General features: G+C 39.1%; 12 protein-coding genes across 33 annotated transcripts in view; 6 read left to right on the top strand and 6 right to left on the bottom strand.

Moving 5' to 3' along the window:
* Positions 1-494: 494 nt before the first annotated feature.
* On the bottom strand, positions 495-10369 carry LOC112576257. Of its 3 annotated transcripts, none has more exons than XM_025258561.1 (14): positions 10036-10369; positions 9305-9431; positions 8148-8521; positions 7736-7961; positions 7084-7283; positions 6416-6706; positions 5984-6234; positions 5499-5739; positions 4892-5315; positions 4534-4756; positions 4202-4325; positions 3395-3619; positions 2710-2925; positions 495-2360 (listed from the first exon to the last, which is right to left on the bottom strand). In XM_025258561.1, exons 1-14 carry the CDS (start codon positions 10099-10101, stop codon positions 1152-1154), a joined length of 4197 nt encoding a protein of 1398 aa, XP_025114346.1. In that variant the 5' UTR covers positions 10102-10369; the 3' UTR covers positions 495-1151. The 3 variants fall into 3 exon arrangements, with proteins under 3 accessions (XP_025114346.1, XP_025114344.1, XP_025114347.1); XM_025258559.1 differs by having other exon boundaries at positions 9305-9434; XM_025258562.1 differs by lacking the exon at positions 10036-10369 and having other exon boundaries at positions 9305-9935.
* A 128-nt stretch (positions 10370-10497) lies between these two features.
* LOC112576260 (kynurenine--oxoglutarate transaminase 3-like) lies at positions 10498-26420 on the top strand. 12 transcript variants are annotated; one of them, XM_025258568.1, is made up of 15 exons: positions 10498-10633; positions 11568-11668; positions 14598-14784; positions 16788-16849; positions 17259-17310; positions 18822-18920; positions 19205-19354; positions 19780-19866; positions 20294-20416; positions 21089-21209; positions 23187-23353; positions 24315-24501; positions 24912-24985; positions 25349-25435; positions 26183-26420. In XM_025258568.1, the coding sequence occupies exons 3-15, from the start codon at positions 14608-14610 to the stop codon at positions 26249-26251; spliced, it is 1455 nt and encodes a 484-aa protein (XP_025114353.1). In that variant the 5' UTR covers positions 10498-10633; positions 11568-11668; positions 14598-14607; the 3' UTR covers positions 26252-26420. The 12 variants fall into 12 exon arrangements, with proteins under 12 accessions (XP_025114353.1, XP_025114358.1, XP_025114362.1 ...); XM_025258573.1 differs by lacking the exon at positions 14598-14784 and adding an exon at positions 16300-16397; XM_025258570.1 differs by lacking the exon at positions 10498-10633 and adding an exon at positions 10649-11098.
* Positions 26421-27995: 1575 nt separating this feature from the next.
* Positions 27996-42555, bottom strand: LOC112576259 (F-box/LRR-repeat protein 6-like). Of its 3 annotated transcripts, none has more exons than XM_025258564.1 (11): positions 42466-42555; positions 42024-42320; positions 39808-40146; positions 39074-39263; positions 38064-38195; positions 36072-36194; positions 35735-35899; positions 35487-35557; positions 34412-34577; positions 33636-33787; positions 27996-28989 (listed from the first exon to the last, which is right to left on the bottom strand). In XM_025258564.1, exons 2-11 carry the CDS (start codon positions 42194-42196, stop codon positions 28851-28853), a joined length of 1650 nt encoding a protein of 549 aa, XP_025114349.1. In that variant the 5' UTR covers positions 42197-42320; positions 42466-42555; the 3' UTR covers positions 27996-28850. The 3 variants fall into 3 exon arrangements, with proteins under 3 accessions (XP_025114349.1, XP_025114350.1, XP_025114351.1); XM_025258565.1 differs by having other exon boundaries at positions 42420-42480; XM_025258566.1 differs by lacking the exon at positions 27996-28989 and having other exon boundaries at positions 33649-33811; positions 42024-42511.
* A 3673-nt stretch (positions 42556-46228) lies between these two features.
* Positions 46229-50520, bottom strand: LOC112576261 (calcium channel flower homolog). Its single transcript, XM_025258581.1, has 5 exons — positions 50264-50520; positions 49861-49933; positions 49605-49730; positions 49240-49347; positions 46229-48832 (listed from the first exon to the last, which is right to left on the bottom strand). Exons 1-5 carry the CDS (start codon positions 50379-50381, stop codon positions 48736-48738), a joined length of 522 nt encoding a protein of 173 aa, XP_025114366.1. The 5' UTR covers positions 50382-50520; the 3' UTR covers positions 46229-48735.
* Positions 50521-50713: 193 nt separating this feature from the next.
* LOC112576258 (ATP-binding cassette sub-family F member 1-like) lies at positions 50714-63105 on the top strand. The gene is made up of 19 exons (XM_025258563.1): positions 50714-50978; positions 51357-51690; positions 52004-52068; positions 52398-52499; positions 53418-53518; positions 54015-54100; positions 54620-54759; positions 55558-55706; positions 56240-56323; positions 56870-56994; positions 57277-57389; positions 57673-57847; positions 58016-58090; positions 58567-58637; positions 58922-58954; positions 59256-59327; positions 61657-61818; positions 61965-62037; positions 62376-63105. Exons 1-19 carry the CDS (start codon positions 50844-50846, stop codon positions 62540-62542), a joined length of 2262 nt encoding a protein of 753 aa, XP_025114348.1. The 5' UTR covers positions 50714-50843; the 3' UTR covers positions 62543-63105.
* A 2140-nt stretch (positions 63106-65245) lies between these two features.
* On the top strand, positions 65246-73260 carry LOC112576230. Its single transcript, XM_025258527.1, has 4 exons — positions 65246-65641; positions 68869-69036; positions 69702-69827; positions 72302-73260. Exons 1-4 carry the CDS (start codon positions 65539-65541, stop codon positions 72475-72477), a joined length of 573 nt encoding a protein of 190 aa, XP_025114312.1. The 5' UTR covers positions 65246-65538; the 3' UTR covers positions 72478-73260.
* A 2537-nt stretch (positions 73261-75797) lies between these two features.
* LOC112575932 (alpha-tubulin N-acetyltransferase-like) lies at positions 75798-84248 on the bottom strand. The gene is made up of 11 exons (XM_025258076.1): positions 84225-84248; positions 83391-83454; positions 82812-82903; positions 82100-82271; positions 81382-81529; positions 80648-80713; positions 80200-80354; positions 79529-79602; positions 78744-78928; positions 78186-78345; positions 75798-77599 (listed from the first exon to the last, which is right to left on the bottom strand). Exons 2-11 carry the CDS (start codon positions 83442-83444, stop codon positions 77422-77424), a joined length of 1284 nt encoding a protein of 427 aa, XP_025113861.1. The 5' UTR covers positions 83445-83454; positions 84225-84248; the 3' UTR covers positions 75798-77421.
* Positions 84249-84415: 167 nt separating this feature from the next.
* Positions 84416-95098, top strand: LOC112574764 (guanine nucleotide-binding protein-like 1). Of its 2 annotated transcripts, none has more exons than XM_025256013.1 (13): positions 84416-84707; positions 85875-86019; positions 86164-86251; positions 86540-86668; positions 86918-87058; positions 87306-87504; positions 87797-87886; positions 88444-88629; positions 88896-88948; positions 89132-89257; positions 89725-89905; positions 90957-91097; positions 92219-95098. In XM_025256013.1, exons 1-13 carry the CDS (start codon positions 84635-84637, stop codon positions 92428-92430), a joined length of 1764 nt encoding a protein of 587 aa, XP_025111798.1. In that variant the 5' UTR covers positions 84416-84634; the 3' UTR covers positions 92431-95098. The 2 variants fall into 2 exon arrangements, with proteins under 2 accessions (XP_025111798.1, XP_025111799.1); XM_025256014.1 differs by lacking the exon at positions 84416-84707 and adding an exon at positions 84728-85393.
* A 187-nt stretch (positions 95099-95285) lies between these two features.
* LOC112574766 (coiled-coil domain-containing protein 151-like) lies at positions 95286-104741 on the bottom strand. Its single transcript, XM_025256015.1, has 11 exons — positions 104575-104741; positions 103770-103891; positions 102937-103014; positions 102488-102772; positions 100736-100984; positions 100293-100436; positions 99526-99686; positions 99005-99161; positions 98091-98246; positions 97417-97504; positions 95286-96463 (listed from the first exon to the last, which is right to left on the bottom strand). The coding sequence occupies exons 1-11, from the start codon at positions 104654-104656 to the stop codon at positions 96336-96338; spliced, it is 1650 nt and encodes a 549-aa protein (XP_025111800.1). The 5' UTR covers positions 104657-104741; the 3' UTR covers positions 95286-96335.
* Positions 104742-104864: 123 nt separating this feature from the next.
* Positions 104865-111949, top strand: LOC112574767 (cilia- and flagella-associated protein 77-like). Of its 3 annotated transcripts, none has more exons than XM_025256016.1 (7): positions 104865-105156; positions 105602-105701; positions 106543-106801; positions 107624-107726; positions 108092-108118; positions 109952-110059; positions 110469-111949. In XM_025256016.1, exons 1-7 carry the CDS (start codon positions 105055-105057, stop codon positions 110598-110600), a joined length of 831 nt encoding a protein of 276 aa, XP_025111801.1. In that variant the 5' UTR covers positions 104865-105054; the 3' UTR covers positions 110601-111949. The 3 variants fall into 3 exon arrangements, with proteins under 3 accessions (XP_025111801.1, XP_025111804.1, XP_025111802.1); XM_025256019.1 differs by having other exon boundaries at positions 106573-106801; XM_025256017.1 differs by lacking the exon at positions 108092-108118.
* Positions 111950-113446: 1497 nt separating this feature from the next.
* LOC112574763 lies at positions 113447-134072 on the bottom strand. Of its 2 annotated transcripts, XM_025256011.1 has the most exons (7): positions 132728-134072; positions 131103-131184; positions 124596-124734; positions 122702-122718; positions 120061-121026; positions 118068-118158; positions 113447-115142 (listed from the first exon to the last, which is right to left on the bottom strand). In XM_025256011.1, the coding sequence occupies exons 1-6, from the start codon at positions 133537-133539 to the stop codon at positions 118090-118092; spliced, it is 2085 nt and encodes a 694-aa protein (XP_025111796.1). In that variant the 5' UTR covers positions 133540-134072; the 3' UTR covers positions 113447-115142; positions 118068-118089. The 2 variants fall into 2 exon arrangements, with proteins under 2 accessions (XP_025111796.1, XP_025111797.1); XM_025256012.1 differs by lacking the exons at positions 122702-122718; positions 124596-124734.
* Positions 134073-134271: 199 nt separating this feature from the next.
* The window catches only part of LOC112575502 (72 kDa inositol polyphosphate 5-phosphatase-like), a 14216-nt gene continuing 7914 nt past the window's right edge, over positions 134272-140573 (top strand). Inside the window, exons 1-4 of one of the 3 annotated variants that reach the window (XM_025257411.1) lie at positions 134272-134563; positions 135083-135185; positions 137774-138970; positions 139691-139817. In XM_025257411.1, coding sequence (XP_025113196.1) covers positions 137838-138970; positions 139691-139817 — 1260 coding nt within the window. In that variant the 5' untranslated portion in view covers positions 134272-134563; positions 135083-135185; positions 137774-137837. The remainder of the gene's footprint in view (positions 134564-135082; positions 135186-137773; positions 138971-139690; positions 139818-140573) is intronic. The other 2 variants (XM_025257412.1, XM_025257413.1) reach the window with 2 other exon arrangements.

Consider the following 140573-nt stretch of genomic DNA (forward strand, 5'->3'; position numbering starts at 1 on the left):
ATCCAAACAGCGTTTAACACTTGTTTTACACGATGAAGTCCACTAGTCTTGCTTCACCTTTTCTTGGATGCCTCCGTGAAAAAAATTGCTATACTTACATCTACACTCTGTTATTGGGTGATCTTCCCTTTGCTCACCCGTCAAGGCGACTTTGTACATCTTATTCTTCATCTCCACTTGCCTTGCTGTCATCTCCACTTGCCTTGCTGTCATCTCCACTTGCCTTGCTGTCATCTCCACACAGCTTGATGTCTTTATTACATTCTTCTCGAGAGAAACTAGTTATCGCCGAATGTGCGCCGTTATCTCACTTCACACCTGTACAATGCACTGAGCTCAGTTTGTGAAGAGCTTGAAGTCCGGCTGATGGAGAAAGGCGCAACATAATTTAACGTGCTTACTATTCTGTCAATCTTGAAAACGAAGATCAACCACACAACACTTCATGCAGCTATACGAGTGGAAACAACATAAAAAGCCCTAAACATTGTTAACAGGCTGTTTATTTACACACTTAAACATCGCCATTGTTGCTCTACAAGTTCTGGAACTTCATTGTGCGATAGTAAACAGCTTTATCACCCTCAGTCATTCGCATGCACCTTATTAAGAACCCTATGTTAAAAGCTTACAGTAAAATCTTGCTTTCTTGCACTTTCCTGCTTCTCTTGTGTATTATCACATTTGCATTCTACAGATCATAGGCTTGTTGACCGCTCAAGGTACTATGTTCTGTCACAAACACTATACATCAGTAAAAGGTTTCAACAAGGTAATCCAAGCCATCTCAAGGAAAACTAAAAGTATTTCACTTTCTTAAAATTGGGACTGTACTTTATGCAAAGCCCTTTACAAACACAAGTCTGGATAAATATGGGTTCACTTAAGTTACAAAGCCACTACAGGTTATTTACAAGATTTACAGAGTTAAAATATATATTTACAAAACATGATCTGGCATCAAAACTTGCACACAAACATTCTTATACATCCACGCAAATACAGCAAAAAATATTTTAAACTGATCAAAACTGTTGATGCTAGCCTTGAATTGGAATAAGTAATCTTAAAAAGATAGTACACCATAAAATAAACAATATCACAAACTTAAAGGGCATCAGCCATTGAGCATCTGGTGCCATAAACACCATTTATACAGGATTGTGTAGGGGGCCACGTCTTCTACAGTGTGCTCCAACCATTTCATTTTCAACATACATGCATGTACTTTCAAAAGGAAACCCACCCCACCCCTTACCCTGGTCTATGAAACTTGCTGGTGACATCTGAATGACACAGTCCTCTGGCATGCCCGCTTGGTTTTGTGCACACCATCTCCATCTTTCATCCCATTTCTGTAGTTCATGATCTGCAGTTTGGGGCTTAAACTGTCTGTTCCGATCACCATAGCAACCTCTCTTGATGCTACTGTCACTTTCATTGTTCTGGCGTTTGGTGTGGAGTCTCTGTGCACCAACCCCCTGCAGAAGGAAACTGGATTCAGCTTGTGTGGTGACAGACTCTTCTGCTTCAAACCTCGTGCGGTATGTCCTAATGGCAGAACCGTTGGAACAGGAAGCGAAAATTGAATGTTTGCATTTTTCAGAGGTTTGGCTCTCCCATTTTTTCATGATTGGGCTCTTACCTTGAATATCCTTTGATGACCTAAAGCTGGGCGGTGTTGGTGTTGAAGAAAGGGAAAAATCTGGCTGTGGGATTGCTTGAGGGGATAAGTCCTCTGCAGGGGCAGAGATCATCACACATCGGACGTCAGAAGATGGCGGACTTACAAGAATGTTCTTGATCATTGGTGTTTTGTTTCCCAGAGAACTGGATGTGGGAGGGTTGATAAGAATGTTGTCCACCGTTTCTAAAGGAATGAATGTCTGTGCAATGCCAGAGGCCACCATAGCCGCAGCAAACTTGCTGTACATGTCTGATGTTGGTTGCTCAGGTTTCGCTGTTGCAGTAGCACAAAGTGTCGGAAAGCTTTCTGCACGTGGCACAATGGAAGGATGTAAATCAGTGAACTCAGTCTCCATCTTTCTGTTGGGTGTACTCTGAATCAGTGGATGTGCAGATACCATGCTCTCTGCCAAAAGAGACTGGGCCGTCACAAAGCCATCTAGAGTCTCCTCAAACAAAGAGCCATTGAGTGAGATACCAACACCAGTTTCTTTGCTTGATCTGTCTAGTTGTTTTAGGGCCTGACGAGATGCCAGCCAGTCCTGCTTTGTTGTCTTACTGGCAAGCTCCAGGTCGGTGACAATATCAGAGTGTGTTGGCAAATCACTGCGGTCCTCCACCAGCATGTACCTTCCTGCAGATACCAGTCCCCGAGACTTCATGGCTTCCACTACCTTTGAAACAAGAAATCTAAGTTCACATATGCAGGAGAAAACACTATAATTACTGCAGAACAGTTAAAAGAACAGTTAAATTAAAGCAGCAACGCAAGGCTAATAAATTTTAATAAAATTCAAAATGGTGAACCAAGTATGTCATGGTCACTAAATAACCCATCAGACAGGCTTAACAAGATGAGGAATAACAGCCATTAGCCAGTACAGGAACAACTCTAGCACCATAAGACTACTGCTTTGTGTGCTTGATTAACCCAAGCAAGACTTGTTAGTAAGATCATGTGTACACATCCTCCCCTCCTCCAAGTGTTAAACAGCTATAGAGATTGACAACAAAACTCTGTACCTTTGTCATGGGAACCTTGAAGCTAAGTGCTAGGTACAGCCTGCCCTCCTTCTGCCTCTGAGCCATGTGCAGGCCAGACTGCGCAGCATGAGTGGCCACTGCCCGGCGCACACAGCATGGCACTTTGGGCTCAAATACAAGTTCTTGTGTGAAGTCCTGCTTGTCAACAAACTCCTTCACCAGCTTGCCCACCACAATTCCCAACTGAACCTCTGTCTGAAAGATCATTTCACACACACACACATGCATTCTCTGTATTTAGCATATATCAGCTGAATCATGTGAATTATTTTAAAGCATGCAATATCATGCTTCCTAGAGTCCAATATTTTATACATGTCCCAAACTTCCTAATCAAGCTTATTCCTGCTGTGAGCACATTCAACAACAAAATTGAGCACAAAGCTGCTGGTAGGTTGAAAAAAATAGCAAGGTCATTGGTCAAATGAAGAGAAAAATTGAGCAAACATTTATCTGAACTCTTGGCAGACTGCTCCGCACACAATACAAGGCATTGCACAACAGCATGTCTTAGTCTTCCTAAAATGCATTGCTGGGCAGCTTATCTCAAATGATACGTAGCTAATTCATTCCCATATATATGCAAGATTAAAACACTTGAAGGTCCGCACTGCCGCTACACTTTATGCTAAATAGCTATCAGAAAATACTCTTCATTTCTCACCATGTCATCTTCTACATTATCCACCTTTGCATTACTGTTCCCTTCATCCAGTGCAACAGCATGCTCAGCTTCTCCCACACAATTTGGAGTCTGTGGAGGAACAGATTTTAAATCTTCATCCTCCTTGACCTCAGCAGATGGCAGTTCACTTTCTGGCAATGTTTTTGCCATCTCCAGTAACCTCTCATACAAAATCCAGATCTGTGAGTCATCAAATGCAGTTACCTGAAACAAAGAAGAAAGTGAGCCAGAAATACACACAACTTTAAGACATAAATGTAGAAAAATTCATGATTTATTACAGCACAGTAAGAACCTGCATTTAAAAAAATGAAATGTAAACAGCCAAGGTCCACCCAGAAGAGATGATGCCAAAGAGTTATTTTCCCCTGATATCTCCAAGGAGCAATTTATCAACCTTAGCTTCATCAGCCAATACACTGGTCAAATTCTACGTACATGGGCAAGTGATACACAATTTTCAGGTTATGTACAGTGAAAGCAACAATGCCATAACAGTTTGTCGCATCTAGCTTGTTGTAGAACAAACCTGACTGAACAAGTTTCCTAAATAGTAAATGCTTTCAGTTAGCATCTGCAGAAATCAAGGGCTGTTCATCATAAGTGAATGTAACTTCTTCACTTCTGACATGAGAATGACCTTTAACCTGCAGTTAAGTGCTTGACTGGCTGGCTGATTGCCTTAGTAGTAAGTGCAGATAAAGAATCACTTGTTTTCATTCCAAGATGTGATATTGCCACGAGTTTTGAAAATAAGACAATGAATCAAGAAACCTATGATCTTACCCTGATGACAGGGTTAGTCTCGTACATCTTGAAGAGGGCATCGGCTGCGGCGAGATTTCGTGCCTGCTGTTTGGTGCCAGCACGCGCTGCTCCCATTTCTTCTCCCTGTATACTCACTTTACAACTGGACAGAATAATATCCCAACACATCAAAAGATGACTGCCAACATTGCTTCCGATGATTCATACGGCGAAAACTGCAGTCTGGCTTATAATCTATCAACTTGTTTATTACTGTCATACGATTGTATGAAACTGTAGAGTATTAAGTGTGTTTATATAGATATGAAAGGAAACGTATTTTCAAGAGCATAAAAGATGTCTTCACTCACCTGAAGAAGCCTGTCTCAACATCCATGCACCAGCGTAAGAGCATGATGTTCAACATGCAGGAGTTTTGTAAGATGCAGAAGGCATGGCGCTTGCGGTCATCAGTCCAGTCCTGGTTCTCAACAATCACTAAAGCTTCACTCTTCTCTAGCGACAACACCTCCTCAATGTTTTGATGCTGTTCTCGGAGTCGAGTTAGGTTGGATTCTTCCCGGCGAATATGTCCTAAAAGTCAAACGTCAAATTACATGGCATTTTTAAAAATAAGTAAAACTACAGGTAGCAGAACAATGCTGCCTTGTTGTATGCACTGTGAACCTTTACGTTCATGGTTTGAACAATCCGTTATTTTGTTCTTACCTTTGACAACCACATCCAAAACATCAGGGTCCTCCAGCTCCCCGGGTTCCAAACGGTGGTTTTCTGAGATGATGGTTTCCACTGGGGTGGAGATGAGGACCTCGTAGGCTCTGTTGTACACATCCACCTGCGCCATGCGTTTGTGCTTACCCTCCCCCTCGGCTATGAGAATGTCCCCGATGTACAGCTGACAGAGGTGAATGGGCCCGTCACCAGTCCTCACACTGTCCCTTTTGTAGACAAGGGTTAGCAGTAGCTGCATCTGGTTGGAGGTTAAGTCAAGAAGAGTTATCGGTCCCTCTCGTACAGAACTATCTTTGACACGATCGATGAACGTTTCCAACTTCTTGATTTGCTCTGTTGTCCGAATTTCTTTAACGCTCACATGTCGGACTTTTTCCTCCACTTTAGTATCTTCCAGATCCTGAAAAACACACGAGGGGAAAACCACCTGTTAAACTTACCTAGAAGTCTGCCTTCATTCTGACTAAAATTCTTGCCATGTGTGATAACAGTTTCATCTGTAGCTGAATGGTGCGAGGTATGAAAAGCAAATTCTCTTCACGCACTAGTAATTGTAAAAACATGCTAACGATGGGATTCTCACCTGTGGCTCAACACCTTTCAAAATATCTGGCAGCTCCAGAGTCAGGAAGCGCTCAAGCGCAGCATCGTATGTCTTCAGTTTGGCTTCTTTCTTCTTGCTGCCACACGCCTGCGCCTGCAGGACACCACCGATGGACAGACTGCCTTGGTAGACATACTTATTGCAGGGAAGCCGGATCATGTTGGAGCTGGAGTAGACCCGAGCTAACCCACAATGGGATCCGGACAGTGCCATTTCTATCCTGTGATCAGTGAAATTTTGAGGACATTCCATTTTTTCATACAACATTATGATAACAAACATGTATACAAACATATCGAGTAAATGGCATTCATGTATTGGGACTTGACCCTATGCTGAACAGCAGACGGGAGGAAAAATAACTGTACTTGTAAATCATGTTTGAAAAGACAGCAGTCTGGCATCGTGATTCCTGAATCTTCAATGTCGATTATTAATCTTCGTCTGACTTTCAGCATACCCACCTGCATATGGAGTTTGCTGCCTGCAGGTTTGTGGTTGTGACTGTCGTGAGGAGGTTGGCCCACCGCTCTTCCCTGGAAGCAATCGTCTCAAATGCGATGCTAATGGGAACAACACTGGCTAAGCTGACAATGTCATCGGCTGGCTTTCCAGGCTCTTTGTGTCCACTACACTCTTCAAACTTGTCACGAATAACCTCAATGCCGATGTCCTTTTGGTCCATTATGTCCTGAACACTCTTTGTTTTCAGCACCTTGAGACAACATAAAAACGGAAGACTTGAAGAAAATGTTTGTTTTTATATAATGTGGAGATGTATAAAAATCTGATGTGAAAAGATTTCACAGTAACAAGTGTAGAAGAAAGTTATAAATAATCCCAAAGAAACAAAAATGTATAAAGCTGCAGGAGTAGAGTAGTGTTGATGCCAATACCTGTAAAGCCAGCTTGTAGCACTCGTGCTTCAGTTCCTTCTTGGTGTGGCCAACTGCACGAGCCAAAAACACTGAGCTGATGCTTAGTTTTCCCGAGAAGACACGACGACCCTGGTAAGTGCCAACATCTTCTGTTTCATACTGTGTCTTCAGGTTCAAGTGACACCCTGTAATGGCATTCTCGATTGTCTGAATATCGTTGATCCGTGGCTGCTCTGAGCAGATGAACTGGATAAAGTGGAACAGCTTCTGTGAGAGAGGCATCTGTTCCAGTACATTACGAGGAACCACCTGCAGACAGAACACAGACAATGCACAGAACTGAATATTCAATAAAAAGACAGGAAGTGACGAAGTACTCCTTTTGGAGCGGGGGAAGGACGAGTGGGAGTTTGGTGCTTTACGCTGAGCCATCAATGAAGACCATACCCCAGCAAAGCATGCGACCCTGTAAACACGCCACGGGAAGAGAAAAAAAGTGAACAGAATGAAATCTGAACCCAGGACAGATTATTGTATTAGAGGATGGCGCTAACCGTTGCACCACACGACAGCCCTGCTCCTTTCGAGACAAGAAAGGTTGACCAAAGAGTGGGTGAGGAGTTACTTCACACAAAGTCGAAGCGATCAGCTGTGGTAGTGAAGCATGTAGAATTGTAGATACTTACACTTGTGATGCCAGGCTTTTCTAGAACATGCTGCATGTGACGAGAGTCGTAGGCCTTGACCTGAAGTACAGGTCTGCCACCAGGGCCATCCCTCTGCTGGTCGCTGGAGCCCTGCAGGTGGCGCTGTCTGCTGGGAGCCTGAGATGTCTCTCGCTTCCAGTTCCGGTAACTTGATGACGACTGGCCACTGTCTGGCACTGCTGCAATGTCAAGGACAGGTATCAAGTAAACGGTGCATTCAACATAATTGTGTACAAATCTTGACGAGTAGAAGAGTTAATGCTCACCCAGCAGCACAGATACACCATCACCAATGCGAACGTTTGTACAACGGGTGAGCACTTCAATGCTACATGTGACAAGGAGACTGGGCTAGGGTTACACAAGGCCAAGTACCAATCATGAAAATGTGACAAGTTGTGATGTTCACCAGCCTTACATTTTAAATAAAATGTCCTCCTTGGTTAAAATGTGGACATTTTGTGATAGCTAAGACAGTAATTGTCATTCACCTAGGTTTTCAATTGTAGTTTAACTTGGTTTATATTTAAAATTATGAAAACCAGAAGGGTTATTTATTTCATAGATGCGATCAAAAGCCCTGCGCTTTTACTGCAGATTATCTTCTAAATGCCTTTTATAGTTTACTTACACCATTTTGAACACGTGCCCTTGCCAGCCAGGAACCTTCCAGTGTATTGTGCTGCTTGACCAGTACCCTGTGCAGACAGACCACCCTGGGTCCTCTCTTGCCAGGTACCCTGCGGACCATATCCATCTCGACCAGAGCCAGGTGCTAAGTTCAGACCACCTCTGCCTCGTCCTGTCAGCGGTCTATTATAACTGACATCTTGATAACCAACCAAAGGTGGGTGACTCTGTAAATACAACTCAATGTTAACACCACCACAGTCAAGGTGATCTGCTTCAGTGCTAAGAATGACTCTTGTAATCAAAGCTACCTACTAAAAGCAATTTCACTTAAACGCTCTTTACTAGGCAGGTAAAAATGACAGGACAGAATCACACAACTGATCCTTAGGCTATCATGAAGGGTTACTTACTGGTCCAGGGTTGCTGATGTGAAATTGTGTGGCAGAGCTTGGTCTTGCTAGCATCTGGCTGTGATAGGGGTAGTTAAGGTCGTCACTTGGACAGTAACCCAGATGAGCTGGATTCTGACTGTCACCCACTTCAGGCATTGATGAACAAATGTCCTGCTGTGGTGGGTAGTGCCTGGATGGCTGAGAGAAAGGATGATTTGCAGGTGTGCATGCTGTCCACTGCTGCTGTTGCCCAGTGTAGAGACCACCCTCACTCTCTGGTGCAGCATGGTATGGCAACCCAAACATTCCGTGCCAGGGTTGCTGAGGACTGTCTTTCAAAGCCACATTCCTTTGCCATTGTAAAGACATCATGTCTTCTTCACATTCAGAATCTAAACAGAAACATAAAATAAAATCAGAAGCAGCCCTGGACTTGGGATATCTGACTGCCCTGGGGTTTCTTTATATCTATAACTAAAGCCTGAATTAGCTTTAGACAAGCCAGAGACCTGGACTTACAAGTCAACCACTACCCTCAGCTCGAGAATCCTTAATGGCAGTCGAATACATGCCATATCCATTGCCAAGGTACAGCATAGCATTATATGACACAAACAAATGTTCTATAAAGGACAATACCAGAAAGTGAGCCAATTGTGACATTTTTTATTGTTATATGAAGGTAAACACCAGAACTGACAAAGGCAAAACAGATGACCTCTGGAGGTCAGTAGAGCTTTACTTTCAATTTCTTTAATGAACAACTTCTACCCTGACCAAAGGAATCAAATAACTCGGACACAAATGTGTTTGTGGGGTGGCACACTCGATGCCACATCCAAGTGCTTGAGCAATGTTGCCGGGTACTCGTGCACCCGCTGAACAGAGTGAAACTGAGCAGATTAACTATAGGGGCAGCCCTTAATGAACTGCTTTTAATAAACCAGGTAAATTGTTTGCACGTGTTAAATTGATGCCCGCCAGCTAAGGCTCATGGTCCTGCGCGCCACCAGTTTCAAAGCATGTTCCGAACGCGAAAAACTTTAACACAGAATTTTTGGTGGCACGTGGCGTTGTGACCATCTCCAAACCCTTGGTCCTCCGGAGGTAACGAAACAGTTTAGAGCTACGATAATGGAAGGACATATTGCACGCGAGACAGGTGAAAGTCTTACCTGGAAAAGTGGACGCAGGGACATGCTCAACGCGGGGATGGACGTCTCGAAATTTGCACAACTCCAGCTCGTACCGACATGGTACACCGTGACAACTGCCAACAATGCGGGGGTTGCTGCCAATCGTCTGCTGCGGGTACGCCATTTTGTCAAAGATTTCAGTTAGTTAAAACTGCTAAAACGCATACACTTTCAGTGCTAAAAAAATGTAGTTTTAAAATCTTCAGACAATAAAAAGTTAAAATTTTCTTGATAGACCTGCTGACAGGTTTTCGCCTTTTCTTTCACACAGCCGAGAAGCACATCTAGCCAAGAAGACCTGCTACATGAACTGCCCACCAGTCGCAAGCAAAATGCGATTGGGTGAGTCTGACAGCAGTGAACACTTCTCAGCACGGAAGGTAACTCTCTCCGAAATATTGTCTTGATATTATATATTGGAGTTCCCAAACCTTGTTGTGTTACAATTTATATAAACAGCTGTACTGCTTGCTCTTCGCCGCTAAATTTATAAAAATAAAAAAGTTCCATCCCAGTTCGTAACAGGCATTAATTAGTCGACATTTGAATGGTTCACTCCTATTAACGTACCATACGTTGATGACGTCACATGAAAGCTCAATATACAGAGACAACGTTTGAAACTGTCTATCCTTGGCGGAGGTTGTTGGGGGGGGGGGGACGGATTCCCAATTTAATATTAGGACAAACTGGTTTAAAAGTTGTCTCACCTGTGTGTGTGCGTGGCGAGAATGGTGTGCATACAAACAGCCACAGCGATCATCTCCTCCCATCATACTCAAAGACAGAGCTCTAGACGAGTGCCGCAGATAGCAAACTTCGGTGAATTTGTTACCGACATACTTGATTAACCATGTTCTCTTCTCTACAACCTGTCTATGCTAAACCCTTCTATTTCTAAGTCGAGCACACTTTATGGGAACAGTCTGTATGTGTGTGTGTGTGTTTTGTTTTGGAGGGAGTGGCGTTGCTTACTGCTCATGTCTGCACCGACAGTCCACATCATCTCGCCTTTGCTCAGTCAAAAATAAATAAATAAACAAACAGGGAACAAAATCTCGTGGTCGCATGTTGATCACGGACCTGTTCATGCTCAGCAATGAAAACAGCTGATCTGTGGCCAAAGTGATGCATAATTAATGAATGTATACAAAGGTAGCCAGCATGAAGTGGACGGCGAGTGATTAGGACCTCGCACACCCCATAGTTTACAGGCGCTTGTACATCAGTCTTACTAAACACAGGTGTCAGAGCAGGGGGACGAGACAGCTGTGCAGGCAGTGAGGACGAGGCATTTGTAGAAAGAAGGTTTGTGCACATTGTGTGTGTGTGTAGGGGGGTTGCGTGCGTGCGTTTGCGTATATGTGTTTGCGCGCGTGAGTGTTTGTGTGCGAACGCGCATAATTGTATTTGCGTTAAGAGCGAGAATTCTGGAAGTCTGACAAAGCATGTATGTGTGGGCCAATATCTTTGTACATTGTGAGACTTGAGGAAGTCGCTGACGAGTGCAGGAAGGAAGATTGTGACGACCTGCCCTCAACATTCACAGACCACAGTATGATCTGCGCCACAGCTTCTGTGAAGACCGACTGTTCGTGCAAATGTCTGTTTCTGATCGTCACTGCATGTCCTGTCGAGAAATAAACACTGCAGCTTGGACACTGGCTGTGAGTAGATCGGTCCGTGAGTTCCACCCACGGACTGTGTCCCTGACTCCACCCGTGTGTCATTTCAAAGGAGAAGTACAAGAAAACACCACATCCGACCACACAGGTAGGTGTGGTACAAAGGACGTGTAATAGTGCGCAGAGCTTTGCGGGAAACAGCTGAAGATTAAAGAGTGCAGGGCAGGGTGCACTGTCTCGTTGGGTGGATGCTGAACTGGTAGCTGAGTGCTAGGGGGTGGCATCTATAACTTTTGCGACAGTGCATCCCCGTCCCCGCCAGAGCACCGCAAACTGCAGCTATGCGCATGACAATAAACTACGTGGTCCCAAGCACCGCCTTGTCACCGAGATTTTAAGGCAAACCTTCGGGGTCTAAAAAGCCCCATAATTAGAAGAAGGGTGTGAGTGGCGTGGTGGGTAGGGCTCAGCTTACTGTGCGTCAGGTGCAGCCGCGCACGTGCTGTACAGCGGGTGGCGCTACTGAAGTCAATAGTGTGACGGCTTCTGTCGGCAGGCAGGCAGGCCATGATGAAATAATCTGACGACGATAATAATCAGTTGACTAGTCTGCTCAGTTTCAGTGGTGCTGTCTGTGCTGGCGCTCCTGCTCAAAAGAGAACGTCACTGAGTGAGGCTGCACGTCACCAACACACGGGTAACCCAGACATCAAGGGAGGTAAGTTAGGAACAGCCACTTTGGTTCATTAATTCTCATCAACTGTCGTGTAAAGCGATTGACAGGGGGGGGGGGGTCAAGATGGTGGACAAAAGTTTCCCAGAGGTAAACTGCCAAAGCTGGAAAAATGCAACAGTTGCAAGCAATTAACATCTTGCAGGGACGCTGTAACAAGAAGAGACATTAAGTATAAAGGTACCTCGATCACAGGCAGTTTCCTCACTTTTTAGGTAAAGTATGCATAACCCGAATGTACGAAGCATTTCTTTATCGCAATACTCTGCTTAACTATGTCGACTTGTTGAAGACTTCTCATAACCGAGTTCAAGATCTCGATTTATGCGGCTGTTCGCCGTAGCGAGGCTGGATTTGTCTCGGTGTCGGCAAATCACGTTTCGAGGTTGCTGCGGCCACATGTCGGGAAGTCGCATTCTATGTGTCGGAAGCCTACTTTTCGACATCGTGGGTCTGTTTGACTCGTAGATAAAGCGCATATCAGGACTGCGAATGTGACATACATCGTGATGCACGCACCTAGCGATTCCTCGTCTGCGTCGTCTGCTTGTCACGTGCTGTCAAGATCGCGGCAGGTATACATGGATCGGTTTATACCACGGACGTGTAAAACAAGTTCGTGGTTTATACAACAGCCAGATAATTTAGATTGCAGGTGTTGATTGTGATTGGAGATGTTGATATACAGGCAAGTGGACTGGATCGAATATCTGGCGGTCGTCATCACATCGCTACTGAACATTGCTGGTGAGAACACAAGACTGACAAGAGCATAGATATAAATGAAGAAGTGGATAATCCATAACTTCTGCGCCATAGTATGTTTCACTGAGTGTAGATCACTCAACCCAGGAACTTGTATTATACACGCCCGTGCTCAACCAGTACAGTTCATGATAATTATTGTCTGTACATTACGGACATGTCCAGTTCTTGGTGTAACGGCTTTCAGTGTATCCTCTGTTCAATGCACCGACTAATCTACATCAATAATTCTACGAGCTCCATGCAAAGCTCTGCTTATAGTCATTTAGTTCTATAATAAATATAACAACTGTTCACTTAACCACGGACGCACATAGAATACAGATTCATGACTAACATTGCTATCTGCTGAACCTCTGGCTTCAAAGTGTCTATATTCTTGTATGGTCAATATCCTGATAAATCTATATTCTTGTATAGTCAACATCCTGATAAAAGGCTAGATTGAGCGCAAAGGACGCACGCAGGTAAACAAAGCGACGGGCCTAAAATAATAGAAGCAAAGACAATCATGTGGCATTTCTTATTTCCTAGTGGGTCTCACGGAACCATTTAGAGACTATTGAGGGAAAGGGTATAAATGCTGTATTCGGCTGTCATGCGCGACGCCCTGTTAAGTGCTCCAGTAGATGGAAATAGCGGATACGATCCTAGCAGTGAACAATGACAATTCTTTGTTAACCAGAGATAAAATAAACAAGAAAATATTTTTTTATATTTAGCCGTCGCCCTTTACGGGGAAATAATAAACTAAGTAATAAGGTACTTTAAAAATAATTAGTAGTAAACAAAAGGTAAGGTATGAAATGAGAGGACATGAATATATATCTACTAATTAAAGTGATGGTTAAGAAAAGAGAAGAAAAACAGACGGAAAGAGAGCAGAGAAGATTGAAGAGATTGGAATGGTAGGCCGTAAATGAACTGCCTTTAATAAACTGGGTGGTATCAGTATTTTGTTTTCCCCTTTTTTCATCTGTTAGGCCACTCGAGTAAAGTATTTGTTCCTGGCTCAGTGATGCCGACTGTTTTTGCTTTCTGACAAGATAAAGGTACATGCTTATAGTAGTATGTATTTGTCAGTGATGAAGAAATTAATTTAAACATTAAACATCGCTGGTTCTTGCTTTGAGGATGGGCAGAGATTTAACTCAAGAGGAAACAATTACCTATATTAAGTATAGCATATCATTCTACATGGTCATTGCTCATGAGGAAGTTAGCAGCTTGTTAAGTCCAAGAAAGAAGTGTAGAGCTTCAATCAGTGTTTATGGATGAATGGGTGATGGTGTAAACTCCATGCCACACAAACACACAATCACTCGTCTGCATGCACATGCATGGGAGAGACAGTGTGTAAGAAGCTGCATGGAAGATTTTTAATTCTGTAGCTCAAAAGTGGTTCACAATATAAATTTGACTTTGTATTTTGCTTTTTTTAGTGGGGAAGGGTCATGAGATATTACCTTCACAAGGATTTTTGAATTTTCACTTTTTGAAGATAGAGCCTGCACATATCAAATTCTACATCATCTAGTAAAGCAGTGCCAAAAAGCCAGTGGCCATTTTTTTGTTGTTGAAATATTAGTGAAACTGTCAAGCTTTTGGGACTAGAAGGCCAAAATGGCAATGATTTACAAACAGGTGCACATGCACACACACACACATATATGGAGGTGTCATTTAGGTGTTGGTGATATTTGCCTATTTTTGGCATAAATCTTGATTTTTTTTTTCTGATGTGAATTGAAGATTTTCAGTATTCCATGAATGTAGGGAAGTAGAACAATAGATAAAGGTTAGAAATTATACAAATTTAACTGTGGTATAAAAATTTATTATTATTCTGTCTCCTTTGCCCATCATACTGGAAGAGGGAACTACCCACTTAAAAAAAAACAACCTAGCTTTCATCGCTGCTTAATGAACTGCTTTCTTCAGTCAGTCAGTGCCACAGGGTGGTACATTGAAAAACGTTTTTTTGCCAATGTATATAAGCAGAATTAAACAGGAAAAATACTGTACAGTTCAGTTCCATCACATTAGTCTTTAGACTGAGAAAGACAAAAAAAAAAAAGAGTTGAAATGCATCATTGTAGCATAATCCCCAAAAATATAGAACTTTTAACCTCTGTACTGTCTTCTGCAGCAAAGACCAGATGGCAAGAGCAATAACCAGATTTGCTACAGCAAAGAAACTTCAATTTTTGAATCCCCCTAGCTATCAGTTTGAAGCGAACAGTTGTGTAAAGCAAACTACTTGTGTTTTACAAAGAATATGGCTTGTACCAACATCATTTGAGGGCCTGTGCCATACTCGACACCTCCATACATCTGTAAGTGAATAGAGGAACCATATAGTTCAATGAAAATATTTGAAATATAATTTTTTTAAAATAATAGTCTCAGTTGTGTTTTGAAAATTGGTTTAGCAATTATTATTATTAGTGGCATAGTATTTTCAATATTTATTTTATATTAATAAATTTTTATCAGTAATCTACTTGGATGAATGAACACCAATTTTATCTTTTTATTTCATTTTATTCTAGTGAGCTAAAATTGCGTAATCACGTAAGAGGTTTAATAGTTTCTTTGTTGAGCTTTTAACAGCAGTATTTACAATACTTGTTAATTACTTCTCAAGAATTCCAGTTCACTTCTTTGCTTTGTCTTTGAATTATAATCTTGGTGCAATTCTACAACAGTTTAAAAGTTGGTTACTCTTTATATTTTACATCTTTCTTTGCTTGAAAATCTGTTCATAAACTTCTGGTTCGGTTACTTTTAAAGCAGGGCATGGCATTACTATCTGTTGTTGTTTTGTTGGTTGTTTTTTTTTTGGGGGGGGGTGTTTTTGTTTTTTTTTTTAGTATTTTATGACTGTTCTACTATGTATATATTGATAGGGTATCAGAATAGTGAAATAGAAAAGATTCATGTGAAGGTAACCATTGGTTGCCTTGGAAAAGATCCAGTATGGCCACCAACAATCATTTCAAAATTTAATTACATCATAACCGTTCTGACCATCATAACCATACCTAATACTAATTTGCTGTTATTTGTTACTTCATACAGTGCCTCTGGTTTTACACTGCAGTATGACAGTTTTCTCAAAAAATTAATTTTAGTGAATTTTTCCAAAAATTACCAACCAGTTACAATTGAAACATTTTACCTCAGTGTTTTAATTATCTGTTTTCAAACCTAACTCAGAACTAGGTATAAGCAAACAGCCTGAAGATTTTATTGTTGGAAAATAGTCAATATGGAGCTAATATGTAATATTAAAGTAATAAACTTCTTTTCAAGGTTTGTTGAGCTAAATAAAGTCAAAGAAAACGCAATAGAGGTATTCCATATTCAGAAAAATTAAAATCTTGATATCTTTGTCAAAATACACTATGATGTCTTCTCCAATTAAATATTGTACATGCTGTTTTAATGAAATTGACATAAATTACTGTATATGCTATCTTTTTTAATATATTATTAAAATTTATTTTGTGTGAGGGATCTATGACAGAATGGTGGCATTTATGACATAGTTTATAGGCCTAACAATTATTTCACTTGTTCAACTGACAGCATTATGAAGAAGATTGTGACATAGCTTATGTAAACAAGTGACATGCAAGTGTATACTTTTCTCTCTCTTTCTCTCTTCATATATACATTTATCGCATGTATATAATTATACTCTTAGCATTGGATTGTATAAAAGTCATTTATTTTACATATAGTTATAAAGAGAATCTTTCTGCCACTTTTGTATATTACAAATTGTATGTATATTCATACGGAATAAAAGACATTCATTCATTGGTTGGTTTTTGGCCAAACAATAGAAGTGTTGCTTGCTGCATGCTTGTGATGAAGACTCTTTGGCATTGTTGTAACATCTGAGGTCCTGCCTGCAACTATTGTCATCTACATTAATGTGATGGTGAGAATTGTGCAGTAAATTGCCTGTGTCCAGTGAGTTAAAGGTTAACTCAGAATGTAGACACATTGTTACTATAATCACAAACTTAAGGGATGTAGCTAATCTCACAAATATGAAGAAGCATCATGTTTTTTAAAGTGTTTGCATCACACTGAAGTGCATGGTTGCATGCGCTTTGTGACAGCCTTGTAGAAGATGATGGTAGTGCTTTCTTGTGATTCAGCTTATTCTATAATGAATATTCCATCCCAACACACTTTTTTTTCTCTCTCATCCATTATATGTTATATCAAACACACTATCCCTCCCAATAACAAACCATACATGAATATTAGTCTTATCTGACATTTTGTCTAGAACTCTTTTAACGTTTTGGTTTATTTTATTTAGGTAATGGCCTCACAAAAGCACACCTATGCTAACAGATTGGTGGGATCAGAAAATAATGTTTGGTAAGATTTTTTTCCATATTTTTATGGAAATAAACTTTAAATTCCCTTTGGCTAACCTGTGCTTCCTATCTTTAGTTTATTTTGCCTTTTGATATGGATTGTATTTTGGTCATGTTTGGGCTTCATTGACAGATATGACTTTGTAATAATTATTAAGTTGATTGGTATGACAAAGTATCAGCAACAGATTATTTGGGATGGTTTTATGAGAGATTTACTTTTTGATAAATTAAAAGAAAAATTCAACAGAATTTTATGAAAGATTAGCTACTCACCTCATTCCTCTCTTGATTTTGCAAACTCGTTTGCTCTGATTTTAAATCTCATTTCATGAAGCTTATTTGCACTCCTCCTGTCAAATCTTTGACAGCAACAAACTAACATCATCATAATTTGCTTTGGATTTCAGGGTGGAGTTTACTAAACTAGCCAGTGAACCAGGGGTGCTTAACCTAGGACAGGTATGGCAACTTCACTGCTATGAGTATTGTTTGGATGGCTTGTTTTATTCTATGTGTACTCATGAGACTGTTTTCAAATAGCAATGTTTTTTTGAAGAAGATTTGATTAGACAGGTAATACATTCCACACAATCACAGACTTACTGTTAAGAAACTTTTATCATTACGTTTTTCTACACAGTTTAATGGACTTAATTAAACATATTGACTTATGCTTATTGCAATTTTTTGTAACAGTTAAGAGTATTATTATTCTATAAGTGTGTGTCTCGACATGAGTGTGTATGTGTTTGCATGTGCATATTCTCATGCTCGTTTACGTGAGTGTGTACGTGTCTGCAACTGTCTGATGCACGATTACTCTAAAAGTGCTTATGTATCTGTGCATCCTTTGTGGCTGTGTGTTTGTGTAAATGTTAACAAGGCTCCGAGTCCAGGCAAGATCTGTGGATGCATCCTTCATTACAGAACCGAACAAATTAGCAGAGTTTTACAGAATCTATTCCAGCTGTTTGTAGATTCTGGTCACATTCCTGATATTTGGAAACTTCCGCACAATGTGCCTGTCCCTAACATTACTATCCCCAGTCAATCCAATGACTTTAGACCAGTCGCACTTATGTCAATCATCATGAAATCACTTGAGAAAATTGTAAGGACCGAGGTTATGATTGCTGTTGATCCATATCTTGACCAGCTACAGTTTGCCTATAGAGCTGTAAAAGGTGTCATTGATGCTAAGCTGTTTATACTAAATACTCTGTACAAACATCTGGAGAAACCCACAGCTCATGCCAGGCTTCTCTTCACTGATTTTTCTTCTGCTTTTAACATTGTGTAACCTCACTTGCTAGTAGAGAATCTATTTCAGACTTCTTTCTATCCCACCAACTAACTCTTTGGATACAGGACTTTTTAGCAAACAGGCAACAGAGAGTTTCTGTTAACAGTCTTCTGTCAGATCCTGTTGTCACCTGTACAGTTTCTCCTCAAGGCTGCTGCTTGTCTCCACTACTGTTCATACTGTATACTAAGTTATAGAAGCACTACAGATAGGGGAGTTTTCTTATAAAATTTGCTGATGACTCTGCCTTCCTGCCACTTTTGTATGATAATGTGTTCATGGTGGCGCTCTTCCTGACTTTCATTTACTGTTCCATTTACTTGATCAACTTTACAAGCCATACTCTTTTTATTACCCTTAGGTGACCTAAGGTCACCTACTGAATCTTACTGTTGCTGGGAGTATGTGTATGTATGTATTTATATAGTGTGTGTGAGGGAAAATTATTTCAAAATGTGCGTATTTATTTGTATATTGCTAATATAACTCTGGAATTGCCCTTATGGATTGATAAAGTTGTATTGTGTAGATAGGTTGGTGAGTGTTTATAGGTGTGTGTATGTGTGCATTCTTGCTTATACATCACACATGTTGGCGCTTGCATGTTTGTATGTGTCTGAGTTTACACAAATACTAGAACAGTTTATTTTTGGATGTATACATGCAGGGTTTTCCTGATTTCAAAGCTCCGGAACATGTTGTCAAGTCCTTGCAGCAAGTGATTGCTTCTGAAAATCCATTTCTGCAGCAGTACACACGATCATTTGTATGTCCAATTTTACTTATACTGCAAACACACCCAATTGCGTTGCTATTTTGTATGGTTAAGATATCACCATATTGACAGTGACACTGGAAACAGAATTAACATCTACCTTTTGAAAAAATGTTGTACTCCTCCCATGAGACTTGCGCACAAAGAATGGAAAATAGAGTTTTGCAGGTTTTATGTACTCCTGAATATGGATAAAAATCAAGTGACTTTCATTCACCACATAATTCTATGGTTAATTTTTGGTTGAGATGTTATTGAGTGTTGTGAATTTGAAGGGTCATCCACGTCTCATACAAGCTTTGGCCAAGCTATTCTCTCCCTTCCTGAAGCGCAATATTGATGCCTTCACAGAGATCCTGCTATCAGTGGGTGCATATGGATCGTTGTTCTGCATCATCCAAGGCTTGGTTAATCCTGGAGATGAGGCAAGTGCGGTAGATTTTGCAGTACATCTATGGCTTGGTTAATTCTAGTGATAAAGGATGTGTACCTTATGATTGGTATCCAGGCATTTTGTTCGGTTGGTACTACTGAGGAAGCAATCAAGCTTGATCAGCTTTGATCTGAACACATAGCTAACAGCAACTATATTTAACCTGCATTAATAAATAAAGTAAATTTATTAAAAATCTTTATGTTAACTACAACAACATTTATTTTAGGATGAAGTGATTGAAAAGGATCAATATCGGAAGGGTTACAGAGTGTGAACAAGAAAGTTGACTGTGTTAAAGGGTGAGAAATGAACAGTGGGCATTTCTCCCATTTATGATATGTTCTTGCCTACGACAAGTAACACAACAGGAGGAGAAAGGTGCACAATATTTATTAAAGCAGTCGATATTTCTAGGTCATCATCATTGAACCTTACTTTGACTGCTATGAGCCGATGGTGCGCACAGCAGGAGGCACACCAGTCTTCGTTCCTCTCCGACCAGTGAGTTGAGTTCACTCCATAGTATGCATGACACCATGAAACAATGACAATGATCAATACATTTATAACAGCAGGACATATCAGATATGTACAAGGCAATGGGAAGGATAAGACAGAATGTCTTTGTCCTTATAGGGATTTTTTCCTTCTAGGCATTTGATTACTTTGCTGACTTTATCAGTTGTTGATTAGAATTCATGAAAAATTTTTTTTAATCATTAAGGTTTCATTGATGCTCTACTTCACTTTGTTCAGACATCATTCTGCATTATCTGTTGACGCTGCTGGCGTGTTAGATAACGCTCAGTGTATATCTTGTCAGTTTTAAAGAGTGTGTCAAAGATATATCTAGTCAATTTCAGAGGTGTCAAACATACATCTATTTAGTTTCAGAGAACATGCCAAGTACTTTTATGATAATTTTCAGAGCAAAAAAGGTGTCATATCATCGAGTGGTGACTGGAAACTAGATCCTATAGAACTAGAGTCAAAGTTTTCCAGCAAGACAAAACTGATTATTATTAACACCCCCAACAATCCACTGGGAAAGGTATGCCTTGTCCTCTTTATAGTTACTTACCTGTATATGATGACAATGATAATGACGGTAATTGTAGCTATGCATGCTTTTGTGTCAGAGCACTTTGTTGTTGGTCTTCCAGACCACGTCTGGGCGAGACTGCTCAATAAGAACTATTGTGTATCCTGTGTCATAAATATGTCATGGCTGCGGCTGAGCCCACCAGCATCAAATGTCCGCTCATATATTTTACAAGGACATGAAGACAAAGTAAAATGACATCAGAAGTATAGAAATGAAATACCATGGCAAAGAGGATGTTGATGAATTTTGTAAAAAAAAAAACAGATTAGACCTTAATTGCTAGGGGTTCAGTGTAGGTAAAATAGATTACCTGAGTTTTTGTTCAGGTATCCGTAAAGTTAAGACAAACGGTCAACATGTTTTAATTCTGGATAGATTATAACAGATCAATGTGTGCTGAAAAATTAGGGCCATGTAAAATTTGGATCATTAAGGTCATGAATCCAATTAAAACAATTTTGGGAGAAATTTTAGGAGAAAGAGAGTGTGTGTATTTTGGAAGTACAGAACCGACTGAGCAACACTCTGACATTGAGGCAGAACAGCATAGCATGTATAGCAAGTTTGAAATTAAATAATCTTTTCCTTGTTTGCTGTTATACAATATTTTGCTATTAGGTGTTCACTCAACAAGAACTGGAGTTGATAGCAGAGTTGTGCAAGAAATTTGATGTTGTTTGTGTTGCTGATGAAGTTTACGAATGGATGACTTATCCTGGGTACAAACATCTAAAAATTGGTAAGAATATTAAATTGTCATACAATAAGTTTTGCATGACAGGTTGATAGGGGAAGAGGGAATGATGATGATGATGATGATGTAGTTTTATAGCGCGCCAGTATCCGCATCACAAAGATGCGCTCAATGCGCGGTAATCCCAGCAGCCACCAAACTGCAGGTCAAATGAAAACTTCAAAAAAGTTTAAACAAGTGAGTCTTCAGATGTTTCTTGAAAGATCCAATACTATCAGACTCCTTGGTCGAGAGGGGAAGCGAGTTCCACAAAAGCGGGGCTACATTGGAGAAGGATCTGAAACCCGCAGTCTTCTTATTAGCATTCCCTGACTGAACACTCGGTCGTTCAAGTCTGAAGTGTGCTGCTGAACGAAGGTTCCGCTGGGGTTGGTAACAGCGAATGAGTTCTTGCAGATAGGCAGGCGCAAGGTCGTGAAGACAGCCATAGGTTAAGGTTAACAATTTATGCTCAATTCGCTTCTCCACAGGAAGCCAATGTAGGTCACGAAGCACAGGAGTAATATGGTCAGTTGTTTTCTTTCCTGCCACTATCCTCGCAGCCGTATTCTGCACTCGCTGTAGCCTCGACAATTCGCTCTTTGAAATCCCCCAGAGGCAGCTGTTGGCATAGTCTAATGTAGAACCGATGAGGGACACAGCAACTGCATTTGCAGTCTTCTTATTAAGACTGGGTCGGAGTCGTCCAAGAGTGCGGATATGGAAATAACACGCCTTGACTACAGAACTGACATGATCAGACATAGTTAGAAGATTGTCAACATAGAGGCCAAGGTTCCGTACGGAGCTGGAGAGGGGGATTCTAGCTTGACCCACTTGGATGGAGTCTAGAGAGACTTTACTAAGGCTAAGCTTGGAACCACATAGCATCGCCTCTGTCTTCTCATCATTAAGCTTGAGTTTATTCCTCAGCATCCATGACTTGACCTCTAAGCAACAATCTTCTACAGCACAAACTGCCTCACGCACCGACTCACTGTCAGTACTAAATGAAAAATAGAGTTCAGTGTCATCTGCAAACATCTTACGGTTCACATTATGCTTCTCAATGAGAGGACCAAGCTGAGATGTGTAAATAGAAAATAGAACCGGGCCCAAAACAGAGCCCTGCGGGACACCGCACAGCAGTGGAACTGTCACCGAAGAAGCTTGATTGACCATCACCCTTTGTGTGCGATCACTGAGGTAGGAATGGAACCACTGCAAGGCGGAACCACCAATGCCCACCTCCATCTGGAGACGAGTTAGTAGAGTGGAGTGATCAATGACATCGAAGGCCGCACTCAGATCAAGGAGGACCACAAGAGTCACTTTCCCAGCATCCGCACTGCACAGAAGATCGTTCATAAGACGCAGAAGGGCTGTCTCACAGCTGTGCTTGGGTCTATACGCCGACTGGAATTTATCCAATAAGCTGTAGCGGTCCAGGTGGAATGTCAACTGCTGAGCAACGACACGCTCCACAAGTTTCGAAACAAAAGGCAAATTCGACACAGGTCTATAGTTTTTACACAAGCTAGGGTCCAAGTTGTGCTTCTTTAAGATAGGCTTGATCACAGCTGTTTTAAATTGTCTGGGTACAGAGGCAGAGAAAAGGCTAGCATTGACTATGCGAACTAGTACAGGAAGTAGAATGTCAAGGTGCTGGAGAAGAACACTAGTGGGGATAGGATCATCCACAGACGTGGTTGGGCGACAACGCCGAACTAAATTCAATAGTTCATCCTCTGTCACTGCAGGTGATGCAAAGGAAAAGTTAAAGATAACTATTTCTGTATCAGCAGAAAAGAACCATAACTCATCCATTAAGACGTCTCCTTAATCTGCTATATTATTTCAGTCTATATGTATATGTGCTATCTAGATTTGTACAGAATTCGGAAAACATTTTTCTTTAGCCATAAAATCCTTCCATCGAGAATATTTGTTAAATATTGAAAGCTTGAATGTCTTATGTTACAGCAACGCTGCCTGGAATGTGGGAACGTACCATCACTGTTGGCAGTGCTGGCAAAATGTTCAGTGTCACCGGCTGGAAGCTGGGCTGGAGCATCGGTCCCGAGAATTTGCTGTTTGGCCCCAAGCTTGTTCATCAGAACTGTGTGTACACCTGTCCAACACCACTTCAGGTGATGAGATGTGCTAACCTGAGTATCTGTCATTTAGCTGGAGGTAACTAGAGATGCTGTTTTAGGTATGTGTTGTGGGAACATACCTTAACAGTTCCAATCAGCCAAAACTATTGAATCTGCAAGAAACTAGAGAATATTCTTTTCAGATCAAAGATTTTACTGCAGCCTTGTCCTGATAATGTGCATGCCTAATGTGTATTTCATGTTTGAGTGGGTATTTCTGTTATAGGAGTGTCTGTTATATGTGAATATGGGTGTGTGGTGGCTGTTGTTGATTCAGTTTACTTCAGTATATCATTTCTGTTAATCGCTTTGAGCAAATCATTGGGAAAACACAATATAAATGTTCTGTTTTATTATTATATTCTTATTTGCATCTATGAAACATTTATACACACTAAACAAAATATAATGGAAGTTTCAAGAAATAAAATTTGGAATTATTTGTAATGGAAATGTTAGCTTGTGAATACTATCTGTGCGTCATTGAAAATAAATTCCAGGGGAGGCCAAGACCAGTTTGAGTCTGAAGATTTCTTTATATGTAGATATTTTTAATGGCATTATAAATTGGTGGCTACAGCACATTTGACTGTAGGTCATAAGGTAATTTTTGCCAGTTAATATTGTGTAATATAACAGGAACTGTTATGTAATATGACCAGTGATATTTGGTAATATCTTAGTAAATACTGAGCAAACACTATTAATGCTACATGTACTAATTTATACAAAAGCTCTTTACTACAGTATGATTTCACAGATGCTTCACTTAGCCCAGATTGCTTCTTGTGTTGCTGTGGTTTTTCTCATCCCATAATGATCAAAACATTAAGGGACACAAATTTTCTATGGATGTACAAGCAAGTTTAATGAATGAATCAGAAGGTGAAATATGTAGCTGGAAGCACTAACTCGTAGTCGATGGAAAAAGAAGACCTTGTATTTTCTGTAACAGGAAGCCTTGGCAGTGGCCATAGAGACAGAGGAAGAGCGGCTGGGAGCTGCAGACTGCTACTTGAACTCGCTTGCCCTTGAACTCTTACCCAAACGTGACCGGCTGGCCCAGGTCCTTGAGAGTCTGGGGATGCACCCTGTTGTCCCTGAAGCAGGTTATTTTATGCTGGCTGACATCTCAAAAATGAGTGAGTAGTAGTGTGTATGTATGCATGTGCACAAACACACACATGCATGCATGTCTTCAAATAAGCCAGACAGGCTCACGGCATTTACATTCATTAAGTCGCACAAGCACACACTTATCAGTAGGCATCAAATGCATTTTACAAATGTGTTCACAATCAGTTAAATCCTCTCTTGCTCTGTCTCTCTCACACACACACACACGGCCTGTCACATGCTCATGAATGTTCATATACATTTGCATACAAATTGGTAAGCATCTACATGCAGACAAATATAATGTGGAAGAGTAAATAATAAGAATAATATGACTGTGTATTGATTTATAGCGCTATGTGCCAGAAAGCCTTCCTTTGCACTGTGTTGAACTGCCTGTAGTTAGGCAAAACTAATTTATGGCTGATCAATGCAGATATAGATCTCCCTGATGACGGAAAGGATGAGCCAAAAGATTTTAAGTTTGTCCGGTGGATGATTCGTGAAAAGGTAAATAATAAAAGATGTGAGTTTTGGGGTTTTTGGTCTTTTATGGAGCCTTCTTGTATATGCCTTAATTACTTCTGTATTCTACAGGTATTGATGAATTCTGTATTGCTTTTGGTTACTTAAGCTTTGACATAGAATGTAATGGTCTAATTGTTAATGGCTAAACTGTATTTTAGCATTTTATTGGGCACAGTATACAAAAGGGAGAATCTGGTCTGCTCTTTTCATCACCTCTTGCCTTTCCAGACAAAGGGTGTGCAAGGTTCCAGTAGCAGGCCTAAGAATCCCTCAGTACATCAGCCACCTCCTAAATGAATTGCACAGATTATAATTTGCCATAATTCTATATTTTACATGTCACAGAAACTGGCTGGAATTCCACCTTCAGCATTCTTCTGTTCAGAGCACAAGATCATGGGAAAAGACTATGTACGTTTCTGCTTTATCAAGGTGAGAGGCACTTTTCTTTTGCTGTTTAGAAAAATGGCAGTGTTGTTTTAACAGTTTCACCATACAGTTACTGAAATGATTGTAATGTGACCAGTTAGTGAAATACAGTGTAGGGCCATTAAGCTGTGCTCTAGTAATCCACGAATTAGCTTAAGATATGCAAAATCCTTGGATCCCAATTTTTTGACACTATGGATCATACGGACCTGGACATGGCCTCTCAAACACTTAGATGGGTGTTGACAGCAGTCATTTTGGCATTTCGAATGTCCGTGATTGACATGCTATGTGCTATCATGGATTAAATATTTAAATGCTAGCTTATAACTTCAAAGAGGTATTAATAGAAGATTAGTCTTTTATTTATCAATAACCAATAAAGTAGCTTACAATGAAATCCAAATACTAATCTGTTATCCACGCTGAGTGTCAGCATTATGGAGGCTGCCATTTTAACCAGTTCGCACCTAAGAGAAAGGATTGTGATAAAAAACATTTATGTTTTTATTATTTATTGTAATTTATGCATTATCATAACATATTTTAGCCACAGACAACCTAAGGCACGGCTAAGCAGTTTGGACCCCAGTCACCTCAGCTTAATGGCCTTACACTGTAATGGTACAGTAACTGAACACTGAAATGATAATATATTACTAACCATTTGGTGAAATGATATATTACTGTTTGGTGAAGTGTTGCTAGCATGTCAGCATTAAAACTTAAATATGCTTTGACTATTTGCAGAAGGATAGCACTCTGGCAAAAGCAGCTGATATTTTACAGAACTGGAAGGCAGAGATGAACCCAAAATAGATGAAGGCAAAGAGCGTGATCACAGTTAAGTGCAAATAAACATTAATGCTGGACTGTTTGGATCTTTGTGCTGGACGAGATTTTCTTTTGACATATATATATGGGTCTATGCTACTAGTATAACTAAAATGGACTCACTGCATTGCGAATAAAGTGATATTGAAATATACATATCTGAGTCTAGCTTTTGCATTTTTTCAAGAGATTTGGATTTGTCTATTAACTGAAGTCCATATGGGGTTTTTTGGTCATCAGACTATGGTCATGACTGTAAATACCTTGAGTGCATTATGTTAATGTGGGTTTTTTAAAAAGTATTATTGGTACAAAATCATGTAGAGCAGGGGTCTCAAACTCATATTAGCATGTGGGCCGCAGTGGAAAGTAACAGCCAGTCAGCGGGCCGCACCACGAAAAGAAAATGTTTTTTCATTAAATTTTACGAACAATACTGTCACTGCAGTTAAATGCTAAAATAAAGTTTTTATAATTATTAATTACATTTACTGTAGTTTATTACATGCACAGGCAGTTTAGTTTATTAAAATAAGTTGACGTTGTCTCTGTCACTAATAACGGGGGTAATTTTCACTGCGGGAGTTAATCACCAAGCACAACATACATATACATCGCGGATGTGGCCGAGGGCCGCACAAAAATGTTTCGCGGGCCGCATTCGGCCCGCGGGCCGTGTGTTTGAGACCCCTGATGTAGAGTTTTGATTCATGCTAGTAGGTTAAGTCCCTTGATCTGTACTGGTCACTGATGATTTCTGGGGGAGTGGGCAGGAAAAATGCAACCAATCGATACAGTTACCTTTAAACTATGTATTTTTACTTGTCAAGCACTTTTTTTACCAGTTCTAGTCATTTCCATAGATCAGCAGGAATGTCTCATTCTCCCATTCCCCTAGCTCCCAAGGTTGGCCTGGTGGCACAAGGGTTTGTGCCTGTCACCAATACAGTGAAGGTTGGCTGTCCTGGGTTCAGCTCTTGTCTCAGGCATGCTGTTCTTTCTCTGCGTGTGGCATCTGTTTACAGAGCTGGCTGCCTTGCCATCATATAGTTTTAGTTGCTGGCTCGGTGTAAAACACCATTCCCCCCACCTCCCTGCCCCTCCCCTACTCCACAGATGGATTTAGAAAAAGGAATACAGTGTTCCCTCGTTTATCGCGGGGGATAGGTGCTATGATCAGCCGCGATAAACGAATTTCCGCGAAATAGGGACATACATGCAATAATAATATATACATGTAAAACAATATCATGTGAGTGTAAAGTAATATAGTAATCATGGTATTAATACAGTACAATAACAAATTAGTGTAAAAAAATTATAACTGTACTCAGAGAAACCCAAAAAACTGATGCGAACTGGCTGCGAGATGGGAGATAACAATCATGGCTCGTCGCTTACGCACAGCAATGGATTTCTCATACACAATTATTTCTTTCTTTCTATCTACAAAATAAACATGGTATTTTAATAGAAATACAAATATAGCTACATTTTTCGTCTTTTTACTGTTGAAATATCTATGGTATTTTGTAGAACGATAATTCCCAGCACGGAAGTATCGATCGATAATTCACTCCAAAAAAAACTGCGAAGTAGTGAATCCGCGATAGATGAACCGTGAAGTAGCGAGGGAACACTGTAAAATAGTGTTTAACAGTAACAACCTTTCAAAGCATTATCTTTGCCTGACTATAAGGCATAATTAGAATGTAAATAAAACATGCTGTTCTGAAGAATTTTTATCTGCTTTATATACCTCTGGAATTTCATGTGTAGAACACAGACATGCTTTATTGCAGAATCATCAGTTTACTAATAGTATTAACTGTGGCATCAAATTTCAAGATATGTAACATTAGGAAAAATTGATTCCTACTTTTCAATGCAGTAGTTCCTTTATAAGAATAGCACATAGTTCTTGACCAGAATAGCTGCCATTTTAACCATTGGTAGGTAGCAAATACTTAGGCATAGTTAAAATTGGCATCTGTGTAAGATTAATTAAGCAGACGAATTAAAGCAGAACAAAGTTTTGGGACAGCTAACTGGCCATGGCTGGCTAAATATTAGCTGATAGCTGACAAGATTCTTCATCCAGAAGATTTGTACTAGTGTTGACATTCATATGGTGAAGTAACAATAAATCTGACCATTCTAATAGCCATAGACAAGCACACCAACATTTTACACTCATAGCTTCAAACAAGCAGGATGTCTTTAGTTTGTCCTCACAAATCGTCGTTTTTAAGACAGTAATCATGTTCATCAGCTACATAGAGTATTATTCTGTAAAACCAACAAAATCTTCCTGCAATTAACCCAAGTGGAATGCTGTTCTTCAATACATAGACCTACACAATACATAAAAAGTGCCAGTTTCCTGTCAGGTTCAAAGCTTATTACAAATTGCCTTTGTATATGTGAATAGCTCAAAGGCACCGACATTCGTGCATGTAAATATATGTTTTCTTGATTACCTACATGACATCGAGTAAAGGCACACAATTCACTAGTTTCATGAGCTTGGTATAGCAAGCCAGTGCAGACAGAACACCAGCCATTTGCAAAATCAGTTTAATGTTCATGCTGCCATTTGGAGATTTTTCAGTAATTTATTGAGAATGTTGCGTCCCTGATGAAGGCACTTGGTCCCTCGAGGCATGGCACGGCACATAGTGAGGTCAAGTGTTTCCAAGTGTTTCAGTTTTTGCAGAGCAAGTCTGTCACAAAGCATATAATTTGTGGTTTATCACTTGACAAGATTACCCATAACGGTTCAAGAATGCATGCCACTACAATTATTTTATTGCTGACTTCACTCAGTGCCCTATATTCCAAAAAATGTTTTATTATTTAAGTACTGGGCAACAATAAAAACGGCTGACCCTTTAGCAATAATATTAAAGAGAAAACAGAGATTTACTTGAAACAATTGCTTCATATGCAAGTCTGCTAAATAAAACAAAACCTGTTTAAAATAATGCAAAACATTAAAAAAAAAAACCATGCTAGCACCTAATACAAGCTGATATCCAAAGCAGGACTTCAAATTTCCTGAAAAGAATTTCCAAACAAATTTGCCAGTAGAAGAATGGCAGAATGATGAGATATGTTCCATATTTCTTAGGCTTCCATGCTGATTCTTCAAACAACAAAGACTGCATGTAACCCTTTGGGCATGATAGGCAACGATCATGGCTTTGATGGGGAAGGTAATTTTCATTACTTTTATTGCAAAATTAAAGTTTTCTCCTTTCCAGAAATGTATAGGTTCCTTGGAAGTGATGCATGATAAAGTATAAGTTCCAGGAGTGATGTCCCCTGGCCAACTGGCTGGAAGGGGAAGAGCTCTGTCGTCTTTTTTGTTTTATCTAACATCCTCCTGGTGTTGGACTTGTGCTTATGTATAATTTTTGATGGGCCTGCCATCGTGTGTGTAGAGTGTAGTGCCTCTTTGCTTTGGTGACTGCAATTCGTCGTAATTCTTTGTCCACCTTCAGCCTTGGCGATCGGCGGCGCGGTTCAGTGAGCTTCATGTCCGTTGGATCGGTGAACTTTTTGTGTGTGCTGGGGTCATTCGTCGTTCAATAGGACTGATGTCGTCTGTTGGATGTGTTCTGTGCAGCTATGTTTGCTATAGAATGCATTCCAGCTTATATGACATGTTTGATCTTTGGCCTGCGGACTGTGCTTGTATTGCATGTAGACGCTGACCTTTGGCTGGAGGACCGTCATTTAGTTCTGACGTCACTTTATTTTACGTCATTTTGTCATGTGTCATTTTCTCTCCTTTATGAGAGTGTCCGGGGTGTCTATGTAGAGGAAGCACCTTTGACTTTCCGGTAGCATTGTCCCTTGGGACAGACGGGAGCACTGGTCCTCACATGGCAATCAACTCTCACAGCTGGCTCCAGGTCCTTAACCTGGCTACACCCCGGTAACCGCTTCTGCTGGCGGGCCAAACGCTGTGAGGGGCTGACGTGTTATTATGCACGTCAATACAAATACTTGGAGAGGAGATGGGCGCCACCAAGTTCGCCAAAGCCCACTGAAAGGACTTATGGTAGCAAAACAGAATAGAAGCAACATGCCGGATCGGTCGAGGCCCGGATCACCAACGACCGCGCACCCCTCTGGTGGTCTCCAGGGAGGGGGCGACAAGTGTGATACTGGAACCAAGTCTACAACCAAGTCTACAATTAAGCTGCCTACACAAGGGACTACTATCGGAACATGGAATGTTCGCACACTCTTTCAATGCGGCAAAGTGAAAGAACTCACACACGAGTTACAGCGTTACCGCTGGGACATAGTGGGACTTGCAGAAGTCCGATGGACTGGTTTCGGGGAGTCAACTACAGATGAAGGCCACAAGCTCTGGTTCAGCGGAGACGAAATCAAGCATGAACGTGGTGTCGCTTTCATTGTCAGGAAGGAGGTGGCTGGAACTGTCATCAGCTGCACTCCAGTCTCTAGCAGACTTATCTCCATCCGAATCTCTGCTCGACCGCACAACATCACCATTATACAAGTGTACGCCCCAACATCAGAACACGAAGATGAAGAGGTTGAGGAATTCTACGAGGAGCTGGACAACATCATCAAGAAAACTCCGAAGAAAGACATCTTGCTTGTCCTTGGCGACTGGAATGCTACGATCGGCCCTGACGCTTACCAACAATGGGCAGGAACAGTCGGCAAGTTTGGCCTAGGCAACACCAACGCAAGAGGCCTACGGCTACTAGAATTCGCTCAGAGTCACCGTCTCACCATTGCCAATACCCTCCACCCGCACAAGAAGTCAAGAACTGTAACGTGGCATTCGCCGGGAGGTCTGGTCCATAACCAGATTGACTTCATCTTGCTGCCTCAGCGTTTCAAATCAAGCATCAACAAAGCACAAACGAGGTCCTTTCCTGGCGCTGACATAGGCAGCGACCACAACCTCGTCCTCACTAGCCTCAAGTTGAAACTGAAGTTGAGACGTGACAACAATAAGAGCCCTCGCATCCGATTCAACCTTGAGAAGCTCAAAGATCCGGACACAGAGAGGATCTTCCAGGCCCAGGTGGGGGGCAAATTTGCAGCCCTGGCTACTATAGACTGCGACATAGACGCCCTTGCTGGAAGTATCAAAGAGGTGCTACTCTCTACTGCAGACGAAGTGCTGGGGAAGCAGAGGAAGCGCAAACAACCCTGGGTGACAGACGACATCCTTGATCTTTGCGACGAAAGGAGAGCCTTGAAGAGAGGGAGAGGTCGAGACCCGACGTCAGCAGACAAGTACAGACTTGTCAACCAGCAGATCAGAACAAGGATGAAGGAGGCAAAAGAAGATTGGATCGAAGACCAGTGTTGCAGCGTGGAAATAGGCATGGCAAGCGGAGACAGCAAGAAGGCATATGAAACACTGAAGGCCCTCACCAAGACTCAGCAGCGACCAGCCACAGTCATCGAAGACAGCGCCGGACAGCTCCTTACGGAAAACGCTGCTGTACTAAGTCGTTGGACTGAATATTGCCAAGACTTGTACAACTACAAGATCGAGCCAGACACCAGCATTCTCCAGCATCACCAGACTGGGACAAGAGAGGCTGAAGACCTGCCAGTCCTCACTGATGAGGTGAGAGAAGCTATGCACAGTCTGAAGGGAGGAAAGTCACCTGGTGTGGACAACGTACCTGCTGAGCTGCTGAAGCATGGAGGAGACGCAACAACCAAGGCCTTCACCACACTGTGTCAAAAGATATGGGAAGAAAAGAAATGGCCAAAAGAATGGGCTCAGTCTATCATCATCCCACTCCCTAAGAAAGGGAACCTGAGGCAGTGCCAGAACTACAGAACCATCAGTCTGATAAGTCACCCAAGCAAAGTAATGCTCAGAATCATCCTCAACCGCTTAAAACCTATTGCAGAGGAACTGCTGGCAGAAGAACAGGCTGGCTTCAGGGCTGGAAGAAGCACGGTAGAACAGATCTTTAACTGCCATGTTATGATAGAAAAACACCTGGAGCATCAACGTCAACTATACCATAACTTCATCGATTTCAAAAAAGCTTTTGATCGTGTCTGGCACGATGGACTCTGGCAGGTCATGAGATCATTCAACATAGAGGAGGGACTGATCCAGATGGTAGCAGCACTCTACAAGAACGCCTCCAGCGCGGTACTACTCAACAACCAACTAGGCGAGTTCTTCGCGATGACGATCGGGGTCCGTCAAGGGTGCCTACTCTCACCCATCCTTTTTAACATCTTCCTTGAAAAAATCATGCAAGACACCCTCCACAACCACCTTACCTCAATCTCCATTGGTGGCAGACCCCTGTGCAACCTCCGCTTTGCAGATGACATTGACCTCATGGCAGGCAGTAACAACGAACTTCAGGATTTGACGGACAGACTCTCCAGGCGAGCGGGAGCCTATGGCATGGAAATAAGCTCAGAAAAAAGCAAAGTAATGATTATTTCCACCACCGACAGCAGCAGCAACATCGTCATGAACGGCCAGAAACTGGAGGAGGTCAACAGCTTCAAGTATTTGGGTGCCACCCTGACTAGAGATGGTTGCTGTACAGCAGAGATCCGTATCAGGATTGGTATGGCAACATCCGCAATGTCCAGGCTGGATAGGATCTGGAGAAGCAACTCAATCAGCTTCAGTACCAAGCACAGGCTGTACAAGTCCCTCGTAGTGTCAATCCTACTCTACGGCTGCGAGACTTGGACGCTGCTTGCCGCAACGGAAAAGAAGCTCCAGGCCTTTGAGAACAAGTGCTTGAGAAAGCTGCTCCGCATCTCGTACCGCGAACACAAGACCAACGCATACGTACGGAGCACCGTAACCTCCCTCGTGGGCCCACATGAACCCCTTCTGGCAACAGTGAAGCGGCGCAAGCTCGCCTGGTTCGGTCACGTCACCCGCCACAACACCCTGTCCAAGACGATCCTACAAGGAACCCTCGAAGGGAGCCGTCGTCGTGGTCGTCCGAGGAAAAGCTGGGTCACCAACATTAAAGATTGGACCGAACGCGAGATGCCAGACCTGCTCTCATCTGCTCAAGACAGGACCGGGTGGAAAATTCTGTCTGTTGCTGCTGCCGGACGGTCCCCCCTACGCCCGGACCGGGCATGGGACTGACCTGACCTGACCTGATAGGTTCCTTGGTCTAATGTTTACCTGAGAGCAGCCATAATAAACTACCCACTGTCATCTTCACAGTCTTCAGATATTAGCCAGTCTTTTACATCATGCTAAGAGGGTTAAGGAGCCTTATAAACTGTGCTGGTCAGGAAACACAAGTTTTGAAAGCTACTTTACCCTGAAAGCCAATAAATGCTGTTTACAAGGTGTGCAAAAACATACCTGACTACTGGCACAGTGACACTTGAACCTGCAAAATCTAGGTATTCCAAGGGAGATGCTGGAAATTCTGCTAGGACTGAAATAGCTGCCAAAAGATGCTCTTCTGGTGAAATAGTGCCACCAAGGTCCAAACTTCGCAAAGAATGTCTCCACTGTCACAACCAAAATAACAGTATCTGAAAAGTACATGCTTAAATTATGTGTCATAGGATTGTCACTTTTGCAGGATGAGAAAGTGTGGAGGATGAGACTGAGTTTTGAAATGCTGTGCAAGTGGACATTATCTTAATCAAATTTATAACGTACATTTTAACATGTGGATAAACTATTACTCACAACTTAGTGATCCAGATAGTAAATGTATCAGAGCTAAATAAAAGAAGCATTTAAAGTTGAGGGCATGTTAAAAGCTAATATCATTAGTGCAAGTTACAAGGCTGGGTAGGGCAGATCTGTGCAGCCTTAGTGTCTTTGGGAAGCTGCTTCTTTACTCAACTTGCTAGCGGGTGATGAGAGGTTGACTGTACAGACTAATGCTTTGCAGATCAATGTCCTGTTAAGCTTCTGTATTACCTTATGTGTATATATCAAACATTATGCATGCAAGATAAATACTGCACCAGTTTGAATGTTTTGTATATTTACAAATAAGAAAATAAAAATTAAAAATTAAAAAAATTAGCCCTTCAAAAAATCTTGTGTGTGTGTGCGTGGGCATGCATGTGTGCTGCCCTTCTAGTATATTCTTTCAATAGTATATTCTTTCAAATACTTGCCTTTATAAACAGATGTTCTAGCATCTCAGGATAGTTGATGATGCTACTTTCAGACAGAAAAAGCTCCTCGACATCACACGCTGCACATTCCAACAGCGTCTTAGGCAAGATGCTCACAGAGCGCCTCACATCCAGTGTCTTCAGCTGCTTGGCATTGTGCAGCAATCTAGAAATCAAAAGCTCTCCATGTCAACTAATTTCCAATTTAAAGGCAAGCAGAAGCCCCACTGGGAGCCTATTCAACTTGTTCCTTTCTAAAAATCAACTCCCTGACGCATTCTTCTTAAAATTTACAGCCTTATCTACCCTTCAAATAAATTCATTGCAACAACACACAGGTAGTCTTTGGGTTATCAAATTATTAACGGTGTAGATTATGGATATAACAATGCAGATAAAAGTCAGTTTGTAAGTGGGAAGGAAATCTAGGAAGTGGGTAGCTGAATGGTTAGATCACTGGCATATGAATCTGGAGATGCATTGGTTTGACACTCTTGTAATGCAGCAAAGTGTTGGAATGTTGGGAATGGCTAACTGCACAGGAAGTAGTGGAATGTAAGGCAGAGATGGACATCACCATCATAAAAATCTGGCACCTGAGAAAAGTGTTGACTCCACCATCTTACTCCCCAACAAATGAAAGTTTAGGGAAACTCAATTTTTTTATATTATTATTGAGCAGTACAAATTAGTATCAAGTATATTAATTTACTTACTAATAGCTCCTTAGTCAGATCCACATAAAATTGTAACAACAAAACCAAATACAAATACATTTTAAAAATATGATTTTTATCATAGATGGACCAAGAAAAGGTATATCATTAAGGATATTCTAAGTCTGTCCATGTTAACATAACCCTACTTCAAAGTGGCATTCATTCTTCAGAAGAGCTCACTCCACACTACATGCACAACAGTAAACTGGTCATTTTGTCTGGTGAAAACTGAAGTAAAAAATTTCCTTTAATACCAGACTTTGCACATTAGCATGCATTAGGATGAACCAGCTATTACTAGCAGAGACGTATGAGCAATGAGTGCTGTAGGAAGACTAAAAAAATAAAAGACTGACCGTTTGAAAATGTCATTGGCAGAAAGACTACAGCCCAGCTGCATGAGTTTTGTAAAGCCTGGTGCCTTTTCCTAAAACACAACATCTGGAATCAGCATCTGATGTGTCTTTTCAGGCATTGTGGTCAGAAATTCATTGTTGGAATCTGACTATGAAACAACATTAAATTCACATAAAATGGCATAACAGAAAAATGATACGAAAGAGTTGCTGCTGACAGGTATGTTCAAGAACTTGTTCAATAATACCTGGACTTGCTGTGAGACTTGTGGGGCCCACACCTGACAGCCAGTGAGCTGCAAAATCTGAAGTGAAGGACAGCTAGTTTGCAAACGCTCGATGTTGAGTGTCAATGCGCCAGTTGAGAAAATGCAGTTTGATAGATCCAGCCTCTCCAGGCATACACAATGATCCTGTCAACATCAAAACGGCACTCATGCTGTTCATGTTATGAAAGAAAATCAGTTTCAAAAGTCTTAGTACATCACTTATCCCTTATTATATGTTTGGACTAATCCCAATTTTAAGAAACAAATGGTAAAGTAAGGAAAGAAGTTCATTTTCACTTTGCGTGTGACCACTTACCATCAGTGAATTCAGAACACTGTTAAAACCTTTGAAACAGTTTCCTGACAGGACAAGAGACTTTAAGGATGGTCCCAGCTTCTCTGTGATTTGTTTCAAGGCTTGTGCTGATACAGCATCTGCCTGGTGACAAGCAAGAGTCTTATAAACATTCACACTCAGTTAAAAGTAAAATGACTGAACATAACAGTTCCCTGATTCCTCTTTGAGTCTTCTGTATGTCATTTATTGCTTGTCTGCATATTTGTTTCTCCTTTCGTCCTTCATATTCTGCATTCTACTTGTCTGAGCATGATTATGCGCTACATACATAGCACATTTTTTTTTATTATTATCATTAGTGTGGTTCAATGAACATAAAGAGATATTCATTTCTTTTACCTATATATCAGAAAATTTCCCATAAAAATAAAAGTGAAGACATAAACATCCTTCATATAAAACAGGGGTGGGCAACTTACGGCCCGCGGGCCGGATCCGGCCCGCGACGGGATTTTGACTGGCCCGCCGACTGTTTCTGGTCTTACATGATAACGTGGCCCGCGGCCACATTCTGCAGCAATCTCCCACTGCAAATTACTTGCTTACTGCGTCGAATAATAGTGACTGTTATTTATTTTTTGGTTCTTTGTTTTCTTTGTTTTTTGATTCTTTGTTTTCAGTTAGAATTAGATTTAGAAGTCGGCAAGAAAGCAGTATGTTTGTTGTGCAGTGAAAGTGTTGCCGTGATGACAAGAGTACAGCGTTAGCCGCCATGATGCGACGAAGCATGCAGGCTATGGCAGTACTATGGCAAGCTATGGCAGGCTAAGGCAGGTTATGGCAGGCTATGACAGGCTATATGGCAGGACTTTATCAGCAGCGGAACGGCTAACAAGAGCAACAGAACTGGACAGAAAACTTGTAAAGCAGCAGAATGTATTCGTAAAAACCAAAGTAGCCCAGAAAGCTGCTACTCATGCCAACTTGGTGGTCGCATACAACATTGTCAAGCACAGCAAATCGTTCAGTGATGGTGAATTTGTCAGAATATCACAACACACTTTCCAACACTCGAGACTATGGCAGCCCAGATGATGTCAACTGAGAACTACACCAATATTGTATCTACACTAGACAATGAATTTGCTCGTCGTTTTGCGGATTTCCAGAAACTTGCTGCTGAGTTTGATATCTTGTCATCCCCGTTTACAACTGACTTTGAAAAGGTGCCGGATGCTCTACAGCTGGAATTGACTGACCTGCAGTGTGACTCTACTCTGAAAGAGAAATTCCAATCTGAAAGCATTCACAAATTGTGTGCGTCACTGAATGAGTCCAAGTTTGCCAACCTGAGAAAGATGGCCATGAAACTACTTGTTCTGTTCGGGTCTACATACGCTTGTGAGCAAAACATTTTCGACAATGAACATTAACAAGACAAATCTGCGTTCCAGTCTAACTGATGTTCACGTGCAGTCTTTACTGAGGATTTCTACATCCGACATGCAGACAAAGTTCAAGCAACTTGTTGACAACTGTGATCGACCGCAGCTGTCTCATTGACTTCAGCAGCTGTTGAAGTACATTACGTTAACATCATTAAATACTGTTTTTTGGTCTCTTTGCTTTAAAATTAAAGTTTACGAGTTTACATTAAACACGATTTATTCCTTGCATATGTAGATAAATACGCGATTAAGGTATTGATCCTGTAATCTGGCCCGCCAAGGACTTCATTTCCCCATATCCGGCCCGCCGACCGGAGAAGTTGCCCACCCCTGATATAAAAGGTTATTTTAACTGTTCATTTTCTTACAGGAGTCTATGAAATGTTTTATTTTGGTTCATTGAAAATATTTCATGAATGAAAAATGACAATTGAAATCTACCACTTATTAGAAAAACTAAATGTGTTATTTTCTAAAACTGTTAGCTTTACAGTTCAAATGGGATCACGTGATAATATAGGAGTATGTAGCACAAACTGATGTGTAAATATTCATTGCTAACCGACACAGAGGAGAGATCAAGATCTTTTAAATGGGAACAGTTGCGAGCAAGGGCAGTAACTGCCAATGATGTCAGTTTTCCACACATGGATAGGTTGACAGAGCACAGGTCTGGAGAGTTCTGGCAAAATTCCTGTTGGAAGGAATAAACAAGTAGGAACTGGATAAATGGAGCAGATATCGTGTCAAGTGGTCTCAGACACTTAATAGTTATATTTTCGAACACTTAACTACTCTATACATCACAACTGTTAATCAGATAAAAAAGCCTTAACAAGTTAAAAGACCTTATCACAGTTTAATGTATAAACATGTCCAAGTACACATACAAGCCTGCACAATTTTACACACACATCACAGATGGAAAACAAACATAAAACAAAATCTGAAAATGTCTTTCAGCAGATGCCACCACCAAACTTGTTATCTCCCTTGTCCTCTCTCACAAGGACTATAGTAACGATTTTCTTGCTGGTCTTCCTGACTCCACCATCCATATCCTCCTCTTCTAGTTTGTTGAAAACAACGCTGCCTGTCTCATGTTCCACAAAAGGAAAACTGATTACAGCAAACCTCTTTCTGCTGTACTCCATTGCCTCCCACTTTCAATATTAAGTCAACATTCTCTGTAATGTCTCAATGGTTCTGCCCCCACCTACCTATCTGACTCACTTCATCTATAAACACCACCTCGTTCTCTCTCATCCACTTCTGATCCCTTCAATCTTTGAACTCCTAGACCAAGAGTTCACAGATTAGGTCTTCATTCCTTTTCTCTTTCTGGTCCACTCATCTGGAATGAACTGTGACTCCGTATTCACCAAAAACCTACTCTCTTCTTTCAAAACATCTCTGAAACCTAGTCTACTTCCCAGCCCATAGCATGTGTCTTTGGGTGTGTAGGTATGTGTGCGCATAGGTGCACGAATTCTTTTATATGTGTACCTTGTATCATTACAATGGGTACTTTATTATTATTAAGACTGAACACAGAATAAGAATAATGGATACCACAAAAGCACTGTTGGTCAGTTTCTTCCAGCCAGCCAAACTGATCTCTCTGCAGTGGGCAAGTCTATGCTGGCTAAGCCATAATAGTGTAGCATCTGTGCTTTTGATCCATCCATAGGACAAGTCAACAATATACCAGAGGGAGGGGTGGGAGCACAATTGATGCCACGACCTACAGACTTTTGCAGCTCTGAAAGACAAGTCCCATAATTTGTGCAGTTGAAAATATGCCACGACAAATACAACATCATCAGCTTGTTAACAGACTTATCCTCCTCATACATATACTGTGTCTGACAAAGCATTCGTATAAGTACTTGTATAAATGAGTACACATATATCCACAAATGCGTGATAAAATGAGTTTAAGGTTGTCTCGTGCTTTGTTAGTATAATGATTGATGGCACATTATTAAAATGATTATAATGTTACATCTGGAAATGGAAGGAAACAATTATATGAAAATTATTTTTGAGGGGGACAATAATCTGTAATCCTTAGATTTCCTCTTTCTTATTTTCCACCTGCAAAAATTGTTACATTACCACATCTGAATTATCTCTCGCTATTGAAGAATTACCTAGTATTTTCTTTCCTTACCTTCATTTCATGCCACTGTTGACTTCACATTATAGAAGTACAAAAAAAGAATGTGAACAACAGTTGTGATATTGTTAGGCCACTTCTTTTTTTTTAAAATAAGTATGGAATAATAACTTTTAAAATCTTGTACCTGCAAAGAAATGGTAAGGGCCCAGCATTTCTGACCACAGATTGGAAAACTTTCAGCCAGAGTTCTGGTGGCAGATGGGGACACTCCACACTAGATGTGTTGTCACTATGAGTACTACAACCTGTGCTAAATGTAGACTTTTTTGTTTTGTTGGGATTTGCTATTTTCCCTCTTTTGGCAGACTTTTTATGGCACTTATTATTCTTTACATGAGACAACAAAGTTCCTGCAGTTCTGTGGAGGTCTGTGTTGCTGCCATGGTCCAAATCTTTCATGTGGGATGAAGTACGAGCTGTTGAAGTTCTCTTTCTTTTTAAGGTTACTTTTACGCTATGACACCTGCAATCAAATGGTAAGGCTCTAAAAACAAAAATCAAGACAAATATTTAGATGGTGCTTAAAGGTCATTTTTTACCAAACGTACGTAGAAAATCTATGTTTGGCACATTTTCCCATTCTGGTCATATAAAAAAAGGTTGACAAAAATGATCACATATATATATATAAAACAATATTTGTCTTGCTAAGGTTGTTAAGAGTGCTTACATAATTTACTCAGAAAATTGTGAAATGACCATTATTCTCATGAAGGGGTTGATGTTCTGCTGAATTTCTACCATAAGGTTGATGTCTTCTATTTTCAGTCTTGGGTATGAAACATAAACTGAATGTATTAGATCTCTCCTGCGCACACCTATGTGGTGATATGTGGGTAATCTCAGCACCTCAATTTTTTTTTTTTTTTTTTTTTTGGGGGGGGGGTTGTTTTTGAAATTCATCTGTGCCTTCAACATATTTTTCATTACCTAACTACAAGAACAAAGAACAAAAGAGACTACTTAGAGAAGCTGGCAGATGAAGCTGAAAAAGCAGCAAGGAAAAATGACCTAAAGACTAGTGAGGTGCCAGTGAAAGACATGAACAGTAATGTTGTCGAGGGTGAGGCAGGAAAACTACGGCGCTGGAGGGAGCATTTTGAGTCAGTTCTGAACAGACCAGATCCCCCTCAACTTGCAGACATCCAGCCAGCAGCTATAGACCTTGACAGACCCACCAAGCCTGGAAGGGTGACAGCAGCAATCAAGACAATGGAGAGCGGCAAAGCACCAGGGGCAGATGGAATAACAGCAGAGATGTTGAAAGCAGATGTGAATGTGACAGCTCCCATGCTGACTGAAATCTTCAGGCAAGTTTGGGAATCAAGACATCTCCCTGATGCGTGGAAGATAGGGCTCATCTTCAAGTTACCCAAGAAAGGAGATCTTGGAGACTGCAATAACTGGACGGGCATAACACTTCTTTCCCTCACCAGCAAGGTCTTCAGCAAGATTGTTTTGTCAAGACTGATGGCAACCCTTGAAAAAGACCTCCGACCACAGCAAGCAGGATTTCGCCCTGGGCGATCCTGCTCTGAACACATCTTCATTCTGCGACAGATTCTGGAGCAGAGCAGCGAGTGGAACACACCGTTGTACATCAATTTCATTGACCTGGAGAAGGCTTTTGACAACATTCACCACGAGGAAGATCCTGAGGCATTAGGGAGTCCCTGCAAAACTTGTTCAGGTCATTGCAATGCTGTACAGCGATTTCAAATCCCAGGTTGTCTGTGACACAGAGCTCACAGACCCCTTCAACGCCAGTACTGGGGTGAAGCAGGGCTGCATTCTATCGCCGTTCCTGTTCATCCTGGCCATGGACTGGATCATGAAGTCTTCCACTGACAGTGAGAGGAGAGGGATCAGATGGACCACGACTACGACAGCAACAATAACGCTGGAAGACTTGGCCTTTGCTGATGACATTGCCTTGTTATTACACTGCCACCAAGACATGCAGAAAAAAAACAAATGCCTTCTCAGAAACAGCTGGAAACCTTGGCTTGAAGGTCAGCGCAAAGAAAACGAAAAGTATAAGAGTGAACGACAGAGTCCAAGACAGCATTGAAAATGCAATATACAATGTTCATTAATTTTTATTATCATTAAATAACATATGAAAAAATAATTTAATCAAGCAATAACTCTTGTATGCCTATGTATATTATTAAAATATTATCAAATAATAAATATAAATAATAAATATAATGCATGGGTACACAGACATATTTATATATGACATTTAAAATCTCAAAGGATTAAATCAACGAAAATGGTAAAGACGCTGACAGATGATGAAAGCAACGTAATAAAACTAGAATTGTATCATAATCTTACTTGTCTTCTTCAACATCTGTGGAACCCCCAGATTCCGAGTCATGAGTGTTCTTGCTGCTCTGGTCAGGAGAATAATCAGGATCCTCTGAATCGCTTGACGGCCATTCATCTCCAAACTTTCGGTTTCGTCGGTTTATTTTTGTTAAGACGTGATCCACGTATCTTTCAGACATTATTTCTCGAGGAAATATCTCGATTACAGATGTCCAACACTTATGGAAGGAACACTAGCACTTGATTCTCAGTCTTTGCCAAAGAAGGAAGGCAACCGTGTCAGTCTGTGGACAGAACCGATGGCTGAAAACGAAAGGAAACGATTACTATTTAGAACAATATTAGACACAGAGTTCAGCGTATGTTGATCTCTGTCTGATGTCATGCATCTGTTCTTATAACCTTATAGATGTTCGTAAAAGCCTGTCTTGCCACTGTGTGAACGTACAGTTTTCCTATCGTCAAGGAGTTACGTCCTGTGACAGTCAGCTCCCTTTGTGTACCGAATGGGAGAGCACCCTGCGAGCACTTCCGCTACTTGACACAAATATGTTGAGTACACTCCCCTGAAAATGCGGCATAGAAGTCTGAGTATAGACTTCCCACACACATTATATTATCACAGGATTCCCTCAGTCGCTATGTCGACTCTCGGCATCGCCGGGCGGTCCGGTGGTGCAACGGTTAGCGCCTGTCACCAGTACAGTAAGGGTTGGCTTTCCTGGATTCAGCTCTCGTCTCGGGCACGCTGTTCTTTCTATGCATGGGCTTGGTACGATTTGACTTTTCTATCTTGGGATGAAATGAACTTACATGGGATGAATTGACTTCTGGTGTGAGACGAAATGGTCTTGGGGCGAAGTGATCGGCTCCCGCGACATCTGTTTACATGGCTGGCTGCCTTGCCATGAAATTGCCTTGTATACTTACTGGCTGCCTTACCGTCATATAGCCTTAAGTTGCTATCTCGGCATAAGACACCAGTTTCCTCCTCCCAATATCGCTACTGGATTAGACATGTATGTGTCAGAAGACATTACATATAATTTATAAGGTCTTTGGTATTAATTCAAATCTTGCAGGATGTAATCTAGTATGTACATGTACCCGTGCCACAGAACTCTTAAGCATTTATCGGTGGGGGACATGGGACGATTAAACGCAGCCCACTGGTCAATCAGACAATAACTTGATGTGAATGGGCACCAGCAAAGGCCATACTTACACCCCCAATACCTTGAGTAACCTACAGTCCTGTAGGATGTGCTGAGTGATTTGTCTGCATCCTTGCAAGGTGTAGCATCCGGTTTAATTGGTCTGGACAGGGGATGGTTACTATCAAGGACGTGTATAGGTGGATTGCTGTCTGTCTGCCAAGACCAATGATTAGCCTCTTGCGAAGTGATCCTCTGTTAATCTCGGCGAACCGTAACAAAGAATTTGAATAAACTGGAAGCTGTCTTGTATCATGCCTCATTTTAGCAGTTAACTGGAAAAAATCATCTGCCAGCAGTCCAGGGATATTGGTTCATGTAACTATCTGATGGCTAGGGTGATCTGTGTAAAGCCTTCATGATGGTCTTCATTTCTGTTAAGCTGATTCTTGTTTTCTTCTTGCCTGTCTTTAGCCCCAAGTTTTGCCATTATGTCAGCCTGCTTATTGCCCTCAATACCAGTGTGAGAATTCCCACTGTAGTACCCTTTTCAGACAATATCAATGTTGCTGTTGGTATGAACACCACCTTCTCCTGTCAGGAAACATGATATAAACTCCAGCTCCTACATTTTAAATGGTAAATGCGGCTGACCCATTCCAGAAACCTGTATCCTAAGGGTACTTTTCTTCAAGTATAGCAAGCCCCATCATTGTCAGACACAACAAGACTGTCAAGATCTCCCTGTGTGTTGGATCAACAGTGTGACTCAGCAGAGATGGTAAACGCAATGCTTGGGTCGTCAAGAGACGAGTTGTGTAACTTTTGGACAAGCTGCTCACAGCACTATGGGACGGTTGTGCATACATTGTAGTGTTTCTGATGGTGATGTTCTTGTCTTTTCCCAGGGAGCAGTGTTAGGGATCTGGGTCTCTTCTTTTGCAGTCAGTTGCTCTGCAGCACCTGTTTCTCTGAAGGCTTGATGTTTAAGGCTGCTCCAATTAAGATAGCTTTGTCTGACATTCACCCCCTTCCTCCCCCCCCAAAACACAGCTATAACATTTTTCAGTTTTATTCCATCATACAACCCACATGCCATACAAGCTACCATGCAGTGAAAACCAGTGTTGTTGAGCCAAAAAGAAGGAAAATTTCCATCATGAGCACAATTTCACATTTAACTGAAAAGTTATCATTTCTACATTTCCAGTATCCAGTTGATAGGGCTGCCATTTATAAACAAACTTTAACATCTTTAAATAAAGTTATTATTCATTAAATGTTTTATGCCAAAGAACACCTCAGTAAAACCTTCATTTTACTTTGCCCATTTCATCACTAAACCTTTGACTAAAAACAGTAATGACAGACTTGTGTGCTTTGCCTCAAAATTACTTGTAAGAAGAAAACTGATATGCTAAAAATTAACTGTGTTAAAAAAGGCAAAGACATTAAAAAACCAATAAATGTACAAGATGGATTTGCTATGTTTTATGTTTGCAGTCTAAAAATGCATCATTACAATACATATTCCTGCACACAACAGACAAAAATAAAAATTCAACTCTCACTAATCCAAGAAGATTCTGATGGCAGTCAAGGTTTTTAGAGCTTAAACAAATATCACTTAGATTCCCAGGGAAAGTGTATTCGTTGTTGCTAAACTATATCAGCATATGACATTTTATTTTCACAGAAGAGACCCAGATCCCTAACACTGCTCCCTGGGAATGCTAATCCAGGCTTATCTGAATTATTAGACCCAGAAACTCATACAAATAATATCAATGTATTGTCAAATGCATGCATAGTTACAATCCCATTTGATTTCCCTAGAATCTCTTCTATGCACTACTTTTATTTCCGAAGAAAATACTGAACTCGATCCTGCAACGACATCTAGCAACCAAAACACGACATTAAGATGAGATAAGATATGACATGGAAGCCTGAGAACTTTGGTGCCAATACACAAACATGCAGACGTGAACATGATAAATAAGATTCAGTGTAACTGGAAAATATAACTGGTGACTACCTCAGGCATCTTCCTAGTCAGTCTGCTGGGAAACTGCTATGCCTACGTGTCCATCTAGCCAGTATACCTGTGTTCAAGTGAGTTGCCATGTGCAGCAAACAGAGACAGCTGTTTATTTACATCTTCCTCCAAGCAATTGATCATCTTGGTCAAATTTCAAAATGATTTAACTTGTAACACAGTGACCTTTTTCAATTACTCTGCGGTTTAAATCCTTCCCAGTATCTGAGCTGGGTATTTAGGTCAACATTTTTCAGATAAAGCTCCTGATGCTTTGGTTTATGCACAGGTGAAGTCTACAGAAGGTGAGCATAGAGGTCTAAGTGGCTGTACTTGCACTAGACTATGCCTGTATGCACCTTCCTTTGAGGGGGAACCATGCCAATGTCATGTGCAAAGGTGGTACAAGATGGTTTGTTGGTCTCGTCAAGCTGCTAGACTGAATCGAGTTGAACTTGATATCTGCAGTTCAGAGTGATCCAGTCCTCTTCTAAAACTGTTTTGGAAGAGGATCTCTGTCACCTTGTAAGCTGCAGGGTTTGCAATGAAGTGATATTTGTGCTTACAATGCAATGCTGAGCCTGAGCACATTTCACTTGTTAGCTACTGCTAAGTACTGGAAACAGAATGTGTAACTGGAAATGGTAACGCTGGTAGATTAATCAGGGTCCAGTCTTTTTGACTGACACTTGTCAGCAAAGACTTTAGTCCTAATTATTATTCTCCAAGTACCATTAATCATTCTTTCAACAAATCATTACTCTTTTAAGGACATCCCCCATTTTTTAAAAAAGTCACAGTTCTGCTCAATACATCTTCCATTATCAGCATGGACAGAACTAGTTAAAGATGACCAAACCAACAACTAGCAGCCTTGAAAATATACAGAGATGTTGTCACACACATGAGTAACTGAGTTTCAGGCCACCTTCATGTTTCTCTGGATGTTCTGTGGTATAAGGATGCAAATGTTAGGTGTGCACTAACACTTGCCAATATGTAATAGAAGATGAATTATGAAGAATCTTTTTTTCTTTAATAAATTCAAATATTTGATAAGGTCATATTTTTGTGATCAACTACTTCCTTGTAAATTAGCATACATGCTGACGACTATGTACATGCACCAACACAACCATGCATGATTGCATGTGCAAACTTATGCCCCACCCCTACACTCACACATACAAACATGCACACATGAAACTTTATCATTTTGGAATGTTCATTAAATTAGCTGTAAAGTTATGGTGTAAAGGATTAAATGGCAAGACCAACAAAACTACAGTCAAACAAAGCTCGGAGCAGTGGTTCATTGGTTCAAAGCAAAATCTGATACTGTGACCGCTAAAAGTACACCATGGTTATATACATACACATTAGATCATCTCACAAAAGTATGCTATCATATTTTTTTCTTTCCTGGACACATGAGAAATCATCTACATTTCTATAATTGATTCTACTCCAAGCACAGTCATTTCAAAGTGAAGCTTGAGTTGATATCCTGAATGATAGCAGTGCATGCAAGACATTGCACAGGTTTTGTCAGTAAACAAAAACATGATCAACAGAAATATTGCATCTTTGTGGCATTCACAACAAGTAGTTAGGTGATCAGATCTCACAATGTACTATCATGCTACACATACATCACAACACAGCCAACACTAAACAACAACCCTCTTCCACCTTTGAGTCCAAATCTTTCTTCTGACTAATAGATGGACTGCCCATCCACCCACCCTATCCAACCATCAACATATTTCCAGACAACATCTCATTCCAAACACAGACAAAATGCCACCAGCACAGGAAGACTGACAATAGAGAAGGTCATCTGAAAGCTGTTCTTTATGTGTTCTTGATGACATCCTCTGTACTACAACAAGGTTATGGTCACATCTTTAAAGAGTGTCAAACTAATGTTCTTTCTATTACTCCAGCATTGCGAAATCTTTAGCACAGTAAATTCTTTATGCCACTGATGATCATCACAACAGGGTCAAACAAAATGCAATCTCTCAAATCCACACAAATAATATGTGTCAAACTTCACCAGCATCCTGAGATCCATGTAGATGTTAAGCATCAAATGCTGGTGATGTCACTGCTTGCTACTTTGCTTAAAGACCAACAAAATTCAAACTATGATTATCATGAGCACCTTCATCAGCCTTTAATAGTGCATCAAGAGCGAGCTCTGCTGAAGATCTGTCAATTGAATTAAGTCTGTTGAAGATGGCTGGATGTTACACCTTTAGTTCAGGCCATAACAGAGTTTTGCAGTATTATTTCTAGTCAGCAGCAGCCTGGGGATGAATGAAAATCAGCCAGCTAACAATAGATACTTGTCCGTTGCTCCAAAAATGTAATGACTTTCAGGTAGCCATAGCCCACATCACAAAGCATGTGCTCTAACTCATGTGACATAAGTATATAAAGTGAATACTATTAACAGTTTACATTAGCCCTGCCTAGGAGTAAACAAAATACTTAATGTTGAACAGACAGTTTCATGACTGTATACAAAATAGAAATAATCCGACGATACGGGAAAAACATACTTTCCATCTGGATAGGAAACCCTTGCGAGTCAGCTTTTGAAAGAAAATGGCAGTTGCCAGGACAGGAAGTGGTCTGCAGGGTACAAGACCTATCCTCTGTGAAATTTTTCAAAAGCTGCTTATGCCCAGATAACTCACAGTAAAAAAGAAAATCTAAAATGAGTACTTTTTTGTTTTTTTTAAAATAAACTCAATTATTTATTTTAAGACACTAAATGTGCTGTTTACTTGTAGAGACATGGCTACAGCAGCTAAAAATATCTTTTCGATAATGTTTAACAGCTTCTGAACTATATGATACTGCTACTTATTATTGCCAGAATGTTACTTTGTGAAAGTCTTAAAAACTGAAGGTGTGGAAATGCATAAACCCATCTTAAGGTCTCTTCACACATACAAAATAAATTAAAGACATCACAGTAGTTATAATCAACAGCAAAGAAAGATTAAATAGAGGACTCCTGTACTGCTTGATAGTATGAGCCAAAAATTAAAAAACCATGAAGAAAGAGTATTGTCTCCCTTGGTAAGGTATACCCAAGTATTTTTCTTTACAGATCTCTAGTTTTAAAGAGACATGGTGGAACTATACATCATGGCAGAAACTGGAGCACGAGCTTGTACTGCTGAAGGTTTAAAAAGCATCTGTTGAAAGCACATACAGACACAACTTGTCAGCAACATCAAATATGTCAATTAAACATGGCTTGTCGGTGATGTCAAACTTGCCCTTTACGTTACGTCACAGATCTGCTGATGATGCTCCATCCAGAACAGACCCAGTGCACTGGCTCTGCTGATTAGTCTACATAATAAAGAGATGCCAGGCAGCAATATCAATTTTTTAAGATGTTTTAGAATTGATCAATAATCTTTGTTCAGGCTGGGGATAAGTAGCCTGTGTTGACACCAGCCTAGCTAAAGCCAGATGGGAAAAAAGTAGAAAAGCAGACAAATGCTCATTGAACTGAAGCTGATTCTTCATTTGCCATTAAAGTTTCTTTCATTTCCAAGTCATCGCCTCTGGCCCGGGACATCATGACGTCGCGCTCAGCCCTGATTTAAAAAAAAAAAAATTACACACAGGCACAAACATATGCATATGTACACACACACATGAATATTATATATCCTTAAGATATATAATATTTCTAAGATTCTGTAAGTTAATCTTGAAGGTTTCACTGATTTTAACTAGAGTTATTTCACTTGATAATCTCCTGTTCAAAATAAAGTGGAAGATGAAGCCATTCACACCAAAGATTTCTTTAGAAAAAGCAGTAAAATGGAACAAAATACAGCTGATATGCAATCTGCACAATTTTCAAACATTTTTTATGAAATCCAAAAAATAAGGACCATCAATCAGAAAGTAAGATGAAAAAAATGATTAGGAAAACGATGTGTTCACAGAAAAAAAAATGCATATTAATTAATGATGATGAATGGCAGGTCTAACTTACTTTTTACCAAGAGCAATGATACCATAGACCCCTCCTGAGGCAAATAGCAAGGCACAGCCTAATGCTGTAGTCACAGAGAAACATAACATCAGTGGTACGAGAGCTGGCCTGTAAAGACAAAATTAGTCATAAGAACCCATAATAACAGAACAGCATAATAACAGAACAATTCATCAGAGATACACAGTACCTATTTTATGGCACACAAAAAACTGTGGAAAAGGTTATACCAGTGCAGGGGAAGTAAGAATGTTAGAGGCTATGAAATCATCAACAACACAACCCAATGAAATTAGGCCAGTTTTCTGAACACCTGTTAATTGTAATATTTAACCAGCACTAATATCATCTGGATGGAGACTTACAATCCATAGATGAGTGCCTTTTGGAAAGGTGTGCGACGTTCACTAAAACGGGACACAGGCTGAATGAAGTCCATAAATTGACAACAGCATGGCGCCTCCAGCATTACAACGCTGAAACCGATCAATCTGAAAGAAAACCCATGATGTGATATATAATATACAATGTTTAGAGAAGATATCATTGAATCTATTAACATGTCTGGTGTATTCCTTCATCCATGAACAAAAGAAGAAAATCCAAAGCATGTTTACTTACATAAGTAGCACACCAGCCACAAGGCACAAAGGTGTGACTGTGATGCAGCTAAATAAGCCAGTTACCATGGCACCTGCAACAAACAATAGTAAATGTCGATGAAAACACTTATTTATTTGGTTGATGTCTTTCTTATTCGCTGTACAAACTGCAGAGAATTTCAACCTTCCTTAACCTTTTTTGATCATTGTACGAAATGAACCGCAGCATCTAACGATGACATCTGCTTTCAAATATTATAATTATGAATTGCTGAGCAATTTTGTCACTGCAACTCCTACATTCGACGAAGAAGTGTATAATGCCATCAGCTCTACCATCCACACTAGTAGTTTAATAAGAAAGTGAACCAGATTTTAAAGAACTGCATACTAAAAAATTCTTGACAAGCGATTAATCTTACCCAGGCCGCCTGCTACGCAAGCACCTCTAGCTCCGATTTTACACCACCAGGCGATTCCATCGTCTGCTGTAGAATTGGATACAGTAGAAATAGAAGGGCTACTCTGTCCTTGGCCCATCGTCACAACCTAATTATCACTAAGGTTATGATCTAGAGTCACAGTAAGGTTAAATACATGTTTTCTGATTGCCTCTTTGTAGCAGACAACGTGTACAAAATAAGGAAACCAGTTGTTACGTCATCAGGTGTCTCATCGCTAAATATGTTTCCCTTTGATACACACTAAATAAAATCTAACAGTTTATAAATATCAATAAAACATCACTATGTATTGAAAAATAGAAATATAATGAGAAAATGGTTTTATTTTACATAATTTATCTAAAATATATATCTTACAAAAGCAAGAAAATTTTTATGACGTCATTTGTTTTTGCTTTTTAAATGGCAAAGTGTCTGACAGGAAGTAACCACAACACACGCGAGACACGTTCTCCGCAGCTGAAAAAGCATTTTCTTGCCGTACGGTTTCAGTTTGTCTGTATTTATTTTCTCTAAAGGAACAGCAAGGTTCAGTAACATGCCAAAGAAAAGCAAGGAAAAACAGAACCGAGATGATGACTGGGGTGACGACGAATCTGAGAAGAAATTGTCATCTTTAATGGAAAATTTAGGAACTGGAGATGGAGAAGAAACGAAGAAGAAAAAGAGTAAGGTGGGTCCGTTAATATTTTTTGAGGATCAGCAGATCTTAGACCGGCTACTTTTCTTGCGTAAATAAGAACATACAGCTGACAACGATAAAGGATATCAAGTTTAAAAATAAAATGGGACATTTACAAGTTGCTCCTCCATTTCTTCAATCCTGTGCCACATGGCGATATCAATAGGTGATATCAAATGTAGGTATTATGATTCTACTCACCATCTTTTGACAGAGATATACAGCACTTAAAAGAATATGATTAAAAAAAAACCAAAAAACTAGAAGGACCGCAAGCATAGCATCTTTTGTACATGTAGCTAAAAGCTCATCTATAATGTGTTGAACTATCAAGTGCAGTTTAAGCTAATAAGTGGGTTGTTTAATAAGGAGAAGAAACCAAAGAAGAGCAAAATGGATCTCTTGAAGGAGGAGATGGCAAAAGCAGAGGAAGATAAGGTAAAAGAGGAGGAAACTCCAGAAGAACAGGACCAGAAACACTCAAAGAAGAAGGGGAAGAAGAGCAAGATGGATCTGCTGAAAGAGGCCATGACCAAGACAGAAGATGAAGATGCAGAAGAGCAGGAGCAGAAACTTGATCTCAAGCCCCCTCCCAAACCAGGGGCTACAGCCATGCATAATGAAGAAGACGAAGAGGAAGAGGAAAACAGAGATGCAATGGCAAACAGTGATGGGGAAGAAACACCAGCTGATGAACAGAAAGGTTTGCGCTTGTACTTTACTCCATCCAATGTTTGTTTACCTTCTTTTATCAGAAATTTTGTGGAAAACTTATTTTGGGCCTTGGTAGATTGATAATGATGATGCTATGATCTCAGCTATTGTAGTGCTTTGGCCATTTGGCTGTTTTTTTATGCTTTGTTTGTCCAAAGATAACGTGTGATACAGTACACAATTCTGCTCATCAAAAGAAATGTTGCTGCTGTTCTAGGTAGTGTTGTGAAATACAACCACATTCCCAATTTAGACAAAATGTCATGAAATTTTTACATTATATTTCATGTGCTATTTTACAGATAAAATGGATGAAACACCAAAGCCAAAGTTGAGCAAAAGAGAACTGAAGAAGATGCTGAAGAGGGTATATTTTAATGATTTAAAAAGGATTCAAAGATCCACACAAATATAAATTTTTTTTTCAAAAATAGTGAGGTTTGGTGAGTGTTAAGTGTTGTGCTGCACATGAGTTTTATTACAGATCAGGATATCCAGAAGATCTTAAAATGTTATCATCATGTCAAGTGGGAGGGAAGGGGGAACTGCTTGATCTGTGTAATGAGCAGTAAGTTCTTGACTCTTTATATTGACAGTAACTCTATATGCAGAAAAATACTGCAAGTTAAAGGTTGGGTAGAATTTCCATTGCTTGTGTTAAAAAGTCATATAAGCATCATTTATTATTTTTTGCAGGCAGAATATCTCCAGGAACTAGAGAAGGAAGGCCAGTTTAGTGTGTCACAAGCAGAAAAGTCATCCAAAGCAGCTGTGCTAGAAAATCAGTTGGATATCAAGGTAGGAGAGTTTAGAGATCTGCTACAGTTCTGCATCACAGTTTCAAGAGACGAAAAAGCTTAGCTTAAATTTTAAAAAAGAATTTGGAAAGTGTCAGTATCTGTGCATTAGAGTGTCGGGGAACAGGTTAGATGGGAACTGCTGAGTTTTTTGTGGGAATACACTGAAATTTCATCCCAAAAAAATATTTTTCTTTTGCAACTTCAAGTCAAATTATACAGCTTTTCTCTGCCAGGATTCTGTGAAAAATTATAACAGTGAGAAATTATAAATTTTTAATGTTAGTGTTCATCTAAAGTAAGGTGACCAGACGTTTCGGGAGCGAAACCGGGACATGTGCCGAAGATGGTGTCGTCACCGACAAAAAGCGCCGAAAAAAGTAGGGGCGGGGGGGGGTGCGTATCAGTGTACGGTATTCAGATTTTGAAAGACAACCAGGACATTTGATGGACTTCCAGAAAGCCAGAAAGCGGGACATTGGGCGTCCCGCCCGATATTCAGGCGGGACACGAGGTCAAAAGAGGGACTGTCCCGCCTAATGCGGGATGTCTGGTCACCTTACTAAAGACAACATGAAAGTGATAATCTAGTTATTGGTAAAGATTATAATTAGAGGAATTTCACCGAACTAGTGTAGCAACTAATACAATAAGTCTGGGGTTAGTGTGAAAGATATGGAAGAATGGGTTTTACACAGTGATCAAAGTTGTTCATTTTTTTCATAGTCTTCAGTTTTTGCATATATTTGTACTGTACTCTCTTGTATTCTTTTCACAATTTTGTTGGTTTGGAGGTTGTTCATTACTTGGTTTGCAATTTTTTAAAATCTTATGTACAGTTTATTTGATTGTGGGTTTGGTTTGTTGTGTTTTTTTTTTAAGTTTCAAAAGCTTTTCACAGATTTATTTGCATTAACAGGTTGAGCAGTTTTCCATTTCTGCACGTGGCAAAGATCTTTTCGTCAATGCCTCTCTACAGATAACTCACAATAGGCGCTATGGGCTTGTAGGACCTAATGGGTGAGAAATTATAAATGTAATGAATAGTACATAAAAAAAAATTTCAAATCACTTGTTATGGAAAACACATAATGAGAAACAGATGTTTATAAAAGCTTTAATATTTCTATCTCTTTTTTAATGTATTAATGCAACTATGCAACATTATATGTAAATCTTAGTAAATCTGGATGGTAGGAGGGAGAGATTGTGACTTATTGTCTGTAAATTTTGTGTGCAGTACTATCTTCATAGGCTGCGACTAAACTGCTATTGTTATGCTACTTTGTCTGAAATCTTGTCATGTTGCAGAATGCGAAGTTTGTCTAGAATTTCTTGTTTAACTCCTTTAGCATGGACAAATGAATGCAATTATGCTGTAGCTATGTAAACGTTCACATTCGCAGGTGCAAATTGTAAAGGAAGAGTTAAAATGTTGTAGTTTTGTATACCTTGTATATTAAAAAAAATAACTTTTTCAGATTCATCCATTATAATACTGTCTTCTTTGCTTCAGGCATGGAAAGACAACTCTTTTGAAACACATAGCAAACCGTGCTTTGAACATACCCCCAAATATAGACTGTCTGTACTGTGAGCAAGGTATGAGACTGCATATCCCTGTGCTTTGGCCTCTTTGTATCTGTGTTATTTTAGATATTTTACTCATTTTAGTTATAAAGAAACATGTATAGTTCATGTACAGTTACATGGAACATTTCACAAGTTCACAAAAGAGCTATATTCATCAGTGGATGGGCAAGAACCAGAAGTGTAGAGAAAGGCACTATGGGCAACAGATATATCATATTAGAAGTTGACGAGTTAGTTTTTATTATTGTTATTATTTTGTCTATAATGCTTTACATGCATAAATTGAGAAAGAAAAATTGTGGATTTTTCCCAGCAGAATTCTCAATGAATGCTAAGTATTCTAGCAGCTGCATTGCTTCCCTTTATTCTTGCTCGGTCTAAAGCAAATGGTGAAATTGGTTGGAATGCTGGTCCCTTCATGGTCTCAATAAATGTTACCTACCTTTAAAGGAAAAAAATATTCTTTCTTTGCTTTTTCATGTAAACTGACTGTCAAAATCAAATTTGATTTGTTTTTTGTTACATCAGAGGTGGTGGCTGATGAAACCAAATCTGTAGATGCGGTGCTTAAGGCAGACACTAAACGACTGGAACTCCTTGCAGAAGAAGAGAGACTGACCAAGCTAGTAGCTACTGGAGACAAGGGCATCAGCGAGAAACTAAAGGAGGTAGAATGCAACATATATATGTGGTCAAAATGCAAGTTTGTGATGTTGCTATTTATACTTAATTTCTCTTTTAATTGTGTGACATCTTTGATTCCTTTGCCACCAGTCCTGAAAATATTTTCTGTCTATAAGTAGACATAACCCATTACTATTGATGATGCAGACCTTTTAAAGAATAAAGAGAGATAATTTATATATCTCTCACCAAAGAAACACATGCCATGCTACTTCTATTAACTCTAACTATGCAACTTTCTAGCCAGAAAGTGAGTACCTCAAGATGTAAGAGGTAAGGTCAACATAATGAAAAGTATCCCTGTGCTGTGTGAAGTCAATGAGTAAAAAATAGATAAGAATTCTGGACTGAAATGCAGTTTGGGGGTTAACAAGCATAGGAAGAAATATGGGATGGTTGCTTGACTGGAGGATGATGCTGGGCTGTGGAGAAAAATGTTGAGTGCTAGAAGATGTCACTGGGTTGGGGAGGATGATGCTAGACTGTACATAATGTTGCCGATTTGAAGCCTGTTTGTGCCTGTGGCTAAAAAAAATCTACCCTGCCTTCCCATTTATCTGGGAAGCTAAGGACGGTGAAAGGAGAGGAGTGAGGTCTACATTTCATGCATACATGCTGTACACTTAACACAGTAAGCTGCTCATGGTCACTGTCTCTTTGTTAACTTTGTAACATTTTCACCTTTTGCCATTGTTGTTGGCTCGTGCCTATCTTAAGTAGCATTGATATATTACATGTTCATGAGAGACATGACAACAGGGTATTGTGGGTTACATTACTAGGTGTATGAGCAGCTGAAAGCTATTGGTGCAGACGCAGCTGAATCTAGGGCGCGCCGTATCCTGGCTGGTCTCGGGTTCACTCGTGAGATGATGGAAAGAGCTACCAAAGATTTGTCTGGTGGCTGGAGAATGAGAGTGTCTCTCGCAAGGTATATAATGTTACAAATCAAAATATATATCAAAGTATATCCTGTAAGGGTAAAACCTCACTTGAATGTTTTAGTGAACCTTCTTGCCTGCTGCAGACATACTATAAGGGATACTTACTTTGATCTTTGGTTTGCAGTTCTGTCAACCATTTGCAGGATGAAGTCTTTCAAGTGCCACAAATACTGAGTAACCTGTCAAAACTTAATTTTGAAGGCAGTGTCATAGATAAAAACACAATGCGCAAAAGTATTTATCATAAATCTAGACAAACTGCTTTCATAATTGCACTGTTGATTAAAGATAGCATTTATCTAGCAGGTTGAAGTGACAGATTATTGACGGGCTGCTTTATTTTACATTTCTCTTGCTTTTGTTGTCATGTCCTAGTTCTCTCAACAGTGTACACATCATTTGCTGCTGCTGTCATGTCCCATTTATCTCAGCAGTTAACTCTTGCTGGTGTTGTCATGCTGTTCATTGATATGCAACAGCCATCAAAACTTCAGACTTGATGTGTTTGTGGCTGTTGCAGAGCCTTGTTCATGGAGCCGACGCTGTTGATGTTGGATGAGCCGACGAACCATCTTGACCTCAACGCTGTCATCTGGCTGGACAAGTAAGATATTTCTTCTGGTGTCATTTTAGCTTACAAAGTGCCAAGCTTTTGGCAAGTCAGTTACATTGCATTACACTATACCCTTATTGCACATTGTGAGAGGTCTGGGGGCATAAATGTTGCTAGTGATAGTAGTGATGTACAACACTGGTGCTGATTGGATGGGTATTGAGAACTTTTTTTGATTGGGTGGATGATTTTTTTTTTTTTTTTTTGGCTTGCAAGAGTATCTGAAAGATGTGTGTTGGGGGATATTGAGACCTTTGGTAAGTCATGGTCTTATGTTCAGTGATATCATAAGTAGGGATAGAAATCATTTATTAAAATATTTGCTCAAAGGTTATTGAGGAGAAAGAAGCTTCAGTTAGCAGATTCTTTGGAAATGGTTATAGGAAATAGAATTTTATTTATTGGTACATTTAAATATTTTTAGTGCTACATCTGAATCATTAAATTGCTCCTTGTTTCCTGATGCTTATTGACAGATGCTTTACTTAAACCCATCTGTAATGAATATGTTTTTGATATTGTGCTGTTTGTTTTCAGTTACCTGCAGCAGTGGAAGAAGACTTTATTGGTGGTGTCTCATGACCAGAGTTTTCTAGACAATGTGTGTACAGACATCATCCACTTGGATCAGCAGAAATTATTCTATTACCGTGGCAACTATGGTCAGTATGCTGCTGAGACTGGACTGGGATGTTTGAAGTGTGTTGGATACATTCTTATGTTAGTCTAGTCCTGTGATAAAGCTGCAGGTAGTGGAGTGAACATGCAGAAAAATCTGTGACTGGTAAGGGTAATCTGCTAGGTACCTCCTTCCAGTAATGATACAGAAGAATGATAGAGAGTTGGGGACTCAAATGTGATAAGAATAGTTACTTTCTTTTTCTTTTAGGCATTACATAAATCTGTATATGCGGAATCCATAAGTTTTCAAAACATTTTTACAGCCACCTTCAAGAAGATGTTTGTTCAGAAACGAAAAGAACAACTGAAAGAATTTGAAAAGCAAGAGAAAAGATTGAAAGAAATGAAGGCTTCAGGCAAATCCACAAAGCAAGCAGTAAGTTTCAGCGACTGCTTCTGAAACATTTTTATATCCCTTGTGATTGTACATTGTATTTTTAGTGTCTGTAATAGAATGCCTGTTAGTAGTGTAGTTTTCAAAATCCAAGAGTTTTGCTCTGCTATGGCTTAAGTTTCTCATGCTGCATTTGAGGGGACTTTCAGGGGCACTCTTTTGGGTGGATGGGTGGTAGTAGTGGTGGATATTTTTTCTCTGCACCAGATCGGAATAGTCCTTATCATTTCCTGCTGTTTGATGGGGATGTCTATCTTGTGCACAGGAAGCCAAGCAGAAAGAGGCGTTGACCCGCAAACAACAGAAGAACCGCACAAAGCAGTCAATGTTTCAGGATGATGAAAAACCACAGGAACTCCTGGTCAAACCACGAGACTACATTGTCAAGTTCACCTTTCCCAACCCTGCACCTCTCAATCCTCCCATTCTGGGACTTCACAGTGAGATGCAACTTTTTGCTTATTTTTGTCTTGCTTTGGGATGGGTTTATTGTATGCTGTTGCAACACATGCTTAAGTGTGCACACTTTGGTAGTAAAGTTTGTTATGGTATTTATGTCAGCCTTAAGATTTTTTTTTAATAAAGACAAGTGTTTCTTAATTTTTCAGATCTTGTATTTGCATATCCTGGACAGAAACAAATCTTCAGAAATTTAGATTTTGGTATTGACATGAACTCCAGAGGTAAAGGTTCTTTCTCAATTGATTTTTTAAAGTATTTCATGTTTATGAACTCTGTAGTATTTTGAAATTCTGGAAGTATTTTGTTAAAAGTGCCAAACATTTATATTAGGTTAGAATATTGCTTATTTTCAAAAGAGGAAATAACCTGCATTTTAAATGTTTCATCAATTTGGCTCTTATCTTCTTGTACTACATATGCAACCATACCTGGGAGAGAGTTGAGGCTGAGGTGGTCAGAGGCTGACAAACTTGAAAAATATGGACTGGCGATTTAGTGTAGGATCAGCTCATAATTGCTTAAAACAGAGGCAGTGAATGGCCTTGACAGATACCATGTCTATGCATGTGTTTCTCCCTGTGACTGGAACTGGCAGACTAATATAACTGGTACCAGTCAAGGGATGAATATATGACATGAATAAATAAAGGAGTTTTATTTTAAAGATTAATTCACGTTATGCTTTGCTTTTTTGCAGTTGCCATCGTGGGGCCAAATGGTGTAGGGAAAAGTACTTTACTCAAACTGCTCACTGGCGATTTGCAGCCAGTAAGTGCTATGATTGATTTGGCATCATTCATGCACTTTGTCAAGATCATGACTGTTGTCATCGTTTGACCTTTGGTCATTCAATGTTACTGCTATAGCTGTCTGAATTAAGCAATTAATAGCGTTTGACTAGTGAGTTAGTGTTTGTCCATGAAAGTGTATAATGTTCTCTGTGATGATGTGAAAATTATGAATATATCACCAATGTAAAAAGTGATAAAAGTGTGCATGCCTTTAGCCATTTTAGTTGGTCTTCATCTTCGCATATTAATTTCTTTTCACAGACAGAAGGAGAAAGACGAATCAACCATAGATTGGTAAGAAATATTCAAAATTTATCATGTGAAAATTTATATTGTAATTCAAATGCTGTGCTTAAATTTTAGAACCATATTTAAACTTCAGCATGACATTTAGAGAAATTTCTCATGGACATAATCATTATCATGTCACCTTAAGTCATTCTTTGGGATAATTGTAGGTGGAGCTAGTTTTGTCTGAGAGGACACAGATTGTAAAAAACAAAGATAGTGACAATATCTTGTTCTTTTTTTCCGGGGTTGTGGGTAGGGCTGGGTAAATGTGGTTTTTAAAAAAGACATTGTTTAATGTCTGCAGCGTGTGGGCAAATATGATCAGCACTCAGCAGACCAGCTCAACCTTGATGAGTCACCAGTAGAATACCTTCAGGTGAGCAACTGCTGCTGCTAGAAATAAAGTTACATAAAATTTACATGTTCAAATATGCACTGTTGTGGGGGGAAAAATTAATTTAACAAACACGACTTGTGGAAATATACAGTGGAACCTCGGTTAGCGAACGCCTCGGATAGCGAATATTTCGGATAACGAACAAAAATTTCATTAAAAGTTTGTCTCGGATACCGAACAAAATTTCAGATAACGAACAGCCACGTGAACCACACGTGACCGACCAGCGTGTCATCATTCGAGCTCCAGACACAGTTACGATCAGTCGTTCCTTATCTATGAGCATCCTTCTTATTTAGTGATTTTTGTGCTTTATTTTAATAAGATAATCCTCAATCATGGCTCCAAAGAAGATTAAGAGCAATTAATAGTAGTGAGGTAATGACAAGGAAGCGGCCAACAAATGAATTGAAAAAGGAAATGATTTCAAAGTATGAAGGTGGCATGCGTCTGTCAGATATGTGATGTCGTATTACCGAAGAGTTTTACAAAAAAGGCAGAAGGAACAGACACTGGACAAGTTTTTTCCTTCAACCTCAAAGCTACAGAAAAAGGAAGTCACCCCGATTTTATAATGTCACGTGTGCTCATGGAGGGGGAATCCAAGCAGTAATTCCGCCCCTTCCTCCCCACACCTGCTTCCAACCACGCCGTGAAAACGGCAAATGTTCTGATGTTTAAATGCTTTCGTTAATGTTTTTATGTTTATTTAACTCCATTTTTATTGCATTATAACTGTTCTCATTAAAAAAAAATACCTATATACTAATATAGCCTGTAACTTTCAAATATTAGCAAGTCAACAGGGGCTGGGAACCAATTAAATCTATTTCCTTTATTTCTTATGGAAAAAATTGTTTCGGATAACGAACAGCTTTCCAGAACGGATTAAGTTCGTTAACCGATGTTCCACTGTACTATAGTGTGAGTTGACACCTTATCCTGTTTAAATGCCCTATGATGAGGTCAAAGGTTACACAGAAACTTTGTCCCTTGCCAGCTAGCTCTAGCTGGTGGCTTCATCACTAGAGCAGAGGGAACTGGCATATTTTCATTGAGCATTGTTTGCTGTTGTTTCCACACAGCCTGCAAGTCGTTTCCTCTCCTCCTTCTCCCTCTAACTTGTTTACAAAACAGCACTTTTAAAAACATGTAACATGCGTCAGTGGTGTCAGACTTGTATCTCCTCTATATTTGAGCTTTGTCCCAAGTCCCTTTAGCTTCTTACTTAGAAGATCTGCTTGGTAGCAGTTACCTCAGCAGAAGTGTCCAAGATTCATGTTCTCTCTTCAGACCCGACCTGTTTGTAGTTTGGGCTGACAGCTCAGTCTCCCTTTTTACACCTGAATATATTTCCCTCTCTCAATCCTCATGAAGTCCCTTTTCACCCATATCCTATGAGGGACCTCTGTGATCCAAATAGGCTTTAAGATCTGGAGCAAGCCTTCATATTTGAAAGACCTGTTTCATCCAAGAGGTGCAAATTCAAATGGTTTTTCCCACTGTGGGAAGAGAAGGACGACATTGCAGCCTGATCAGCAGTCGGCACTTCTCAGGGCAGCTGATGTTGAACTCTCCTCACGAGGGATATTGCTGGTGTATGAGTTTTGAGCTTTAGCAAATTGTCTCACCTTTCAAGGAATGTGGGACTTAAAGACATATTTAAAACGATGGGCTGGCAGTCTGACTCCATGTTTGTCAGGGTTACCAAAGCTCTTCTTCTCTAAACACACTCTGTAGTGTGTTGGAAGTTTATCATGTCGTGTAAATCATGTTTCTTCTGACCTACCATTTCAGCTGTGAAGTAGCCCAGTCCAGAGTGGCAGTCTGGCTGGAATTAGGGTTTGTCTTAAAATGTCCGCTCCTAAAGCAGTAGTTCTCTACATCTGTTGCCAGTCACTCCCTCCCATTGTTGTTGTACATATAGTTATGTCATCTGGCACAATGAAAAATACACTGTTTGGTAATAAAATTTATTTATTACTTACCAGATGACATGTCAGCTAGTTCCCTCCAGCTTCCCTGCTCTAGGTCTCTTTCAGAGTTCTGGTGAAAAAGTAGGGAAATGGACTTTTTAGGAAGAGCAGGATGTGTATAACTCGGTTGAATTGTGTTCTCACTGTTCATTGGTCAAATTTGACGAATCGGAACCAATCATCTAGAATTGGGTAGTTCATAGGTGATCTCCATGGTCATGTCCTCTTATCAGTACTCAAAGAACAAAAGTTTACTACCAAGACTGGTGTAAGGCTCACTCATTAAATAAAGTTTCCTTATTTTTGAAATTATGCTGGATTCTTTGTTGCAGAGGCTTTTCAATATGCAATACCAGGATTCCAGGAAAATGCTTGGACGGTTTGGCCTGGCAAGCCATGCCCACACTATACAAAATCGTGACCTTTCTGGAGGTCAGCGAGCACGAGTTGCACTTGCAGAGCTTTCATGTCGAGCACCGGATGTCCTTATTTTGGTGAGCACTTTTACCCAATGTGGTGATGAGATAGTTGCAACATTTGTTTGCGATGGTTATTCTGAGTGCTTGTTGGTGATAAACACTTTAACTTCTGTAGATTCTATAGAAACCAATAAATTTAGCACAACAAATTTGCATTGCAGGATGAGCCTACAAATAACCTCGACATTGAATCCATTGATGCTTTAGCAGAAGCTATTCAGGAGTTCACAGGAGGTAGTCATTTTCATATTTTCTGTATATTTTGGTGCTAATTTTCTGTTTATTTCAAGCCTTTTTAAATCTGATATTTATTGGAAATAATTTTTGTGGCAAATATTTATCTTTATAGAGCCACTTATGTGGACTGTCATATATCACCACAGAAGTCATATGGGTGAAAGAAAATTGTTGCTAGTTTAAGAAAAAAAATCCACAAACTATGGAGCCGTTTGCAATTATTTCATTATTTGCAGTGAATGAAAAAAATGCTTCCCACCTTGAAAGGGAATTAGTTATCTTCCTATGTTTTTTAATGGTTGATTAGAACATGAAGCTGATTTGTTTCTGTTAAGGTGTGATTATTGTGAGTCACGATGAACGCCTCATCAGGGATACCAACTGTCAGCTGTGGGTTGTTGAGAACAAAACAATCAACGAGGTTGATGGTGACTTCGATGACTATCGCAGAGAACTGCTGGAATCTCTTGGAGAAACTCTGGCCAAAGCTCCTACACTTTGATTTTGACTCCAACTTAGACTCTCAGGCATTCAGTTTTTGGATCATTCTATTAGAAAATTCATGTGCAGGTTACAAGAATTTGTTGTCTCAAATGTTGCAGTGTGGATCATTCCACTGGGGTGGGTTGCTAACATATAGAAAATTACTTGATGTACTGAAAATTATTTTTGTCACTTATTCTTCTCCCTGGTGAGAAACTTCTTTGATGTGGAGGACTTTTGGGAGTTGTGTGACCGCCATGCTTGGACATGTTAATGGGGTAAATTGTGCCAGAGGTTAGGGTAACAAAATGTAGTAGTGGGAAAGTACATATACAAGCTACAGCCTGTGACCTGCAATAGAATGTCGTCAGGGGCTAGTGCTGGCATAACATGCAGCTGATAGAAACTGGAAAACAATGGGCTCTTTTTAAGACATGGTCTTTTTCTCGCTTGTTTATCACAGAACTATGTTCTGATCTGTTGTCAAAATCAAATTTTGATTGCTTTAATGGCTTGCTATGGATGGACAATTGTAAATAAAAGTCGTGGGATCTGGACATTTTTCACGTTGAGATCTGTGTATCACCTTGTATTCCTTTTCATGTCACATTGTGTAAGGCTGTTATTATTCATGTTGTTCACATGAAACGTGCAGAGCTTGAGCAAAGAAATGAACTGAGGGGGCAGAAACATGCATGCATGCAAATATCTTTCCCAGCTACAGCTGGTTGACTTGTATGATTGTTGAATACCAGCAGAGTCACCGGTGACCCCTGAACAGGTGCAAAGAACAGTGTCTTAGCAGGTAGTGAAGTGCCTAAAGCAGCGTCACCAAGATGACACTTACTATTCATCTGTCACAATGCTAGCTGACACAGAACCTCATCCATGCAACATGCAGTAAAATGTTTTACTCCACTGACTATTGTTTTTAAAAAAAAGTTGTTTACCTCTCTTCACTTATAGTCATGGTGACAATTTGAAAGACGAAAGGTTTGGAGCTACAGTGGGCTTGAGATTGCTCTCCTATGTGGAAGTTTATTTTGGTCTATTTTTTTCAATGACTCGTCTAGATGATTTTTTTTCCTACCAGCTTAGATGGTCATATACCAAGTTCGCTGTTAAATATTGGGTTTTGTGTGTGTGTTTTTTTTAACAAAACAGGAGAAACGGGCTGACAAAGTTAAACTACATGCATCGGATACCGCGATTAGCGGCTCGTCGTGTTGACTTCCCCTTCCGCCCACACTGTTAGCTCCCTTGCGTGGCTTTTCTTCAGCGTCTTAGACAAACACGAGCGGGTGAGAGTAAATACGGTTACCGCCCTCCCCCTGCCCAATGACGCTCACAGAATTGTTGGCCTAGTGCTGCTAAATATGCAGGACCTAGTCATAACGACCACTGCATCTTCCAAACTGCTTGCGTTTTGTTCGTCGTTCCTTTAGAGCCTGTCCTGCTGGATACTCGATGCCATAGGCGGACAGCAACCACATGTCAACAACCTACAGATAGTAACGTCGGTCGCTAAGTGCAAATAAGGCATCGATACTAGTTTTCCATCCAGTCGATGCCAAGCAAGATACCGGCGGTTGTGTAACGTGAAACGTATTAAATAAGGGAAGATAGCGGGAGGAGGCACGTGGCAAAGTTTATGAATTGACAGGTTCAGCAAAACCTTTTGTAAGGAAACAGAAACAGTCCCTAGCCCTATAATATTTCATACCAATGCCCAAGTTGGCACCAGCTGATTTTATGTTGGCCAGGATTTTTAGTGTAGTAGAGAAGTGTTCAGGCTAAGCGAACTGCCTTAATATCACGAGCATGCTCGTGGCTATGGCCCAGACACGGACCTTTGCAAAGAAAACGTTTTCCTCAGATCGTTCTTAACCTTCAAAGAGCCCCAGAGTGCCAGTGTACTAGCAAATGTCTTGGCAAACAAGTCTGAACATGGCATGTTGATTAACGTTCCAGTGTCCCAAATATTCGCCCTAAACCGCTGGTTTCCTATTACCTTCACACACAACTTTGCCGAACTTTGTCAAATGTTGGACTATATTTGGTTCAGAATGCACATTAGAGATATATGTGTGCGCTGCTTTGATTTATTTGCATTTCTTGCCACACCTTGCTACCGCCATGAAACGAAGGTGCACCTGTTGAAACAGATTGTGAGGGAGATGCACCATGTAGAAACAGGTCACAACACATAGGACAGGCGTAGACGGAAAATCTAAAATGTTTGTCTTTCACTCTTTACACAAAGTCGCATATGGACTCAAAGATTTCAATACTTCAAATGTTTAAGTTGGAAACCACACTCTTGGCTTTAAAAAAAAAAAAGAGGAAAAACTAATAACGGAATACATGATACTTGAGCGTATGATTATGCAAGTAGGTGAGTGTCAAGTCACGGATGTGGGTTGGTGAGGTGTTGGTAGGCAGGGAGCGGTTTGTTTAGACAGTCATCTTGAATAGGTGACCTTTTGCAGGCCGGTATGACGTCACGCCTTGGGATGCCTACATCCATTGAGCTTCTCCGGTTTCTTGCATCAGCACTCTGCAAGTTGAATGCATCGCTTAACACCATACCTGTATGAATTATTTACCAAGACGGACATTTTAACAAAGTGCCGCCCTACCTCAAACTTTCTTTAGGATCTTGGCCGACAGTGCGAAGCAGCAACCTTGCTGGCCGCTGACGTGGGATGTTCAAACAGGTAATAGCTGAGCTGAGGCGGAGATCAAAATGGCGGCTGGTCGGCTGTAACAACTCGCCTCCATCAGACGACTAAACAGACTTAGCCTGCCAAGACCACTCCCAACCGCCACAGTGACAGATGAAATTTATTTTCGATTTTCTGCAAAATAGAGGTTAAGGCTGGCTAGTTTCGGCGGGATAAGTAAATTTTTGTCTTGAGCTGCACAAGGGGCATAAAAGGACAGATGACATTTTGACCTAACAAAGGTCAAGATTTGACAACGAAATTCAAGATTTGTCCAAAACGAGTCATCAGCATGATAGGACGACAACCATTCCCGGCTGCATCAGTGGCAGTGGCCGGCAGTATCGTTCTATTTCATTTGCTAACCATCACAAGCTCAGTTCCACAATCAGAAGGTAAAGTTGTTTGTTTTTTTAATCTTTCAAGAAGTTTCAGGCGTAACGTATCTGTATTCACCTTTCACGGACATGATAGCCGTCTGCCTGAACAAATAGGCAGACAGGGATAGCCATCTTATTACGAATTAAAATGTGTTTGTTGATCAGCGATGCTGTAATGTGTATCTGACAACCCACCTACCCCCAACACACACACACACCGCATCGCATGCATAAACTGTAAATATTATATAAAGCGTGTTTGAAATTCAGCAGTGGGTGTGGAGCTCAGTTTGACGGAGTTTGGTAGCGTTCATTCCAAGACCCACAACCCACTGACGACGACATGAGCGCCTACAGGTCTTACACAATAGCGTTGTCTCGGGTTACTAAAAATAGATTGTGACGTCACGCAGCAGAGCTTCATGGGATTGCTTCCCGGACAAACGCTGCACGTTGTTCTGTTTATTCTACACTACGGCGACTGACGAAAAGCGACATTTTTGCTATTAATCTCTGAAACAATGCTGAAAACTGGAGGAACCAAGCACTGCTGTTGGGGTTTATGTAAATCGGACTCCAGATATCCAGAGCGGTTACCGGAGGGGACGTTTTTTATTCCATTTCCAAAGCCTGGTAAGACCAGTGACAAAATGACCCAGTGGGAAAGAGAACAGGCCAAGTTAAAGACTGAGAAAGCAAAGCGCTGGCAGTTTTTATGTGGGCGATCTGATTTCCAAAATGTGGAGAAAATAACCAGGAACACATATATCTGCTCTCTGCATTTTCTTGGTGGAAAAGGCCTAACATCTGAGAGCGACGAACCAATATTAGCGACGCTTACAGACGAGGAAACACAAAAGCCACAGAGACGTAAAAGGAAGGCTCCAGCGCAACGTGGCGACCAAACTGCACATTGTCAACGTGAACGTAGGAGAAAAAAGCTTCTCAAAGAAAACTCATCATTTCCAGAATCCACAGAACAAAGTGACAACATAACATTTGAAGACACAGGCGAAGCCGTGGCTGAGAGTGCATCTGCTGAATGTAAGTCGGCTAGCCCAAACCACAAAGCTACACAAACATCTTATGATCAGTACATGCTTGGAGCTAAAATCGAAACTATGATCATGAGAAACGCTGCTGCAGTGAAAAATGATCGAAGTGAACCTGAAGTTACCAACAGGATGGACCCAAGCTTTGTTTTGAAAGACAGGAAGAATACAAAGTTTTTAGTTGGACTATTTCCAGAGCAGTTTGGCTTTTTGTACACATTTCTTGGTCCAGCAAAATACAACCTTCAATACTGGGACTCCAAGGGAAATACCAGAGAAACCAGTGGGACAAATGAGAAGAAAACTGGTCCATCTAGGCGTTTTACCCCAAAAGAGGAACTTTTCATTACACTTCTGAGACTGCGAAGAGGACTTTCACTGAAAATGATTGCCTACATGTTTGACACATCTAAATCGTTAGTAAGCAAAATTTTTATCACATGGATTCAGTTTATGTTCCTACACTTCAAGTCTATGAATGTCCCTATGTTCCCAACAAAAGATATAGTTAAAACATCTTTGCCAAGAGTGTTTAGACAGTTTAAAAATGTCAGATGCTCTGTAGACTGCACAGAATTCTTTTGTCAAACACCCAGGGATTATGGGCAGCAAGGCAATGTGTATTCCTCTTACAAGCACCACACCACAATGAAAGGACTGATTGCAGTCACCCCTAAAGGTGCTGCATGTTTTGTCTCAGATCTGTATGAGGGAAGTGTTAGTGATGTTGATATATTTGAGAAATGTGGCATTCTACAACACATTGAACCAGGAGATGTTTTGCTTGTGGACAAAGGGTTTAAAGTGCAGGATTTGCTTTTGTCAAGACAGGCTACTATAAAAATCCCTGCGTTTCTAGGTAAGCGAGCTAGCCTGTCTGCAGAAGAGGAGATGGATACAAGGAGGGTAGCCAAGGCAAGAATTCATGTAGAACGCTTTAATGAAAGACTGAAAAAGTTCATGCTTCTCAGTAGAACTATCCCCCTAAGTCTCAGTTGTGTTGCCTCCCAAATGGTTTTTGTTGGATGCTGTTTGGTAAATTTTCAGAGTAGCTTATGTATTTAAAAGCAAGTGAAATGCTAATGTACCACATGTATTGGTCAAAGACAGAAATGTGGGAGTATTTTTACCAAAAACAGACTGAAAAGAATTTTTGGTGTTAAAATGATGGTCAACCTATCAATTCATTCAGGGGCATATGACAGAAAAGCATTGTAAATAAATCTGTATAGTAATTAATATTATAGGTTACAAGTACTGTTCTGCTTCATAGGAAACAAAGTGAAAAATAAAAAATAAAAACTGCATCTGATTTGCAAAGGGTCTTGAATTGTAACCGATATTTCAAAAATAAAAATAACAATAATAATAACAACCAACTTTATTAGTCCCAATGGGCAATTTAAATGGGAGGTGTGCTCTCTTTCCAATTAAAAAAAAAAAATCATTCCCATGCACACCTACACATCACATCACAGAATTTCCAGAGGAATGTGCTCTGAGTCAAGAGAGTGTTGAAAGAGGTGTTGAAACACTCCACCCAGTTGAACAGCACACCAATGCAGAGGGATCGCCGACAAGGAAGGCTCCAGGTACATCTTTCTCCGTTAAAACCACCGCCTCCATTTGCATTTTTCCAATTTGAAACTGTATTTTTTACACGCTCACGTTTTTGTTTTTGTTTTGGAACAATAAACTGCACAGCAACGCACTCGCTGCAAACGCTAGTGTAGTACATGCGGGGAATATAGTTGTCCGCTTTGCATTCCCAGAAGCCCTTGCGCGGCTAGATCGTGACGTCATCTGTGGAAAGCGCTATTCGCCATTAGCACCATTTCCCCACTTTCCATCGTAACATATGGGGTAACAGGATCGTAACATCACATATATCTTTCATCGGTAATGCTGACCCCACTTCGACCCAGAGTCAAATGCCAACCCCTAACAAGAGTCCTCAACCTTCAATCAACATTGTGATCGTGGTTTACATTGACCTTGCCAGTTTCTGGAATATTTCACCTTACAAATGAACTTCTTGTTTGTTTTGATTTTGTTGTTCTGCTGTAGCCAGAGCGATGCAGTACGGCTATATAACTTGTCCGGCTGTTAATGGCTCTGTTAGACAATAGTTGTTTAGCAATGGTTGTGCTCAGAACTGGCGTCACATCTTAAATCTGACCTGCACTTCAGAGACGACCAAGAAGCCGGTGATCACCAAGTGCTGGGAGTGTCTTAGCTACCACGAGGGTACACTTTTCACCCAGTGCCCTATGAATGACACCGTGGACCCGACCAGAACCTTCCTGGGCAACTGTACGGGCGCCTGTATGACCCACACAGACGACCGCAACCCTCAGTGTGAGTGTCCACCTGTGTGTGTGCTACTGTCTCTCACTCTCTGCTTAGACATACAACTTTTATGTCTTGTTTTATTCTGTCTCCAGCTGTACTATTCCAGTGTCGGTGTCAGTTGCAGACTGTACTAGCTGTACACCCTGCACTGTATATACACACTGTACTGTCGGCAAACACTCTACTACGATTACATACTACTTGAACATACGCTGTACTACCTACACACTCTTTGCACTACCTCGCAACATTAAGGCATTAACGACATATGTATACTGTTACATTAAAAATGAGATGATATACTGGTGTGAAAATTAGTTCTGAAGTGTTTATTAATGTTACCTGTGTCGATATCTGAATATTTTCACCAGCAGTCTCATAATGTTCATTCCCACCAAAGTTTACCCATTTTCGTTTCAAGTAGTTAGCAGCATTTTTTTTAAAAATATGTATTTAATATCCATGTAATTAATAAATAATGTGTGGACCCCACAGCTGCTTCTATTAGCATTGCTGTTGTCTGCCATGGTCCACTTTTATCATTATAATTGCTGTCTGTATTGGTGGTACGAGGCTATCCACTGCAGTCTGTAAATACCACTAGCTCTGTTTACAGTGGTGGTACGAGGCTGTCCACTGCAGTCTGTAAATACCACTAGCTCTGTTTACAGTGGTGGTACGAGGTTGCACAGCCACCCAGTGGGGCCTCCCGCCACTGCCTGACGACGGTTGCTACCCGTATTACTCCGAAATCTGGTGCATCTGCAGAAGTGATGGATGTAACGGAGTGAAACTAGGTCAGTGCTTCTACTTCATTTTGTCATCGACACTATCGTCTGCAAGTTTTTGGTGATGCTTGTGCTGATGTTATGTTCTCTATTCCGACCATCAGTTTGATGTAGTAAAAGGAATTATTATGGCTAGAGAAAAAGCGTGCGTGCCTGCGCGTTAGAGAGAAGTGGTGTGAAATAAACATGGTTATTAAGATTCCGGACCATAATCTTTACCTCTAAATACACAACAATCAAAACCACGGGTTGACTGAAGCGTTTGTCGCAGAAGTTGTTGCTTATTCGCCTCCGGCGTCGTCGTACACACAGCAGCTCCATACGCCACGACCCCCATAGTCACGTGCTCGGTCGGAGGCGGACGATGGCTATTCAAACCAACAGAAAGCCTAGACCCAACACAAAAACGAGACAAATGGTACAAACGACTATTTACACAACACGGATAAATCGTCAGAAAGAAAACAAGAAAGTAGGAAAAGAAAAAATCTCGTGCGCAAATAAGAAAAAGATATGTGCACACACTCTCTCTGTACAGCATGGAACAAGAGGGAAAGAAAGGAAAATTCCTTTAATGATGCCGATTGTCAGGGAGGATGATAAGGCTGGGAGAATGGTTACTCAGTATTTTTCTCCTTGTTCCCTTCACTCATCAACGCGCTGTCCTCGTAGGCGTATCCTCTGCCGATCCGTACCACTGATCAACACACAGTTCAGCTCAGATGAAGAATCACCAGGAGGCAACCCCGTCAAAACAGGACAAACAAACGAACAAGGAAAAAAAAAAAAAGAAGAAAAAGAGAGGAGTAGGAGATCAAAACTTTTAAGAGTGGGGGTGATTGACAGGGTTGTCCATGGGACATATTTTTCTATCCCGTCCCATCCCATCCCATGGCAATTTATGCCTGTCCCATCCCGTCCCATCCCACGGGATGTTTCCCATGGGATTCCCATGGTATTAACAATCCTATGGACAACACTGAAAACCACTTTTCGGCTTTTGTTCTATAATTCCTGCTACTTCACATACAATAGATGATTCAGAGGAAAGATTTAAATCCTTGATGAATGAAATAACAGTAAATTTATTTTGCAATATCAAGTATCGACTACCATGGGAAATACAAATGTGTGCTGTCCCATCCCATCCCATCCCATGGGACGTTTCCCATGGGATTCCCATTCCTATGGACAACACTGGTGATTGAAGCTCCCCCAAAGTCTGTCTGCAGTCAAGGTGTCTGACAATGGCGCTACTTATGACCTGGTGTTCAAAGCTCCCTTCAAGCTCTTAAACATAAAATAAATGCGCGCCTCACGCGCAGCTACAGAGACATCAAATACTCTGACTATCATAATGAAACATTACCAGCGCAGACAACACAAACTGTGTTGATCGCTGACACATACATACAGCCTCGCTCTCGCCGATCATAGCCGTTCCAGACCCGTAGATACAGAAACAAATCACTCACTTACCCAAACGGCTTAATGATGGATCTGTCAATTAAAAGCTTGTCAAACAGCGGCACCGGCCGAAGGACCATGATCTCACACCACCTGTGGCTTGGACAAGGCTGGTCAGGGCACAACAACAAATTCTGATAGGGACTGGAACCAACAGCTAGCCCCCACACTATCGAAAGCGAGCGGCCCCAGTATCTCTATAGACAGTGTCTCTATAAAAATATCTCTAGTGTCTCTATACTAGGTATCTCTACAGATAGTCTCTATAAAAGTATCTCTAGTGTCTCTATACTAGGTATCTCTATAGATAGTCTATAAAAGTATCTCTAGGTATCTCTATAGATAGTGCCTCTATAGACAGTATCTCTATAGACTCATGGCGTTTTACAGAAAATACAAGTTCAGTATGTCCACATCTTTCATGTTTTCATATCCATTTGCTTCGTTATCTCAAAAGTTAAGGTGGAAACATCGACGAAGCAAAATTCTTGTAGAAAAGAGACCGTAATCAAAACATATTTTTCATGGTATGATGATTTCCTTAAAAAATTACTAATTGATGCAACAACAAGACAGCCAGAGTCAAAAACAAATTGAGAAAGAAACCACTGTTGTTATTATTGGAGACATTTTTTACACCTGTTATTTTATTTTCATTTGGACACAAAGGAATATCCTGGTACTTAAACGTAGATTGACTTTCTTTGCTCAGAGAGTCTGTGTTTACATCATGGTTATTCGCTAATGGGGTCCATTCGTCGACACTGTGTGAAAACAGCCGCAGACTTCTCACGAAATAATCATATACTTGAACACGAACACCCACTTCACACACTCTCTATATATATATCCTTCTCTCGAGTTAAATATTAAAGATCACACACATAGGACACGTTCTCCCACAGCAGCAAGAGTTCCTTCTCAAGAACCTAACACCAAATTTCTTCTCGTTGAATTTGATTAATTGGAAGAAATTGTGAATGGTCGTTTAACAGGTACATTTTTTGACTTTGCAGATTTCGCCAACATAAAAAGCAAACAGCTTGACTACTTGGTGGACTACAGTCATGGCAGCAATAGTCCCAACTCTGCCCCTTGCTTGCCTCAAATGTGGGGTCCTGTGCTGCTTGCTCTGCCCTTGCTTGGCAAGTTGATAAATGCAGTGCTTGGCTTTCTTGAAAACGATGACTAATGCAGACAGTCTCGCAAAATCTCAGACATTTTCAGACATTTTCAGACTATCTCAGTCAATAGCATCGGTTAGTCTGTTATGTATCAATGATACCAAAATAAAGACATCCACCACGATTGCTGGCTGATTCCAGACTGAATCCAATATGAAGTCTCCCTCTACCTTAAGGCTGTTATCTTTCCTTTTTTATATATGTCTGTCTCTTTCTCTCGCACGCACGCACGTACACGTACACTTCTGTATAACTTAAACACCACACTTTTACACCCTGTACATTGTCTTTTCTTTTATCCTGTTAAGGAAAGTACAAAAGAGAGAGAAAAATATAAGTGAATATGGAACAGTAGTTAGTGTCATCTTAAGGTAAATAAACCTTTTAGATATAGTGAATGCAAGACGTATTTTTATTCCTTTCTTTACACTTCGCTACAAACTTTTCATCAATTTTTAGGTATTTTGCCTCGGTCTACACTTGACAAGAGACTTTTAAAACTGAAACAACACAAAGTATAATATAAATCATCTTACGAGGTTCTTTCAAAGTACAAATCAGTAAGAAAATTACCAAAAGATATTTAATGTATTACGCACAGAGTAGCTTCCCTTGGAATAATTGTCTCCCTTCGATATCATTCTCCATATATTCATCACTAAACTTGCTTAATTCCAAACAAAGAAAATTACATGCCTTCAAATGTATTTTATACCGTTTACAACATATTATTACAAATGTTCGCGTATTTGTTGTGTTTGTTTATTTATTGTTCGTATACTTCATTCAATAAAAACACGTGAATATTCATGATATATCATGTCAGGTGGTCAGATATGGTAGACACATGGAGACAACAAGCGAGAGAAAGAAACTGAGACGGGGATGGGAGGGACAGGGAATGAGAAACTATCGAGAGGAAAGCGATTTAATTAGACATTAAATATATATATATAGAAGGGGAGTTATTTAATAGAAAAATGTTCACAAAACGTGTGAAGGATCATGTGATTATTGCATAAATTAAGCTAATGGTTACAATATGGATTTTGTTATGAAACTTAAATTATCAGTGTACTTGGGTTTTGGTAACGGGATCTTTTGAGAAAAATTTATTGTCTGTAAGATGAGGAAATGGGAGTAAACATGGAAAAAAAATATTGAAAATCATCTCGACTGGGGAGTGGTTCATTTTCATCATATTCTTTCTCTTCTATCAACTCGATCTGTCATGTCTCCCGAGCCCAACTAGCTGATCATTTTCTTTTGGGGGGGGGGGGGGCGGGAGGTGGCACATCTGATGCCAAGCAGGGAAGAAGAGGATGAAGGTGTCGGAACCTAAAGGTGCGCACAGCATAAACCTATTCGATCAGTACTCATGTGACGCAGATTACTTCCACCAGTCGCCCCAGATGTGGAGTGGGCAGCAGAAGCTGGGTGAGAAAGGTAAGGTAGGGAGAGAAAGAAAAGATAGGCAGCATATCCTCACAGAACCCCGAGGTAACGGCTCTGGCGATTGACTCCTACCACCATCATGTCACGGGACTACTTTAAACTTTTTTTAAAAAAAAGACTCGGAAACATAGTTGTGCATTGTCAAATTCTTTATTTTCCACTCTCCAAAAGGAAAGAGAAAAATAAAACTTAAAATGCGAACTATCTGAGTCACAAAACATGGGTTACATGGGTGGACAAAAGCGCCAACAACAGAACATTAATTTGTTGTCTGTCACATTGATCTCGGTGTCCTCGGCACACGCATTTCTCTGCACTTTAATATTTTAAAGATATAACAAAGAATTAATTCACTACAGCTTTTTCATATCGTATTTTATAAAGCTGTTTCAGATTGTTTTTTCTGCCTGTTACTCGTGATAGTCCTTCTAACCTAAACTTTACTAATGAACGTGCTTCTAACCTAGCTACACACTGATCGTCAATTTTATAATTATTGTGCTTCTAACCATCTCTGTGCGCGAGATAGCGAGAGAGGGAGACTGAGTCACGAGTGTACCTCTCCCCAGTGAGATTGTTGTGTAGAAGAGGGTGGTGTCCTTCGGCGCTGGATGCGGCGCGGTACTCGACCCTTGACGAGGTATGGCATCTTTTTATGTATTACTTATGAAATTGTATTAATGACATCTTCTGTGAAATTGTAAGGGAACTTATGTATGTTTCGAAGTTGTCAACATATGAGAGAAAGATGTGTGAACTGAGGAACATAGTTTAGACATTGTAGTATAGTGTAACCTCGAGTTACAGGTTTTAACTGTATGGACTGAAAGAGCTGGAGCTCTACTGGATAACGAAGAATCGCCAGGACTATTTCGGGATCAACGGGTTAATTTGGATCAGCACGTGGGCTAGGAGCTCCGTGACGTCAGCGCGGATGACCTCCCCTGTGACCCTGGGATCCGCCTGACCGACACGGCCAGTGTGTACGGCCTTATCCTGGAATTGTGAAGGTGGTCAGCTCGCATCCCACTCGCGGACCAAATCGAAGACGGCTTTGGCGTAACTGTTTGCAGTGCGAGCTTAAACATATATGATGGCATGGCGCAGCTCCTACACCTGTGTCACTCAGAATAAGGTGACCAGACGTTTTGGGGGCAAAAGCGGGACACGTGCCGATGATGGTGTCGTCACCGTCAAAGAACGCCGAAAAAAGTGATTTTTAAAGACAACCGGGACATTTGATGGACTTGCCAGAAAGCCAGAAAGCGGGACATTGGGCGTGAGCAGGCGGGACGTCTGGTCACCTTACTCAGAACCTTGTTTGTACCCTAGTGGTGAGGCCGCACACAGGAAACACTCCAGCCCCCAGAGGTTCAGTTGACTGAAAGGCACAAATATGATGAGATTTTGCGCTGCCGACTTAGGAGTAGTGTGGGACTGCTCCAGAAAAAAAAACCCCAAAAAACAGCATAGGAGTCTGATATGGACATGGTCATCGAGACAGTGACAGGTGGAGGATAACACTGGCAGCCACCATCGCGCAAGTAGTCAGGTCCTGGTAAAGGTGCAAACATGAAGGTGGCACAACCCGCACCACGTGAAAGCCTCATGATAGATGGGAAGACAATTATGGCGCTGCACTGCAGCATCATATGATGGTGCACTGACCAATGACACCTATGACACATTTTAGATCTGACTCTGAATGTGACACAGTGGTGACCTTATCTAGGTATTCTGGTTTCTCCCCTCATCACCTTGTCTACTGTTAAATTTCTGGGGATTGAAATACCCCAAAATGCTCCTTACATTGTTTTTCACTCAGCTGATCATGAATTCGATGCATAAAAATAGAACTGGTAAACAAGGCAGCAAGGCTAACAATCTGTTTAATGTGGAGGGGCAAAAATTTGGTCCACACAATTTCTACATTACAGGATCACACATGTTAAAGTGCTAATTTTTACAAATCAGATAAAATTGCATTTAAAATTGGATAACTTTTGTAAAATATATCACTGTATCAAATCTCATTAAAGTGGATCTGCTAAAGCAGTAAAATCAAATAATATAATAATAATAATATATTCAAATAACATAAGAACATGCTAATTTGTGGAACAGAAGCCAAGCCTTATTCAAAGTTAAAAATAAAAAGACAGGTGTTAATGTTCTTCATTCTGAAACCATAAATATAGGTATCCTCAGAATGTTTTTATGTTCTTGGTTGAATGTGTTTCTCAGCAAAAAATTATTTAAAGCATCAATTACTGCAGCAGTCAACAGACATAGCAAATGTTGAGCAAATATCTCTTTGACACAAATGAACATTAAAGACAGCTCAGATGCAGATATACAGTTAAACTTACTGGATGAATTGATGGACAGGTCACAACGATCAGAAATTCAAATGAAAGACAATTATGTTAGAAACCTGCTGGATGGAAAATTTCTATCACAGACCAAAAAAATATGCATTCTGCAGTTTACCTTTTTAAAAATAATCCAATGAATCTATGTATAGCTTATAACTTACCTGTACAAAACATACAAAAATGCACATAGAATGTTCAAGTAAGCTGGAAACAACTCTTCTCATGGAAGAAGAATAACCTTTTGTAAATACATTGGTAGTTACACTTTACAAATTCACATCCAAAGTATATATTTTTTGGTGTGCATTTTGTGTCATTTTCTATTAAAGATCGAAATTCATATCTGTATGAGTGGTGATTCTTAAGATATGCAGAACAAAGACATGGAGCCTCACCCACACTGTTATGGCTGGTCTTGATCTATGTTACATTGATGCCTAGGAGACAACAACTAGCTCATAGGTATTATCACAATAGTATACACTTGCAAGATCGTCCAGAATTGTTCTGAAGACTTCATATTTCAGTGGGGCAGTGCTAGTGTGCAAAAAAATACAAGTTACAACTATAGGCAGTGCATTTAGAAACTTTAAGGCACAACAGGAAGTCATGTCACTTGAAGTGCAAACAGATACTCTGAGACAACTGCTATAAAATGACAGCTCATTATAATATCACATACCTTTATTTGTTTCTATTACCCTCCACCTCCTCAATGTTTTCTGCAGGTTACTCAGTTCTTGATCTCCAACCATTCATTACATTTTCATAACTGTTTTCTCAGCTAGTGTGTTGAAGACATTCAGCCATCTTTCCAGTTAACATTTTGCAAACCCATGCTTCAGTCTCTTTCCATTTAAGATTTCAACAACTCCATCCTTTCACAACTCCTTAGCTCTAGTCCTTAATACACAGGAATAGCTCTAGTCATCTTATCTCCCACCACTTCTACAAAAATATAAAAATCAATCTAGGTGTACGAAACAAATATTAAAAAACCTTACCCCTCATTAATAAAAAAAAATTCCATCGCAAGAATCAAGAGAGAACTCAAGAGCTGAATAAAAAATCTTAGTAACAATACCAGGTTGAGAAGGTTGGAAGCAGCAAACAGTTTTTTAATCACCACAGACGACTATGGCCATATTGTCTTGCATTTTGTAGATGCTGGTTCCGAAGGACACCCATGACAGTCCATGAGGTATTATTGATGCCAACAAGGGAAGAGTTGTTGAAGTAGCTGCCAGTGTAAATTGATGGTTTCTGCTGCACTTTGCCTGGGACAGTCATGCTGGGCTCTCTAGCAATAGGTGAACATTGAACATTGTTATCTTACATGGGATTTTCATTAGACTATTGATAGTTGAGTGGAAACACGAAGCGCAAAGCAGACTGATTTAAGATTAACGAAAAAAAAAGAGTAACATGTATCAAAAAAAGGTCATTGTTTATGAAGCTGTAAGAAAGAAAGAAAATTATCCAGTGCAGGCAAGACTAATTTAATGTGTTACAAGTTTCTTTGTTAAAAAAATTAATTTTACAGAAATGAAAATGATGAGTGCGAACAAATGGTTAAGCAAGACAGCGCCATCTGTCGCTCATTTAAGTATGTATAGACTCAGAATGTTTAATGTTTCTAGGACAGACAAACAGTAACTTACTTTATCCCTAGTATTGTTGCTTGACATATTTTATTCCATTCTTTTCTTACATGTTGTTATTCTTTTACAGGACATGTTCTTACTCTTTTGCCCTGACATTTAATGTGTCCTGTTTCCCTAGCATATGCTTATCCTTTTGTCCTGTGACATTTGTTCCCTGTTGCATAACATGTCTATCTTGTTGCCCTGATAAATCCTTACCCTGTTGCCCTGACAAATCCTTACCCTGTTGCTAGATTTATAGCAGCAGTCTGGGTTTTGCCCACACGAGGGTCAGAGGGTATGAGTAGGTGGCCATTGCGACCTTGGTACAGCTGATGCCTGTAGAAGGCATTTGAGTAGTCACTGGGAGGTCTGTCCCGTTGCAGTATCTGAGAAGAAGCATCTGAAACAAGAGAAAGTTGTGGCCAAGCATTTGAAGATGCCAGTGGTGAATCCTCATTTACAACTTTGTACAAATAACCTCACACTGTGAAACTGAAAGGTCATCTGTAATAGTGCCAACACAAAGTATGGCCACACCATTCTTCAATTTTTAGCAGAAACTCATTTAGGTTAGTAGCCCAGGGAGATCCCAACGTACAATGTTGACTTCCTTAATAGCTTCACTAGCTTGAATTCTGCTTTAACCAAATAGATTTGTTCTATTTTTTTTTTTTTTTTAGTAAGACACAGAAAAGCAAACTTGGAAAATGGCCTTTGTCACAAATACCACAAGTAATATAAGGTTTTGTCTTTTCTGAGCAATAAAAGTACTTGTATCTCCCATTATCTCTGCAGTACCTTCAGCAGTGGAAGCTCCATCAAGTTGTTGCTGAACACAGTTAGTGGATCTCTGCTGACTGTGCACAGAAGGAAACTGTTCAGAGGGTGTCTTCACCTGGTAGCGGCTGTACATGGCAGCGTGTAGAGGCATATTCTGACTGCCGCTGCCAGTGGCAGTGGTGTGTAGGGATTGATCAGTCAAGCTAAAGAGAAAAGCAGCATGATCTCAGCTGACCCACAAATGGTGAACTGATAATAAGAGTGCAAAATAATAAGAGATTAACAAAAGCATGGCTATAACTGGCTTGATGAGAATGATGAAAATAAAACATCACCATGCACTGTTGTTTTCAAGCCAACTGAAGATTCACTTCAAAGTGGAATAACAGAGATATTTTAAACAGATTATTAATGTCATTGTTACAGTGCTAGGTCACAGATATTATGCATTCCTTACAGAATGCTGAGTAAATGAGTAATAAAAAAATCACATTTATATAGAGTCTTTCTCTAGCATCAGACAGATTCAAAGTGCTTTACATATATACAGGTGTGCAAGAAAAACCTTTTTAGGGCAGGCATCACATGTACCTTCATGAACACACATAGAAAAATGCACACATGGGAAATATAACTAAAGTTGATTGATATAGGTCTTTATCCGAAACCAAAGGCAGGCTCAAAGAACTTACAAAAAACAAATGTACAGATTATAAGAGATATAGTTTCTACATGTCAGCATCAAGAAGATGTCACTTTCAAAATGAAAAGGGGAGATATTAACTAAATAAAACCATGCATACCCATCCTCTGGGCTCCCAAGCTGGCTGGGTGTCTGCCTCGATCTTGGTCGTACTGGGAGATCTTTATGCGAAATCTGTAGGACAAGGGACTATGGGAATTATGAACATTTACAATAAGTACGTGAACTTAACCTGTTTAAGCTATACAAAAGTCTCAATGAACAAGAAGTTGCAGCTAATGGATAGTGACTTTCCTCACACAATCACGATCTGAAAGGAAAACTTTGCACTGGATCCTTATTCTTGCACATTAGTAAATGATCATCATTTTATTCACAATCATCAGTTCACTTCTGAAGATGAATATCGTCATTTTTCCAAATTACTTGTGATTGCTCTGCAGTTAGGTGGTCAGAGAGGCGTAATTACTTAATTATTGATATCTGCAAAGTCCTTGTCCTAAAGCCCTCCAGTGCAACACATCTTTTTTATTTTTTAATGTAAAAATTTGCATGAAAGGACAGTGTTTTTTTTCAAACCACATCAACAGCCCTACTCTTCCAACCACAGCTGCACAAAATTGCTAATATTTTTTACAATCATCCTGTTTACAATGTTTACTTTGAAACAAGAAACATCAAGCCAGAAGACCAAATACCAAGATTTGAAGTTACTAGTCTGTCCTGTCTAACCCAATCCCCAAATCAATGAAAATTTCACGTCTTTTGTACCATAGCATTTTGTTGCTGTGGTCTTACAGATCCTGAAGATTTTATGCGGAGGGCATGGCCAGAAGGAGGCAGACTGTTGTTTGAAGGGAGGCCTGTATGTGAGCGATGAAACCTATCCACAATACTGTCACCTTGTCTGCTCTGTTCTGGTTTCCCTGGTTCAGTATAAACACAATGTCCAAACATGTCTGAACTGTAATGATTCTATTAACAAAATATTGAAATATTTATTTAAAGAAGAATAAAAACTAACTATTAAACATAATTACAAACTTACTGTGCCCGCCTTCCATAGAAAATTTATTTTCTGACAAGAAATGCATGACCCTTGAGCTTTACCTCTTTATTACAGGCTGTTAGAACATGAAGACAAACTGTCAGTGATCTCAGCCTATGGTAAAGAATATGTGTTCTTTAGGTCTCTGGACCTAAGGTGATTAAATCTTACTTTTAACAGGGTTGTCAGCTGGTCTTATAGTATATCCATGATGATGGAATTTCTGATAGTCAACATCTACAAAGAAAAATACTCAAACTGATATTGTAATGGTCAAGAATGATGATCTTAATATACTATCAGAAATAAGGGTTATCTTTTAAAACAATCTAATAGGGTTTTTTCTTTACTAAATGCCTATACATTTGTACAAAGTGTAAATGTATGCAATTTGTTCCGAAAGAAAGCTTTGTTCATTTAAAATTTGGCATCATGAAAACCTTACACTGCATTGTCTTGAAAATATTAAAAAATTTTATCTTTTAATTTATAGTCACAATTTTTTTTATTTTGCATTGGGGTTAAGTTTACCCCTTGTACACACATACATGCACTAATCCCTTCCCCTTCACCACACACACACACACACAAATACATCTATGACACATATAATACATCCTTTATTGTTTAGTTTCATGAACCAGAGATGGGAAATTTTGCTTTGTAGGAAGCACAAATAATGAACCAAATCTAGTTGCATCCCACACACCCATACAATTATTACACTCCTAAACGCCCCCTCTCATAGCAATAATTATCAGAGGTGCATGCAGACACATACACATACATAAGGTACTTGCAGATATGTAGAGAACTACACAATCAATTTATGTCAGTAAGCAAGTGCCTAATGTAAGACACATTTCACATATACTTTAAAAATATACAAAGCGAGAATTCCTCACCTGATCTGTTGGTAAAAAATCCTTCAAAGATGACAAAATTATTAACCTGTGGAATTTCATTAGACAAACCATAGTGCTTAGACAAAAACGATAAGAACTTTGCGGATGGTCGATCTATTGCCAGATGTTGTGGTACCACATTTTCACTCTGTAAAAACAAGGTTAATGCCACAAAGAAAATAATTTTAATATCTCCTAATATAACACATGCCTGTAATATTACACATATATTTATATATAACTAATGTCATAAAAAAATAAGAAGAAAATAAATAACAAAAGAATAAAACAAAAATCTAGGCTACAATTCTACACAGAACACAAGAGTTTCAGCATACACATCAACCACTATCACGAATGAGCTGCTTTTATGCCCACTGCCATTTATGATGTAAACTGGATCAATACAACAGACAGATAATTGCCTATAGAATTAACATGATGACTTCTTTATTCTTTTTTCATGTCTGCTCATTTACTATAAAATTGCAACAGGAGAAAGGTTTGTTGCTGTTTATTACCACATTTAAAAAAAATATAAATATATATATATGTGTGTGTTTTAGAATATGTATAATTCTACTTTGAATTGTTTTGTATCAACCGATCGTATTTAATACAATTTTTATAAATTATGTATAAATATAGAATTATAAGAATCAATATTTTTGTAGAATGGTCATTGCAGGCAAATCTCCCACTACTCTGAATACTCCACCTTTAACATGAAGCCAAACAAGTGGTGACCACAGCCCCTTCGCTGGCGAGACTCATGCACATAAAAGTCAAGAACACAAAGTGGGTTCATCTCCCATTGTTGCCCATGTCTGTCGTAGACAAAAAGCTTTTTGTGTCCTACTTTCAAGATACCAATGACTGAGCCACTGCCTCTGATTGACAGAAAAAAATGGCATCCTGTGTGATGATCTTGGAAAAGAACAGTAGAGAGCAAGGTAAAGGATGCCAGAACCACATGGGCCCAGCTGAGGGCAACTGCCCAAAAACAGATCAACTGAACAGGTGTTGTTGGGGCCTTATGATCCTCAAGTAGTAGCAAGGACTATAATAAACTAAACTGTGTGATGGTCACTCTCTTTTAATGAAACAGAAGCTATTGGTAATAACAGAAGGAAAAAAAAATTGACACATCGCAGAAAACTCAATGAATGACATGTAAAGTCTTTTATTTTGTTTCATTCAGCAGGTTTGTGTCTTTCTTAATGTGTGTCTTTTAATAAATGTATACAACTAGAAAACATTAAATTTCTTAAATTTTTTATTGTTTAAAAAAGTCCTTAAAAATTTTCCAAATGTTAAGGTCTAACATTATTACTATTTGAAAAATGCTATACATAATAAGAAGACTAGCAAGTTTTCTCAACATTAAATATATTTTACGAAGAAATAAAATGTACTGTGCTTAATCCTACTTGTTTCCTTCAGGATCTGTCATAATATAAAGATGATGGTCAGATAACTCTATTTTCCTTCCTGTTGTGATGGGGCCATACAATCCTTGAGCCTGAAACATAAGAACCATCACATGGCTTGCTACTCAAACGAAGCAAAAGTCTTTTTTAAGCATGGTTTCTTGCTGCGTTATGACAACATCTCACATAGATATTTAAACCTCAATTTTTTTTTTCTTTTACCAACTGTTATCTTGTCTATCTCATCTCTTCTTGCATTATGGGCAAAGTAGATTCCTCCCTTACCCTAGTTATGAATTACATGCTCACTTTGTGTCAAACATCTTGCCAAAAAAATCTGTGTTGCCACCTTGGCCAATTGCCATGCATTTGTGTTGGATGGATGGTGTCATGTTAACAAGTTGGGGTTGTAATTTTTAACAATACAAATCGCACAAAAACTTTCCATCCTTAATCTTCTGTTTTTTCTTGGGTATTCTACATTATCTTTAAATTACCTAAATGAATTAATAAATAAAATAAATTGTAAAATAATGTGGCAACTATTTAAAGAATAAACCCTGAGAGAACTGCACTAACCTTGGCAGAGGCCTCCCCCATCTTGTCAATAATCTGGAATAGTTCTTTCCGCATTATCTGAAAACTGGATAAAAACAAGAACAATGTAAAGATAGAATAAAATCATTAAAATATGTTAAAACATCACTTTCTAAGCAAAACATAATAGTTTCAGTCTTAGCTAAACTGTATGTCATAATGTTAAACTGTTAGACGCACACATACACAAAGGCAAATGATAAAATTGCCATCAATAAAATAAAAATATGCATTAAAAGTCTAAAAGAAAAATACTACCAGTCCTTGATCTTTCTTACCGATCTTAATTGGTATTATTAATGCCTTGGTGTGAAAACTGCCAGTGATTTAATTTACGCAATATGTTAATATGTTTATTTACGCTGAGATTCAGACTTACCATCAACCAGCCAGTTACCCTCCCCCTGCCCAACTTGCCTCAAAAACAATTAATTTATAAGTATACTGATCTATCGATATAGATCTATACCTATGATCTATATATGATTTTCAACTGTGTACGAACACTATAGAGTGCGGAAAAGATCTCGTTTATTAACTATTTTTATCTATTATATAACAGCATTTTACAAAAAAATATTATGCTACGCCTCTACAATATTTGCCGAAACCATAAACTATGAAACTATAATGTATACTCTAACATAGTCTGCATATTTTATTATCGTACACCCACTTGCAGCCAACGCGTCTGCAGGGTTGAAGTTGGCAGTCAATTTTAGTAAAGACGTCTTTAAATAGGAAACTAACGTTAATATCAAACTCCATTTTATGACAAAGCAGGCAGTTTTATTGTAAAGATACGTCTGATCAAACCCCTGTTTCTTTGGTGGTCGCCATGTTTACTTCACCATGTAAACATACTGGCTGCGCAGAATCTAGTAACTGCAATTTATTTGATTATACTATTTTTAGGCGTTTAGCAGTATATAAACTGCAATATAATTTAAAATATTTAAAATAAATATTTATTTTATTTTGTAAGAATTTAAATACATTCGGTGCGTTCCTGTAGAAATGGCGGCACACTTTGGTTTCGCTTACAATGTTTCAAAGAAATTTCCAGAAAAACCATTCCGATAGAGTCCAGTTCTTCGCTGACAAGCTTTTCTGAGTTTTATATTAAATTGTTGTTATCTGTTATCCTTACATAACTCAAGAGAACCTCGTTGTGTGTTGACTTCTCGGCTTTGCTAATTCGTGGATACGACAGTTGGTAAACAGCAATGCCTCGAAAACAACCGTTTAGTGGCAAGCAGAAAAGGAAGCAACTTCAAGAACGCCGTAACAGGAAACAAGGTGTCAAGAAACCTAGTAACCCGGGCTTCATAGATCGTGAAATAAAATACGTCATTAATAGGCGCGCACACACACACACACAGAATGTGCATATCAGATGTCGGTTGTAGAGAGCACAAAAGCCATGATCTCATTATATGCTTTGTAAACAGCGCCGTGAAAATACATTTCAACGAAATTTTTATATATCCCCCTTATCGATGCGTAGATAAAAGAAATAACGTTTATTATATAGATTACTTTTGTTGAGTTTTCATGGATGAAGCAACAAATGACAATGACCAATTTTATTCATCCCAATGGGCAATTTAAACATGGGAAATGTGCTAAGTTACTATAGATATATATATATAAAGTTCTAGTTTCATGGTAAGAAATATGGAGAAGTGATTAAAAAAATGGGTTTAACCCACCCCTACTTTTCATAGAACATGTGCAGACAAACCTAAATGATTGAACACTTGATCAGCTGTTCCAGTCTAGTGCTTGAAAACACTTATTATTATGTCCCTTTAAATTAGAGTTAAATGTTGTTTGACTGGTTGGTGGTACAATGTCACCACAATGCCAATAACAGGAATTGTGGGTTCATATCTTGGCTCCGACATACCTCTCTGACCCTGTCAGTGTTTACCAGGCTGACCATTGGTGGTTTTCTCTGAGTAGTCCAGTTTCCTCCACCCTGCGTGAGTGTGCATGAGAGAGAGAGAGTAGTTACGATTTGAATGATGTGAATGAATTTGTAAGATTCAGATGATGCTTACTGTTCTTGTGTGACCTAATTTGTCTAAGCACCTCAAGACAACCTTTTAATAAGGGATAAGGTGATCTATAAATAAACATTAATATTATTATTATTAAATCGAGAAAATAATTTTACATTAGATTGGTCATTTGTGATCATTAGAATCATTATCATTGCAGATAAAATAATGGACTATCCAGGCTGTAAATATAAAGGCAGCGAAATCATCTTGGACTAAAAATCTTGTTGAACAGCTATTCTGGTTTTTTTTTTAATATAGTTGTGGAATGATGCACTCTGTATATCATCGTCTAGTTTTGTATATTTAATTGTATAAAACCCCTTTAGCTGCCTTTAATGGTTGGGTAATACACTCTATAAATATCTAATAATATCATAATTTACTTCTTGTTCTGGCCCAGACTCACATGATGACGATGATGAGGAGGACACTGGATCTCACAAGAGTGCTAGAGGAAAAGAAAAGGATGATAGATCTCGCTCACGGGTGGAGGTTGATCGCCTCAATCAGCAGCCTGTTGCTGACAAAGAATGGAACCCAAACAGGTGAACAGTAGTCACTGTAGGCATACACGTGAGAGCTGTTTTTGTTTTGAGAAAATGCTAAAAACAAAGTAGTCATTTGAATTTGACTTGTATTTAGACAAGTCTAGATGATGAAAGCCAGTTTTTAATTGTTTGTTTTTGAAGGTTCCGCCTGCATTTCTTTAAAATCTCTCCTGAAGAAATGAAGGTGAGACAGAAAGAAGCCCGAAAACCCATCGTCAAAGTGAAAGAGGTTGGTTTGTATTCTTTATTCTTGATTGTAAAATCTGCCTCTTGTGCTCATGGAATGTCCTCACAGCTGAGCCTCACCTTATTCACTGTGCAGCCTCTCTTGTACATTCAGAGAACAGCCTGTCTTGTTTGTTCACAGAAGTCCTTATTGTGGTGATTGTTAATTATGGATCATCAGGTGTGGGACCTGATCACTTAGATGCCCCTACAATTCCAAAGTGCTCTCTTTGTGCTGTTCATTCAATCCATACCTCACTTGTAACTTACAATATCTTTTATGGTTTTTTAGGAAGCCTTGGAAGTTAGCTTTGAGCAAATACATGGATCTGATGAAGCCTTAGATTTTCCAAAGCGTCCTATGTGGAATTACAGCATGTCTAAGGAGAAGCTGGAACAGCAAGAACAGACCTATTTCAAGGTTTGCATGCAGCACTGTACATACATGCTGTGTATGGGCACACCCTTACATGCAGATGCCTTTAGGATTTTAAATGGTTAATTTTTGGAGCTGTGAGCAGATTCTTTAAAGGTTTTAGAGAGTTAATTTGTGGGACCATGAACAGACTATTTTTTAAACCTTAATTTAATAAATCTTGAAATGATAATCTGTCAATGATAAATCTGTCACCAAAAAACGTCATCGATAACTGTGTTGTTTTCTGGGCAGGATTACTTGCAGAAAATTTTCTCCAGTCATAGTCTGGATGAGCTTAGTTACTTTGAGCTTAATCTGGAAACCTGGAGACAATTGTGGCGAGTCACTGAAATTTCGGACATTCTTCTGCTTATAACAGACATCAGATTTCCGGTAAAAATCAAATCAGTTATAAACAGATTCATCTCTGTGTGTGTGTGAGAGAGGTAGGGTAATGGGGAGTGGGAGATGTATGAAATGCAAGCTGATGTGCATGCAGGTAGATAAAGGGAGTGAATGTACTATCACTGATAGTATAAAGGACAATTTTGTATTTGAGTGTGCTTGGCTTAATAGCTGCTGCTTTTTTTTTTCAAGAGACCTTATTGTTGATCATGTAAGAGTTTGTCTTAATCTGTAGGTACTGCAGTTCCCCCCAAGTTTGTACTACTACATGCGTGATACTCTGAAGCGTGACATGATTCTGGTTCTCAACAAAGTGGATCTGGCACCACCATCATTGGTAGCAGCCTGGCGGGCCTATATCACCCATCTCTTTCCTGACCTCCATATTGTCTGTTTCACATCCTTCCCTAAAAAGCCACAAGAGGCACAAATAGGTCCTGTGAAGTATTTGTTTCAGCTCTTCGTGACCAGTCATTTTGTTGTTTAGATTTTGCCATTATTTGCTCCATTCTTTTGGCTCCTATGCCATGTCAAATGGTTCTTTTTAAAAAAATGACTGCATTTTTGTGTTGATTCATTAGCTATCATTGTGTAACCGGAGGCTTAATTACTACCTTTATACAACTAAAAAATTATAGTTGCATCACAAGTTTTGGCTAGTCGACAGTCTGCATGTGTTACAAAAATAGTGACTAGCAGGTTTGCTTTATGTTTTGCTGTGAATAGGATTTCACAGGAAGGCAAAGAAGACCTCTGCTAAGCCTTTGGGGCCACAGGAGCTATTAGATGTTTGTAAAACCATTGCTGGAGACAAAGGTTGGTCACTCTTTCTCCACAATCTATTTTCTTAAGTTATCCATATGTTCAAAAGCTGTAACTAACTGCTATTTTCAAATGAATTTAGATAGAAAATCAGACAGAATTTTCTGTAAAAGAAATGATCTGTTGAATATGCTGTTATGTGTCAGCCTGAGGTGACCTTGTGCGGGGTGCCCACTGAACCTCCTGTTGCTGTGTTACTATATGAGTGAGTGTGTGTGCACATGTGTGTGTGCATGTTGCCAGAATCTATTCCCTTTAATCTCTTACATAATCTTCCCTCTAGTGTGCTGGCGTGTCATCATACCTGTAATTGCCCTTGTGGATTAATAAAGTTGTATTGTATTGTATTGTATTGTTATATTTGACTGCTTCAGATGTGCTTTGGGTCAGTTAATTGGTTGGATAGAGATGTATGGTGTTTGCATGTAATGTTTTATTTTTGTGTGCATTTGTATGTATGTGTGTAGGACCAATTAATTTATCACTTATTGTTTAGAGGAAAAATTTATTTGCAACTTATTTGAAAACTGTAAATTTCTCTCCTCTTTAAGTTGACTTCAGTGCGTGGCAGCGAAAGTTGGACACGGGTGATAGTTCGACTTCTGCACCAGATAGAGAACATGGGCCTGATACCAGCGAAGACTCTTCTGGCCAGGGAGATACATATGCTTCAGAGACCTTCAGGCCAGAAGTTTACCGGAAATTCCATAATGGCATTTTGACTATTGGTTGCATTGGTATAGTTCGTGGTTACCAGGCTATTTCTTTTGTTATTTTAAGTAAAATATTTCAGAAATTTCTACTGTGAAAGAGATGAACAAAAGAACTTTAAACTGAATGGCAACAACAAATTTTATATGATGTTGCAAAGAGAGAAAAAATCAAAAATAGATCCAGGACTTTCTCTGACAGAAATAAAGTATGGTATGCCTAGGGACTTAGGCAAAATAGACAAGTGGCTTGATTGCTTTGTTTTGTTGACAGATATAAATATATTTTACAGGTTATCCCAATGTTGGTAAGTCATCTTTGATGAATGGGCTGGTTGGCAAAAAGGTTTGTAGAACTGAGTTTAGGAAACTTATTGTATTTGCATTTATAGATTAGCTTCTCAAAGAAACTAAGAGTACACTAAAAATTATTTCACAAAATCTTTTATAACCTTCCTTGGTGGTTGTCATGACAAATGTTTATATTGTTGAATTTTACTACATAGCTGATTGTGTGATGCTGGAACAGGTGGTAAGTGTCTCACGCACTCCTGGACATACCAAGCACCTCCAGACCATCTTTCTGACCCCAACTGTACGGCTCTGTGATTGTCCTGGTCTTGTTTTCCCTTCATATGTTGACAAGGCACTGCAGGTTTGAAAGAAATAACTTTTCATTTAATTATATGAAATAACTTTGCAAGTCAAGCTCTCTATAAAACCATATTTAGTTGTTACTGTTACATTATTACAGCTTAAAATCACTACTTAAAAAAAAGGTTGGTGCCATCCTACTTTAATAGTGGCATTGTATTGTGTCATGCTGAATTTTCTTGGCTAGTAATGTAAAATGCCTTTTTGTAAAACAAAAAGTACTAGCAATAACATTCTTAGAAGAATAATGCTTCTAAAGTGGCTCATACTTACAAAATTTTCCATAGCTTGAAAAAGGTGCTTTTCAGAAGGTCCTTGTGAGAACCACCAATACAAACCTGCAGGATGTGGCTATCATTGCTATGCTTGGAGGCAGCTTTCTACAGATTATGATCATGTTTGTTGTGTCTGGAGTCTGTCTGATAGTCTGGGTACAGTACAGCTTACACTGATGCGCTTGTGTTTCAGATTTTGTCTGGAATCTATCCAATAGCTCAGGTACGGGACCCTTACTCAGCTGTAGGCTACTTGGCTCAACGCCTTGATCTGCCGAAACTTCTACATCTGTCCCATCCTGACCAGGAGCAATCACATCGTCCTTCTGAACCACAGCAAGAGCTACCTTGGTCTGCTTTAGATATCTGTGAAGGTAAGGATTAACAAGTGTGTATATGTACATGTACAGCTTTTGCAAACACACATACAGTTGACCTTCCCTAAGTCGAAAACCTCCCTATATCGAATTAATTGTTAGTTCCCGGCCAAATACCTGCGCCTATTACGCCATTTTCCTAACTCAAAAACTCGGTAAGTCGAATTTTTTTTGGGTCCCTTTGAGTTCGACTTATCGAGGTCCGAGTGTATGTGCATACACATAAATCAACTTAATATCCCAACACTGAATGTAATTCTTGGCTTAATGTCACAGAATTTGGTATCTTTTATTATCCCTCAACCAGTTACATAATGCAACTTCAATTATTGTCAAATCTTTTTTAAACAGCAAAAATTTATTACAAATTTTACCTTCAGTGAGAATGACTGTGTGTGTGTGTGGGCACATGTCCACATACATGTTAGAAAGAAAGCATTTTGACAGCGAGCTGAAATAATGATGTTCCATAAACATCAAGTCATACTGAAGCTGACTATAAAGTCAGAAGGCTGAATTAATGTAAGGAATGCATCTATCTATCTAATCCTCTTCGTGCATCAGGTTGCACACAAGGCCTCAACCAGAGTCCGCCACCGATGTCGATCGGCTGAAACCCGCTCTAGGTGACCCCATGTCCAGCCCTTTCCATTCATCTCCCTTTACATTGTTCTTCTCCAAGTTTCCTGTGGGCGGCCTCGTTTTGTTCGGCCGTCTGGAGTCCATCGTAGGGCAACTCTGGAAAGGAATGCATACTCCCATATAAATTTATACCTGCAGAAAGCTAAAGCATGATCATTTTAATGTTCAGTAGCCACACTAAGAAACTACCTCTTTTATAGCAACCACTCTAAGGTAATAGAATCAGATTTTTTTTTCTGGATGTGTTTAAAAATACTTTGAGAACTTTATGTCAGTATTAGAACAGTCAAAAAGATACAGGGAGTGCGAAAATATATCTTTGATTTTAAAATAAAAATGTCTGGAGTAAACGATGCCTTAAGATGATGGGTAATTAAATTAATAAATTTTACCTTTTGTCTGTTAGCCTGGGCCATAAAGAGTGGCTTCTTTACTGCAAAGGCCTCACGTCCAGATACGTACAGAGCTGGCAATCAACTGCTGAGAATGGCAGTGGAGGGTCGCCTCCGTTTGTGTCTGGCCCCACCACATTATTTTCAGAAACAAGGTATGTCAGGAGCATGGACTGAAAAAAGTATGTGTAGGAAATTGAAGGGTTTTGGCACAAAATTTTCCATTTCCTAGCCAGGTTGAGAAACATGGGTCAAGCAGGATTTAAAAAAAAGTAAAAGTTGTTCTTCCAACCTTATTACTAATTGTTGCTAGTGAACATATCTGTGTGTATTATACGGATGCGTATGTGTGTTTTGAATTCTGTGAAACAGGATGTTTCAGTTTGGTGGTTGTAAGACATGTGAATATAGAGATATTGCATGTTAGTATTTTTTTTACTACAGTCAAATATTGCTATTATGCCACCTCGCTACTATGCCACTCTCCGTATTATACCACATAAGCTCGGTCCCGACAAAATTCAATGCAAAATAAATTTACTATGCCACCACCTACTCTTGCTACTATGCCACTATTGTGTGATTGTTAAAAGACACAAGTTGTAAAATTCCGCGCAGTGCTCGATTATTATACTGTATGGTAGTGTGGGACATCGCAGTTAGTGGGGATGGAACATAGCCCCGTGACAGAGGGAGAGTGGGAGGGGGTTGACTAGCGACAGGATGCAGGTGCGCGGATGTGGTTGGGAGGGGTGGAGGATGAAGAGGTGAGGGGGAGAATGAGAGGAGACAGCTAGCACCAGCCGACGATTCTTGAGAGCTTTGGACTGACGGGTAACTTGAGCAAATAAAGCCGTTTGTACGAACCCTCCGTATTATGCCACTCTCGCTACTATGCCACTTTTGCTCGGTCCCGGCAGGTGGCATATAGTAGCGAGATTTGACTGTATTTATTGTTGATATATTGCACATTACTATACCATCATTGTTGTCATCATGATGTTTATGTGTGCGACTATAAACTGGATATGCTGATGCTGGTGTAATTGTATATAAACTAGATGTACTGATATTTGTGCTGTTGTGTATGTGTAATCTGCCTACTCCCCATGTTACTTTATCCAAAACATGAAGCTTTGTAATGTTCACACTGGGCTGCCCATGACTTCCTGTTTGGTCATGTTTATGTCTAGCTAATGTGTCAGCCAAAGTGTGGTGCAGAGATGTTTTTATAAACTGTTGTTAATTTATTCTTTACCCTGAATTTGTTTGCCAGATGAGTGGAAAAATGATCTTTTAGCTACAAATCTTGCGAAGCACTTAGAGAAACAAGTCCAGCAGATAACGTCTGATGGCAGTGAGGAAGATGCTTCAGAATCTGAAGAAAGCAACAAAGAAGGCGCCACTACTGATTCAGAAGAGGAGAAAGAAGGGGAAAGCACTGCATGTGTATCAAGTAATCCCTTTGAATTGTTGGCCAATGAATGAGGACTTATCTCATCTTTTTATCATTTTATTTTGTTGATTTTTGTTTGTCAAAACCATTTGACCTCAGTAGCCTAGGCTTTTCAGGTCTTTTGCATGCTGCAGTGGTGCATGTTCCTAAAAATAAGGATGGACGGTTAGACGATAACTTTAAAGATTCAAGTCATATGTTACTTTACCAGTGAATGGATTGTATGGTAATTCATATTTTCTCTTGTGGCCTTGGAATGTTGTGTCAGTTATTGAACATCGTTAAATGGAATTGTGTTTTTATCATTAACACTTATTCTCATGATTTTTCATAACTCACCCAAGTTTTGAGCTGAATTGACTCTACATAGAGGCTGAATAAACAGGTTGTATAATATGCTCACCCAGCCTACAGATTATCACACCAACATCAGATCATTTGTTTGGTTATATTTGTCCACATGTGCCTCCTGATTACTTATCATTTATATTCAAGAGATTCTAGACAGGCAGCCTTGGATGACAACAGGTTTCTTCATTAACTTTACCAGACTACCTGACTATAGGAGAATAACTATCAAAAGGAGGGCTCTTCCTAAACCATTCTCACTGACCAAACCACATACCTGTCATAATAAAGCCATGGTTTGTGCCGCTGAGATAGGGCCAACCAGATGTACTACCATGGCATGTGTTGACAGATTAGGGTCTAGGTAAATACACTAAAGGTGCAATCAGAGCACCACCCAACAGAGGTCATGATATCAGTCAAGGCCATATTCCAATGAAGGCGAGGCTTGCTGCTGCTGCCGAAACCGCACTTTTGGCAAGCATCCTTAATGACAATTTTTATTTAGAAGAAATAGGTCTGAGCTGAAATTCTTTGAGGTTTGGCTGGAGAGGGAGGAATAGCTGGGACTGTCCTTCTCGCATAGAATGGGACCTGTGCAGATAATTCCTCAAGGCTCTCAATGGGTCTTGTAAACACACAGGATCATCAATGGCAAGGGGTGGATCATGATGGGTTATGGCAGACCTGGGCAAACGCCGGCCCGCGGGCCGGATCCAGCCCGCCTCCTGTCTCTGACCGGCCTGCCCGCTGGCCCGCCCGCTGGCCCGCCCGCCAGTATATATAGTATATATACAGTATTGGGTAAAACTGAGTTAACTATATTAGTCCGGCCCTCTAGAACCATCCCAATTTCTCATGCGGCCCCTTGGGAAAATTAATTGCCCACCCCTGGGTTAAGGGCTCACATGAGGTAGCTCATTTGCCAAGTACGGCGGGTCAGTGAGCAGTTGTACTGATCTGTCATCTCTAATTGCTTTTAGTTGGAATCCAAGGCCAAGACTGCTAACCCTCTGCCAAGGGCCAATAATTCATCTAGCTAAAAAGCAGTTGTAGCACTTATGTTTCTATAGTCAGGTTGTCTGGTATCAAAGAAAAACAATTTACTAGTAAAGTTTCATTTCTGCCCATCTGATTCCCACATTTTTGAAGGATATGAGTATGTACTGATAAGCTTTCATGAATTTTTGAGTCTTTGAAATTGATAAAGCATGCCTAATTAACAAGAACTTAATATATAGGAAGTGTAAACACTCACATGCTAATGTCTGCTTCTAGATGTACTGGTGTAACAGCTCATAATCGTGCATGCTACTGTTCTTTATTTTGTATTAATAATGCCAAAAAGTGAAAATTTAAAAACAAGCTTATTTTTTAATATAAATTCTATATAAAGCCTGCTTTGTCAGTAATTGTAGCCCACTCAAAAGAAAGTATTTTGTAACTGTGGTTGTGGAATGAAATAAATTTTTATGTCTTTGTTCCTAGTGGGGGCAACTATAAATGTTTGAACTGTAGGAGAATGGGTAAATCCTGGTAATGTTACATGTGCTCACAATTGGTCAGCTGAGGCGAATGCAAATGATATCAGCTCTAAGGATCATGTGCTGAGAGACCAACAGGCCTTCCTGCAGAAATCATGATCCTAACAAAGCTTGTGCCCTTGTGTAATTTCCAGACTGATGGGCAAAAGTTTTTATTGAAACCCAATGGTTAGTTGTAACATAATTTTCTATAGGGATATATTTGGAATTCTCTGGTTGTATTTCTTCACAAATTAATTTCATCTTTGAAATTCGGGATTTGGTAAGGCTGTTAAAAGGAATTTAAATCAGTAGCTTGTGCTATATTGGACGGCGGTCCAGTGGCACAAAAGTTAGTGCCCATCACCAAAACAGTGAACCTATCACCAAAACAGTTAAGGTTGGCTGTCCTAGATTCAGCTTGTCTTAGGCTCTTTTCTTTCTCTGCATGTGGTATCTGTTTACAGGGCTGGCTGCCTTGCCCTGATATAGCCTTAGTGCAGGCTCAGCATAAAATACCTAATTCCCCCCTCCCTCATCCCCCTTTGCACAGAGAAGCTCTTGACATAAAGTATTTGTCTGAAAGATTTTTTTCACACAGTTTGATACTAAACATAATAGACTATCCATTGGCATAACTACACATTAATGTGTACTTCTAGATGCCTAGAATAAGCATCTGATGTTCATGCTTATTGTATTCCATTCCTTTTGCATTACACTTGTATCAAGAAGTACCAACTTAGAAACTGGCAGTTATAATAGAGCTATTAAACCACTGCCTAACGATGTTCCTCTTGAAGTTAATAAAAGTTAAAATACTGTGTGATTTTGCGTTTGATGATTATCCCTTTTGGCATGACTGTTACACAAGGTTGTTATTGTTTTATTCATTCATATTAACTGGTGTGTCTCCTGTTGTTCAGAAATGTATGTAAATCTTGTAAAGACATTTTGGTAGGGGATAAGCAAATGATTGTTATGTCAGGAGACAAAAACATAGCAGTATTTTTGCATAGAATATGTAACAGTGTTTTTAATGTCCCTTTTTCTGCAAGCTCAAATTTCTAAACTGGACATTACATCCAAAAAGATGTCCTTAGTTATTATGTTTAGATCAAAGATGTTTGTTATGTGCAAAGATCACACTAGTGTCATCACACCTTTTGAGGCAGTCTCTAGTTTGCTTGCAGTGATGATGATAACCATAAAAATATTTTAAAAAGCTATGGGTGATTGCACATTACATGAAGCAGCACATACTTTCATCATCATCAGTACTGTCAGATCATTTTTTGCAGCTAGTTTCAAAATTTCTGTTGATGGTATTACTTGATGGCTTCCGGTAGACTTCAGTATACATTTGTTGGTTACAGATCGCAGCATAAAATACAAGAACATGTTTCAAAATGCTTCAGATCAGAAGTGTACACAGTATCATGACGTTACCCTCTAAATACTCATGATTTTTACAATCATAAGCCTGGAGAGAAAAAAAAATGAATTGACCTCTATAATAAAGACTTTCAGGTGCTTTTTGAGGTGTAGAGAGCTTCCAGACAGTAAAATACCTCAGAGTGCTGTTGGTGTGTCCATGATGGGAAAACCATCAAAGAAAAATGCCATGCTGTCTGCACCACACTTTTTTCTATATCTGCTGGTGTTAAAGATTATTTTTGACTAGCCTTTAATGATCAACTTTACTATGAAAAGCTATCAAACCTGATTTTATATTTGTATTACAGATGTTTAGAAGTAGCACATTAGGTGGGAATAATTCTTTCTCACAATTTCTCACAAAAATTAAAACAAATCTTGGCATCATTGTTCTAAGCATTTTTGACTGAAGGTCAAGAAACACTACTAGCACACCAAACACTTTTAAAAAAGTCTTGGTAACATAGTAGTCTTAGTCATTTCCTTTCTCCACAAACCCTGCTAAAATCTTATCAGATTGGACATGAAAGACAGGAACATCAAAGTTCTAGTTCAATAAAGATAATGTTGAAGTTGTACATGCATGTTGGACATTTTCTTTGTAAGTCATGATTTCTATCAATTTCTTTTTATTTGGTCTTCTTCTTTTTCTTGGGCACTCTGCGTTTAGTTTTGGAGTCAATGATGAATTGTGATTGCTTCTTGATGGCAGCCCTGTTGGGGACATCAGCATCATCTTCGCCACTCTCTTCATCTTCTGGAAAACCAAAGATATAATGTTTTTTCAGCTTCAAATTCTCAGGAACTGACAAAACATAAAAGACGTCAGGCAGCAACACACCTGAGACTAGATTCTCTGAAATGGACAGGAAGAGAGGAAATTATCTCAATTCTTACATACGATAATGATAAGCTCAGTGCATTTTCCAGAAATACAGTTAAAAACATAAAATATTAGATCATTGTTGAAACTGAAAGCGATAATAGTATTAAAGACCTGCTCCTCTGGCCTTGACAGTGGCAAATATCAATGTGTGTTGCAGATTAACATCTGATTCTATCAATTTTTGTGGTATGATAACAGGTCTGTCTCAAATGCATGCAAAATGACCATCTGCAAAAACATTTTCAAAACACTACTGCATCTAATTTTAATTCACAACATGGAGGAAATCATTACAACCATGCACAAAAAGTGTGTCATGCATTCAACCCAGCTGTGAAATGTCCATGTCAAGTGCTTTAGTGTGATATTGATAAAAGAATTTGTGCAGCAGGCATTTCAGAAAACAATTGTTTTCCATTTTGCTCACAGGGTGAGGGTGATCCAGAAATCTGATTTTTCTTTTATCCAAAGAATCTTCTATAGAAAACATGAGAAGAGTAGAGGAAATATCACTTACTCCGAAGTCCAAATGGGTCCAGTAATGCTTTTACTGCTGCATGTAGCGACAAGGTTTATATCTAAGAAATGAATAGGTTTGTCTCTCCTTTCCTTCAATATTTTTTTCTCTCTTTCCCATGCATACCCAAAGTTATGTGCCAGTATTACATCAATGGCTCGCAAAATTCTCTAATATATGCAATTGCATATATGTATTATAAACACACTTTGCCATTAGAATTTAAGTCTATCCTTAAAAAAAAAACAAAAACAAAAACAAAAAACAACCAAACCACCTGTGCATAATTGATATATTTCTAACTTACCATCTCCATACACTAGGTCTCGCTGGGTGGTTGGTAGTTTGATGCGTGTGTTGTACTGAGGAAGTTTGCCTTCAATGCTGGCATGGAACTGAAATAAAAATTCTATTTACAAACGTGACATTAAAAGCAATTATATTTTAGCACAAAATTAAAAATAATTTAAATACAAATAGTGAGTACCGGGTTAGTGGATTTCTGGTTTGTGCACATAAAATGTTCATATTTATGCTCTGAAATGCATACACACTTTTAATATACAGAAACTAGTACTAGGAGGATGAAGAAAATGGAGTTCGGACATTTCGTTGCAATCTGCAATGCCAACTTATTTATTTAATATATACACAGAAATTTAAAGTATTGGTATTTCATTCCCATTTAACAGGGAACCAAACTACTTGTATCTTTACTCCTCACTGTGTGTTAAATGTCTGTGTGAGTATGTATGCCTGCCCTTTGTGAGCGAAGAAAAATTTCTGTCCTGGGTCTCCTCGACAGACAATAAAGTTTGATTTGATTTGATTTGATTTGATAAGTTTTGCACACACACACAAAATAAAAATCAAGTCTACATAAAGTTACTCAATTCATCCTGGTCTCTCATTCTCATACACACAGAGCACATATTGAAATGCATAAACATGATGGTCATGTTTCGATGACTAGGGCCACACCTCTTCCTCTTCCATCTGTCTGAGAACCTCATGCAAATCCTTGCCATCAAAATCTTCCATAAGCTTTAGAAGTTTCTCCTCTGATGTGGATAGCTGGTCTAGGACATACTCGTCTGATGATGGGGCTATCTGAGCTGTTGGGACATGCCCCTTGTTCTAGAAAAATACAATGTAAAGTAAACAGCTGTCCAACAACACATTCTGGTTACAAGGCGTTGTGTAACATGCACATCACCTATTAGTCATCCAACAAAACATCTATTTTTTTTTTATATATATAGTTTATTTTGTTAGGCCTTTGGGCCCATTCAAAAGGATTATCATGCAACATGTCACAATAGATACAGAGTGTTATTAGCGTAGAATAGCATCTCTTTTGTTTGCCGCTAAATATAAAAACTTGGCAAGATTGGACAGTGTTGTTTCATTACTTGTTGACATAAGCATCTGCAGTTTGGAATTATTTGGTCTAGTGTAGTACATTGTCAAAATATCTATTTTGTAAACTAAGTGAAAGTTTACATTTTCAGAAAAATAATAACATGCTATGTTGCTGAAAAATAACTGGCAAAGATGTGACTGTTTTGATGCTACAATTTTCAAGGCAAGTATGTCACAAAAACATTAAATGGATCATCATCAGTATAAAGAAAATATTCTTTAATAATAATAAGCGAGAATTTATAAAAATATTTTGTCTATTTGATGATGATCTATATTGTTTATGTGACTGGTGTCCAGAGATTGTAGAGTGTTGCAAACAGGCTTCACATCTTTGGAAGTGCAACTAACAAGAGCATTTTGCGAACAGCTTGCAACAATTGACAGCTGCAACTAATTTCGAGGTTAACAGGCTTACATTCAACAGTTAACAACTCTACAGCCCTAACCCCCCCCAAAAAAACCATGCTTACAGCTTTCAGGTGATGTAGTTTGTCCGCCAGGTGCTCTACTCCTGCTTTCACCTGCACCAGGATGCGGCTTGCTCTCTGAAGTTTTTCATCAGCATCATCCCGCCTTTTCTCTTCTTTGGCCAGGTGGTTCTGGAACTCCTCCAGCATGGTCTGACCACTGGGCAAAAGTAGGGATGCAGTGATGTACAAGTTTGGTAAGAATACTAGAACATGACTAAATTTTGCATCTCTAGGATTGCAAGATTTTAGCGTGTTTAAGTGCCCAGTCCTAACATAAACTCAGCTGTCTTTTTTCAGAGGCAGGCCATGTAAATTGTCACTCTACAAAGTTCCAAAATATAAGGCATAGACTATGTTCCTGGTTGACATTAATGGCCATTCTTTCAAACAGGATGATATGATTACTCCAGCCAAACTTCTCCCCACAGAAAAGTGCCTCAAAAAAGAATGGCTGCTGCCTTTGCCTGGAATGTCACGTAGAATCCAAAGAATACAATTGCAGAGTGATATGATAGTTATACCTAGACAGCTTGGCCTCGCCTGAGTATTTCATCTCCTCAAACTCCTGCTGCAGCTTTTCTTTCTCTTCACACAGTCGGTTGATTTGCTTTTCATTGTCCTTCTTCAGCTCTTCAAGATGCTGTGTTGTCTGACCTTGGTTTTCGAAACGCTCTACAACTTCCTGCAAATTTAGATGAGCCAAACATCATTGTGGAATTTCTCTGAAGTTTCAACTATGTGTTAAATTATCATTTGACTCTTTTTCGTAAAAATCTTTACATTTCAGTTTTCAAATTTACATCTATAACACTTGTAAATATTCAGTGTTAAAAATGATGTGTAAAATATAAGATGAGAACACTAGAAAGATCATTGATAGATTACAGTAATTACCATATGTATAGCACCTTTTCCCCCACACAAGAAAGCTCCACACACAAACACTTTCTGATAATGAGTAGCAAAATTCATACAGGAGAGAGAAGTTCAAGTAAAGCTGTCACAAATAATCACAATCACAACCGATGCAACCATGTAATGACATTTTACATACATGACACATTAAGACTGCTGGTAACAATGAATCAGCAATGCTAGAAAAAGTTATCCATGAAGTGAATCCTTTCAAGAAATCAAGCTCAGAAACTGATCACAATGTATCTTAAATACTGGTCCTATAAATAGGAGATTAGGAATGCTCATGCAGTTAGGCACATGACCTTAACCTATTCAAAGACATTCAAAATGGGATTTTAAAAAGGGTCGAGGACAAATAAAGCAACTTTACCCGAGTGTCTGAGACACCTGTTGCCTCCATGATACAGCGAAAAGCCTCCTCATAGGTTGTAATCTTCTGCTGCTGCTCTTCCCCTGTCAGTGCTGCCCTCTCCTGGGGAGTGAGGTCATCATGCTGGATTGACCCTCTCTGGGCCTGGACAGGAAATGCACCATGTCTGTATGTCCCTTCAGGAGGTGTGTGTGTGGATAAGCAAGCATGAATGTCTTAATATCCCCATTTTTGTTATCTTAAAAGTCACATTGTGGTGTTTGTTATTTATTAAGTAATAATCATTACACTTACTCCATAATACATTATACATACTCCATATTTAACAATGAACACAATTTCAAAAGATAATGCTCATATCTGGGCAATGTTACAGGGTTTACAAGGTGTTACAGGGTGCATAATGAACACTGGACTTAGGGAATGGTAAGAAGTTTGCTCACCAGGCGTTTCTCAATTCGTTCGTGTTGCATCTTCTTCTCTTCAGCTTCCTTCTTCATTTTTTGGAGTTCTACCTCTCGCTTCTTGCGCTCACTATAAACTGTCTCCTCATGGCGCCGCAGCTCGGCAACAGAAGCCTCCTTTGAGATCTCTGCATCATTCTGCATGGCTTTCAGCTCCTTCAGCTCAGCTCTGGTGCGGCGGATCTCAGCCTCCAAAATGTCTAGTTTCTGTGGATAATTCTGAGCTTCCTATAGACAAATTCAAACAGAAATGTATATCAGGAAATGCAAATGCTGGTGTGTCTAAGAATGTTTGTCAGCAGGTCTAAATAACTGGTGTTCATGTATTCTGAAAATAAACACCAACCAGTGAACCATTAATACTGAGATGAAAGTATTTGATGGTAGAGAAATTTACGTAACTCAGTAGCATAATCAGAAAGACAGAAGGGACAAAACACATTCAAGTCTGTATTTGTAAGTACAGCAGTTCAGTGCACCTCTTCTAGCGATCAAACAATTAACATTACCAGGAAAACTAAAAACAGGTGTTTATTTCTATTTTCATATCTGTCTTACCATATGGCTGAGACATAGAAAGTAACTACCCTGCTCATGCAAGATTCAATCCTTTGCCAATAAATGTTTTTGAGCAATATTACAACTAAAGCATGCAGGTCAAGTGCTGCCAGGATTTTTCATTTGCAAATTCCATTGGCAAACATAAGACAAAGTCCCTAACTTATTCTTGATATTTCCAGTACCAATGTACAGCCAACACCAACAGAAGACAACAACACTTTAAGTTTAAAAAAATCCAAATGTGGCTTGTTTCACTTAAATAATGTAACCAATAGGTCAAGGTGGCTACGTAGGGTTGGGCTACATTGTACAGGAAAACACAAGATGGATTTCTGACGTTGAAGTTTCTTTATTCAATTCTCGGTTGCTGGCCTGCCTCCTCTCTCTCTCTCAAAATCTCAACAGCATGCCCAAGCCACTGTCCACCATGCTACTTATTCCCCTACCCTCGGAATATTCTCGAATCTCGACCCCCCCATCCCCTGCAAACCTCGCCCTGTCAGGTCATTGTTCCCACCCAAGTTCTCAGGCGGGTGTAACAATAGACCAGTGGCCGGGGCGGTAGTTCAGGGTCGAACTCAGCCAGCGTGGGAAATAGGGCCTGTGGTCGCGGGTGGACAGTTCAAGGTTGACTGCCTACAGACGCAGCCAGCGTGGGAAATAGGACAGCATCGCTCGACGCTGACCTTACAACAAACAATTATATACTCAGTACACTTCTAGAGTGCTACAATAATGTTTAAGCTTAAAACTTCCACCTATGGGTCTATCCAATACCCCTCTAGTCACAGCTAGTGACCTGCCACATTCCTCTTGTCTACGATGAATATCATTAACCATGGCGGAGATACTGTCAAATGGAAATAACCTTAAGTTACTGAGTTGTCTTAAACTACAGATTTTAATCAAACAATAAAGCCTTAAAATTAAAAATCTATTGGGGAGTTAAACTATTTTAGTTTGTAGGAAATTTGTAATACACTGTAAGATTATATAAAAAGAAAAAATAATAGTTGAACAGAGTTCCAAATATAGCACAGTGGGCAATCAAATGAACCAGCATCAATTACAGATGCTGATAGGACATTACTAGGCTTCCATGCCTATTAACATCATGTGTTTTATGTACAGGTATCATGCTACATACAGGTCTCTTCAGAAACTACTTACTGCTTCAAAGCGGGCCTTGATGTCCAGGTAGATGCGTTGGACCTGCTTGGCCTCCTCGTTCTTCATGATGACCTTGTCATAGCTGTTCTCCAGGGAACGCATCTGCTGAGCATCCTCAGACTCGCCTTTGTCCGTCTCCATGGCATCAGATGCATCCTTGACCATCTGATCATACTTTGTCTGCAGCGCCTCCAGATGTTTTTGTTTCCTCACAGTGGTGTGGTTCATAGCGTTCGAGCGTTTCATCGTATCACATACTTTCAAGTCAAAAATTGTAATGGCTTGCTGCAATCAAAATTATGTATCAATGCTTCTTTTCTTCTGACATATAGCTTACTGAATGAAGGAATGATATAATTGAGTTTTTAAAGAAATGCTTTGAAAAAGCTAAAAGCATGTGAGCAAAAGTGCTGCTCCAGCATGACTATAGTTCTTGAGAAATGCCTTACCTGTCCTGATTTGTTGGCTAATGCTGCTCGTTCAACAGGACGATCATGAAAGGCTTTTCCAATGATATGCTCATCTTGCTGTTAAATACAAGGCAGAAATAACAGCCTGACACAGTTACATATTACTTGAATGCCTGACACACACTAACAAAAATTACACAAATGTAAATTAAGGTACATGATCTCTATGATATATGAATCTACTCTGGAATAATAAAAACATGCACCACATGATATGTGATTCTGACTCTGGTATCTCCAATCATTATGTGCAATGATGCAATGATGATGATGAGGATGATGATGACGATGAAGTCTTGTGAAGTGTGATATATCAATACTACATCGCACACATATCCACACGTGCATGCACAAACACCCACAGATATACATACATAGGTAGTCTGTTTGGTGGAACACATATCATTTAGGATCTAGTGTTACTTTTTGTGGACAGTCATACAATAATTTAGAAACAATTACGGGAGCATAATAAAATTTAAAAACTGACAAACTTGACAATGCCGGTAATATAGAAAAAGATAATATTGATCAAATTGGTACATGGCACACTGGACCTACCCTAGTGGTACAAAGAAGACAATATTGATCAAATAGGCAAATGATGCCCTTGCAAAGAGTTACAACTGTTAGCTTATTTATGTTTCAGATAGTTCCAACTGCCTAAAATATAGTGTATTGTTTGAAATTTGTTAATGTGGATGATTGTTACAATGAGGATGCTGATGATAATGGTGGTGTGGACGTCAATTATGATGACATGGATCCTGGATGTACTGAAGAATGATATAAATCTTGTCTTCTCTTCTCACCTCCAGCCTATCTCTAAGCTTCCGGCGCAGTTCCCAGTTCTCTTTACGCAGACTAAGGATATTCTCCCTGTTCTTCTTGATAGCATACTGCGAGGACTCAAAGTATGCCTTTCTGTCTCCCTCTAATGTTAAGAAACAAGTTGATTAAGTTCTATCATATCACATCAGCACACACCATTTATTTCATTTTCTTCCCAAAACTGCATGTGTAATACCAACAGCTATATATTGTGTTAAACATCTGAGTCATATTTTAATTATTTGAAAGAACATGTATGTACATAAAAACCATTTGCTATCAAGTAAAAAAAAAAGTAATTCCTTGTTTTCATGAACAATACAGTAACACTGGCTCTGTATGATCTTACATGAAACTTACAAGCGAAATTAATTGTTACAATAAACGCATAAAACTTTTTATTGCATCCCTCATAAAACACTCCATGATTCTATATAAGTAGAGATGCCAAGTTACTTTGGATTCCAGTAGACATTTCGTGCCCATCTATGCTGAACCGCTACAGATTTCTTACCCACTGTCAAAGTAAAACAGAAAATTTATATAATAATTTAATCTAGAAAGCTTTTTTGCCACGTGAAGGAGCTGTACGTGCAAGAAAGAGTACAAACGAACCTACAGTAAACAATACAACAAAGAAGAACAAATGGCAACAAACGAATTACTACGTGGTAAACATAAACGAAGTATATGGATGAAAATGGTGAACAATATATGTTCACCTGATTATGAAAGATAAATTTCCTAAAAGGTACGTGGTTTTCGAAGTCTTTCAAGCCTTCTTACCGATTAGAGCGATTTTCGCCTTGAGCTCCTCAATTTGTTCTGAAATGGGTCGTTCGACCCCACCCCTGTTTCTTGAGGACATTTTCGGGCACCAGTGGGTTTTCTACAGCTCGTGTAAAGCTCGGCCACCGGAGAGTTGTGTTTACACTTTCGGTTTCCATAGTGTTACGCATGCGTAGAGGCACATTCTTCGCCATCCGGTGTCATCCGATAAGAAAGCAATCTGAAATGAATTCTGAATGTTAGTAGCTTATAATCGACATTGCAACAGAAGGAATCGATTCTATAATCTTTGCATAAAAAGGCTTAATCAACTAGATCAATTAAAATTTTTGGTATACTTCTTAAATGATTTAGCTGCGCCGTGCCGGAAGTTGTCACCTAGGAAACCAAAAGCCATTTTGGCCCAAGTAGCGGCTGTGTTCCAAGACTGAGCACAATACTTCGCCTCTTGCTAAATATATTTATAAAGAAAGCAAGATGGCAACACGAGGTATTCCACCTGGTCCTTTCACACACACGGCACCTGGGGATCTAGGTGCTCACCGCGAAACGATGCTAGAAAATGAACTTCTTCTGCGTGTGAGTTAAGTTGCACAGTAGATATCACAGGATGAGTAATATTTTTAAAGTAAAATTTAAAGCTATATAGTGGTTCTTCCAAAAATAGCTATGGCGCACAAAAGATGTAAATAACTTTTAATTGAGAACTCATTTTTTCTCTTTTCGCTTAGCGTTAATGGCGTCAAGACTTTCCTAGGACAGAACAAACGTGCGTACGTTTATTTTCCGACCAGACTGGAGAATTATAATTTATCATAAAGGAGCTAATTAGAGTGATACGCAAAACTGCAATATCTAATTATATCAATTATATCTTTTTATCTGAACATTTGAGCTGTGATAACAACACCTCTCTTGTATGAAGAAGAATGAAAAAAGCTATATATATATAGCTTGACGTATGTATATAATACAAGATGAATACTATCATTCAGCACTTAAATGGCTGTATGTACTGTTTCAGAACAAGTTAGCTTTGCCCAAGTCAAGAGCATTCAGCTTGCCAGGGGCAGGATTTACATATGGCAGACCTAATGAGAAACGAGTGTACACGGCTGGTGATGGTGAGGAACATATTTAGTTAAACATTGTACTATACATGCAAATTTTAGTAAGAATATATATCTTAAGTCAATATGATTACTTCTATATAAATATTTTGACAGCATGCACATGTTTTTCCCACTTTTAGGCACATACACGCTTTTCTCCCTCCCCCTAGCTCTCTATAGCTCTCTAGCTCTCTAGCTAGCTCTCTCTCACACACACACACATATTTAAACAATATGTTAATGCATATATAGGCATGTGTCCTTGAACACACCTATCAGAAACAAAATCTGATCATACGTAATTCATAATAGGTAGATTAATTTCAAATCACAATTTCTTTCTTTCTTGGGAGAGCCTATTTTTTTTAAATTTATTAAACTGCTGGATTTTGAATTTACAGGTCTCATCAACAATCAGCAATGATATAAAAGCCATGTACTCTAGTTCCTATACAATAATTTAATAGCATAACCAGGGCTTATGCTTACACAAAAAATTGCATACAGTACGCATTAAAAGTTCGGAGGACCCCTTCAGTTTTCGTCAATGGGGTCCCCTCCAAAGCTGGGCGAAGAACAGGGACCTCTTAAAAATTTGAAGAAGGGGTCCCCGGGACCCCAAAGAATTTAGCCTTAGCAGAAGCCCTGGCATAACAATTAGAAGACCACTTTTCCTAGACAAATGAGTGATGGAAACTAATCTTTTTCCCTTTGTTGAACTTTGCTTTTTTTTCTATACTATGTTTGAAGAAACGAAGTATTTCTTCTCTTCAGAAGAATTTTTGGACTAACAACATATACTTGGATGATTTATATTCTGTCATACAGGTGAAGTGTAGTAATTTTGTCCTAGGTGATTTAATGGTGCTTCCCTGTGTCCCAGCATTAAGAGGGTGGTACGGCTATGTGAATGACCTTCCAAGTAGAGCACGAAGAATACCGGACCGTGACTTCAAGACATTAAACCAATGTGCTTTGTCAGCCGGTTTGGTCACAACAAATGAACACTTTGACTACAGAGCAAATCATGACATTCGCTGCAAGCCAAAAGACCAGATAAAGAAGGGATATCGAAGATTTCCACCATGGATGGTGTTTGGTATGCCTTCACGGTGAGATCCTTTGTTGTTCCTATATGAACAGAAAAATTCTGGAAGCTCATTGAGTTGTCAAAATATTGTATAATTGTCAGTATCATAAGAATTATAACTGCCATACCCCATGATATGAAAAGTACCATCTAGTGTTTAATGAGCATTAGTGTTGCTGATATATTTTACTTGGTCATGTTATTGATAGATGTCTTGCATAATCTTCACCCATATGCCGTTTGAATCTTGATGAAAAACAATATAGGCTGCCATCTTCCATAACTCCATATCGAATTCCACCTCTTACAAAATTATCTCCTTAATCAACTTGACAGACACAGTCAAATATGCAAACACAAATATTTCCTCATCAACAAAAGAGTTATCATGGCAACACATACATATGTAGCTGTCACCTGCAGACAATCTCTTATGCTGATGACAGTCTGTTTTCCTCTACCAAACAACTTCCAACTGCATTAACATTAATAATGCCTATTAGAAGCTGTGTGCATTACATGCTTTATACAGTCCCGAGACTGAGTCAGTAAGTGGTTAAATGTCTGCAGACAAGATCACACAAGGACCAGGATGTGTAAATTTGATACCTCTAGCTGTCACATGAGGTCAATAGACCAGAAGTGGTAAAAGACTCATAGTCTCAGTTGTCACAATGCTGCAGGCTAAGAAGACAGATCTTGGTGGTGTCAGTGGCAGCAGTGATAACAGTGATGATCATAATAAAAATTTAGATGTTGGAAATTTAGGTTATGGAGGGAGAAGAGTGGGGCTATTATAAATGCATGATGCTGAGGGTGATGGAAATGAATAAAACTCTTTCAGGCCATCCACACCTATCTTTGAGATTCTGGAGCACAAATTTCAGGACAAGTGGATAACACAACGCTTTAATCAGTTGGCAATGCGGCGCAGAGAGGAGGAACATGTGAGTAGAGTGATGACCCTTGACTCAGTAAGGGATGTTACATGCATGTACACTTTTATACACCCATGTAGACACATATGCAAACATATTTACACATATGCATGCATACTCATAAATGTATGATCACACACACACGCACGTTCTGTTCAGGATATTTGTAGTGCTAATTGTGGTATTTTAGGTGGGTAATGAACTTTTTTTTAAAGGTGGATCAGGGGTAAATCTAAAAAAAAAAATTCAAAATAAACAGTACATTCTTAAAGTATGCACCAAACTTTTTTCAAACTTTTACTTAATAAATTGTTTTATTCCATTTCAAGGAGGTAGCTGATTTCATCTATTTACAATTTTGCTGTTGTTTATAGATTTCTGGGAATTCATCTGTATCATCAGTGAGTTAATGATACATTGTCAGTGAACCTTTTGGCTTTCACCTCTTCTAAAATTAAAAAAGTCCAAACTGTTACTATGCCTGGCTTTACTTGAATTCTCTGCATATAGCTGCTTAATTTTGCGTAGTTTTCACATTTGTATTCTGTAAAGAAAAAAAATGTATAAATGTGAAGTTACTTTATTTTAAGCATATTTAAATCAGCTTGAAGTTTGCATTTATAAAAGTTGACCTTTTTGAAGTTTTAAAAGTCTCTAGTGTAGCACTTATTTTAGGAAGTTTCAGCCTCAGATACATTACTGACTGAAAACATATGCCTGAGTTTGCAGGCATAGAAAAAGCTCAGTTTTGTTTAGCATTTGAAATATTTGTCTGCTTAAGATCAAAATTTCAGCAATGGTTCTAAAACATTAAGTACATATTTTGTTTTAAAAATCAGTCAAAGAAAATGGGCATTTTATGCTTATAAGTGTTTTCGATGATAACAAAAATAAGAATGCACTGTGGCCATGTCAAAGAATGTAGCAGTTAACACTGAACATCTTTTGCTTTGCCTCCTCTGTTTGAAGCATATATGTGCTTTGCTTTCTGAGATAGTGAACCAGCAGATTGCATCTTTGTGTAACACAGTCATAAACAAGCTTGTCATCTGTGCTTATACTTGACATCTGTGTGATACTATAAAACATCTATCCTGTACATGTTTGTCCATATTACTTTCCTTAAAACTGTGACAAATTGGGTGATACAATCACTGCTGATAAACATAAATTCTCTGAAGCAAAGGATGAAGTCAGCTGGAAAATGATCTTCTAGTCTTTGTACAAAATCATCATGCAGTCATCTTTTACCTGCCCTAGATATCTTCTTAATAAATTCCGCAGTGATTAGAAGTGACATATTTGATGAGATTACTTAAGGTTTTGTTGGTTTTATGTTTCTGCTAGAACCCAGCACAGCTTCATGAATTAGCTTGAATAATGCATTTATGAATATCTGTTTGTTTACACACCAGCAAGTCACCAGCTCTTTAAATCATATCTGCATTGTAAAAATTTCCATTTTCAGGATGAACAATTTTAATTTTGAATAGTTTCTGTATTGAACACCAAGTCATTTTTTGTTTGGAGCAGTCCTCTCATTTTTCCTCATCATTATGTTAAAAGTCAAGAAGGTAAAGCCCTAATTTCATTAGCAGTGTATGGTTTTAAGGTAGTCTTCTTATCCTGAGTGATCTCATTGATGAAAGCAGCTTTTACCAATGAGTAGGCTATTGAAAGCAGGTTGATTAACAGTACTAGCTGGTGACATGAGTGATGGTTACTGTAGCAATGCAGGTTGAATATGGTTGGTGTCAGTGTTGGTTCAGTACTGTCAGTGATTATTGATTACTGTATCAGTGCTAGTTGATTATTGTGAGTGTTCTTGATTACTTAACAATGTTGTTGATTAATGCTTATAACAGTACTGATTAAGTATACTGTGAGTTTTGATTACATGTTTCCTTCTTTCCAAGGGTAAGTGCCTTCTTATGTAATGTGCTACATAAATTGGTGGTGATAATAGTTGCAACAGGGACAGCAGCTTTAACTCACGAACTTGAATCTTTTGGAAACTTAAGTCTCACTCACCTGCAATGGAGTATGCTTGCAAATTACAGAGATAATCAAGAAACAGAATGTGTCCACCAGAAGTTATACTTGCCAGTACATGCTGTCTTGGTTTTCTGTACTCCTGTCTGCTTTATTTGAAGATCTGACACAGGCATTTAATTATTATTGAGATCTAATATGAAAAAAGGACATTGCTTAAAGGGGCACATGATCTGTTACAGAAAAAGAAGAATTGTATGGGATACAACACTCGAGCAGCAAAACTACGCACCTTTCAGAATCCAGTTGATGAGCAAGCACCCTGGCAGATGCCTCGCTTTGCAAAGTCGGTGAGTACTCATGCAGGTTGTGTCCCAGAAAACTAGAGAATCCAGACATTGTTTTTGTTTGCACATGCATGTGCACTCACATACCCACAGGCATATATATATATCTTGGGAAACGGAGGACACTAACCCTGTGATGCCAGTTTAATGCCTGTAATATGGCATACTGACACAGCTGTGGGATGATTCCTTAGAGGCTGAGAGAGGCAAGGCACTAAGAGGGAAAAGTGAGCTTGAATTTGCTACAACCTTTAGTAATAAATAAAATTTGTGTTTATCTGTAATATTTTTGATAAAAACTTTTCCTCATGTGTATCAGTATTGTCATGTTTATTAGATATCTTAAATATCTGAGTAAGTTACAAAGCATCTTCTGGTAACCCTAGTACCCCAAATTTTTCTTATTTTGCAGGCCATGCCTCATCTTGAGACATTCCGCAACTCAAAGGCCAAGAAAGATGCCTTCGAAAACTTTGACCTTGATCGAGTTAGCAGGAAAGGCACTCTGGGCCAGGGCGTGTATGAAGAAGCAAAAAAAAATTAACTAGTCTTTGGGTGCATTTTACAGTGCTTGCTGAGTCCGTTCCTACTTTTAGAAAGAAGGTCCAGGCTTGCACAGCTGAGCTTGGGAAGGCATGTCCTGTCTCAAAACAAAGATGCTGAAAAATTATAGAGAAAATTAAATAGGATTCTCCACAGGCTTTTAAGCTTGTACATTTTTGTTTCAATTCTAGTTATAATTTACTGATATATATATAAAACAATAAGCAGTATTATGGAAAGATTGCTTTTTCTGGCAGTTGTTGAGCCTGTTTTCAGAATGTTGTTTTTATGTATTTATTTATAAGGAACTATTTTTACTTGATGCCTTGATATTTTCATGGAAATACTGCTGCCTGCCTCTAACCTGCTGATTTTGACTGTCGATTTTTATTCCAGAGGCTTTGCCATTTGAAAATGTCATTCCTTTGATATTGTATCTTCCTGATCTCTATAGCTATATATTGCTCAACCCCTGTTTGATTAAATATCATTTTTGTGGTAATAGATTAGCAGACACACACACATGGTTCTCCAGCAAGCCACTGTTTTTGTTTTTTTTTGTAATGTGGCATAGTCTGAAGGAAGAGAAATATTTACAGAAGTCATAATGTTCTTTGAAAAGTTAAAAGTTTGTCTCTTTCTAAGTAATTAGTAGAAATAATTCTTAAACAAACTAAAATAGTGAGATAGTACAGCATTTAGCTTCAATTTTAAATCTTGAAATATTCTTTGGTTCACAATATGCCAAGCACAACCTTATATGTAATAAGATTACTATGATCATGGATTACTAATTTACTAGATTACTATAAGATACTAAAGACAGATACATTTGTTCTTGAGAATGACGTCTGTTAAGAACCATGGCTCTGTGACAAACATCACACCGAGAGAGTAATTTGTTGATATAAATGCTACAGATATTGCATTACTGTACAAGCCCTAATGCCACCATCACAAACAGATTGCAGGCTTCGGAAAGAAAATCAAGCATTAGCTACTCATATCAATACAATGGCTATGTACTTGGATGAAGAGTTTGGTAGAAATGCGCCCCTAAAGATATGGCTCAATGCCAAAAGATAGACAGCTTCAGGTGAAATAGCATGTATACACTGCAAATAATAAATATGATCTTAAATATGCTGACTATTGTACTTATTTTAAAGGACATTAATGATCCAGCTCTAGAATTTTTGTATGCCAAGGCTTCCACAGTATAGATTGATACTTATCTTCTTACGCTTATGAGAGAATTTATTGAAAGCCAGTGGATCTCTAGATGTGGCAGATGAAATCTGCCTCCCTTCTACACAAATGAAAAATAAAGTTCAGGTTATGTTTTGGAGCTATTAATGGATGACATAACTATTAGAAAAAAGAAATTTAAAAGACTTTTAATGCATGGTGTATGAAAATAATTTATTTGTGCTCAGCACAGTTTGTTGGAAAGCATGGTGGTTAAGATCTGCAGACCTAAAGAAAAGTTATATATATTTACAGGGTTATATAGCAAAGGAGGAAGTTGCATTCATGTTCATTTTGAATATCTTTCATCTTAGCGCGCTACATTTGTTGGGTAAGATTGGATGTACCTTGGTCTAGTCTTTAGCTGGAGACAGCATAGTAGCAGAACAACTAGCATCAGTAATCAGTCTGAGGGCAAACTTTAGTTAAACAAAGAATAAATTGAAAGTTAATTAGTGACAATGATTTTCCGTATCCAACAAGCTACATCTAGAAATGAAAAGGCCTGCCTTGTAAGCAGTTAAAAAAAAAGTCACAGTTACATGATTATAAATGAATATGAAACAAGTATAATCTAGGTTCTTTCCTATTTTCTTGCTGTTCACAATAATTGTCACACTGTTCCAAGTTTTTTTTCTAGACAATGTTCACAGAGTGAGTGGGCAAGTGAGAGAGAGAGAGAAATCTGTGGAATAGCACCTCAGGTTACTAATTGTAGCTTGGCCAAGCAGTCTTACTTTACCTGGTTCCTACAACTGAAAGAACTGGAGAGTTATTAATGTAGATGGTGTACGCACAATGAATGGGTGAGTGTGTGAGGCAAAGTAAGATGTTAAAAGATGTAAAATAGCACCTTAAGTTAACAATTCTAGCTAGACTGAAGTCACTTCCTATAGCTGATGGAACTCAAGAGGTACAATTTCTATTTACATTGTTTCTTTGGTATAATAATTTATGCATATTTTAGCATAAAAATGTGTACATAATTGAAAATGTCAGTCTCAGCTTAGGTTGCACAGGTTAGATGTCGACTTTAATAATTTGAACACATCTATGAAAGAACGATAAAGAGGAAGAACCACTGTCGTTGTGCTTACAATTTTACATCACTTTCACGCATGAATCATATGCAAGTATGTATAAAAGTTGTGCATTCATGCAAGCACAGTCACTCATGCATTTATTGTATGATCATCCATTGTGCTGACTCAGAGGAGATGCTAATGAAAACTAGAAATTTAGTAAACAATGATGATGATAATAATAATACTAGAAATAGCAACAAACAGATTAGAAATGTTAGACAATTAGACACAGAACCAACATCTTGAACAAAGAAACAATGAAGCAACTGTCACAATCAAAATGATAGAGCTGGAGAGGACCTGCTGCTTTGTAGTTCAACTTCAAAACGAAAACTTGAGGCTTATATAAAGCAACATCTGGACTCCATCATCTACTTATTCTAGCTAAGACATGGTAAACTCTTTAGGTAACTGCCTGCAATGTGCACAGTTTTCCTTTATCATTAGCAAAGATTTATGAAGATGAAAGTTGCAGAAACACAAAGAAGGATCAAATACATCAACAAATCTTAAGTTCCAGTAATACAAATCTTTTATTTTTCTATGAACTTGGCATCAGGTCAGGATGTGTTCAGGTACACAACACAAAGTATTTATCAGCAGTATCAATAAAAATTACAGAATCATAGTTAAATAGTTTTATTGTTCTTTGGGAAGAGCAAATGCAAACAAAATGTCCTCCAAAAATACTCTAGCTTTTCTTAAAAATAAATAATACACATTGAGAATAAAGGGAGTATAAAATAAAACAAATGTAAAAATATAAATTTGTACATCACTAGTATATTGCTGCTTAACTGATTCAGGACATCAGGTTGTAGATATTGATTACATTTACATTCACAGTGGCAACAATTTTGTGATTAAGTCCATAATGCAACATAACACCATTGGCTGAATATAACCAAACCATTAAATGGGCAAGTTAAAAACACACACTTCCAAATGAATCACCTTGAAGCATGAGCAGACATAGGATTTGTATTCAAAGTGCTGGAGATGAACTGATGGCATATAGAAAAGAATGAAAGACACATCTTAAACGGATAAGAAAAGGTTTTAAAAAATGTGATTGACAATTCTCTCTGGCAAGATTTCCTCCTTGATCTGCAGTTTCAAGAGTCATGTGGTAACATGAACTCACTGTCTCTGACCATCTTCTGATTTATGTCGTTAGAAGGGTCCAAAGAATTCAGCTGGTATCCTGCCACATAGAGATGTCTGGCTTCATCAGTGTTGATGTCTGTGGCTGTTACTGGTCTGGCACAAAGTCTGTTTTTAAGCCTGAACTCTCTGTAAAAGCCTCCAGATTTAGACCACCTTTTGCATGAAAGGATACATCTTCCTTGGACACCACTGTTGGTATCATCAACCAAGCTGCCAACATCCTTATCAAATGTCTCTTGGTTTTTCTTGCAAACTTTGTCTGACCGACTTGGCGGACCTAGGATTGGTGCATTGTCCAGGCAGTTTGTTGCATCTGTTTAAAGAAGTTATAGCACTGCAGACAGGTCTTGAAGTAGCCTTGCTTAATGAGTTTTTATAAGTCTTCTGGACAGGAATTTTCTGATTTAAGTTTCTTGACCACTGCTATGCTTGATGTAAAATCTGCTTGGTAAGCCTAGTGGAGAATTCTGTGGATGCCACCAGCTTTCCTCAGCTAACACCCCATCATCTATGTCAGAGAGAAAGATGAGTTTGGGCTGCTTGCTTTGGTGAATACAAGAGTTGCTGCCAGGTAGTGTTGGGCTGCAGCTCTCTTTCCTGCTCGTTTCTGGGAGGCGTAAGCCCTAATCTGACTGAATATTACTCCCTGTATTTCTGAGAAGCTTTTGGTGCTCAGCTCTTGGTCAAAAAAGTGTAACCTGAGTGGGGACGTATTGCTTCACCTGACAAACTGGTGTTGTTGAAATGCTTTCTTTGTCAATTCCAATCCTCTCAGAAACATTTTGGCTATATTCTTTGGACGATGATGTGACGGCAGACAACAGGCTATTGTTGTTTGTGGCAATGAGATCATCAAGCAAATCCAGTGGTAATAAGGTGGTAAAGAAACTGCTTTCCTCTCCACTTGTAAGATCCTCTGATGGTTCAGTTTTGGGTGAAGCAATGGCGTTGTAAGTGAAGCTATTGTTGTTAACAGGATAGCTTGCATGGGGCCTCTGATTCAGCACCACTGAATGACACAGTGGATACACAGCCAAGGCATTCTGAAACAAGCAATGTGTTATGAAACATGTTAATCTAAAACGCATTTGGGACCAGCTGAGCATGATAGGGCCCTCATGGTACAGAGTTATCCATGGAACTGATCCTTCCATGTGCTAATGAAGATTTGTATAATTTGCAAGCACACATAAAAGCATCTACACAAAAGTGTATGATATGCCTACACAAACACACTCTTTCTCATATATCCATTAATTATATATGATTATTGTCTTAGGCGAGTATGCAAAACCTTTCAAAAGAACAAAAAGTTAGTACCAGCCCAGTTATTTAGTCATAAATAAATTTGATTTTATTCACTCAGTCTTAATTTTCTGGCTGTCCTGGATTCAGATCTTGTCTCAGACATGCTGTTTTCTCTGCTGGCTTGACATAAAAAACCGATTCACATCCCCTTTTTTGAATCAGCCAATTTCTTAACAGTATAAACCAAAAACTATTAAAAGAAGCCTTAAACTAGCCAAATTATTTTAAAAGACTTGAGTTTCATCAGTTTCATCTTGTCACAGATGCAAGCAAATAATGCACATTAATTTATAAAGTACAAGCCTCTGAATATTACAATTCTCACCTGCATTTATATAAAGAATTTCAGATTTCACTTTTTGTGATGTCATATCATAAAAGTAGCTTGTATTATCATAAATTTATTGCAATGCCCATTTGGGATGTGTTCAAACCTCTCAAACTGTCTTTGAATCATGTTAGATGAGAATTTATGTCAACTGACATGTACTATAAAAAATGAATTTAAAAATAATATAAAGCATATGAAAATACATTTTTTGAGAAAATAATGATAGCGATATATTCTAGTAACTTTATCACCCAATAACTGTGAACTTAATTTAATGTTTGACTGCGGTTAGTATTTTGGTGAAAACTGCATTATCAACACTTGTGTCAAATTTTTACTTGAAAATAGTGAAGTACCAACCTTTATTTTTAAATGAAATTAGACATGTGATTTGCTTTTTTTTTTTGACTGACATGATAGACTATGGATTAATGCAGACACTTATCATAAGACAGTGGGTAGGGAAAAGGGATTGACAATATGTAACCATGGTGTTGTCTGAAGTTCATAATATATATTTATAACAAGCCATACAAGGCATGCAATAGTCACGTAGGTCTCCAGGCAAAGGTGAGATCACCAGGGTGGTCTACTGGCACAGTACTAGTATTTATCTGTATAGTTGCTTTAAGGTGGGTTTTTTCCAACAAGCTTGCTTAACCTAATTTTGGAGAGGAAATTTTCTTGTTTCACCTCAGGATCCAGAAAATTAGGCAGTATAATAAAATAAAATGTGTGGATATACACACACAAAGAAGCTGTAACACTGCACACAAGGCATTAACAAAGACAATACCAATAAGTAAAATGTTAAACATGCAAATACATAACAACATTAACTTAATTATAACCATCTGTAAACAACACACACACAAAGAGAATACCAGTAGATAGAAGACTGATCCCCAGACAGAAGATAATAAATAAGGAAACCACTAATATATCAGAAATTTGTCTTAACTGATGTTTGTGTAAAGCAAGTCTGAATACTTGCTGGCATCACCAGCAGCATATATTTGACAAGATAAACAGTATACTCCCAGGCTGCAAAACTAGTGGGGTAGTAGTGGGCCCCACTTGTGTCTAGTATAGGCTTTTATTCTGCTTTATTTCCCACTCCACAAGCTGTACACACTGACTGGTGTATAGGCATGAAGCACAAAGCATAAGAAAGTGAAATCTACACTAAATAAGCAAACACAAAGCATATATTTAAAGCGGTCTGTTACAGTAAAGGAATCTGTTATTGCGAATCAACCTGTTATTGTAAAGTGCTTACTAAAAATAAATCACACAAAAATATAATTGTTTTACTGCCACTTGAAACTAAAGACAAATGATGACATTAATCTGAGTAAACCTATTTTACACATCCTTCTTTATTTCAGTCATGCATAGAATGAGGTCAGCAGAGAACAAAAAAATAAATAAAGCTACACACATTGTAGTTTGAAAGAATCTAAAATGATTAATTAATTAATGTGCACATTGAAAAAAATAATTAAAAGGGATTTCTTGAAAAAAGATAAATGCTGCAAAATTAGTATCAAAATTTCATTTTTTTCAAATTTGGAACTTCAGTTGTAGAATAAAGAAGTCAAAACTCTTTTGCAATCCCTTACACCAGCAAAAAAAAAAAAAAAAAAAAAAAAAAGAAAGAAAGAAGACACGAAAAGAAAAAGAATGCAAGACGAGCAAAATAATAGACAGGAAGAAATTGAATAAACAATAAAAATTTCTTAAAAAGCATAAAAATAAATAAAATTAGAGATAGATGTCGGAAGGAAAAACTACAGGTTAACTGGCTCAAGCTGTTCTTTCTTTCGAAAAGATGAAACAGACATTAACTAAATTGATCTCAGTGAGACTGCAGGTTTGGTTTGTTTAATAAGCTAAAATGGGTTTGTGATTGAAAACTAGTAAATACCTTTTGATAGGTCTTCATGACTTTAGACTTTGGAATGCTATACTATTATAACATATTAAAACAGAAGATCTCTTAAATGTCTCAGTACTTTACAAAAACATTATGGATGCGTTGGTAAGATCACATAGCGTAACCTTTTTTTGAAAATCAAAGAGGAACTGTCAGGCTTTAAGTATGCCCCTTGGTGATTGGTAATGAATAGAACTGAATCAAAAGATTCAGCGCTTTACTGTTACCTCGCACTGCACCTACTACTCAAAATCAAGCTGAACTAGATTCTCTGAGTGCTATTTATGGTGCACTTTCGCTGGCAGCATGTGCAGATAAAACAAATGGTGCAGGGTCACAGCACACAGTCATCCGATCCAAGCAGTGGATGGTGGGGTGGGAGAAATCAAATACCTGATGTGCACATGTATGGGAGCTACTTTTTGATGGGTTCATAGCGAGTGGCTAAGCTCACGTAGGCTCGACCATTGGAATCAAACCATATCTGTAACAAAAACCAAAACGTTGAATCCATTGTACTCAGCTGTGCAGAGAAAAGTCAAGTTAAAGTGAGATGAGAAAATTGTTGAAATGAAGAACAGACTAATACGTAATACTGGTCAGTGACATCTGGGTTGTCTCTGTACATTTCCAAGTCCTATTGTTAAAATCCTCTTGATCTCTTATTTAAAGTCAGGCAATTCATCCCTAGGACAGTCTCAAAGATGAATATGGAAAATAAATAAACAATGGTCTATTATAACTTTTGTCATTTTTGCTTAAATATTGTTTGCTATCAAAAGTATTTTTAAGAAACCCCAGTGTGATCTATGTAATTGTTTCTGCTTTTTCATCTGCCAATGAAAAGAGCAGCCTGCTTCCATTGTAGGATATAGCACTAACAGATACTGTAATTTGTTTGCTAACAATGTCTTAGTTTAACAATAGCAAAACTAAAAATCATCACCTACAAATGTATAAGCCAACAATTTGCAAGATGACCAGATGCTGTAATTATTGCTAGGAAGAATATCAATAAATGTTAAAGGACTAGAATTCAACAACACAGATGTCAGAATAGTGCAAGGATGCATTGACATTGTGATGGTATTAGCAAAGAGGAGAGCTTGGAATATATGTTAATTAGGCACAGTGTGAGGTCCCAGTTTTTACCTCATGGTGATATTTAGGCAAAAAATAGCAGATGGATATTTACGAACAATTATGGAAATAGTATCATCCACTGACCGTTACTGATTGAGTGATTCATTAGAAAAAATGTTGGACCTCACTATAGTCCTTTAACTATCTTAAACATAAGAATCTCTCTTTCTAAGCACCAAAGATTATATGCATTGTTAGTCTGGACTTCTCCACAAAATGCACCCTTAAAGTATAAGTATTATTAAATCATCATCCTACTGTATTTTCTAGCCACTGTTAGTGCCTCCACAAAACTCCTAGCGAGATCAAAATCTGGTTTTGAAAAAGCAAGCAAGAATTAATCTTTTTCATGTCTTAGTATTATTTGAAAAATGGTACTTTGACATCTTCAAAGTATCTGGCTTGATATATGAGATGTCATGTGGTACACAGGGAAAACTAACTGGGCAGAATTACACATGATCATTATAGGAACCTTGAGATCAAGGCTTTCTCCATAAACATTCAGATTGTCAGCATCATTTTAAACTCCAAATTACTTCTTCTGGGAAAATCATGAACTGCTGTGACAGCACATTCAAGTGTGATTGCCATCTACTGCTTGCTGTCTCTGTTCCTGTCTACAAATGGGGCAAATAGTACCAAGTCGCATGAATGTCTGTTTGTGGTATGCATATAACAGCAAATATGCCCCAAACTGACTGAACTCTGGAGCTAAGCATACATTTTGTTTTTAACATAAATTTGTGAAAAGAATCCATGCTGAGTAGTGTGTGCATTTATGAGCAGAATTTGATCAAGTTTGGCCAAATCAACCGAAGTATGAAATAAAAACAACTGTGCCTTGCATCTTAAGCCTATGTTTGGACTTGCTGGATTAAGTGGCATGATTCAGTAGTCTTCTAGAAATGGAAGCGCTGGGAATTACTGATGGCAAACATGACCAAGAGTGACAGACTTCTGCTAGTGCAAAAAAAATGTTATTAATCTACTTCTGTCTCTTTAAGTCCATTTCATTTAAATATTCCTCTGAGACCATGCTAAGGAAATATACAACTGCAACATTGATGTTATTCACACATAAATCTCTGACATATACCATGCTATTTTTTGTGTCCTGGTATTGTCTACTGTAAAACTACTTTGTTAGTGGGAGCTAAGCACCAAAAATAGCTAAAAACAACAAATAGCAGGTTTTGTAAGTTAGGCAAAAATCAAGCTGACTGAATCAATAAAACCGTACTGGTGTTTCTGGGCTAGCCACACCAAAAGCTGCATTGGCCACAGGGGTCGCTTGTCCTGCAAGCTGGTTGGAGTGAGGGTTTTGCTGCTTGGTCCCAACTCTTGCCTTCTGAGCTGGGTTAAGTTCTAGTAGGTCCTGTGGGTCCATACTACTTTTGGCTGATTCCCACTTCATGAAGTTCTTCTTGTTGCAAACGTCAGCTGTCATACGGCTGTTCCAGAACTTCAAGTAAGATGTAGTTGGCATCTGGGTGACACAGCTGCTAGAAGCCAGTTCATGGCAGCTGTGTCTACCTGCTTCTCCTGACACAGTGGCAGGTCTTGTGAGCTGTGTTTGTGGATCACCTGCTCGTACCTCATGGACAGTGGTTGTCCTCCGAAACAGCCTTCCCTTCTGGCGCCGGCCAGTTGAATTTTGCGCCAGCGCTTGAACTTTCTGAGTGGAGGAGTGACATTGTTTGGACATACCAAGAAGCTGAAAGGTGGCAGGCAGATCTGGCTTTGTTGTTGTTCCCTTCAATCCTCCATGCACTTGAGGGGCATAACCTTTTGAGCTCACAATGATCTGCTTTAGATAATTATAGGGCTCACTCATCTCAAACCCCTTTTCTGAGGCCCCGTGGGTGTGCTGTTCAGTTCTTGCTACACTGTTTGGCTGTAGGTAGCCAAACATGGTCTGAGAATGATACAGCATTTCTGGCCTGAATGGTCTTAACGGAACACTGTTGGTGGCAAGCATGAAGCTTTGCAGCAACCACTCACACTGGCAAGATGGCTCCCTGCTAAGCTGACATTTGGGAAGGCCATTAGCATCCATCTCCATCATATCCACAGCTTTGTCACCAATGTGGTATCTTGCAACCAGACCTGGAGTATGTGGACAGGGTGACATGCTTGCAACCTCCATCACCTTTGGTTCCTCCTGCAGTGCTGCTTGATCTTCACAATCCCTGTCTTCCTCTTTGGGCTACATATGAAGGAGACCAACAAGCACCTTAAATAACATTACTAGTGCCACCTCACATTTTTTTCTGCCCCCCCCCCCTTTTTTTAAACAGTTTTTGCTCTTTCTACTACCTTGCCAATAAAAACATTCACCATTTTTTGTTGTCCCTTTCCCTTTAAGGAAAAAAACAATGCACTAGAGAAAAGAAAATAAGCCATGGGGCTGACATCTTCATTTGTTGACAACTCTATTATTGGCTTGAAACTAGCAAAATGGTGTTTTTATCTTCTTCACTACAGATTTTCTGTTGTAAGACATGAGTCAGTTTTAATGGACTTTTGCTCATAATACATCACACGTCAGTTATTACATACTGGCTCTTGCAAGTGGCATACTTACTAATCCTTTTTCCCCTTGTTGTTCTGTGTGTGTATGTGTGTGTATGTGTGTGTGAGAGAGAAACCACCTTAGATGGTTTAAAAAGCAGTTTACAGCCTTCAAAACTAACAAAGAAAATGATTCAGAATAAAAAATTTCATACATGCTTCAAGAATCAGGTAATGAATAGCAATAAAATATATTCCAGTAAGGGCCCTTGAAAACATCTGTGACAATATTAACAAGCAAAGAAAATATGATGATGAGCAGATTATCACTATATCAATTTACATGACTTCAGAAGAGCTTCCATAAAAGAGAAGATCATTAGAACTAATGCTTATGAAGCCGGTAAGAAATCTTTACAAATGAAAAGCCAAGGTAAAGCATCAGCATACCTTCTCAACTGGACACATATCGTTGAATGTATTGAATGTTTGGCAAAGTTTTATATAAGTCATATAAAAGATTTGCGAAGCATCATCTTGTAGTAAAAAATGTCATGTTAAGAATAATGAGAAACTTTGGCAATTTGCTCTCAGTGTGCTAAGTAATTAAAAATGATGAAACACTTGACAATTCGCTATGAGTGTGCTAGGTAAATAAGTTTGGTTTTGGAAATGGGACAAAAGAAATCACATACCTTACCCCTGCAGAAGTATTCTGCAACTTAAAATACATCTGAAGTGAAACCAGGCAAACAAAACTGTTACTTGGATTTAGAAAAGGGCGACCCAAGGTAAAATAACACTCAGTCAGTGGCTCCTATTTAAAAGCAAGTTTTAAGTGCATGGCAGAGACAATACAGAGATAACACATAAAATAGTAACAGCTAATAGTTGAAATTATACTTGATGGTGGTTGTGTACTATATTAGCGACTGCAAATGAACATCGATTTCTGTAATAGGAAAACCCAAAAATGATCCAGTTAAGAAAAAAAAAAAAAGAGAAAAAATGATAAAATTATGATGTTTGATGAGTTAGCATTCTAGGTTCTTGCTAACTTTTGTTGTATATCTAAGACCAAAAAAGTGGTAGTGAAATCTACTATATTAGATGATGCACCACTGGGATAATAGGTGCTTTTGTGCATTAACCATACAGGTTTATATCTGTTTAGTAAGTAGGGTTAGCAATATGTAATGTGCTACTAAGTAGCATATAGCATCTTGATATAAACAATATATCATATAATATAAAGATCCTTTATTTTTAGCAGGTCCACAAGCCTAAAGCAGACAAGTACACAAAATACACAAGTCCTAGTGGGACAAGCCAAATAGTTGTACGATGCAGGTAAAAAAATAAACTCTTACAATTTCATGATTATTTCCTGCACACATACACATACACACTATAGCTCCAAATCCCATCATCTTCTGTCAGACTCAAATGCTACTAAGGTCTGATATCTTCACTTCCTGTTTTCTAAGAAGCAGTATATTTGAGAACATGATTAATAAATTAACTGAATTTGTGAAGTTTAATAGCTTTTCAATTACTTGATGACATATAAGGTAAAGGCTTAATCAAACCAGTTTGGTAGTGTGCCAAGGACCAGCAGCCCACTAGAGGACTAGCTGTGGAGCTGAGAATTTGCTTTAATTGCTTGGCAGCATGATAACATAATAGAAGATGCAGGTGACCACAACAATCAGCAAAATAATGGCATCAAGAATCTAAGGCTAGTGCTGAGCATTATCTCAACCAAGTGTGTGGAAGTGCGGGCTATGTGGTAAGTCACCCAGTTATACATACATATAACTATGCCCCAGCATCATGCCTGGTGGCTGAGCTTTTTAACTGAATTAAATCTCCAGCCAAATCATTTTCCCCAGTTGTTTCTCAGTGCTCACAATAGTTCTGGTTACTTTCTCAAAACTTTAACATGTCAAATAAGACAGAACGTGTGTGAGCCAAGAACAAAATCCTGTTTCTAAATGCAAGCGAAATAAATTCAGGATGGTGTATACTGAAATGCTGAGTGTGTCTGATCACAGGGTGCTGCTGACCGCATGCCAGCTTTGGGCACATCTTTTTCTCCTTCATGTGCTGGCTTTTCCCACCAGCATATGTACTGGGACAGTTGCTGATGTCTAAGTCTACTTTGAGCTTATGGGAAAGCCTAAGCCTGACGTTCTAAACCAAAGTAGCCTTGGCCTCTCTGGTGAAACTACTTTTTTCCAATAAAAGATACTTTTCTGTGATTAAGTGACAGATCATGCTACATTAAGTTTGCTGTATTCATCAGATGACATATCTAGTCAAAGATAATTATTTAAGAACTTACTTCGTATGATGATAATGACAATATGTTTACATGGTAAAGAATCCCAGAAAGTGACAATTTGTCTTTTAGTCATCATGGGAGAATGATCAATTTATTAAATAGACAATGAAACTGTTCTAAAATGAAGACTGTGCAGACTTGTCCCTCAAACACTTTGTCAAATGAGGATGTGTGTCATGCATGATGTTTCACTGCGACTGGAGATGGCACTATGACAAGAGATGACGCTGTCATATGAGAGGGGGAATAGGTGTTTTATACCGAGCCAGCAACTAAGGCTATATCGATCATGGCAAGGCAGACAGCCGTGTAAACAGATGCCACACGCAGAGAAAGAATAGAATTCCTGAGACTAGAGTTGAAGCCAGGACAGCCAACTTTCATTGTATTGGTGAAAGGTAATAACTGTTACATCACCGGACTGACCTACTTTCATATGGGACAAAAGTATTCGTCAATTAAAAGGTAATGTATAAATCATAAAACTTATAATATCCTATGTAATCGCATGAATCTCCCATCAACGCAGTCTGCAAGTCATCTTCCATGAGCTATGTAGGATCAGTCATATCTGATCCTTCCTGCCAGTTTTCACTACCAAAAAGCTCATGTCTGTTTTTATGTTGTCTCGGTTTGATTATTGCAAATCTCCCTTCCTGTAAATGTCACTAACTGCCTATACATAAACTTCAAAGGACTCAAAATCACGCTGCTTGTATTGTCCTTCGTAGGCAAGAAGAAGACTATGTCATACCCCTCCTCCACCAGCTGTACTTGCATTCTAGAACTAGCATTGATTACAAGATTGCCAGATTGTGCTACCACTATCTTTATAGCCTCTCCCCAGCATGAATTGTTTTTATAGCCTCTTTCCGGCATGCAATGTCTTTATAGCCTCTTCCATGCATATGATGCCTTACCACTCAGATCTTCATCTTGATTCATCCACTTCGATACTTTATTTCTGTCACGCTTCTTGCATTTCTTTGTTGTTTTGTTGACTGTCACATCGTTTTGCACAAGGGACATTGGGCTCAACTCCAGACGGGGAAGTGCACTCTACAAATTCAATTATTATTAATACAGGTAGAATCTTGATATAACGATCTCATTCGGACCAGTGAAAATAATTCATTATATTGGAAAACTTGTTACATCAAGATTCTTAAGAGTCGATAAGCTTTATAAGCATAATTTTAGTTTTATAACATAGTTTTATCTTGTTTCACTAAAATAAGAGTGCAAAAGATGCAAAACTTCTTGGAATGAAAGAGGGGAAATTTAGAAGTATTACTTACTCCATTTGAAACAAAAAAAAAACAATATTCAAAATTTCAAGAAATAAAGTATGTCAGCAAATCTGAACATCAAAATATAAAATGTCGTACAACATATGTAAGCAGTGCATGGTTATTGATTGCTAAATTAGGGAAAGCAGAAACTGCTGCTTCTTGAACATGTTGGCAATTTCCAGCTGAACCAGATCCTTGAAAGAAATTGTCAGCAGAGCATCTTTGAGGAAATGAAGATATTCATGTCATCAGCTGGTACACCAGCAAGAAAACTTGACTCACCTTCTCCAAACTGAGTATAGTCTCAAACCGCTAATCCTGGTCTCATGATTGTCATTTTCACATGGCTCATCCTTGTTACTTGAGTAAGCACAATCATTTTCATCACTTTTCAGAACATTCTTAACAACTTCAGCAGCACTCAGCTGATGGCACATCCTGATAAAATCATCCAATGTCACATCTAGCTGGAGGGACATTGCACTTCCAAGAATGCCAAAGTGTTTGGATCTCAGAGTCACTTAGTAGACTCTTACTCCTGCAACCAGGCCCCTGCAGGGCCCGAGGCAAAGGGCATGTGTGGGGCCGTCACGCCACGATCACACGGTTTTAGTTGGGATCTAAAGTCACTTTTTTCCTCAGGGATATCTCGGCGATAAATCATCGGTGTCCAGCAGCCTTCTGTCTCCAAGCACGTCCAGCGAGAATGTGATATGGCTGACTAAACTTCCATATGCCTAGTTACCATATCAATCAAAAGCGCGGGGCCCCTTGAAGCGCGGGGCCCTAGGCAGATGCCTCGTCTGCCTGCCCCTAAGCACGGCCCTGCCTGCAACCATGAACAGATGAAGAGAAACAGCTAAGGATAAATCAGTCTTAGCCCAACATTTGGAAGCATGGAGGGTTGAACCAAGTTCCAGGCACCACAGGTCCATAGCTGTTTTCAAGTGTTGTTGCTGTGAACTTTCTTCACAAGTTTCTAACAGTTGATCTTCCTGCTTTTGATGGTACTAAGATCCAGTGGCTGGAGGAGAGCAGTGCAATTTAGAAGCAGGTAATCCAACTCTTTAGGTGATGTAGAGGGTTATGGGCACAGAGGCTGCCAATCATTAGGAAAATTCAGGCATCAAGGTTCAGCAATTACTTCTGAAAAGATGCTGGGTCATCCAAGCTTTTCATCCAAGTTAGTTGCAGAGAAGAACTTAATGTTTTTAAAATAATGCAGGTTTGCATAAACTCTTATCATCAGATGCTCTAGCTTTTGAGTGCCTGACATGCTGCAGCACAAAAGCATCATCACATAATGTGAGGAATTTTTTTCTCTTCAACAAGACAAAGTGTGAAGAGGAAGCAGCTGGTAGAAAATCTTTTTGCCATATGAAGAGAAGATTTTCTTTATTTTTACCTGAATATCACTCATTCACTTTCTCACGCCTTACATCTGTCATTTCAAATTAAATTGCTTTAACTAAAATGCTTTTTTTTTAATCATGAATGAAGAGGTTCAGCCGGCTGATGCTATCTGGGCAGCCTCTTCCAAGGGATGCTGCAAGCTCTAGAACTCTTGTTGTAGAATTGGGCAAGGAATGTTCCAGAACCTTGCAGTGAACTTGTTCTACTTTTATTTTTAACTTATGGTAACTATAGCACCTTCCCATGTTTAAATTGCCCACTGGGACCAATAAAGTTGATCATTGTCATTGTCATTTTGACACCAGGTAGAAAGAGCATTTTTGAGTAAAGCTGTCTTCATTTTCTTGGGCAATGGTCTCATGTTGCTAATCTGTAGGTCAGATTCAATTATTTTCATAGTCTGAAAATTGTCCACAGTGTAATGCCCTTCTCTTCAGTCATATTTTTCTTTTCATGAGCATTTGCTTCCCAAGTGATGCTGCATATCTGAAGCTATTTTACTGTTCTCCTACTCAAGACAATTTATCTAGTAGATGCAACCCTCTCTCACAATAGATAACATTTATCCATTTTCTTGTGCGACAGACTCTTGAATTTAACAATTAAATATTAACTCTTGCATTGCAGATACTGAGGATTCACTGTATGCTGGTCACTGCCCAGCAGGCTCCTCATCTTCCCCATGCATGCTACACCGGGGAAACTGTCAGCTTCTCCATGCATGTTACACAGGGGAACTGTATCAGAGGCCTGGGCTCACATTCATATAGCTGTTGGTAAACTAACTGACCCTAAAGTTAACCACCATTATTTAGGGAACCAGCCATTAAATGCTAACCAACAGTGAAGTTATTGGCAGATTCATGGCAACGAAGCATGCTAGGTTACTAAACCGATGGCTGATTGTAGGTATTGAAGATATCCTGGCCATTGCACGTGTTAATGGGTCACATGAGCATTTAAAAAAAAATGGCAATGGCTAACAAGGTGAAAAAGATGCACAAAGCCAATATGTCTCACTGTGAGGTGGAATTCATTCTTGAGCATAACGAGATACTTATTTCAAGCATAGTTCTTGATAGTGTCGGCTGGCTCACATTTAGTAGTTCACCGCAAACGTCTTGAAAACAGCCTATGGCATAAAAGCAGACTTGTAGCATTGGGGGTAGTGAACAAATGCGGATGAGATGCATAGTTTGGTCTAGAATGGCATCCATGAGGCTACAGATGTGGCATCAGCTAAATCTAAGTTTGCACATTAGCCTACTTACCAAATGGAATTAATCCTTTTGCAAAAATACTTTCCTCAAAGGGCATTTTTGTCTTCCTCTAAATAATTGCCACCTTTAACCATCAGTTTCGATGCTTGACAGAAGGGGATACCACCAGTAAGTTAACAATGGTTAGGGGCCACCAATTAGTGCAAATTTGAGCTCCTGAATACACCACTTTCCTGCTAACCGATGGTCAGTCACATTATCCTCATTGGTTAAGGTCTAACCGACATCTGTAAATAGGAGCCCTCATCTATTACTTCTGGTATCCTAAGAATCTGCTGTAACAGAACTTTTTAAACTTTTAACTTGAATTCTAGTTCATTATGCTTAAAATTTGTCACACCAATATTTGTTATAAAAAGACTTTTAAAGAAATTAATTTAAATTGATTAAAAATTTTAAACTATGTTCTTCAAAGTTTTACAGTCTGATTTTTTGGTACAAAATTATTAGTAATTATGAAACAGAAAAAAAGAAAAGATGATATAAGAAGCAGGCACCTTTCCTGTGATGAAACAAAATACAATGTTGCTTTGCTCCCCTCCCCCCACCCACCCACTTCAATACTTCGATATCACATGCTCTGATAGGTAAGATAAATATGTTATATCTGTAGGAAATTGCTTTTAGGCTTTTGGCAATTCTTAACAGTGGCTTATCACAGCTGATTCTGCGCTTCAGCAAAACAAATCTCCCTTGTTTAGAAGTCAACAAAGATGAGCACACACCAATGTGAAATAAAAATATCGGACGGACAAGAATTTGACTTCTCCTTGCCCTCTACTGTGCTTATAAGAATACTGCCTGCCATTGATATTTCAATACCGCCAGACAAGCACAACCTGTTGCAAGACATGAGGTGGTTGGAACTAATCCAAAATCAACTATGTGGCAAGATAACTGAAAGATCTGCATGGAGCTATGAAATATGACCCTTGAAATAACACATCTGAGGCTTCATAAAGGCCTGGGCATAGGGCAAGACTTGGTTAGGTGAACTTTTACCGGTAATCTTGGAAAGTGGTCTGAAAGGTTCTTTCAAACAGCTTGTGCATGTCTGAGCCTATTAATGTTCTTAACAATGAAGACCATTCAAGGGGGAGGCCTAATCCTGTTCAACAAGTCTATCTATCTATTCCTCTTCGTGCATCAGGTTGCGCATAAGGCCTCAACCAGAGTCCGCCACCGATGTCGATCGGCTGAAACCCGCTCCAGGTGACCTCATGTCCAGCCCTTTCCTTTCATCTCCCTTTCCACTGTTCTTCTCCAAGTTTCCTGTGGGCGGCCTCGTTTTCTTCGGCCGTCTGGAGTCCATCGTAGGGCGACTCTGGAGAGGTCTGCTGTCTGCTGGCGGAGCACATGTCCAATCCATCGACAACGCCTTCGTTGAACCTGCGTGGTGATGGACTTGGTTTCAGTTCTTCGGTGGAGTTCTTCGTTGGTGATGGTGTTTGGCCAAAAGATGTTAAGTATGCGCCTGAGGCATCTGTTTTGGAAGACGTCAAGCTTGTTACTGATGGTTTTGGTCATCTTCCAAGATTCTGATCTGTAAAGGAGGGTGCTGATCACATTTGACTTGAAGATTCTCAGTTTGATCTTCTGGCTGATGTTTTTTGCCGTCCATGTGCTCCTGAGTGAGGCGAAGGCCTGGCTGGCTTTCGCCAGTCGGGCTCGAATCTCCACCTCCGCATCCCTGGTGTTTGACATTTTGGACCCAAGATATGTGAAACTGTCAACTTCCTCAATCTCTTCTCCATTTAGTTTGATGCTGTCTTGGACTCTGTCGTTCACTCTCATACTTTTCGTTTTCTTTGTGCTGACCTTCAAGCCAAGGTTTCCAGCTGTTTCTGAGAAGGCCTTTGTTTTTTCCTGCATGTTTTCAGGCCTGACGAGAGGGGGGGACAGGGGGGTCTGGTGTACCCGGGCCCGCGGCTGTCAAGGGGGCCCGGCCTTGGTCAGTGGATTTTTTTTTTCTTCTTCTCCTTTTCTTTTTCTTTTAAAGAAAGGTCTAAGGACAGAACACCCAAGCATTACACATGCAGAAGTTGAGTTTCAAGTCTGTAGAATACAATTTCGGGGTACTGATTACAAGTTACAGGGGCCCGGAGAGATCGTCTGTCCCGGGGCCCGGGCTGGCTCTCGGCGGCCCTGCATGTCTTGGTGGCGGTGTGACAGCAGGGCAATGTCATCAGCAAAGTCCAAGTCTTCCAGTGCTGTTGTTGCTGTCATAGTCATGGTCCATCTGATCCCTCTCCTCTCATTGTCGGTGGAAGTCTTCATGATCCAGTCCATGGCCAGGATGAAGAGGAACGGTGACAGAATGCAGCCCTGCTTCACCCCGGTACTGACGTTGAAGGGGTCTGTGAGCTCCGTATCACAGACAACCTGGGATTTGAAATCGCTGTACAGCATTGCAATGACCTGAACAAGTTTTGCAGGGACTCCGTAATGCCTCAGGATCTTCCATAAGGACTCGCGGTGGATGCTGTCAAAAGCCTTCTCCAGGTCGATGAAATTGATGTACAGCGGTGTGTTCCATTCGTTGCTCTGCTCCAGAATCTGTCGCAGAATGAAGATGTGTTCAGAGCAGGATCGCCCAGGGTGAAATCCTGCTTGCTGTGGTCGGAGGTCTTTCTCAAGAGTTGCCGTCAGTCTTGACAAAATAATCTTGCTGAAGACCTTGCTGGTGAGGGAAAGAAGTGTTATACCCCTCCAATTATTGCAGTCTCCAAGATCTCCTTTCTTGGGTAACTTGAAGATGAGCCCTGTCTTCCACGCAACAGGGACCTGCCCTGATTCCCAAATTTGCCTGAAGATTTCAGTCAGCTTGGGAGCTGTCACATTTATATCTGCTTTCAACATCTCTGCTGTTATTCCATCTGCCCCTGGTGCTTTTCTGCTCTTCATTGTCTTGACTGCTGCTGTCACTTCTTCCAGGCTTGGTGGGTCTGTGCAGATGTCAAGGTCTATAGCTGCTGGCTGGATGTCTGCAAGCTGGGGGGGGATCTGGTCTGTTCAGAACCGACTCAAAATGTTCCCTCCAGCGCTGTAGTTTTCCTGCCTCTCCCTCGACGACATTACCGTTCAACAAGTCAGGGATCACAAAACTTAGTTTTGAATAAAGTGCTCTCTGTTGACTAGCATTGAACAGTAATGTTATCATGAACAAAAAATCAAATGAATAAAATCATTAAACATTTGAATAACCTGGCATGAAACACAGAGTAAACCATCAAGACATGACTAAAAGACTTTTCTTTGAGAAGGTAAATCTGATGTTTGTTGTGTACATATTTGCTGTGAATTGTTGTATAAAAGAACTATAAAGGTAGGATCAACTCATCAAGAAAGCGAGGAGAAAACATTATTGGAGTAAAAAAAGTTCAGATATCTTGATTCAAGACTACATTATTCAGTTCCAAAATAAAACTGAATTTGCACACACCTCTTTATACACTTTGTTCTCAATCCTGGCCAGGGTGGGAGTTTTGAATTCACTATTTGCATTCCATGATCCACGACTTCCTCTGGAAATGACAGTATGTCAAATAATTTTAGCAATACTACTATTGTATCACTAAAAAAATGGAAACTAACGTTCATAGAGTAGAAATGTGTGTACATCATATAAGAGAAATCCAAAACAAGTAAAACAAACAAACAAATACACAAAAAATCGTTGCCAAGTGAGATTTAAAAACATAAAATAATTGGCATCAGGGAGTCTGAAAAACTAAGAGTTTAAGAAAGACTTTTTTGTAATGAGCCAAACATATTAAAAACTGATATTTGTTATTACATAGCAGCCATGCAATTCTACATGTATGAAAACACAATACTAATAAAGCAATTTCTTTATGCCACGGATCAAGATCATGACAGTATAGAGAACAATCATATTGACAATAACTCTATTATATTTATGGAGAGGATTTTCAATATAGTTTTTAACATAGCCCTTCCTAGTATAAAGAAAAAGATACAGTAAACAAAATGCATCAAGGTATCAAAATTACTTGTACAGTTCACATTCTGCTCTCTCACACTCCCTTTGTACACTGACTTTGGTTGCAACCTTTTTATGGAAATGTTGTTCAGATCGCAAGAGTTCACAGAATTTAGCTGGTATATAATAATAAATGCAAAGTTTTTAAAGCACATACATACACTACTAATGAGTATGCTCTTAGCACTTAAGAACAAGAACGAAACATGGACAGCATGCGGGGCACATGAAGACAAACAAATAACATATGAACTATAAAAGAATAAACAACTGCATAAACAAAGAATAAAATCAAATATAGAAAACACAAAAAGGATCCATATAGCAAGAACAAGAGCTGAGAGTAACATGATTTTGCAAAAGGAAGGTTGAGAAAAAGGACTACCATCATGGGAAAGGTTGTTATGGGTAATGTTTACAGAAGAGGTCTGTTTTGGCTCTTATCCATTAGAATCTTCCTTATCCATTGGTCATAAACATCACCTCTTTATTTTCTTGATATTCACATCTAGAAAACTTGTTTTATGTCACTCATTAAATCATTGAACTTCTGCCAGATAAGAGCTTTAGGAGTCTGATGCACGAATGAGTTCAGTGTCATTGGAAATAAGATGAGATCGATCAGTCTTGTAATCATATATATATTCAATGGAATATAAAAACCTTAATAGCTGTATCTGGAGGTCTGAAATGCCTTGTGTCCAATTAATGCTGGAGAAAATCTAAGCTCAGCGTACTTCTGGCAGATATCAAGGCATTTTGTGCCCTTCAGTATTGCACTTGTTCTCATCTTCTTGCTTGTGTTAATACTATGAAAATATCGTTAGCTGTTTAACCATAATTTTCTGAACTCAAAGGCTTGGAAAAATATCTACCTGTGGTAACTCAAAAGTTTATAGAATGTATGTGTAAGCTGAAGAACTTGTATGTCTTAGGATTTTGTTGTTATTGCGTTGAACCCTTATATTTAATAAAGAAATTCATGCATCTAGCTGAAGAGAAATGGAAACAAGAGAAATAAAAGAACGAGAGGAGGGCTTAACTGAGCCAAACAAAAAAAGTACCTTGTTTTCTTGGAAAACCTGAGAAGTTTTAGAACGCTTGGTGGCGAAATAGTCAAGGCAGCTGGGGACGACATCTTTACAGTAACTTTTGAAGCAGGTATCTTACTAGTTGCAGCACTGGACACTCTTCTGGCACTGCAGTTACATTGATGAAAAATTGACGTAGAAACGATATCGGAGTCTTCTGGCCATTTTAACGTTGAGATGTTGCCATCAATGGGAGTGATTACAGGAGTAACTTTAATCTTCTGACGTCTGGGACCAGGTTCAGATGGAAGTATCGACAGTGGGCTTAGATGCGGCGTCTGATCTTTCTTCGGCATATTTGACAAAGTTTGTGGTGTATTGTCATCGCTGATATGATCAGTTCTTGCGTTGTTTAAGGCCTTGATTTGGTAATCAGAAAGGGACTGAGATTTTGATAAGCACGAATGTTCTTTCCGATATTGTTCAATGTACATGTGGCTGTCATGATAGTGATGAAATACAAAACTGCTTTCATGAATCTGATCCCGTCGCAAACGGGGATCTCTCCATACTCGATCCTGGAGCTGATCTTTGGCTCCACCTGCTGTCTTAGGTTTTGAAAATATATCATTTTCTGGTTTGCGTAAAACTATCTTCCCGTTGGGACACCAACCTGTCACTTCACAAACTTTATCGGGTATATTAGGTCGTAAACGCACGCTGACAGAAAATGGTGTGTCTCCCTGCAAAACTTGTTGAAATGTATCGTCTGCTGCAAGAAGATTGTTCTGCAACTGTCGATCCTGGCAGAAATTATGCTTAGAATTCAAATCTTCCGAAATCATGACACCATAAGAAATGTTTAATCCATATTTCAATTATTTCAATGTATAAGATTCTTCTGACAGCAGGCAATATTCAGGTTTTTACATGACGACGAGAAGAAAGATTTTTGGAACTTACAAGAAGGCGCCCCAAAGCGTAACGATCCGTCAGCATGCAACTCGCGCGAGATTTTCGCAAACCCGCCACGTTCCCACGCTACAATATTCATGTAAACAAATATTTTTTTGATAAAATTATAGAATGCTTTATTCCCCAAAAGTTAAAATGAGATGAGTGACACAACATGTATAATCAAAATTGCCGCAGACAATCGCCATTGGTTACTGTATTGATCGTAACCATGAAGGTCCGTATAGTAACCGCAGAAAGTGTCTTCGTGGTAACCACGAACAACATGCTTGTATTACTAAAACGAGGCAGGTGTGTTTGTTTCCGGTTTACTTATATTCATTGTTTAGGCTCGCCGAGGCTGACAGCGGAGAACTTCGCTAGAAGCTAAGCGTTGGTCTCGGCACAGAGACAGCAATCCACCTATACACGACCGTGCCGCGTACATACAAACAATTAATGTCGTAAATTTCTAAAGAAAGCGTTTTTATAAAAAATATCTTATATCTTATTTTTTATTGTATAAGAGGCATTTATGTGCTTTTTATGGACGACTAGCAATAACTTGATTAAAACGTTCAACTTTAGCGACAAAGCATACATCATTACCGTTGATGGTTTGAGCGCATGCGCTGTAGCACTAGCATTCCGATTAGTTTACCCCAACGACTGGAGACGCCAACTTAGTGAAAATGATTGTTTTCCTTGTTATGGGCTGAAGGTACCATTAAACCACCAATTAATATTTTCAGCCGACTGATAGAAAGTTGTTATAATCAGTGAAATTTTATGAAGAGCGTATGAAAAAATTGCTCTAGTGAGCAATGTGTGTAAAGAGACTATAGAATGTGGGCATATATGGGTGCCCCATAGTGAAATGACTGAAACTTTGGAGTTGGAAGGACACCCATCCACGTAAGACTGATTTTGATGTTGCAGTAATTGTCTTCAGAAAATCTGTCTTTCAGGGTTAGGGTTAATGTGCAATGAAGGAGCATAAGTTTCTGTTTGTGTGATGATGTGGTTGAGTAAATGGTTGCTTATTTGAATAGCCTAAATATTTTCAGTGATTTTCACAAAAATTTTGCACAGTTGTCTGACCACTAAATTTCATGAGATTATAGTCCAGCTGTCATGGAGATTCACCTCATTTTTGTAAATAAAATTTTATATATGGCACTCATTTCAATTGTAGTGTTTTTAAAGTTGGTTAAAGTTTAAGGTTTTAGGCTGGGTTGATATGATTAAAAAGGCAAAGCTTCCATAGTATAGACATATAAGTATGCTTTCACAGATGGCCTTGAGGCTGTTGAGTTTCTATACTGACAGAACTTTTGTAGGACATCTCCAACAAAATATTTTAGCCTATAATGATCTAGACACATGGGAAACTTAATCAAGAACTAAAGGTTTGCAAAATACTTGTCTTAACAGTTTTTGAAAACATACAAAGATGAGACTTGGATCATTGACATCGGCATTCAAGAGGCTGAAAACCTGAAATCCAAAGAGGTGTCTTTGCACCTCTAGATCCAAGGTCTGTTTTCAAAGCTTGATTTAAAGACTTTTAGTGCATATGAGGAAGGTAACTCTTGGTATCAAATCAGTAGAAGCCATCATTCATGTAGATCCAAACTGCAAACTGTAGAACTGTAACTCATAAATATCTTGGTCTGTAAACAGATTCTAGATCAGTGTTCTGTAAACAGATGCTAGAACAGTGCACTGAAGCTAGACATAATACTATTGACCATTTTATACTGCTGATGTGTCTCTGTTACCCTTCTGTCTTTGTTGTGTCCACACTGTCACACATGGCTCCTGCTGTGTCAGTGAGTGTAGTTGGCAGTCACATACACTCACCAGTTGATTAAACCACTTACCAATTCAACCATGACCCTGAGTATATTTGACCACAACCCTGAGTCAGTTCAACCACAACCCTCAATTCATTCGAACACTGAGTACAAAAGTTAAAAATAGGTATGTGAAAGGTTGTCCCCTAACCTTTATAGGTCATTGTGGAGTGAGGTGTTAGAGATCTAATTTTTTTCAGGGCCAGCTTTATGTGAGGGTGGTTGCCATCACCTCTTCCTCCAGCTAGGTTTACTAGTGAAAGTTTACTGTGCTATTCGAGTATCAAATTAGTGTGCCTCTCAGTTCGGATGCCAGTGCTTTAACCGTTTGGCCATCTGCTTCCCCTAGAAGTTAATAATAATAATGGTGTGAGCTTTTATAACACAGTATCCAAGCCAAAGCCAGGCTCTCCACGCATTACAAACACAAAAAATTCCTGCGGCTTTGTAAAGTTAATGGGAACGTTAGGTCATTCTTCTGCTGGATTACATTCATAGATCGTGTCAGTGAGACAGATCTACAGTCATTGGACTGGAGCAGAATAGATCAATAATCAAACACAGAGATTAGAGTCAGGATAAATGGCTGAGATATTGTGCTTTGTAAATTCCCACTTATTATTACTATTATTATTATCATTTTGTGTGTTGATGTTATTATTCATGTGTCAGTTTAAATTTGGAGAGGGTTTTCTTTCCTTTTATCAAAATTTGGCTAAGGTATCATGCTATAAAAGTTCACTTATCATCATGATCTATCTTGATAAGGTCGCTCCTCAGCCTATGCAGTCTTTGCAGTCTGTTGGCATATGCTGCACATTCTCGATCAGTAATGACATCTTTTTTGAACTTCGGTGACTAAAGTACACTTCCATGCTCAAGGTAAAGTCACTAGAGTCCCACACAAGTTTGCTTGTCTATGTATTCAGAGGAGTACTTGATGAAACCAAGCAACTGGTTAGATTTGTCAACTCATTTTACACAGTGCTGAAAGAAATTCAGTGATGGGTCTGTGTAGACTCCTAAGTTTTTCTCACATAGTAGTGATCTCAGATTGGCTGTTTTTCATGCGCCAATGGAATTTGGTATTATTATATCCCAAATGCATACTTTCACATCTGCTTGCATTAAAAGGAAGCTGCCTGATTTCTGACCAATCATTAAGGGCTTGTTGGTCTGCCTGAAGATTCTGGCTATTGCCCTCTGAGTTGACCATGACAAAAACCTTGGCATAGTCTGAAGACATATTAGTTAGGCCTTAGACGGCATCCTGAATCCTATTCACACAACAAATGAACAGATCCAGACCTAAAACACTTTCCTGTTTAATGCCACTAAGAATAGCCTTCCAACTTGAATTGATGCCACTAATGACCATGTCTTGCCTTTGATGTAGCCAGTAAGTCCTTAACTTAAAACTTTACCGCTAACTCCACATCCTTTTTGAGCATTCAAAGCTTGGGAGAGTAGTAGAAATGGTAAACTATATATTCATATGCCCTGATTTCATCCCATGGTGGTGTAGACTGAATACACCAGTCACTCAGCTTAAAGTTGCTGACAAAGGCATGCACATACATGCCAAAATCTCCAGTGAATGCTACTTTTTTTATCGCAGTGTAAAAGTTCAGTTTCCCTTCAACTACAATTCCCTGTATTCACAAGGTATATACATGTATATATATATAAAATATCTCAGTCGCTGTTAATCCTCAGCCATCTCGCTCTGAAATTAGAGTGCATTGCTATTAAGCCTCCCTGGATTGCTGCTATGGTTTACTACCAAATATGGATTCTTTTCTCATTTTGTACATTGGATTACCTTTTTCTGTGCTACCAAATTTGTAGAATCTACTCCCATTTAATCTCACTGACTCTGCTCCAAACTCCTCTCCCCCAACCCCCCCTCAAAAAAAAAATAAAGAACCACTGAGGACTTTTTCAGAATTTTTTTCAGCAGTTTTCTTCTTCAGATCTTTTATCACTGTGCCAGATTATTGTGATGGTGTTTTGTTGTTGTTTTTGTAGTTTGTATGTATGAGTATGTTTGCTTGATAGAAGGAGGAAAATGAGGGTTTTGTCTTTTTGTAAAAATTTAAAATGGTCTTTGTAGAACACAGTGAGCCTAACTCTGGTGGGATTCAGGGCCAGATTTCTGTTATTAATAATATTTTATTATTAAACATTTGCCATGTTGGCATTGCCTCATGACTAAAGGCTGATCAACAATTTTTTTATTTTATGTAGTTTTTGTTCTGGTCTGTTGTAGATTTGTCTACAGGTGCTGAATGAGTTTTATAATGGGCCAAAGATGATTTGTGTGACACTGAAGCATGAGTGTACTCACCATGGCAGCTGATGAAGTCAAAATAGGATCTGGAGAAGGCTCTGGTGATTCAGTTGCTGGTGCTCGTGGGAAGGTAAAGAAGAGAAGCACTCTTGCTAAACTAGTTGAGAGAAAGCGCCAAGTCAGAATTGGCAACAAAGACAGTGAATGTGGGTCTTGCTTGTCTCTGCAAGATGCATGTTCTGCTCCTGGGTCTTCAAAAATTGATATGACTGCTGAGAAAAAATCTCCCTCCAAGTGCTTGCCATGCTACAGTGATCAAGATAGCAAACCTGTCCCTAAGCCTCGGAAAAATTCCAGGAGTGGTGATATTCAAAGTGTTGGGATGGACGGTATTAATGAAGGTATCTCTGGCGTTGTTGTGGAGACAGACAAAGTAAAAAAATCACCATCTGATTCAACCATTTATCGGTTCCGCACCATAAGAATGGCTGCAGATCAGGCAGACTTGACAGACAGCTTGAAACAAAGCCCCTTTGTCCCTAAACCCCCTCTTACTCCTCGCACTCCGAGGAAAGTAGTAGTAATGCAAACCAAAGAAAATGGGAAAAATGGGGCAGTACACTTAGAGAATCTTCAAAGCGATGAAAATGAGCTGCACAATATAGAGGAGCAAAAGGTGGGAAAAGGCTTTGCTGCTAGTGAGACAAAGGTTACAGATAAACAGCAGCTAGTCATGTACTCAGGACAATCTGCTGGTACTGAAAATCATGATCCAGCAGATCAAACTTACAAGGAGTTGCAGAAGCAGTACACGCAAATACTGTCAGACCTCAGAGACATTGGTCAGCTTGAGTCGGAGCAAAGGGCCATTCAGGGTCAGAACAGAAGAGCAGAGTCTGTGTTATCTGACCCCACAGACAGTGGGTCAACGTTGGGGCATTTAATGCCTGTGCCATTTAAGAATGCACCACCACCACTAGATTCAGACATGGCATCACACACATTACGTACAGCATACAAGGCTGATCGGGGCTATTGGGCGTACGTGGCACACAGGCAAAGAAAGCTAAACAAACCGATGTCAGATGGAGGAAGTGGTGGACATCATGGATCCGATGTGTCTTTCGCATCAAGTAGTGTGATGCCTGTCATAACAACAAAGGAGGCTAGATCAAGGTCAGTGCCATTATATTATGACCCTTTTGTCATCAGTATGAATATACCTATCATAAATTATCATGTAAAGAATATTAAGTGTGTTTGCGTGAGTGCACAAGTGCATGTTTGGAAGGCATGCTACATACATCATCAGACTAGTGGTACAGCTAAATCTCATAGATATGGCAAGAATTTATGAGTTGTGGTATAGGAAGCAACTTATTTAGTTACTGAAGTACACATAGAATTTATTTTGATTACCTACATTGTATCAGTTAAGATCTATCAGTTTAAAAAGTCAGAGATAAAGTGAAACTATGCCATCTGGTCATTGAGTTGTAGGCTATAGAGCATTTTTAGATAAAGTTTCTTTCCGTACCCTTTGTGTTATAGCAAATAAGAAAGTTGTGATTAAATTTTCAAAAAACTGAAAGTAAATATGCTTGACTGCTTGTTGGATGGCCTCATTTAAAGTCGTGGAGAGTGGTACAATGAGAGAGTGAAGTTGTCTTTTTCCCTCCGTGGTTAACCTTGTTTCTTAGCAACTATGTGTTATGTATGTCCATGTAGGCAATTGTGTATGATGTTTAAGCTATGTACACATTTTTGTGAACCCTATTTAGCAGTACAGTTCCATCTCATTATCTTAACACTGTAACAAATGTGTGTGCACATGCATTTTTCAAAGAGTATTTGGCTGTGGCTTATACAATGACATAAATTCTTTGTTCGTTCTAGGAGTTTCTTGGTGGGTAGTGTAGGTTCAGGGGTATACTCCATGCTTGGACCAGAAGAATTGGAGCGTTACTTTCCTGACAGACGCATTCATATCTGGGTGGGCACATGGAACATGAATGAGATTAAGGTTGGTAATGCTGTGTGTGAGGCTTAGTATTGATAGTTTACCTTCATTTAAGTTCATGTATAAATTTACTGTTGCGTGACTGTGACACTGCAATTTGAAGCAGGATGAGTTCTCTTTGCAAGTTTTGGTAGCTGCAGTAATTGTTGTCAAACTTGCTTCTAGCACGGGCAGACCAGGGATCATGGCAAGTGGTCACTTGTTTTAAGGCTGTTACTTAAAGCAGGTGTGAAGTTTTGCTGCAGACTTTACCCCTGTTTTCTGACTCATTGGTGGTCACGTTGTATCATAGATGGTGTTAGTGATGTCCTATGTGCAGGTTCTGGATGTCATATTTTCCTTTGTAAGTGTGAATTCCTTTGAAAACTGTCTTTGTCACAAATTAAATAACAAGATATGTTGTGGGCTGTCTTGGATATAAAAGACATTTACTGTAGCAAGGCAGTCCAGCAGCTTTTCAAAAAGAAACTTCAGAAACTCTTTTGAAAGAAAGCAGCAGAAATATACAAGAAGACAAACATAAAAAAGATTACTTTAAGAGAAATGTGTCTATGTAGGGAATAATGTACTGATAAAATGTGTAAAATCTAGTTTCTAAAAAATGTGAAATTGATTTGTAAAATCAATGTGTTATTAAAGCATTTTTTACATGCACTTTTACATGAATGCTTACAGTTACACTACAGAAGTTAAAAATTAATTGTTATGTTGAGAGTACGTACAGTCTTTTGATTGACAGGTTGCCTTATGCATTTGCTA

This window comes from Pomacea canaliculata, linkage group LG11 (genome assembly GCF_003073045.1).
Source record: "Pomacea canaliculata isolate SZHN2017 linkage group LG11, ASM307304v1, whole genome shotgun sequence".
Taxonomy (NCBI): Eukaryota; Metazoa; Mollusca; class Gastropoda; order Architaenioglossa; family Ampullariidae; genus Pomacea; species Pomacea canaliculata.

Excerpts from the sequence above, each read along its gene's own strand:
- LOC112576230 (XM_025258527.1), top strand. The coding sequence starts at position 65,539 with ATGATAGGACGACAACCATTCCCGGCTGCATCAGTGGCAGTGGCCGGC. Across the intron at positions 65,642-68,868 it reads CTCAGTTCCACAATCAGAAG|AGACGACCAAGAAGCCGGTG; the intron begins GTAAAGTTGTTT and ends CCTGCACTTCAG. Across the intron at positions 69,828-72,301 it reads ATGTAACGGAGTGAAACTAG|ATTTCGCCAACATAAAAAGC; the intron begins GTCAGTGCTTCT and ends TTGACTTTGCAG.
- LOC112574763 (XM_025256011.1), bottom strand. The coding sequence starts at position 133,539 with ATGATTTCGGAAGATTTGAATTCTAAGCATAATTTCTGCCAGGATCGA. Across the intron at positions 131,185-132,727 it reads AGGTTTTCCAAGAAAACAAG|AGGAAGTCGTGGATCATGGA; the intron begins GTACTTTTTTTG and ends TGTCATTTCCAG. Across the intron at positions 124,735-131,102 it reads AGAACAAAGTGTATAAAGAG|AGTGCACTTCCCCGTCTGGA; the intron begins GTGTGTGCAAAT and ends TTGAATTTGTAG.
- LOC112574767 (XM_025256016.1), top strand. The coding sequence starts at position 105,055 with ATGGCAACACGAGGTATTCCACCTGGTCCTTTCACACACACGGCACCT. Across the intron at positions 108,119-109,951 it reads GGAATTCATCTGTATCATCA|AAAAAGAAGAATTGTATGGG; the intron begins GTGAGTTAATGA and ends GATCTGTTACAG. Across the intron at positions 110,060-110,468 it reads TGCCTCGCTTTGCAAAGTCG|GCCATGCCTCATCTTGAGAC; the intron begins GTGAGTACTCAT and ends CTTATTTTGCAG.
- LOC112574764 (XM_025256013.1), top strand. The coding sequence starts at position 84,635 with ATGCCTCGAAAACAACCGTTTAGTGGCAAGCAGAAAAGGAAGCAACTT. Across the intron at positions 86,020-86,163 it reads AAAGAATGGAACCCAAACAG|GTTCCGCCTGCATTTCTTTA; the intron begins GTGAACAGTAGT and ends TTGTTTTTGAAG. Across the intron at positions 86,252-86,539 it reads CCATCGTCAAAGTGAAAGAG|GAAGCCTTGGAAGTTAGCTT; the intron begins GTTGGTTTGTAT and ends ATGGTTTTTTAG.
- LOC112575932 (XM_025258076.1), bottom strand. The coding sequence starts at position 83,444 with ATGCGGAAAGAACTATTCCAGATTATTGACAAGATGGGGGAGGCCTCT. Across the intron at positions 82,904-83,390 it reads TGGGGGAGGCCTCTGCCAAG|GCTCAAGGATTGTATGGCCC; the intron begins GTTAGTGCAGTT and ends CTTATGTTTCAG. Across the intron at positions 77,600-78,185 it reads GCTATAAATCTAGCAACAGG|AGAGCCCAGCATGACTGTCC; the intron begins GTAAGGATTTGT and ends ACCTATTGCTAG.
- LOC112576258 (XM_025258563.1), top strand. The coding sequence starts at position 50,844 with ATGCCAAAGAAAAGCAAGGAAAAACAGAACCGAGATGATGACTGGGGT. Across the intron at positions 53,519-54,014 it reads GGGCTTGTAGGACCTAATGG|GCATGGAAAGACAACTCTTT; the intron begins GTGAGAAATTAT and ends TCTTTGCTTCAG. Across the intron at positions 55,707-56,239 it reads ATGAGAGTGTCTCTCGCAAG|AGCCTTGTTCATGGAGCCGA; the intron begins GTATATAATGTT and ends TGGCTGTTGCAG.
- LOC112574766 (XM_025256015.1), bottom strand. The coding sequence starts at position 104,656 with ATGTCCTCAAGAAACAGGGGTGGGGTCGAACGACCCATTTCAGAACAA. Across the intron at positions 100,985-102,487 it reads TCAAGGCCCGCTTTGAAGCA|GAAGCTCAGAATTATCCACA; the intron begins GTAAGTAGTTTC and ends ATTTGTCTATAG. Across the intron at positions 100,437-100,735 it reads AACGAATTGAGAAACGCCTG|GCCCAGAGAGGGTCAATCCA; the intron begins GTGAGCAAACTT and ends TTTCCTGTCCAG.
- LOC112576259 (XM_025258564.1), bottom strand. The coding sequence starts at position 42,196 with ATGTCTGAAAGATACGTGGATCACGTCTTAACAAAAATAAACCGACGA. Across the intron at positions 39,264-39,807 it reads CCCTTACCATTTCTTTGCAG|AGCTGCAAAAGTCTGTAGGT; the intron begins GTACAAGATTTT and ends CTTGTCTTTCAG. Across the intron at positions 28,990-33,635 it reads GTCACTGTGCCAGTAGTCAG|ACTTGCTCTGCAAAAACTGA; the intron begins GTATGTTTTTGC and ends GCTTTGTGACAG.
- LOC112576260 (XM_025258568.1), top strand. The coding sequence starts at position 14,608 with ATGGCAAGAGCAATAACCAGATTTGCTACAGCAAAGAAACTTCAATTT. Across the intron at positions 19,355-19,779 it reads TGGTTAATCCTGGAGATGAG|GTCATCATCATTGAACCTTA; the intron begins GCAAGTGCGGTA and ends CGATATTTCTAG. Across the intron at positions 19,867-20,293 it reads TCTTCGTTCCTCTCCGACCA|AGCAAAAAAGGTGTCATATC; the intron begins GTGAGTTGAGTT and ends GATAATTTTCAG.
- LOC112576261 (XM_025258581.1), bottom strand. The coding sequence starts at position 50,381 with ATGGGCCAAGGACAGAGTAGCCCTTCTATTTCTACTGTATCCAATTCT. Across the intron at positions 49,934-50,263 it reads TTGCGTAGCAGGCGGCCTGG|GTGCCATGGTAACTGGCTTA; the intron begins GTAAGATTAATC and ends TGTTTGTTGCAG. Across the intron at positions 48,833-49,239 it reads ATCATTGCTCTTGGTAAAAA|GGCTGAGCGCGACGTCATGA; the intron begins GTAAGTTAGACC and ends TTTTTAAATCAG.
- LOC112576257 (XM_025258559.1), bottom strand. The coding sequence starts at position 10,101 with ATGATGGGAGGAGATGATCGCTGTGGCTGTTTGTATGCACACCATTCT. Across the intron at positions 6,235-6,415 it reads GCTACAAGCTGGCTTTACAG|GTGCTGAAAACAAAGAGTGT; the intron begins GTATTGGCATCA and ends TGTTGTCTCAAG. Across the intron at positions 2,926-3,394 it reads ATAATGTAGAAGATGACATG|ACAGAGGTTCAGTTGGGAAT; the intron begins GTGAGAAATGAA and ends ATGATCTTTCAG.